Source organism: Myotis nattereri (assembly GCF_964212035.1).
Source record: "Myotis nattereri genome assembly, chromosome: 2".
Lineage (NCBI taxonomy): Eukaryota > Metazoa > Chordata > Mammalia > Chiroptera > Vespertilionidae > Myotis > Myotis nattereri.
The window spans coordinates 202389501-202533679 of NC_138076.1; the positions used below are offsets into that span (position 1 = coordinate 202389501).

Here is a 144179-nt window from a genome sequence, read left to right on the forward strand (position 1 = left end):
ATGAATGCATGAATGAATGAGTGAACCAATCAACCAACAACAAATTCACCCTGGTGCTCAGCCCCATTTCTTCTTGCTCCGATACCAACTTCTTTCCTGCCGTGATCTCCTGCGTTCTCCCTGACTCCTCACTGCCGATTTCACCTGTAATTACCAGGTGAACCATCCACCGTCCCTAATGGCACCCCTTTGCCTAGCTAGTTTTTCCTTCCACGAAGCTTAACAACAATAGCAAAACAACAAAGGGAGCTGTGTCCAGTATGTCCATGGATATATAGTGTCAAAAGGGACAAAATAAAATTAGGAAGGGAATCAGATCGAAAGGTATTCAATTTAATAATCAACCTGGAATATAAGTTCTGAAGAAACTTTGCGAGGATGGGAACTGACGAGCCCAGCCAGCGTGGCTCAGTGGTTGAGCATCAATCTAGGAACCAGGACGTCACGGTTCAATTCCCAGTCAGAGCGCATGCCCAGGTTGTGGGCTCAATCCCCAGTGTGGGGTGTGCAGGAGGCAGCCGATCAACGATTCTCTCTCATCATTGATGTTTCTATCTCTCTCTCCCCTCTCCTCTCTAAAATCAATAAAAATATATTTTAAAAAAGATAGGAACTGACGATAAAATAAAGAGTCAGAAGAGGTGGAGCCAACAGGTGACAAATAGGAAGGCTGGGAACTGAGTAAGCTTCCCACTTCTTTTACAGGACGTTCAGCTAGGGATCCTGTCTTAAAGGGGCCGAGCTGAGCCAGACAAAAGCTGGCCATCTTCTTCTGCCAGCCTACTGTCTTGTGTTTGTCTGTCTCATAAATACCCATCACCACCTGCAGAAAAGTATGGCTTCAAACAATGCATCTGGGCACGTCTCATTCTCAGTTCCCTTCAGGTGCAACACGAACTACCCACCACTGAACGGTTACAATGGAATCTGCAGTTTCAGAACTGGTTGCTTACTTGTTCAGAGCTAGAGAAAAATGTAAAAAAGTTGAGCTGTGAAATGTAGAAAAGTGAAGGAACTCATCTTTTTTTCAAAATACAAAAAGTAAACAAGAGGGAGCCACTTTGAATTGCAAGATGAGATGCTGCCCAATTCATGAATTGCTTAATAAAGCCAATTAAATCTTCAAAAAACATTAAAAAATAAACAAGAGTTAAAACATACAAAAATGCAATTCTGAGATTTCTGAATGTAATTCACACCCTAATATCCTCTTTATAAAAAAAAAAAAAGATGCAAGCACAGAGGCATTTTAAAAAGCTTTGTAAACTACCTTTTGCTTACTAATAATAAATGTAGGTAATTTGGGCAGATGTAAATAAGGCACCACCACAATGTGTACACACCAACCACAGAAGTAAGACTGCACACCTAAATAAGGGAAGTTATAAAAGATTACGCTAGACGATCACTGAAAAGCTTGTCTTCAGGAATTTGGATGATTATCTGAAAACAAATTCGAAGTTCAATTTTCCTAGCAATAAGAAAGGGAGTGTTTTTCCTGGAAACGGACACGGGAGAGAGAGGGGGTGGGTGAGGGGTACCTAAAGACTAGGTTAAAGAGACAGAAAATATGTCCAAAGGCGCACGCTGAGTGTGAGGACTTCCCTCCCAGGAAAGACACCTGGTGGTGCCTGGCCTTCTGGACGCTGACTGGGTATTTCTATCAAGTTACAAAGTTCCACTCCGTCTCTCATTTGCAGCCCCACAGGTTTTGCTTTCAAATACCTGCAGGTGTATCCTCCTGCCCCTGTGAAACTAAGAGGTTTTTGTTTTGTTTTTTCTTTTCCTGTGCTAGACCGGACTTCGCGACCATTCTCCTGACCTACAGCAGACTAGGGCCAACTTTAGGAGCAAGCCGAAGGCATCAAAGTTGCTCGCAATTTCCATTAAACCAAACCAAACAAAACAAACCCTCTTCTGTAAACCAAATTAGGGAGGCTTCGGGATTTCGGCAGCGGAACAGGCAGAGGAAGTGAAGACTCAGGCTGCCCCAGTGACTCACGAGAAGCCAGTTTTCGGAAACGTGCGTCTCCGAGTCAGAGGCGGAATCCGGACCCAGAGAGGCCGACTTGCCTAACACCAGGTGGCCTTAGCCCAGGCATGGCGGCTTTTTAGTCCCGCTTCTTAAAGCTGTCAGCTACCGCAATCAGAACAAAATATAAATTCTAAATCACGCAGCGCAGGCTTCACGTAAAGACAAGCTGGAAAAATGCAGACGAAAAGGCCAAACGAGGCTGCTGGTCAAAGACTACGATTCCCAGTGTTCAATGCAGTGTACCCCAGTACGTTGCATGCCGGGAACTATAGAGGCTCACAACTCCCCCATCTCTACACGCTTCATCTAAAATCACTCTTGCGATTTTCAACCTCTCCCGTGTTTCTCGTTTCCGAGATGCTCTGCCAAATAGAAAGCTGACAGGGAAGTCACACTGGAATCCTCCCAGCGTGACCCCACGCGTAGATAGGGGAAAGCTGAAGAACGCGTTGCCACGGCTACCGTTCCCCTGGTCACGAAATAAACGCTCTCTAGGATCCGGAAGTAGTTCCTCTGCGACCTCAGCAAAAAGAGGGATGTGCTCTGACCTGACGTTTACCGGACTGTTTCCCAAAGAGGCCAAAGCTTCCCAGGCAAAGGGGCGGTCCCGCGTGAGAGGGACCCGCGGAGCCATTTGATTGGAGAAAAGAGGCTAAGGCTGACCAATCGGAAGGAGCCACGCTTCGGGCGTGGGGCACCGCACCTGGACAGCTCCGATTGGTGGGCTGCGGTCCCCCCCACGAGTCCCCATTGGGTATAGAGAGTGCGTGGTGCGGCACGATTGGTGGGTTCGTGTTTCCCGTCCCCCGCCCTCGAGAAGTGGGGTGAAAAGCGGTCGGACCCGCTTGGGGGTAGTGGGCGGACCGCGCGGCGTGAGGTGTGAGGATCTGAGCCTTGGGGTGGCGGGGCGGAGGCGGCTCCTGCGATTAAAGGAGACTTGAGACTCACCGGCCGCGCGCCATGAGGGCCCTGTGGGTGCTGGGCCTCTGCTGCGTCCTGCTGACCTTCGGTGAGTGATCCCGGAGGAGCGGGCACCCTGGGACGTCCCCCCTCCGCAAACGCGGCCTCTTCTCGAAGATTCTAGGGGCGTTGAGCCTGGGAGGGGGACAAAATAACCGGGTCTGCGCTGCGCCTTGGGGACCATCGCCTTTCCTCGAAAGAGGCTTAGGGACTTTCGTTTACGCTTGCTTCGCTGGAAAGAAAAAAAGAGAACGGAGTTATTTAAATCGCGTGCAGCTCTCCTGGTGTCTGTGCCGGCAGACCTCAGCCACCTCGCAGGGGGGCCTCACTCAAGCTCCCGCTCCCCCGAGAGCATTGCTGGGGCCCCGTCGGGAGGACTTCTGCCCACGCCTCAACCTTTGGCCTGAGCTCCGGGACCCCCGCCCCCCATGTTTTGCGACTCCTCGCGAACGCGCGTTTCCTTTCTTAGGTCCGGTCTGGGGAGCGGAGGTCCTGGATCACCGCAGGGGCAATGTTGGGTTCCCTTGTGCTCCAGCTCCTTACAGGTCTTCCCCTTCTCAGGCCCCTGGGCCCGATTTCAGTTCCCCTCGCCAGAGTTTGCACAAAATCCTGTTTGTACTCTGACCTGTGATTTCGAAGGCTAGTTTTTGGCATGGTCAGTTTGGAGGCCCTGCCTTGGCCTGCGCGCAACACGTGTGAATGTGGAGGGATCCTGGTATCAAATCCGCTAAGTTATAAAGGATCGAGGCTGGCTCCGTAGAAGTGATGGCAGCCTCCGTATTTCAGCTTCTACTGGGGAACTTCAGTATCTGAACTTAAATAAGAAATATGCGGACGTGGGTTTACATTGGATATTTAAACCAGTGGATCCATTCTCCCACCCCCATCTCCCGTATTTAAAACTGAATTTTGCATCCCCTGTCCTTGCCCTTTTTATTTGCCCTCTGAGAAGTTCATGAAGCATCGATGTTTTAAGAGGTTTCTGGTGTTAAATCTTTCTTCAGGGTCAGTCCGAGCTGATGATGAAGTCGACGTGGATGGCACAGTAGAAGAGGATCTGGGTAAAAGTAGAGAAGGCTCAAGGACAGATGATGAAGTAGTACAGAGGTTGGTGTTCATTGATAACTATATGTATAAACCCTTCTGAACACTGGAAAACTGTGGCTTCGTTTGTATTCCAAAATTTAATTAGCTAAAAAAATGCTCAGAGAAAATGTATCAAGCATGTGCACACATGAGAATCTCCTAATCTGCCCCTAAGAATGGTCGGACTTGAATGAATGCCTTTGAAAAGTATTTTGATAACTACATGGCAGAATACTTAGCACTATATACCTTAGGAATTTAGAAAAGACGTTTAGTTGATATTGTACTCGGGGTGTCCTTAGTAATTTTAAAAAGAGGATTTCTGTCAGTTGAACAGTGCTTTAAAATGTGTGCTCCTAGGACTTGGTTTTGTAGACCTGTAGAAGCCAAAGCTTCCCTGGGCAAAGGGGCGGTTCCACGTGTGAGGGAACATAAATGAGTATGCCTTTGCTTTTTAGTAGAGGAGAGTTGGGTTTATTTTTCTGACATTTTTAAGAACTGAGTATTTCCAATGCAGTGTTAAAGGTAACCTACTACTGTGGTAAAATAATAATGAGATGGTAGATTAGTAATATTTTATAAAGGTCTCCAATTTATCCTTTTAACCCTTTTAATCTTAAGAGACTCCTGTGCTCTCAGCACAGATCATACAGTTTTGGAGGGAACCAAGCAATGCTTATTTGTTTGTCAAATTTACTTTTTAGGGAAGAAGAAGCTATTCAGTTGGATGGATTAAATGCATCCCAAATAAGAGAACTTAGAGAGAAATCAGAAAAGTTTGCCTTCCAAGCTGAAGTAAACAGAATGATGAAACTTATCATCAATTCATTGTATAAAAATAAGGAGGTAAGCAACATGTGGCTAGGATAATTATTTTTCTCTGTATGGTAGCACACTTGTTTACTTTCATAGTAAATGTACTAGGGATTCCAAATAAGTAGTAAGATTTAAATTCCCTGTAGTGTATATACAAGAATTGCTACTAGATACAGTGTGTGGGGGGTGGGAGTGGGGTGTTATGGGGGATGGGAGGTTGTTAGGCATTTTCCCTTCTTTTTTCTTTCCCCTCCAAATATGTTCATGGCCTGCTAAACAGTTGTGAGTCTTTACGGACCATTGCTAACCAGGCTTCATGCATTTCTTACCTGAAGATCACAAGTAGAGTGGTGTTACTGCTCTTAACCAATTCAGATATCCCTTCTAGTTGCTACAGTCTTTTGTGTAAAGAGCTGTACCTCCTTTTACCAAAAAGAGTAAAGCCACCTCTTTACATAGAGTGCTTTTTTAGAGTACAGAGGAGCAATAAAATGAGTTTGACATTAAATCTAATGTCTTGTGTATCTTGAGACTGACTATTAAATCTGGCCTCCATTTAGATTTTCCTGAGAGAACTGATTTCAAATGCTTCTGATGCTTTAGATAAGATAAGGCTAATATCACTGACAGATGAAAATGCTCTTTCTGGAAATGAGGAACTAACAGTAAAAATTAAGGTAAGTTTAAAACAATTTTCTTTTAAAATAAAAAGAAACCTTGGTGACAGAGAACCCATAATCAGTCAGGATAGGCTAGGTTATGCTGCAGTAACAAATATTCCCCCAAATCTCAGGGAGTTAAGTCAGGGGTCAGCAAAATATGTCCTATGGGCCAAGTCCAACCTGCTGCCTGTTTTTATAAATAAAGTTTTATCAGAACATTTCCATGCCTGCTTGTATATTACCCGTGACTGCTTTTGTGCTGCATGATCGAGTTCAGTAGTAGTTGGGACAGAGAACGTATGGCCCATAACGCCTAAGGTATTTACTCTCTGGCCCTTTTACAAAAAACGTTTGCTACTCTCTGGCTTAATTCAGTCACAGGCTGCCTGTGGCCTTTGTTTTATATCATCATCACTCCCTGACATAGGCTGTTAGAGCAGCCATCTGGAGTGTAGCTGGTTGCCATGGTGTAAAAGCTTGGAGGGTCTTCCATCAATTAGAGGCTCCACACTGAAAGCCACACTCTTGGTTGCAAATTATTGGCCAGAATTAGTCATATGGCCTCATCCAGCCATAAATGGAGGAAGCATATTCCTATTATGTTTCTAGAAGGCAGAGAGTCAGGAATAGTCAATAAAAACATTGATCACCACAGATTCTAAACCCAGAAGTCATTCGAGTTGTGGATTTTTATTTTCTACCAAAGAAATAGGCAAAACATAAAACTTTATTACTGAATATTTTCTTAAAAAATAACTTGTTTTGTTTAGTCTGTTTCTGCCCTTTGACAATTAGATCAGTCTCTGCCCTCTTTATATGGATACTTTCTCAAACACACTAAACTTAAAATTATTCTCTATAAAGAAAAATGCTTATACTTAACATGTGCATTTTCTGAAAAGCCCATAAAGGAATATGAAGGAAAATACCTCAATTCAGTTTTCTGTTTTGGAATTGATGTTGCCCAAAGCTGAGAGTTTTTTCAATAATAGCTCAATATTTACTTGTCATACCATGAGTATTAAGCAAATATAATTATCTTGTTTTTGTCTTTCCTTTAGTGTGACAAGGAGAAGAACCTGCTACATGTCACAGACACTGGTGTAGGAATGACCAGGGAAGAGTTGGTTAAAAACCTTGGTACCATTGCCAAATCTGGCACAAGCGAGTTTTTAAACAAAATGACTGAGGCACAAGAAGATGGCCAATCAACTTCTGAATTGATTGGCCAGTTTGGTGTCGGTTTCTATTCTGCCTTCCTTGTAGCAGATAAGGTTATTGTCACATCGAAACACAACAACGATACCCAGCACATCTGGGAATCTGACTCCAATGAATTTTCTGTAATTGCTGACCCAAGAGGAAACACTCTAGGCCGGGGAACGACAATTACGTGAGTGTTACTAATTCCTAATAATAATAATTGATAGTCCTAATGAGGATCTTGACTCTCCAGTTCAGGCTCTCTAGGCAAATGGCTTATTCTGGGCCAATAATTTCCTTGCCTATAAAATGAGGAAATTGAATTGTTCTCATCACTTGAAGAAATGTTTGAGGACCTAACACAGAGTTATGATGGCTACTGTATGTAGAGGACGTAAGTAGGAAGGGTTAGCTCTTCAGGGGCAAAGGCAGATGAGGCCTCAGAGCAGTGGCTTGGTCCAGGTTTTCAGGGAAGCAAGACTTGGACTCAGTCTGTGGAGCATCATGGATAAAGGGATGGAGGAAGTGCGTGTTCACAGGATTCAAGTTTTCTGGAGGATGGCAGGACTGGATGAGAGGAGACTCCTTGGGTGACCATTAAAATATTTAAGATCTGTGATAGTAACTGGGTTGTAGTCCTGTTTGAGGATAATTAGAAATGATTGAATTTGAATTCATTTTAAGCCAATAACTATTGTTAGTATATATGAGACAGGTCTTATGCCCAGTATCACTTGGTTACATCACAGTGAAGTAGACTTACCCAGTCCTGCAAGTTTCTAGAATAGAGAAATTATTTCTCACATGTTATATGCCTGAGGTCTCACTTTTTTCCCCCTTAATTCAGTTTTAAATTTTCTTAGCACTAAATATCCAAATAGGAAAAAATGCATATATCTTATTTTGACCAATTTTCTTTATCCCAAAGGGTAACATTTCCTGTCTTCATGGTCACAGATGTTCTTTTAATGAAGGCTAATTAGAGGACTTCATTTCAGTACTTTCACTAATTTATTCGTCCCAATTTACCTTTCCCTGCCTTTGTTATTAACATTGACACCTCCTAGTCTCATTAGGAGGCATCACTAATAATCATACCCCAGTGCCCTCTCTCATTAAGTATAGGTAATCACATCTCTCAACTAGAAAGAGCTAGAAAATGATGTCCCAAGAGATGCTAATGTGCTGAGAGAGGGGCAAGATTGCCGAGATGTAAGCTTTATGAAAGCAAACATTTTGTTGACTGCTCTGTTCCCAGAACTAACACTTGACAGGTAAATATTTGTATGAATGAGGTAATCAGAGCAGTTTTATGCAAGTCCCATGGATGCTTGATAAGTAAGTGAAACTTTACAACGGATTCTGCTTTCCCTGGGCAAATTGCCTTTTCCTTCAAGTCTTCCTACCCCACCATTCACTCAACAGATACTCATTTGAATGCCTATTACCTGCTAGGATTTAAGGCTACTGCAGAGAATAAGACAGGTGTGGTCCCTGCTCTCACATGGCTCATTCTAGTGAGTGGGGGAGAACATGAAGTCATTTCAGAGTGGCAAGTGCTAGAACAGAAGCTAAGGGACGCCTTCCTTACCAGAAAGCCTTTCTGAAGTAGCGATAAATTCAAATATTCCAGGCAGCATGCACAGCATGTTTAAAGTTTCAGAGACAAGCCTATTTGAGGAACTGAAAGTCTAGAGTGGCCAAAGGAAAATGGAGAGTGAAGTCCAGGAAATGACATGGTCAAGATCCTGCCCTATATCCAGGACTTCATCTCTGTTCATACCTTTAAAGTAGCCTCTACTATACCCTTATGAGAAATTTTGTGAGGATTAAATGAGATCATGAAATATTATTGCTTCTACCATAATGAAGGTGGTGGTATTCTACATTTTTTCCTAAAACTAGTCTCCACTTGTGATCTCTCATCTTACCTCCTTGGAGACTAGCATAAATTAATTCCTACCCCATTTTTTAAAGTCAGCCCTCCCACTCACCTCCCTCTTTCCCATCAAAGTGTGAGCATGTGCTGGTCTCTGGGGTAGGGCGAAGGCAGGTGGTGCCATCCTCTTTTGGGCACACTATTTCTCTCTCCTCCACAGTTGAGTTTAAAGAAGTACACTTGGCCCTAGCCAGTTTGGCTCAGTGGATAGAGCATTGGACTGCGGACTCAAGGGTCCCAGGTTCGATTCCAATCAAGGGCATGTACCTTGGTTGCGGGCACATCCCCAGTGGGGGGTGTAGGAGGCAGCTGATGGATGTTTCTCTCTCGTCGATGTTTCTAACTCCCTATCCCTCTCCCTTCCTGTCTGTAAAAAAATCAATAAAATTAAAAAAAAAGAAGAAGTACACTTGGCCCTAGCCGGTTTGGCTCAGTGAATAGAGTATCGGGCTGTGGACTAAGGAGTCCCAGGTTCGATTCTGGTCAAGGACACATGCCCAGGTTGCTGGCTTGATCCCCAGTGTGGGGCATGCAGGAAGCAGCTGATCAATGATTCTCCCATCATTGATGTTCCTATCTCTCTCTCCCTGTCCCTTTCTTTCTGAAACCAATAAAAATAAGTAAAAGAAAATTATTTTAAAAAAATAAAAGGGGAAAAACAACAATTTATTAAAAAAAAATAAAGTACACTTGCCTTTGCTGCTACTTCACCTTTTGTCATGCCTTTCCATTGAAGTAATTCACCAGTAACCCTTGTTACTAAATCCAGTGGATTTGGGGATTTTTTAAATGACATTGCTCCCAGCAATAGATTGTCTTTTTTTCTTAGTTTTCCTGTGGTATAGTCTACAGAATTGGCTTTTTCTACACACTCCTTAAGACTGTCCACTTACCTAGCTTCCATGACCCTACAAATCTTTTTATATTTCCTTTGCCCATTTCTTAAATGTGGATGTTCTCTTTCTTTAAAAGTTAAGTTTGAGTCCTTTTCTCATTATCCTTATGTTCCTCATTTAATTCTTAAAGTGCTAGCTAGTAGATAATTTAAGCTTGCAATCATAGGATTTGTCACGTCTCAACTCTGCTTTTGTCGCTGACAGCAACCATGGACAACATATGATGAGGTTGTGTCCCAATACAATTTCTTTTTTTTTTTTTTAAGAGAATTGGAATATTTTTTTATTTTTATTGATTTCAGAGAGGAAGGGAGAGGGAGAGAGAGATAGAAACATAAATGATGCGAGGGAATCATTGTTTGGCTGCCTCCTGCACACCCTACACCGGATTGAGCCCGCAAACCAGGCATGTGCCCTTGACTGGATTGAACCTGGGACCCTTCAGTCTGCAGGCCAATGCTCTATCCACTGAGCAAAACCAGCTAGGGCCCAATAAAATTTCGTATGTGGGTGCCAGCCGTACACAGTTTGTTGACTCCGGTCAAGAGCTCACTAATGGTCTGTTCATATATCTAATTGCCATTTAAACATCACTAAGATGTCAAACCATCAGCTTCAGCTTGCATCCAAAATTGAACTCTTCCCCAACTCAGCAGCTCTAAGATACTCTGCTCTGAGACCAGAGACTTTGTCACCTCATCAGGCTGTGTCATGTATACTGTCTGTCTTCTTGTTGGCAAATGCTATTAAACTATTAACTTTTAAAAAAAATATGTATTTTATTGATTTTTTACAGAGAGGAAGGGAGAGGGATAGAGAGTTAAAAACATGGATGAGAGAGAAACATCAATCAGCTGCCTCCTGCACACTCCCCACTGGGGATGTGCCCACAACCAAGGTACATGCCCTTGACCGGAATCGAACCTGGGACCCTTGAGTCCGCAGGCCGACGCTCTATCCGCGAGCCAAACCGGTCAGGGCAAAACTATTAACTTTTGAAGGGGGAAGGGAACCATGGATACATTTCCTTCATTTTTATTGGGAGCACAAACATCAAAATATGGGCTACCTGCTTTGTTTAAGAATATGTTGTGATTTGTTATTTTTGGTGGATGGAGGGAAGGGTTTGCAGAGGGGGCAGTAAGGAAGAAGAAGATGCAGTGCTACAATTTTCTGTATTGGAGTTAGCTAAGCCAGTGTGTCCAGTAGAACTCTGATGGAAATGTTCTGCCCACATGGGAATTACTAAGTACTTGGAATGTGGCAGTGCAAGTGAAGACCAACTTCAAATTTTATTTGAATACTTACATTTGACTGATGGCTACTGTTTTGGATGGTTCAGATATAACAATAGTTCAGATTAATTTTCTAGTTTTTTAAAGGAACATTTTTATTAGGGGTTTGCTATCTATAATAATCATTTGATTTCTAGACTAACTTTTAGAGTGCATATAATTCCACTTTTCTCTAGATTGTTTTCTTGCCTTGAGCTATCTTAAGATTTCAGTTTTTCAAATGAAAAAGCCCAATATATTTAGAAGGTTGGGGACATTTTCATTTTCCACTTGGAACTAAGGTTATTCTCCACTTGGGAATGCAAGGAAAGTTTTTTTTTTTTTTATCATACCCATATTTGGTGTATTTGCTCACAAACCCTTATTGGTGATGAAAGTTCTTAATATTTTCTTAATAGAGAGGATATCTTGGATTAAACAGAACTATTGGCTATTAGCACTGTTATGAAGGTAAATTTATAATCAACTCTTTTAAACCATGGATGTGCCTATAAATATCTTCTTTCCCTTGCAGCCTTGTTTTAAAAGAAGAAGCATCTGATTACCTTGAATTGGATACAATTAAAAATCTCGTCAAGAAGTACTCACAGTTCATAAACTTTCCTATTTATGTATGGAGCAGCAAGGTAAATCTGTATTGCTGAAAATTTATATGTATCACCTTCGCACATTTTAAAATCTTCTATAATAATAAAAACATAATATGCTAATTAAACTGGACGTCCTTTGGACGACCTTCCAGACGAAGCCAGGGCTGCCAGGGAAGCTGGGTCGCTGGTGCCGGCAGCCGGGGAAAGGAAGGCGACTCTTGCACAAATTTCGTGCATCTGGCCTCTAGTATTTAATATTTAAAGAAAGCTAAATGTGGTTTTCTCTAGTTCAGGTATTTGGGTTTCCTTACAGACCACCTATTTTTTTGAGCTGTCCTTTTGTTCTGTATTCTACAGATGAAATCCGAATCTTTAAAGAAATGAGTTTAACCATAATTATACTTTCTACTTCAACAGACTGAAACTGTTGAGGAACCCATGGAAGAAGAAGAAGAAACAGCAAAAGAAGAAAAGGAAGAATCTGATGATGAAGCTGCAGTAGAAGAAGAAGAAGAAGAAAAGAAACCGAAAACTAAAAAAGTAAATCTGGTTTATGTCCTCCTTAAAATATTGTTCAGGATATATTAGAAAACCCCAAGTATGCACTCATTTGAGGCAAGCTTCAGTTCTTAAAGGTTCTTTCCAAATGCTGAATCCATCTTATAAAAAAATCAGAAGAGTGTGTGTGTGTGTGTGTCTGCACATATGTTTCTCCTCCTAGAAATTTGTAAGTGCCAAACGGCTCATTTTTATGAGAGTTTCCTGACTTCTATATATTGCTCAGGACTGGTCGCTTATATGTTTTGAAGTTTAAAATCTTTAAAAAGCATTCTGCATCTTCTTTTGTCATGTAGGTATTAAGTAGGTATTAACTATAAAAGTAGTTCTCTGGCCTACTCAGGAAGCAGAGTAGGTAGAAGTTGTGGGGTTTTAGGAATATTTATTGTAAGATGTTGGCTTTCTATAAGTCAGGAAATATATAATATGTATATCCTTCTAGTCTCAAAACATATTCAAGAAATAACATTTTAGCTGAAAATAATGAAAAAAATTGGCTTTTTAATTAGAATGATAACCAATTGTCTTTTTATATTAAATATCAATCTTAAATCACTCTTAAATGTTGACCCTTTTTTATTTTAATTTTTTATATAGTTGGCAGGAACCATACTAGATTAGAGGTATCCTTTGTTCCTTCCATGTCCTCTTCTGAAATGTCCTAAAGCTACGGTTTCCACTATTGTAACTGCTGGGAGAGACTAATTAAATATTGTTAACTTCAGGTTGAAAAAACTGTCTGGGATTGGGAACTTATGAATGATATCAAACCAATATGGCAGAGACCATCAAAAGAAGTAGAAGAGGATGAATATAAAGCTTTCTACAAATCATTTTCAAAGGTAAATATTATTTAGAAAAATGTGATAAAAGGTACTAAATTCCAAAATAAGTTTAAAATAATTTGTAACTACTTTACAATTGATTTCCTTTTTAATCCTGTGTATTTTATATTATGCATTAAAAAAATTACTCTGAGAAGAAATCTGTAGGCTTCACCAGGTTGCCAAGAGGTCTGTGTTATAGAAAAAAATATACCTCCATGAGTATGTTTGGTTTCTACTGTAGAACCCATAAAACAAAGTTGTGTTATTGAGTGGCTTTTAACTGATTCTTTAAAGAGCTTCTTTACAACATCAAATAATTACTGTGAGGTCATCGCATGCCTAAGTAGGAATAATTACTAACTCTGTTTTTTCTTTTAATGATCCCTTCTTTTAACTCTTAATCCAAAATTAGCAGAGATTAAGACTGTTCCAAGTTAATGTTTTCCCAAACCACATTTTGTACAAAATAGAATAGTTTAATGCACTTATTTAGCATACTAGATAGAACTTAATACTCCATGATTCTGTTTGTCCTTTACTCTTTATTCCATTTATTGATTTGTTACTTAACCTTCTTTGTTTTCCTTAATATTAACATCCAACCATCCTTTAAAAACTCTAAAAACTTTCCCTTGGTTCTCAAATGTTCTAGTGTATATAAAGGTACTTCATCTAGGGCAATTGTGTATTAGAAATATAATGTAAGCCAATACTATTATCTTAAACTAGAGGCCCAGTGCAGGAAATTCATGCACTCGGGGCAGGGTCCCTCAGCCTGGCCTGTGCCCTCTCGCAGTCCGGGAGCCCTTGGGGGATGTCAGTCGGACATCCTTAGTGCTGCTGCGGAGGCAGGGGAGGCTTCCGCAACTGTTGCTGCACTTGCCAGCCATGAGCCCAGCTTTTGGCTGAGCGGTGCTCCCTCTGTGGGAGCACACTGACCACCAGGGGGCAGCTTCTGTGTTAAGCATCTGCCCCCTGGTGGTCAGTGCACATCATAGCGACTGGTTGTTCCATGGTTCGGTCAATTTGCATATTAGCCTTTTATTATATAGGGTATTTTTAGAAGCCACTTTTTTTAAGTTGAAACAAGTTAATTGTTAATATATTTTATTTAACCCAACATACCCAAAACAATATTAGTTCAACATGTACAATATAATTACTAGAGGCCCGGTGCACAAAAATTTGTGCACTTGGGGGGGTGGGGGTGTCCCTCAGCCCAGCCTGTGCCCTCTCGCAGTCTGGGACCCCTCGGGAGATAACGACCTGCTGGCTTAGGCCTGCTCCCGGGTGGCAGAGGGCAGGCCCAATCCCTAGGTGCAGCCCCTGGTCGAGCTCAGAGCAGGGCCGATTGGGGAGTTGGGGCGCCGCCCCCTGTCATGCACAGAGCAGGGCGGATTGGGAGGTTGCGATGCCACCCTCAGTCACGCTCAGGGTAGGGCCGATTGGGGGGTTTGGGGCACCGCCCCCTGTCACACTCAAGGCAGGGTCGATGGGGAGGTTGTGGCACCACCCCCTGTCACGCACAGAGCAGGGCCAATCAGGGGGTTGAGGAGCTCCCCCCAGTCACTCACAGAGTAGGGCCGATAGGGGGGTTGGGGCGCCGCCACTGTCACACTCAGGGCAGGGCCGATGGGGAGGTTATGGCTCTACCCCATCACACACAGAGCAGGGCCCGTGGGGTGGGGGTTGGGGTGCCGCCTGGATCAGGGTGGGGGTCTCCACTGGGGTGCCTGGCCAGCCTGGGTGAGGGGATGATGGCTGTTTGCAGCTGGTCACACACTCTTCAGGTTGGGGGTCCCCACTGGGGTGCCTGGCCAGTCTGGGTGAGGGGCTGAGGGCTGTTTTCAGGCTGGCGGGTGACTGAAGCTCCCAACTGCTCCTTTTTTTCTTTTTTTTTTTATTCTGGGCCAGCTTTAGCTTTGAGGCTTGGCTCCAGCTCTTAGGCCTCCGCTGCTGAAAGCAGGTTTCTGGCCTTTGTTTACCTTCTGTATTTGAAACAATGTTGCGATCCTGCTGGCTGAAGCCCAACGGACTAAAGCAGGTTTCTGGGGTTTTGTTTAGCTTCTATATTTGTAACATAGTTGCTTAGAGTTGCAGCTCAGAGGCCTGCAGCAGCAGGCGGGGAACGTTGGAGTCCTCCTTCACTGAAGCAAGCAAGCCTCATGTTAGTTTCAAGCTGCCTGGCTGCCGGCCGCCATCTTGGCTGGCAGTTAATTTGCATATCGCCCTGATTAGCCAATGGGAAGGGTAGCAGTCGTACGCTAATTACCATGTTTCTCTTTTATCAGATAGGATAGTTTACTTTTTGGGATTTTCTTGTACTGTGTCTTCATAGTCTGTATATTTTACACTTATCATAATCACATCTCAATTTGGAATAGCCACATGTGGGTACAGTAATGGAAAATGCAATGTACAGAATTTCTGTCTTTACACTTTTGTAGCTATTTACATACCTCTTTATATGTCCAAAACCCTGGGAAAAATCTGTGCCTGAGTACTTTCTATGGTTGCCCAGTACACTCATGAATTATTGTATTTTGCCATTTAGGCAGGATGGCGGTTTTCCCATCTTTTTCTTTCACACAAGTGGAACCTTCCTGAGTTTAGGAATAATGTTATTGACAGTCACCATCAAAACAACCATGTCATCTTAGTTGCTTCTTTTTCCCTCCAGGCCCTCCCCCACCCCTTTTTTGGTAAGGGAACTTTTATTTTTATTTTAAATATATATTTTTATTGATTTCAGAGAGGAAGGGAGAGACAGAGACAGAAACATCAGTGATGAGAGAATCATTGATCGGCTGCCTTCTGCATGCCCCCTACTGGGGATCTGACTGGGAATTGAACCATGACTTCCTGGTTCATAAGTTGATCAACCATTGAGCCACACCGGCCAGGCAGGGCTTTATTATTAAGAGCTAAACTGGACTGTACCACATAATAAAGTACTTAGCCTTTGTACCACTGTTTTTTATGCCTTTTGCATAACGTAGTACCAATTTTTCCATAGGAAAGTGATGACCCCATGGCTTATATCCATTTCACTGCTGAAGGGGAAGTTACCTTCAAGTCAATTTTATTCGTACCTACTTCTGCTCCACGTGGTCTGTTTGACGAATATGGATCTAAGAAGAGTGATTACATTAAGGTGGGTTTTTAAGTAACGTAAACAGAATTTTAAATTTGAAAGTACAGTTTCCCAAAGTAACCTTTTTATTGTCTCTCCTTAGCTGTATGTGCGTCGAGTGTTCATCACTGACGACTTCCATGATATGATGCCCAAGTACCTTAATTTTGTCAAAGGTGTTGTAAGTATCTGAAGATTGCGAGAAGGGGGGATTTTGTTGTTGTTTAGTTTGTCTCTTTCCAGTGTTTTTATTGCTCACTGAACTTTCTTTTACCATATGTAGGTGGATTCAGATGATCTCCCCTTGAACGTTTCCCGTGAGACTCTTCAGCAACATAAACTACTTAAGGTGAGTACCTCTGGGAAGAGACTGGCTGCTTTGCTCTTTGATTGGGCCACAAAGGACAGTTTCCATTAATAGAGTTACCAGATTTTGAAACTAGTCTTTGGTTGTTCAGGTGAATTTAATTTTATTCTGGAATACTCAAATCCTGAGAATCTTATTATTTTCCCCAGTTATGCAATTAAAAAAAACAAACAACTTCAAACATATAGAAAAGTCAAAAGAATTACATAGTGAACACACACACACACACACACACACACACACACATGCACACCCTCTACCTAGTCTGAAGATAGAACATAAACATTAAAGCAGTCTTGTGACTCTGTCCACTGACAACTTAGTTTCTGGTTAGTCCAGCATAGGAGTGCTCATCATACCCTGCCTCTTGATAGATGGCAAGGACAATGCCCTGTCCTTGTCTCTTTTGCCTGCTACTTTACATCTTGTATTGAGATGAAGTTCTCTAATCAGTTATTCTTTAATTTTGTTTAGGTGATTAGAAAGAAGCTTGTCCGTAAAACTCTGGACATGATAAAAAAGATTGCTGATGAGAAATACAATGATACTTTTTGGAAAGAATTTGGTACCAACATCAAGCTTGGTGTGATTGAAGACCACTCAAATCGAACACGTCTCGCCAAACTTCTTAGATTCCAGTCTTCTCATCATCCAAGTGACATTACTAGTCTAGACCAGTATGTGGAAAGAATGAAGGAGAAACAGGACAAAATCTACTTCATGGCTGGGTCCAGCAGAAAAGAGGTGAGATGAACGCCAATTGTCAGGGATTGTGGTTTGTAGCGGGAAGTTATAGCCAATGTTTTGAGAACAAAAGGGAAAACTTAAATGCAATTTTGAACCGTAGCAGGTATGAGGTCTGGTCAGTCACTGTATTCTCTGCACCTCTTTAATTCTCTACCTGTAAATGAGGTTGTTAGTAATATATAAACCTAGCTATTGGGATGAACACGTTAACATATCAAGGCTAGACTTGGAAAACTTAAATCTCCTTTATTTTGTAGGCGGAATCTTCTCCCTTTGTTGAGAGACTTCTGAAAAAGGGTTATGAAGTGATTTATCTCACAGAACCTGTGGACGAATACTGCATTCAGGCTCTTCCTGAGTTTGATGGGAAGAGGTTCCAGAATGTTGCCAAGGAAGGAGTGAAGTTTGATGAAAGTGAGAAAACTAAGGAGAATCGTGAGGCACTTGAGAAAGAATTTGAGCCTCTGCTCAACTGGATGAAAGATAAAGCCCTCAAGGACAAGGTATTCTTGTGGAAGTTAGAAAGTGTGAAAATTTTAGTATTTGCATTTTTAAAAAATTTGTCTTGCCAACAAATTACACTTAGAAACTGGTTACTTTACAACCATTAAAACTTGTCAAGACAACATTTAATATGGTTAAATTATTGGGAGGACAAGCTTAAAATTTAGGAACTGCAAAGAATTAAAAGGATAATAGTGGTTATTCTTTATGTAGGTGCTGGGGGTTTTTTTCTATATTTTTAAAGTTGGTGTTTAAGTATTTCTGACAGAAAAATTCAGATTATAAAATGACAGTGGCTCTGACGAATATGAGAGGTACTTTAATAAATGGCCTGCCTCTATGTTTAGGATCTTAAGTGATGAATCCTTGAAGAGTTGAAATGCAATTATCAAATGACCTTAACTGTTGATATTTATAGGTATCTAACTTCGGTTTCTTATTCCCAGATTGAAAAGGCTGTGGTATCTCAGCGCCTGACAGAGTCTCCCTGTGCTCTCGTGGCCAGCCAGTACGGATGGTCTGGCAACATGGAGAGAATCATGAAAGCTCAAGCGTACCAAACAGGCAAAGACATCTCTACAAAGTGAGTGTCCTTGGGAAAAGAAAGCTCCTGCCACAGTGTTAGCTCTTGTCCAGCCTTCCATACTGAAGCTGGCATTATATTCTAAGGAACTGACGTGTTATAAGTGTCCACTATATGTTAGGTAGAAAACAAGTTTACAAAGGGATTCTTCCTACATCAGATTTCTAAGGAAAAGGTTTTAGACTCATGATTTATTTTATAGTACTTTATATACAAATGCAAGTTTTCTTAATATGTTACACATAAACTGTATTTTTTCATTAGACTGTATGTTTGACTTGGTATTTAGACTTCTTTTACATTTTTAGATTTAGTTTCAGATGACAATTGTGTTTCTCAAAAAAGAGTTAAGTCTTTTTTTAACCTAAATAGTATGAGCCACAAAATTAAAGCTAAAATATGACCCATGAGTTAAGTATTTTGAACTCAAGGTCCAGGTATTGGAGGTAAGTGGATCTTTAGTACCTTTTACCTTTAAGAAATATTTCAAGCTTACATTTTATTCTCACAGCAGTGGCCTTGAAAATAGCTTTTTCCCTACTTTTATTCTCTTATTCTACTTGGAGTAGCTTCTTTCATATTTGCTACCTAGTTATCATACTTTTTTCCCCCAAGGCTTAGCTTAAGGATTCTTCTCACAAATGTATTTACTAAAATAAGTATGTATTTACACACATGCACATACATTTCATAATTGGCATGACTCATCAATACATATTTATACAACAAAATGGTAAGGTGCTATCTTGCTTATTTGTTTTGTTCCCTGACTAGATTATAAATGTCAGGTGGAGAGAACAGGTTTTTGCTTATCCCATTGCAATGCCATAGTAGTCATTCAATTATTCATTAACAGGAAGTTAGTTACCTTTCATTCAATAAGCATTTGAGCACCTACTGCACTTACACATTGATGATCTAAAGTAGATATTACTGCTGTTTTTGTGCCATTCAGACTAGTCGGGATGACAAATGAAGTCCTAATCTAGCCCAGCACAGACCCTGGGTATACCACGACGGGGACAGCTGTAGTTCCCCTGTCCTCAGCATGCAGCTATAGGAGAGAGGACAGTCACCACTGACAGTAAAATGCTAGGGACTGTGAGGGTATGTTCAGAATTGGGAACTGAGCTCAGATAAAAGCAGCGATTAATTTTTTATGGAACCAGTTTGGTGAAGGTATCATGGAGACTGTGTTATTTGCGCACACCCAGAGTCTGCCTAGACAACTCAGATCTCTGTGGGAACCAGAGCTGCAGTTAAGGTAGTGAGAATGAATTAAGTGGGGATGAACAAGACATTAAGTCAGTTCATCCACTCAACAGCGTTCTAGGCACTTGGGATTCATTAGTAAATAAAGTAGTTCTCTTTATTTAACTCTATTATCTAAGCATGTCCATCCCCCTTTAAAAGGGAAAGCATGATGTAGCAGTAAGAGTACATTTTGATCTAAGAGCTGTTCACTGTAATTATGAAAGTAATAGAAAAAAGGAAATGTATGGACCCTAAAATCTGATGTTTGTTAATGTTCTTTTTTAAAAAAATATTTTTATTGATTTCAGAGAAAGGAAGGGAGAAGAAGAGAGAGAGAGAAACATCAGTGATTAGAGAGAATCATTGATTGGTTGCCTCCTGCACAGCCCACACTGGGGATTGAGCCCACAATCTAGGCATGTACCGTGACCTCCTGATTCATAGATCTACGCTCAACCAATGAGCTGTGCCAGCTGGACTGTCAATGTTCATTTTTTATCCCTTAACAGTTATTATGCCAGCCAGAAGAAAACATTTGAAATCAATCCCAGACATCCTCTGATCAAAGACATGCTTCGGCGAGTTAAGGTGAGTCATACTACAGCCATACTCCTTCATCTTAAATACTCTGTACCTTTTAATAAAGTGTGATTTCTTCCATTTCAGGAAGATGAAGAGGACAAGACAGTTTCGGATCTTGCCGTGGTTTTATTTGAAACAGCAACACTGAGGTCAGGGTATCTTTTACCAGACACTAAAGCGTATGGAGATAGGATAGAAAGGATGCTGCGCCTCAGTTTGAACATTGACCTTGATGCAAAGGTTTGTATCCCCACCTTCCCACATAGGCTTCATTTTCCTTTAAGAATAGGCTTCCCAGGACTGATATACCTCAGAAGTTGGACTAATTTCTACTTTTTAGAAATAATTTATTAAGTGTTTGAATCCCAAGTGTCTTGTAGTATGCTAAAAATTAAATTCTCTTTTTATAGAAGAAATTCTTTTTTTTGGTCTTATCTCAGTTTGTTAGCTTGGGTGTTAACTCTAATTGGAGGATTGTGATCTTATATATTTAAATGAGCAAAGTGAAAATAGATTCATTAATGGGTTCATAAATGTTGCCCCTTAGGTCGAAGAAGAACCTGAAGAAGAACCTGAAGAAACAACAGAGGATGCCACAGAAGACACAGAGCAAGACGAAGACGAAGACATGGATGCCGGAACAGATGATGAAGACGAAAAAGCAGAGGTACTAATCAAGAATGGGACTTGCATTCTTATTTCTGGCAAAGTTAGGACTGTAACATAAAGAAGTCAGACTTACAGAGATCTGCCCCCCAATAGGCATCTCATATCAAATTCAAAAGCTGGAGCAAATCATTTTTATTCTTTAAAGTATATACTTTGATCTCACTTCTTTTATTCCTTTACTTTAGTCATCCATTCTTGAGATGTTTTTAAACAGATCCTTCCGTAGCCCACAATGCTACTATCCTCTTTGCCATTTCCTCTCCCTTACTATATGGTAACATTAGGGTGTATTAAGTTTTTATTGTGTTCAGGGGCCATTGACCTTTGGTGGATTCTAAATTATCTAAAATTTTTTGCAGATTAGCAAGGTAAGTTTTAAGTCTACAGCTGAAATAATGGAAATAGGCTTGGCCCATTCTTTATTTTTTCCACATAGGAACCTTTTGAGCTAAGGGTTTTATTTTTGCTAGCTTTTAATGTCTTCTGATTTTTGTTTTCACAGAAATCTTCAGCTGAAAAAGATGAATTGTAAATTACACTCTCACCATTTGGATCCTGTGTGGAGAGGGAATGTGAAATTTAAGTCATTTCTTTTTGGAGAGACTTTTGGATGCTTCCCCCAGCTCCCTTCTCCCCTGCACTGTAAAATGTTGGAATCGTGGGTCACCTAAAGAAGAGGGTTTTTTAGTTGAATTTTTTTTTTTTAACATTCCTCATGAATGTAAATTTGTACTATTTAACTGACTATTCTTGGTGTAAAATCTTGTCATGTGTATAAAAATACAAAAGGTCCCAAATATCCAGTGTCTTGCATTTTTATTTTTAAAAATGTTAATTTGTAGTTAGAAAAGATAATCCTCTTTTTGAGTGTGGGCTGGACTTTGTGACTGTCTTCTAAAGAATAGAGTATGGAAAGGGGAAAATAGTGACTTCACAGCATAGAAACCTGGCAGCCACTACCTTCACCAAGTGATCAAGGTTGGTATCACCAGTGATGTCATGTATCCTCTCACAGGATGTGATAAGGACACTTCACCTCTGGTATTCTTTCCAGAAATCAATAGCCTTAGCCTAATGAGAAAAACAGACAAACCAAGAATGTGTGAACAGTACTCTTCAAAAGTTTCAAGGTTAGCCCAGCTGGTGTGGCTCAGTGGTTGATCATTGACCTAAGAACTGGGAGATCAAGGTCCCATTCTTGTTCAGGGCACATGCACCAGTTGTGTCCTCGATCCCCAGTAGGAGGGCATGCAGGAGGCCACCAATCCATGATTCTCAACATTGATGTTTCTCCCCTCCCTTCCTCTCTGAAATCAGTAAAAACATTTAAGTTTTAAGGTTAAAACCAAGGAAAGAAATAGCCACAAATTTAAGGAGCTAGGGCAATTAAATGCAACTAGATTAAAACAAGTCCCAATAAAGTCTGGGGTATAGTTGATAGCTTTGACATATGTAATATGTACCATTTTAACATGAGTACTCATGGAAATGGAGAAAGGTAGACGAGACTACTAATTTCCCTATAAACCTAAATTTGGAGGTAAACAAATTGTGACAGTCCAAGTCACAATTGTTAGAATTTTTTATGTATGTACACAATACCAAAAGAAGTTCACACTTTAAATATTTCAACTTAATACTTTTTTAAAAAATTTATTGAATATATTGGGGTAACAATAAATTATGTAGGTTTCAAGTATACCTGTTGTCTGCTTAATCCCTTCACCTTTTTCAACCCTCAAACCCCTTCAGTCCGACAGTTGGCAGTCTGTTTTCTGTATCTATGTTGCTATTTTGTTCATTAGATTCCACAAATAAGTGAAATCATATGGTATTTGTCTTTCTCTGACTGGCTTGTTTCACTTAGCCAGTTTCGAGGGCCATCCATGCTGTCCCAAAAGGGAAGATTTCCTACTTTTTTACAGCCAAGTAGTATTCCATCCAAGTAGTATACCACAGCTTATCCACTCATCTACTGATAAGACACTCGGGCTGCTTCCAAATCTTAGCTATTATAAATACTGCACTGAATATTTGGGTGCGTATGTTCTTTTTAATTAGTGTTTCTGGTTTCTTGGGTATATTTACAGAAGTGGAGTTGTGGGGTCATGAAGCAGTTCCATTTTTAATTTTTTGAGGTAACTCTACTGCTTTCCACAGTGTCTGCACCAGTCCACATTCCCACTAACAGTACATGAAGGTTCTCTTTTCTCCACATCTTCCGCCAACACTGGTTGCCATTGTGGTAGGCGAGAGGTGATACCTCATTTTAATTTGCATCTTCCTGATTAGTGACATTGAACACTTTTTCATGTCTCTTGATCATTTGTACTAGTATGTGCTCTTTGGAGAAGCGTCTGTTCAGGTCCTCTGCCCATTTTTTAATTGCATTGTCTTTCTTTGTTGAGTTGTATTAGTACTTTATGTATTTTGGAAATCCCTTATCAGATGTATCATTGGCAAATATGTTCTCCCACTCAGTGGATTATCTATTTTGTTGATGGTTTCCTTTGCTGTGTAAAAATTTGTTTTACAAAGGCAGTCCCATTTGTTTTTTTCTTTTGTTTTCCTTGCCCAAGGAGATATATATATCAGAAAAAAATATTGCTGAGAAATGTCAGATTTTACTGCCTATGTTTGCATCTAGGATTTTTATGTTTTTAAGTCTTACATTTAAGTCTTTAATCCATTTTGAGTTTATTCTTGCATGTGGTGTAAGAAGGTGGTCTAGTTTCATTTTTTTGTACATATCTGTCCAATTTTCCCAACACCATTTATTAAATAGATTGCTTTTACCCCATTGTGTGTTCTTGCCTCTTTTGTCAAATATTAATTGACCATAAAGGTGTGGATTTGCTTCTGGGCTCTCTATTCTGTTCCATTAATCTGTATCTGTTTTTATCCCAGTACCATGCTGTTTTGATTACTATAGCTTTGTAATATAGTTGGATATCAGGTAGCATGATTCCTCTTAATTTTGTTCTTTCTCAGGATTACTGTGGCTATTCGGGGTCTTTTATGATTCCACGTAAATTTTTGGAATATTTGTTCTAGTTCTGTGTAATACATCATTGGTATCTTGATAGGAATTGCATTGAGTTTGTAGATTGTTTTGGGCAGTATGGACATTTTAATTATGTTAATTCTAAAACTTCTGTTGATTCACTGTTAACCAGAGAGCATTACAGAGTCATTTGAAATATACAGACAGCTTCTAAACCCACAGCTGGTTTCATCCAAATTAAGAAAAATGCTATGATTATAGCTACATGATGTCAGATTAGAATCGTTGAACAAGAAAAGCAAATCTGATCTTTCTAAAGATTTGAGGAAGTTACAAAAAATAGCCCCCCCCCCAAAAAAAAAAACAAAACAAAAAGAAAAGAAAAAATGGTCATGTTAAGACCCAAGGCTTGCCCTAGCCGGTTTGGCTCAGTGGATAGTGCATTGGCCTGTGGACTAAAGGGTAAGGAATGGGCAAAGGGTGTGGTGCTTCCATGCCCTCACCCGGAGCTCCACTCTCCCAGCATCTCCACCTGTTCAACACCCAGAAGCTCTCCGAATGGAGTGAAACTTTCTATACAGAGAGGAAGGGAAAGAGATAGAGAGTTAGAAACATCGATCAGCTGCCTCCTGCACATCTCCTACTGGGGATGTGCCCGCAACCCAGGTACATGCCCTTGACCGGAATCGAACCTGGGACCTTTCAGTCCGCAGGCCGACGCTCTATCCACTGAGCCAAACCGGTTTCGGCATTTGGTCATCATTTTAAATGTTTTGTTATTTCCAGTCAAAAAGGCATCCATTGCATTATTACACTGTTTTATGATTAGAATGCTTGTTTGTAATTTCTTCTAGATGTTTCTTAAGTTTTAAAAAAATTAAATTTACTGGGGTGACACAAACATCATACAGATTTCAGGTGCACAATTCTATAGCACATCATCTATACACTGTATCGTGTGTTCACCACCCAAGTCAAGTCTCCGTCCATCACCATTTGTCCCCCCATACCCTCCTTAGAGAACTGCCTTTTATTTGTAGTGAAATATGTTCTCTAAGATGCTAGTGAATTAAAATGTAAATATGGTGATGTTTTGTATAATTACAATCAGGACAGAGAAGACTAGTACAGAGATGACTGATTTCACATGTAGTCCTGGGAAACAATCTTTACTGACGCAACATAACTTTGTTTATAAAGATACCCATTGATTCAGCTACTAAGGTGGGAAAGGGAAACTAGGAGACAATTCAGCTACCCACTCCAGCCTGCCCTATTCAGGAGATACTAAAATTGGTAGATCCTACGATACTTGAGAATTTCTAGCTCTAGGTCATTTGCTTTTGTTACTTTTATTTATAAAGCTGCACAATTACATCAACAACTACTTCAGTTTCCAGAGATTTCACATGGAGTTCTATGTATACTATTGAATCACAAACCACCTGGCTGTGTGAAGGTGTGTTAAGGCTGTGGTAATTTAATTTAGAACTAACTACATAAAAGGACCCATTGTGTGATGAGGAATTAGTATATTTTCAGACCCTGTGGAGCATGAGGACATGTTCCTGGAGCATACTCCTTAGGATCTTTTCAGAATTCAAGTCCAGGAACACAGGGTTAATCTTGTCTAGGGGCAGAGAGAGAGATTCTCCTGTTGAATTCTAGTGTTTTAACTTAGACCTTCTATCAAGAGAACTCTACCAGGGGGACCCTGTAATGACTACTTTCTCTAGTAGTTAATTGTCAACATTGACTGCAAATTATGTATCAGTGTGACCTTTACTAGTTTGAAATTTTTTTAAAAAATTAAATAAATTTGACATGTAACATTGTATAAGTTTAAGTGTTACTTTGATACATTTATATATTGCAACGATTGTCATTGTAGCAATATTTATCATACTACATAATTATAATATTGTCTAGATCAGCAATTTTTAACCTTTTTTCATCTAATAAATTCTGTGGCACACCAAAAAAAAAAATCATACTTTTTGCCAATCTGACAAAAAAATAAGTATGACCAGCCAGTGTGGCTCAGAGGTTGAGTGTCGACCTATGAACCAGGAGGTAACGGTTCAATTCCCAGTCAGGGCACATGCCCAGGCTGCGGACTTGGTCCCCACTGGGGATGTGCAAGAGGCGGCCGGTCCATGATTCTCTCTCGTCATTGATGTTTCTATCTCTCCCTATTCCTTCCTCTCAAATAAATAAAAAACATTTTAAAAAATAGATATAATTTTGATTCATTCACACCAGATGGCTACTGTTGTGTTGGCTGTTGTCATTTTTTTATTTGACAATCTAAGGGAAAAGAGGTCAGTGTCCCTGACTAAATAGTCAGGTATTGCATGTTTTTAAAAATTCTTGCGTCATAAAGGTTGAAAATCGCTGGTTTAGATTCATTATACTGTGCTTTAGATCGCTATGGCTTATTTATTACTTGTCACAAGTCTGTACCCTTAAATACCATCACTCTTACCCCACTCCCCAGACCCTGCTAACCGCCATTTTACTCTCCACTGTTGTTGCTTTTAATAGGTATGACTTTTTTAGATTCCATACATAAGTTATATCATAACAATACTTGTCTTTCTGTTTGACTCATGACATTAAGCATAATGTGCTCACGGTCCATCCATGTTGCTGCAAATGGCAGGATACCCTCCTTTCTTATGGCTGAATATATGGCTGAATATATATGTACAACATCTTTCTTATCCATTCATCTGTTGATGGGGATTTGGGGTTGTTTTTGTACCTTGGCTAATACTGCAATAAACATGGGAGTATGTGTGTGTGTGTATATATATATATATATATATATATATATATATATATATATATAAAAGAATTGTAAGAGTAGGAGTCATTGCAAATACTCTATCTCATATGATATTCACAGCTAAATGACTATCAAACCACATTTAAGAATGCTTTGGCAGTTTTCAAGAAACACTGGTCAAACCATAAATAAATCTCAATGCATCAGTTAATACCTTCTGTGTACCTCCTCCTGTAGTTAGCATTGTATTAGGTGCTTAAGTGCAAGTAGTTGGACTCAATCAATTTTAAAAATATATATTTGAGACTTATTCACAGAGTTCTTGGCAGAGTTGTATTTTGAGGTTTCTACTGCTGAGAAGTTTGAGGGTTGTGTTGCCTCTCTTTCAGTCCCAAAAGCTCCGTTTTGAGTTCTCCAGGCTTTGGTGGGATTTCAGGTATTGTCTATTTAAAAAAAAAAAACAACACACACACACACACAAAAACACAGATGCCAGTGCTTTCTTAGACTGTCATTAAATGTGACCTGAAAGACTTCAAAGCAGGTAGAGTAAAAGAAAGACCCTTGCTACTCAACAATAAATCTGTACCATGAGAACCCACAGTTGATCTAAGTCCCTCTCTAACCCTAATGACTCTATTGTCCATGCTGGGTTTTAAGTTCTAGAGGGGGAGAGTTTGCATCACTATCACAAATTTGAATACAACTTTCCATATTTGGAAATTTACTCCTGTACTATTTACTGACTCTCCACCTGTATCAAGCAGTGAGCAAAAAAAATATAAAACTACCTTCACAGCCTTTCCAGCGGTGATGACCTCCCCACGACAATATGCCTCTCACTGAGGATCTCCTCCACCGCTCTCCAGAAGAGAAGCGCCTGGTGCAGAGCACCGATTCCTACTTATGGATGTGAAATGCCCAGGATGCTATAAAATCACCACTGCCTGTAGCCATGCACAGACGGCAGTTTTGTGGGTTGGTGGCTCCACTGTTCTCTGTCAGCCAACAGGAGGAAAAGCAAGGCTTACAGAAGGATGCTCCTTCAGAAGGAAGCAGCACTAAACGCACCTCGAACCAAGACGAGTGGGAAACCATCCCAATAAGCACATTTTGGAAAATAAATAAATAAAACTACCTTCAGAAAAGATGGTCAGGAAAGGCCTGAGATTACTTTTTTAACCACTTTAGTGAGATAATTCACATACCTACCATTCACCCATTTAAAGTATAAATTTAATGGCCTGTAGTAGATTCATAAGGTTGTACATGCATCAGTACAATAAATTTTAGAACTGCACCCCCAAGAGAAACCCCATACCCACCACTAGTAACTCCCATTCCCACAAAGCTTTCCCACATCCACACCACTGCCCTGGACAACCGTTAATCTAGTTTTGGCTCAATAGATTTGTCTATTCTGGACAAATTTCATGTAAATGGATTATACAATATGTAGGCTTTTGTGACTAGTTTCTTTCCCTTGGCATGTTTTTAAGGTTCATCCATGTTGCCACATGTAAGTACTTTATCTCCTTCTAGGAACAAATAATGTTCGATTATATGGGTATACCACATTGTATATGTCCATTTATCAGTTTATGGACAATATGGATTGTTTCCACTTTTGGGTTCTTATAAATAATACTTCTATGAATATTCACGTACAAGCTTTTGTGTGGACAAATGTTTTCATCTCTCTCTAGAAGCAGAATAGCTGGGTCATATGGTAACTCTGTGTTTAACTGAGGAGCTGTCAGACTTTTCCACAGCAGCTACACCCTTCTACATTCCTAGCAGCACTGTATGAGGGTTCCAGGTTCTCCACATCCTCACCAGCACCTCATTAGCAAGGTGCGTGTTTTTTTAATTAATACCCACCATAGTGGTTATAGAGTGTTACCGTATTGTGGAACAACGCTTTTGTGGACCTTACATTCTAGTGGAGGAAACAAGATTAAAAACAAGTAGAGACAAAGGAATAAAATAATTGCAAATTGTGACAAGTGCTCTACGAAAGGAAGAAAGGAAGGACTGAGAATAGCAGAGGAGCAATCCTTCTGAGGCTATCCTCATAGACGGAGGAGATATCTAAGCAGAAACTTGACATTTTGAAGATGGAAACCAAGCCAAGATCTGGGAGAAAAGCTCCCCAAGAACAGGAAAGGCAAGGCCTTCAGATGGGAACAGGCTTGATGAGCTTGAGAAACAGCAGGGAAGCTGGTGTGGCTGCAACACGGGGAAAGGGGCGGAAATGTATACGGTAAGGCCAGTGGCAGGCAGGTGCCAGGCTGTGTAAGAGCAGGACATGGCATTGCTCTCCATGCAACTGGACGCCATCGTCGGGTTTTAGGCCCAGGGCAGAAGCGCTCCTGGTTCGTTTAAAGATCCCTTTTGCTCTTGTGGGGAGAATGGAGGGCGAAGCCCAGGGCCCTCCTGCACTCACCAGGTCCGGCAGGTAGTACCTGTGCACCACTTGGGACCCCGCGAACATGGCCAGGAGGCTGGCGGTGAACATCTTCAGGTAGGCGGTCCAGGGCACGCCCGCGGGCATGGTCAGTGGGCTGGCGGGGAGGGAAAGAGGTTGGTGTTCGGTTCCCAGCTCGCGACTAAACCAAGTCGGGAAACACCGGGTTCTCTCCCACCCCTCTCCCCCTTTCCCCCAGGGCGCTGAGAGCGCGGACGTGCCCTCAGGCCTGAGACCAGTCTTCTTAGCGCTGGTTTCTTAGCGCTGGGGGCTGGGCCTTCGGGATCCAAAGGCAGCTCTGGGGGAGCCAGGAAAAGGCGGCCCGCGTGGCTTCCCCGCGCCCCTTCAAACTCCAGGAGATGAAATGCAGACCGCACCCCCACTGGCCCCACAGGCGGCCCAGGGAGAGACGGTACCGCCCACGGAGAAACGGCACAGGGAGAGACCGTACCGGAGGGCACGGCCCGGCAGCGGCTCAGAGCACGGGCGGAAGGGGCTTCCGGAGCCGGAGCGAACGGCCTGCGGACAGAACGGAAAGTGCGGGGTCTGGGGCCCCGCCGGACAGGAAAGCAGGGAACACCGCCGCGCGCATGTGCCCCGGACGGAAGTGGGACTTAGGGCCGGAACCAGAAGTGTTTTCTAAACCTATTCCCAGAACTTTCCGCCTCCGGCTTTTGTCTCCCTCCGTCCCTCTCCCTACAGTAGGGTTTCCCTGGCGGACGTGCAGACGTGGGGGTCGCTCTGGCTTGTCCTGTGACACGCATTAACCACCCTTCACCGGCCAGGGGAGACGGGCACGCTGAGCCGCGAGTGCTTAGGGGGGTCACCCTCGCGTGAGTGCAGTCCGAAGCCTGTCTCCTGGTGCCCGGCGTCCTTGGATAGTGAAACAGCCACACCGAGGCAGCTAGCGATGCCCTCGTGCTGTGGTGCTACTGGAAGGCAGGGAACCCGAAATGGACAATATTTACGCATTTTTAGGTTGTGCTCTGGTTATGGGTTGACTTATGTGAAGCAAAAGGTTAATGCAAGACAATACGGAAAGATTATGGGTTGTGTGTATAAGGTGAATTATGATGCACTCATTTTTTAAACAATTCGGGAGGTCTATTTGACATAAACCACACATGTAAAGCATACAATTTGATGAGGTTTTACCTATGTGTATACCTATGTAACCATTCTTACAATCAAAATAATGAACATATCTATCACAACCAAAAAGTTTCCTTGTGCCCCTTTCTCATCCCTCCATATCGCCTCCTTCGCTGGGCAAGCAGGGTAAGCAAGCTTGCCAGGTTCTTGAAAGGGAGAGGAGGATCGCGAGGGGAGGGAAACACGGTGAAGGGACTTGGCCCTTGTTTCGTTGTCCCATCATGCAAGGTCTCTTAAAGTAGAGACCTATTTGGCAAAGACAGGAGACTTCTCCTGGGCTTCAGAGCTGAACAAGTTTGTCTTCCAGACAGATTCAGGATGAAGAGAGAGGCACTGACGGAATAGGAGCCCCTTTGCCGATTGCTTCACCATTCCCAAGTTCTGTGTCCTGCGCCCCAACAACTCCCCCAGTGAACTCGTCCTTTTGTAAGACAGAACTAGGTAGAGAAGCAGAGGCCCCTGGTCTGCTGGGGTTACGAGTGGAGCTGGCAGACCCAGAAGATGCAGCCCCCCACAGTGGAGGAGGTCCTGGGTGCCCAAGGGGGACTCTTCCTGAGTGAAAACCTAAGAAAAGTTTGTAGCTCTTTACACATACTCTGTCACTAGAATGACCTTTCTGAAATCAGTGAGGCAAGCCAACGGCTTAAAAAATTTTCTTAGACTGTGATCCTAGGTCAGTGATGGCGAACCTATGACACGCGAACTCATTTTTTTTTTGGTTGATTTTTCTTTGTTAAATGGCATTTAAATATATAAAATAAATATCAAAAATATGTCTTTGTTTTACTATGGTTGCAAATATCAAAAAATTTCTATATGTGACACGGCACCAGAGTTAAGTTAGGGTTTTTCAAAATGCTGACACGCCGAGCTCAAAAGGTTCGCCATCACTGTCCTAGGGGGTTAGAAAAACCAGAGAAAGAGAAGATACCCTGTTCATTCATTAATTCAAGAAATATTCAATGGATACCTACTGTTTCGTACTGGTTTCAGCCTATCAACAACCAATGTTGTGATGGAACCAGCCCTTATGGGTATATACACTGAGTGGCCAGATTATTATGACCACCCCATCAGTACTTCATTGACATTCCAAAAATAGTGAATATTGAAAACTTTCTAAGCAAATACTCTCAAGGTTATTATTATTATTATTATTATTTCATAACTGATTCACTTCATTGTACTGATGGGGTGGTCATAATAATCTGGCCACTCAGTGTGTATTTATATAATATATATATATATAAATATATATATATTAGAGTCCCAGTGCACAAAAATTTGTGCCCTGGCGGGGGGGGGGGGGGGGGGTTGTCCCTCAGCCCCACTTGTGCCCTCTCACAGTCTGGGACCCCTTGGGAGATAATGACCTGCTGGCTTAGGCCCCCTCCCGGGTGGCAGAGGGCAGGCCCAACCCCTAGGTGCAGCCCCTGGTCGGGCTCAGAGCAGGGCCAGTTGGGGAGTTGGGGTGCCGCCCCCTGTCATGCACAGAGCAGGGTGGATCAGGAGGTTGCGATGCCACCCCCAGTCACGCTCAGGGTAGGGCTGATTGGGGGGTTGGGGAGCTGTCCCCTGTCACACATAGAGCAGGGACCATCAGGGGGGTTGGGGCTCCATACCCTGTAACACACAGAGCAGAGCCAATCAGGGGTTTGGGGAGCTCCCCCCTGTCATGCACAGGGTAGGGCTGACAGGGGAGTTGGGGCGCCGCCCCGTCACCCACAGAGCAGGGCCCATCAGGGGGTTGGGGCACTCCCCCCCCCCCCCCCCCCCCCCCGTCACACTCAGGGCAGGGCCGATGGGGAGGTTGCTGCTCCACCCCTTCACACACAGAGCAGGGCCCATGGGGGGGTTGGGGCGCCGCACCCTGTCACACACAGAACAGGGCCGATCAGGGGGTTGGAGAGCTCCCCTCTATCAGGCACAGGGCAGGACCGATCAGGGGGTTTGGGCACCTTCCCCTGTCATGAACAGAGCAGGGCTGATAAGGAGGTTGTGGCCCCGCCTCCTATCACACACAGAACCGCAGGGCGATCAGGGGGTTTGGGCGCTGCTCCAGGGGCCAGGAGGCCTTGCGGCTCTGCTGATCACAGTGCTGGGAGACCTCACAGCTCTGCTTGACACAGGGGCAGTGAGGCCTCGCTGCTCTGCTGATCCCAGTGCTTAGGAGGCCTTGCTGCTCCGCTGATCCCGGTGCTGGGAGGCCTCACAGCTCCACTTGACACAGGGGCAGTGAGGCCTCGCTGCTCCGCTGATCTTGGTGCTGAGAGGCCTCGCTGCTCCGCTGATCCCGGTGCTGGGAGGCCTTGCTGCTCCTCTGGTCCCGGTGCCGGGAGGCCTCGCGGCTCCACTGATTCCGGTGCCAGGAGGCCTCGCGGCTCTGCTGATCCCGGGGCGTGAGGCCTCACGGCTCTGCTGATCCCAGGTTCGGGAGGCCTCACAGCTCCGCTGATCCCGGTGCTGTGAGGCATATTACCCTTTTACTATATAGGATAGAGGCCTGGTGCATGGGTGGGGGCCAGCTGGTTTGCCCTGAAGGGTGTCCCCCATCAGGGTGGGGGTCCCGCTTGGGTGCCTGGCCAGCCTGGATGAGGGGATGATGGCTGTTTGCAGCTGGTCACACCCCCTTCAGGGTGGGGGTCCCCACTGGGGTGCCTGGCCAGCCTGGATGAGGGGATGATGACTGTTTGCAGCTGGTCACACCCCCTTCAGGGTGGGGGTCCCCACTGGGGTGCCTGGCCAGTCTGGGTGAGGGGCTGAGGGCTGTTTTCAGGCTGGCGGGTGACTGAAGCTCCCAAGCTCTCCTTTTTTTCTTTTTTCTTTTTTTATTCTGGGATTTATTTACCTTCTATGGCTGTCACTGGAACTGAGAGCCAGCTTTAGCTCTGAGGCTTCTATAATTGAAACACTGTTGCAACTCCAGCTCAGCCGGCTGGCTGAAAGCATGGGGTATGTTTAGCTTGTATAATTGCAACATTGTTTCTTAGAGTGCAAGCTCAGAGCCCAGCAGCAGCAGGCGGGGAACCTTGGCTTCCTCCTTCACTGGAGCAAGCAAGCCTCCTGTTCGCTTCAGCTGCCTGGCTGCCGGCCGCCATCTTGGTTGGCAGTTAATTTGCATACAGCCCTGATTAGCCAATGGGAAGTGTGTCAGAGGTACGGTTGATTACCATGTTTGTCTGTTATTAAATAGAATATATATATATATATACATATACATATATATATATGATGCCTAAGCAACTGGAACACCACAACTACCAGTCGCTGTGATGCTCACTGACCTCCAGGGGGCAGATGCTCAATGCAGGAGCTGCCCCCTGGTGGTTAGTGCACTCCCACAGCCAACCTCCCACGTGGGCCAACCTCCCGTGGCTGGCCAACCTTCCCTGGTCCCTCCCGGAGGCTGGCAGGCCCCGGCTGGCAGCTGGCAGCCAGCAGGAAGGCCCTGATTAGCCCTGATTGCCGGTTAGGCCTAGGGACCCCACCCGTGCACGAATTTCATGCAACAGGCTTCTAAAAATATATATATACATATACATATATATATATATATATATATATATATACACACACACATACATATATATATATACATATATATATATATAAATAAATATAATAAAAGCCTAAGTGACCTTTATGGCAGAACGACCAGAACAACCAGTCACTGTGATGTGCACTGACCACCAGGGGGCAGACGCTCAATGCAGGAGCTGCCCCCTGGTGGTCACTGTGCTCCCACAGGGGGAGCACTGCTCAGCCAGAAGCCAGGCTCATGGCTGGGGAATGCAGTGTTGGTGGTGGGAGCCTCTCCCACCTTCGCAGCAGTGCTAAAGAGCAGCGAGCTGAGCAGTAAGGAGCAGTGAGGAGGCGTGCAGTAAGGAGTGAGGGGTCCTGGACTGTGTGTCATAGTGACCGGTCAACCAGTTCCAGTCGTTCAGTCATAACGGTCACTTAGGCTTGTATATGTATATGTATATGTATATGTATATGTATATGTATACGTATATGTATAGTATATGTATATGTATACACACATATATATGTATATGTATATTTTTTATTAATTTCAGAGAAGATAGAAACATCAATGATAAAAGAGAATCATTGGCTGCCTCCTGCACGCCCCCTACTGGAGATCGAGCAACCCAGGTATGTGCCCTTGACTGGAATCGAACCCAGGACCCTTCAGTTCTCAGGCAGACATTCTATCCACTGAGCCAAACCAGCTAGGGCTCTTATGGTTCTTATTTTGGTTGCAAGACACCTCAGCAATAACCATCAGGAAACTGTTAGGACTGATCAAATAACTGAATTGATACCCCCTCCCCTGGGAACTGACCTTTTGACTTCACAACTGACATTCCCTTTCACTTAGACCACATTCCACTTGCTAAGACTATTATCTTTCCTTTCCAGACATTCCCAGGATCCAGACCCACCTGGAGAGTTTCCTGCCAAAAAAGCCCACCTAGAATCCTTTAAAACCTCTGACTCCCCATCCCTAGGTGCTGGCGCCATTTTGGGGTTCAGCCCATCTGGACTCCAGATGACCTAATAAATTTATAATCCCTTACCACTTTTTGGCCTCCTTTGGCGACCCCAACAGAAATGCTGAAAAGACACTGGTTTATTATTTACAAGACCTCACTGGGGCCCCACAGCAAGGTCGCAGTAGAGAGAGTGAGCATGCATGTGCATGGGCCTGGGGTCTGCTTTATTGGGGTCAAGGGTGGGAAGTCTAGGGTTTCAGAGTTCACTATCAGTGGATTTAAAACAAAAGAGCGGAAATTAAAGCACTGGAAAAGGAAAAGAAACAAGTAGTCCAAATGGTCATTTATTGAAATCAACCAAGATTCCTAAAATAAAGGAGCCTCAGTTAGGAGAGGCGGCCTGGCTCTTTAATCTGCGTTTGTGTGTGTATGCATCTGGCAGTATGTGTGTGTGTACGTGTGTGTACGCGTATGCCTGGCAGTGTGTGTGTGTGTATGCGTGGCAGTGTGCGTGCGTGTGTGTGTGTGTATGCCCGGCAGTGTGTGTGTGCACGGCAGTGTGCATGTGTGTGTATGCATCTGGCAGTGTGTGTGTGTACGTGTGTGTGTGTATGCCCGGCAGTGTGTGTGTGCACGGCAGTGTGCATGTGTGTGTGTATGCATCTGGCAGTGTGTGTGTGTGTGTACGTGTGTGTGTGTGTATGTGTGTGTGTGTGCGTATGCCTGGCAGTGTGTGTGTGTGTGTACGTGTGTGTGTGCGTATGCCTGGCAGTGTGTGTGTGTGTATGTGTGTGTGTGTGCGTATGCCTGGCAGTGTGTGTGTGTGTGTGTGGCAGTGTGCATGTGTGTGTATGAATCTGGCAGTGTGCGTGTGTGTGTGCATGTGTGTGTGCGTATGCCTGGCAGTGTGTGTGTGTGTGTGTGTACGTGTGTGTGTGCGTATGCCTGGCAGTGTGTGTGTGTGTACGTGTGTGTGTGTGTGTATGCCTGGCAGTGTGTGTGTGTGTGTGTATGCCAGGCAGTGCGCGCGCATGTGTGTGTGTGTGTGCGTATGCCTGGCAGTGTGTGTGTGTATGTCTGGCAGTGTGTGTGTGTGGCAGTGTGCATGTGTGTGTGTATGCCAGGCAGTGCGCGTGCGTGTGTGTGTGCATATGCCTGGCAGTGTGTGTGTGTGTGTGTCTGGCAATGTATTTATTCTAGATAGCCAGTCTATGAAGTGGATGCCTCTTTGAAATACACTGAGTGGCCAGATTATTATGACCACCCCATCAGTACTTCATTGACATTTCCAAAAATACTGAATATTGAAAACTTCCTAAGCAAATACTCTCAAGGTTTTATTATTATTATTATTTGCATAACTAATTCCCTTCATTGTACTAATGGGGTGGTCATAATAATCTGGCCACTCAGTGTAAATGCCTTGGCAATCAAAGCTTAAGTTAGGCACTTGCTTTAACAAAAGAAGACCAAAAAAAATCAATTGTCAGGGTTTAAATATACCTACCATGAGTCAGGTTCTAAGTAGTACCTATTAAGAGACACAGTATTGGTAAAAGTTCTGAAAAGTTTCAAAATACTAAAAGTTTTAAACAATTGGCATAATACAAATTAATGTGTATTTACTCATGAAAGCCCTTTTCTTGGATCCTAGAATGAAGAAGCCAAATGACCCACAGAGCCACAGCCATCTCTCAGCCCACATGTTACGTTAGTGAGAAATAAACCTTTGTTTCTGTAAACCACTGAGCTTTTGGGGTCATCTGTTACCACAGCTTAACTAGGGAAAGCTAACCAATACAGCAGCCATATTTTTCATTATGCAAACTAGAGAAAGATAAAAAGCTATCTCCATTAAGGGTTATTTAATGAAGTCCTTGTACAAACACTAGTGACAACTTGAGAAATAATGAGACAAAAACTAGCTGTAAGAGCCACTGAGAAAACAAAACACTACAACACAGGGGTAGTCTGGAAGGTTATAAAGAAAACGTTCCCTGACCGGTTTGGCTCAGCGGATAGTGTCGGCCTGCGGACTGGAGGGTCCCGGGTTCGATTCCAGTCAAGGGTATGTTCCTTGGTTGTGGGCACATCCTCATCGATGTTTCTAACTCTCTATCCCTCTCCCTTCCTCTCTGTAAAAAATCAATAAAATATATTTTTTTTAAAAAAAAAGAAGACGTGATGCCTGAATGACATCTACTATAGACTTCAAAGGCTAATATTTTTATATATCCAAAGTAAACCAGACAACAATTTATGTCAAGTTTTACATTTCACAAAGCAATTTTACAATCACCTCAATGTACAGATTAGGAACCGGAGGCCCAAGATAGTACAGGGGCCTGGACTCCCAGGTTCTTTGATTCCATAGACATTCTTTCTCCCAGATCACGCTTGATAATTAATGCAAACCAGTTTTTAATCAGGATAAAATTTGGGGTGGAAAGGCCCGGATAATCCTGACAAGCATAACAGCCCCACCTACCCAGCGCCCCCAGAAGACATCCTCACCCATTCACCCCCATCACCGCCCACCACCGAAGCGCGGGGGTGGAGGGGCGACAGGAGCCTACGTCAGCGGCTTGCTCCCCTCCTCCATTCTTGTCCTCCACCCTTCCCGAAAGGCCAAGCGGCCGGCAGAGGAACCCAGAGGGGGACCAACCTGATTGGGCTGTCCTGCGACACGTGACCCTCACAAGTCCTGGGATTTGGCTAGGCGCAGCCGGAAGCGCCCAGCAAAAGAGGGGTTTGCGCTGGGGGGGAGGGGCGCTAGGAGCCTGGGGGCGGAGCTTGAGCGCTAGCCGCGGCCCCAGTTCTGCCGGCCGTCGGGTCCAAGCCTCTGGTTATTGTACCGCTGCACCTCCGCCACGGTACGACAGCGACCAGTCCCTCGCTTGCGTGGCAGGAGCAGCCGTCCGCGGGAGCGGCAGCCGGGCATGGAAGCGGAAAACGCGGGCAGGTAAGGCCAGGGCGGAGCGCCGCCCCTCCCCCCGCGCCCCTCTCGGCGGGCGGCCGCGGGCGCGCATGCTCGCTGGGGGTCTTCAGGTGCCGCCGCCGGTACAAAGGCCGGGGCCGCGCGTGCGCAGTGCCTGCCTGCCGGCCGGCCGGCCCCTCCGCACCCGGCCCGCCCACCCGGGGCCGCCGCACCTGGGCCCCTCCTCGGCCTTTTCCGGTACCTCGCCGGCTTTCAGATGCGTTAGTGAGCGGCCTGCAGTCTCCTTTTGTGCTTCTGGTGGCCGCCCTTGGCTCCGTGATCGTTTCATTTTGTAGTGAGGTTTATGGGGCTTCCCACCCCAAGATTTACCAAAAGCAGCATCCGGGGCCGCACGATAGCCAGCGCTGCCATCCTGGAGCTCTTGAGTTCTGAGACTGTGAACACCGCTCCCAAAAGTCACCGAAATGTCTTCCAAGGGTCTTGAGGACGAACTTAAGAGTCCATTTTTAATACGTTCCTTTGGGGAGTGTTAGGCGTGTGGGAAAACGTTGCCAAAGCAGAGATTTCGAGATTTGAACGGGCAGAAAACCAAATTAAAAAAAAAAAATCAGATATGGTAAACAACAGGGTCTTTTTATAAAGTGATGCTCCGTATTGGAATAAAATACTGCCAGGCCTATGAAGGCTTATCCTGACTTGCGGTGGCTAATGGGTCCCCGAACTTAGGCAAAATCCTCCCTTCTCTGGGCCTGGTGGTGTCTGTAAATAGGGCGTCGCTGGAATGCGGTTCCGACGTGCGGTGAGTCCGTGTTAGCTGGAAAGGGTTAAGCCACCAGAACCGCCTGAGCGTTTAGGAGAGGAGAGAACCTGTAGATAAAGTGGGAACTTTATCCTGACCTTGTGGATGGAATCCTGGAGTGAAGTTACTCCACTTCTTTCGCAGAAGAACTTTACAAAGAAAAGAATTCGCCAGACCTTGTGGAAATCGCTCTGACCTTTGCGATCTTACTTCAGATCAGAGTGGGAACTTGGGTAAACCCTACTACCATCAAATGAATTCCATGTTCTAAGACCTTGTTTAGTGTCTTATAAAGCAAAGTAACAGGATGGTAGTGTGTTTAGCTCAAAACTGACTTATATTCTGTCTTCACTTAAATCCGTAGAGTTTTAGACCATTTTTTAAATTTTGGCGTGCAAAACTTTAACCTCAGGAAATATGAAGAATTCTGCGTGAATACTGCAAGGAGTTTATCCTTGGGAATTCCGAAATGACAGGCTCCCAGAATCCAAAGAAAGTGGTTCCCTGTTACCCTTACTTTATGCTAATCAAGGAGTGGAATGGGATGCTGGGTAATAATGAGTTTGCTTTTTATTTTGGAGAGTAATTTCAAAACATTCAAAGAGCCCTGGCCGGGTAATTCATTTGGGTGGAGCATCATCCTGTAAAGTGGAGGGTTGTGGATTTGATTCCTAGTCAGGGCACATGCCTAGGTTGTGGGTCCCATCGCCCTGGAGCGCTTGTAGGAGGCAATCGGTGGATGTTTCTCTCTCACAGGAGAGGGGCCTGAATACCGAAAATAAAAACATGAGTCCCTGTTTCTTCCAGAGGTGGAATCTGTCTTCTTAACGTATGGACTTTGATCCTAAACAAAATGTTTGCTTCTCAGTAGTTATTGAGCACATTTATAAGGAACCAGTGACCACTAGGCTATAGTATAAGTTCAGAAAAAAGCAAGAGCCACCAAGCTAGGTCATTCCCTTTTAGCTAATGACAACTAGAGTAGACAACATCAGGAGGGATGAGAGAAGGTACCTAAAATATTTAATCATCTCCTGTTTTTGTTGTTATGGCAAACTTATTACATGCCAGGCACTGTTTTAAGTGTTTTGCACAGGTTACTTACTTTAATCCTCATAACCAGTAAATTAGGTGCAACTATTCCCATTTTACAGATGTGGAATCTGGGGCACAAAGAGGTTAAGGAACTTGCCTACAGAGCTAGAAGTGGCAGTGCTGAAATTTGAACCCAGGCAGTGTGGCTTCAAAGCCTGCCTCCCTAACAATTGTGCCATACCACTGTGTGTGTGTGTGTGTGTGTGTGTGTGCGCGCGCGCGATGAAAATAGACTGATAGCAGTCTAATTAGGTGAAATCAAAGCTGGTTTACAACCGAAAGAGTCAAATGCAGGCTGAAGGGAAGTCTGTACTGATGTGCCATTTCGTTCTACCCCAACTTTGTACTTTTCAGAAGTTGATGAAATTATAAAATGTGTCCCTGACCTAACTCTGGGACCGCTTTGTGGAGTGGATGGGTTGAATCAGAATCCTGATCAATCCCAACCTGCTGGAATGGTGAATCAGCTTTTACAAAAAGAGACACAATGTTTTGCTGAGGTGTGGAAAAATCAATGGTACACGTGAGAGATGATAAAAAGGCAGTTTTCATTGATGGTGAACTCAGTATGAATCGACTGGATACTGTGAGTGCCCTACAGCTAATGTATCGGGTTCTGTACTGTGTCTCCAGAATGAGGAAGTAGATAGCCCGGCTCGGTTTCAGGATGATGAGGCTATATCTGAAGTATTTTTGTTTGTTTGTTTGCTTCTGAGCACCAATAATGACCAAATAGTGAGGAAATTTGAAGTCATACTATATGAAGAGTAGTTAAATGAACTGGGGACTTTGGCTTATTATATATCTTTGTGTTTACAGTTTCTAGTGAATGTGCACAGTGAGTACCCAGTAATACATGGTGAATACACACACTTAAGCATTATTGAATGTAGCCTTTAAATGGTTATGATGGAATCATACTACCCAAAGCAATCTATACATTCAGTGCAATCCCTATTAAAATAGCAATGGCATATTTCACAGATCTAGAACAACACTCCATAAATTCATATGGAACCAAAAAAATCCCGAATAACTGCAGCAATCTTGAGAAAGAACAAAGTTAGAGGAATCACAATACCAGATACCAAGTTACACTACAAAGCCACTGCACTCAAAACAGTCTGGTACTGGCATAAGAACAGGCACAAAGAACAGAACAGATACCCCAGAAAGCAACCAAGCCATTACACTCAATATTTGACAGAGGAGGCAAGGATATACAATGGAGTTTAGACAGCCTCTTCAATAAATGGTGCTGGGAAAATTGGACAGGAACATGCAAAAAAAAATAAAAATGAAACTAGATCACCAACTTACACCATACACAAGATTAAGCTCAAAATGGATAAAAAACTTAAATGTAAGTCGTGAAACCATAAAAATCTTAGAAGAAATCATAGGCAGCAAAATCTCAGACATTTCTCATAGCAATATGTAATACATATCCTAGGGCAAAGAAAACTAATGGGGCTGCATCAAAATAAAAAGCTTCTAAAAAAAATAAAAAAAAAATAAAAAAAAAAATAAAAAGCTTCTGCACAGCAAAAGAAACCATCAGCAAACTGAAAAAAGAGCCCCCCGCATGGAAGAACATATTTGCCAATGATACATCTGATAAGGGGTTAATTTTCAAAATATATAAGGTACTCATACAACTCAACAAAAGGAAGACAAATAGTCCAACCAAAAAATGGGCGGACGACCTATATAGATACTTTTCCAAAGAGGACATACAATTGGCCAAGATACATATGAAAAAATGCTCAACATCACTTATCATCAGAGATGCAAATTAAAACACCACCTGTCAGAATGGCTGTCATCAACAAACAACCAGTGTTGGTGAGGATGTGGAGAAAAGGGAACCCTAGTACACTGCTGGTGAGAATGCAGACTGGAAAACAGGGTGGAGTTTCCTCAAAAAATTAAAAATGGAACTCTCATTTGACCCAGCAATCCCACTTCTAGTAATATATCCTAAGAAACCCAAAATACCAATCAGAATGAATGTATCCCTATGTTCATAGCAGCGCAATTTACAATAGCTAAGATTGGAAACAGCCCAAGTGCCCATCAGTAGATGAGTGGGTAAAAAAGCTGTGATACATTTACACAATGTAATACAATGTGAACCAACTCTTACCGTTTTTGACAGGATGAATGAAACTGGAGAGTTTTATGCTAAGTGAAATAAGCCAGTCAGAGAAAGATAAGTATCACATTATCTCACTCATATGTGGAATCTAATGAACAAAATAAACTGATGAACAAAATAGTTCCAGAGACATAGAAGCATGGAACAGGCTGACGAATTTCAGAGGGAAACTAGGGGTGGAGGTGGGGCAGGAAGATTAACTGGGGAACTTGTATGCATATTTATATAGCCCATGGACACAGACAATAGTCTGGTGAAAGCCTGGGAGGGGCTGGTATGGGGTGGAGGGGGTCAATGGAAAAAACAACCCACAAAGTGGACATCTGTAATACTTTCAACAATAAAGATAAATAAATAAACAAAAGTAAATAGTTATGATGGTATTCCATCATAGTTACATAACTAGTCCTTTGTATTTGAGCTTATGGATTATTTAGTGTTGATTGTTACTTTTATAAGTATTCAGTGTTGTATATGCTTGTTTAAATGAAGATAATAAAACGTTGCCATAGACTGAATATTTGTGTCCTTCCAAAATTCATATGTTGAAACCTCACAGTCTTCAATGTGATGGTATTTGTAGGTGGGGTGGCCTTTGGGAGGTGATTAGGTCATGAGTTCAGAGCCCTCCTAAATGGGATTAATGCCCTTATAGTAAAACAGGTCCCAAGCCCTGGCCAGTTTTGTTCACTGGTTAGAGCGTGGGGGTCACAGGTTCGATTCCTGTCCCTGTTCAGGGCACATGGGAGAAGCAACCAGTCGATGTGTCTCTCTCACATCGATGTTTCTTTCTCTTTCTCTCTTTGCCCCCCTCCCCCCTCTATGCAAAAAATAACCTTGAGTGAGGTTTAAAAAAAAAAAGGTCCCGAGAGAGATGTGTCACTCTTTCTGACGTGTGAACCCAGAATCAGGCCCTGGCCAGATACTGAATCTCCTGGTGCCTGGAAAGGGGACTTTCCAACCTCCAACACTGAGAAATAAATATTTGTTGTTCGTTATCCATCCAGTCTGTGATATTTTGTTGTAGCAGCCCAAATGGATTAAAACAAATGTATTTGGAAAGAGCAACCTAAAACTTTAAAGTAGTGGAAAATAATTGCAGATTAAAGAGGTTGAAGTTGTTTCTTTTAGGGAAAACCTTAAAGAGTTAGTTTAACTACAGGAAAATCTGAACTGAACTCCTCAATCAGCTGGGTATATGTGTGTACGTGTACGCATGTGTGTATGTTTGAGAAAGACTGTCGGAAAATAGACAGTTCATCAGGAAAAACTCAGCTTATCTGTGGGAAACTGTTTATTGCCTTCACTATCTGATAAGCATAGACAGAGAACTCCCCGAAACCCCCTCCTCCCCCCAAGGCTGGGTGCCTTTGAAGCCCTAGCAAAGCTCGGAGCTAGGCGCCACCTCTGTTTGTCCAGACAGTGGTAGCTGAAACTATTCCCCCATTTATTATGTAAATCCTTGCTGATGGGCCAGTCTGCCTGTTCATGGCGGGTCGCCTGCCTAAGGGCTAGGCTATGGGTGCATCCCAGATCAATAAAAACTTGGTGAGGCCTGAGCACAAAGGAAGTCCCTCTCCTTGAGTTGGACTTGCCCGCCTGGACCTCCAATATTGCAAAATTATCTCGTGTCTTTTTCTCTCATTTGTTGTGCGGCTCCTCTTTCAGATACCGAACCCTACTCCATGCAGGACGTGGAAGGAAACACTCAACACTTAAAAATTTCAAACAACTGTAAAAATCAGCCCTTTGAGCACTGCTGTTCCAGAGAAAGGGGGTGCACTTGGAGGCTAGGAGAGAGGAAGGGGTTAGCGGCAGGGAAAGGAGACAGGTGGCATCCAGCAGGTGGGGACAGACATAAATGAAAGGGACAAGTGAAGAAGGGCAAGTAAAGTCATTCATACTTATAAGTTTGAGATCAGGGAATTATAGACAATAAAAGCTCTTTGGGGTGTGTCTGGAATCTGGACAGATTTGGTCCTATTTTCTATGCATCCTTCATGTATGGAGAAGTCACCAAATCTCACCTCATTTTCATGGTGAGGCAACAGAGCTCTCGAGGATGAATGACTTGACTAGCTGCTCTTTTGTGGCTCTTCCCCTTGTACAGAGACAATTATTGTTCATAAATATTGCAGAATTCTGAGTTATGAAGTGGCAGTTACCATATACAAAGACAGCAGTGTATTTAAGAGGTATTTTAACATTAAGGATGAAAGAAATTTACGTTTACAAATTTATTATTACATAAAAGAAAATGAGATTACTCAGAACTCTTTAGTTGCCTAGCATTCAAGTTCATGAAGGTTTTTGTACAGATGTCATGCTTTCTTCTGCCAACTAAAAGAATGTTGTAACCCACCCTGTTTCCTTTTGTTCTGGCTGTAAGTTGATCAGGCTAAATTTAACACTCAAAGATAGTGTTACTTTAGAACTCACACATTTTATTTTCCATAGCTTTATTTTTGTGTCTGTTCTAATTTAATTTACTGTAAAGTGCCAGAGATAGTTTTTAAAAGATTAAGGGACACATCAGTATTCTAGATAAATTTCTAGATTTCTTTCAAAATTGATATATAAAATAAAGCTCCAGGTATTTTTCTTCATTATTTTTTACTTCAATCAGCTGATTTTGAAAATATTAATTTTTCATTTCTGAGCCCCAGAATTTCTGAAGATCCTTAGTGACCCCCTAAGTATGCTAAGGGAGCCATATTTCAGAAATCTATTTTTTAAAGTCTGGAGTCCTTGCCCTGTCCAGTGTGGCTTCATTGCTTGAGCGTTGTCCTGTGTACCAAAAGGTTCAATTTCTGGTCAGGCACATGCCTATTTTGTGGGTTTGATTCCTGGTACGGGAGTCAGCTGATCAATGTTTCTCCCTTCCTCTCTCTCTAAAATCAATGAAAACATTTATTTTTAAGTTCAGAGCCCTTTTGTAATGTGAATGGTGTTTCCCCAATTTTTATATGCTTTAAGTTTGGATTTTTCTTTACTTTTAAAAATGTTTATGTATTGAGGGAGGGAAGGAGAGAGGGAGGGAGGGACGGAGGGAGGGAGGGAGAGAGAGAGAGAGAGAGAGAGAGACATCAATTTTGCTGTTCCACTTATTTATACATTCATTGGTTGATTCTTGTATGTGCCCTGACTGGGAATCGAACTTGCAACCTTGGCGTATTGGGCCGACACTCTAACCAACTGAGCTACCCAGCCAGAGCTTAGGTTTGGATTTTTGTGAAGTACTCAACATCTGTTGAATTCTGAGAGTGGTAGCAAGAAACATGGTGGAGGGGGAGGTGGTAGGTTGCCTTCCTGATAATATGACAAAGAGCAGACCTCGTGCATTCTTTGGCCACTCATTTACTGTGACCACATGTCTTTACTTTTCTATATTCTAACCGAAAGCGCTGTTAGCCTCTCGGAAACTGGCATTAGCCCCAGCCAAAAGTTACAGTTCGTTTTACTAGAATTTCCAGAGGGCAAACTGCACATGATCTCGCAATGTTATTTACTTGAAGGTTGCTAAGAGAATAGATCTTAAACGTTCTCATTACAAAAAAGAAATATGGTGATTATGTGACATGATGGAGGTGTTAGCTAAGGCTGTTCCATGGCGAGCAGCACTGTGCAATGCAGGGTGGGGCAAACGTAGATTTATAGTTGTCCATATATAAAGTGAGACAATAATCTATATCTATCTATCTACACACACACACACACACACACACACACACACACACACGGCTTATATGCAAAGTGTTCCCTCAGGAGTTCAACCGGGAGACCAGGAGTTCGATGACGTGCACTGACCACCAGGGGGTGGCGTGGAATGAGGAAGGCCCCGGCCAGCAGCCAGAAGGCCCCGATCGGCCCTGATCGCCAGCCAGACCTAGGGACCCTACCCGTGGATGAATTTTGTGCACTGGGCCTCTAGTTAATCCTACATAATAAAAGGCTAATATGCAAATAGGCCAAACAGCGGAACAACCGGTCACTGTGATGTGCACTGACCACAGGGGGTGCGTGCGGAACATGGCGGGCATTGGCAGCAGACAGCAGAGCACGGAACATAGCAGGCGTTGGCCGCGGTGGGATGGTGCGGTTGATGAACAGGGTTGCCAGACCAAGGCGTGGCACTGGTCGCTGTCATCAGGGCGAGCCTCTGGTGGTTACTGAAAATTTTTTGCTCCCGCACACCGCGGTCCCACCCGCCACTTGCACCCACTACCAGCACCTGGCACCAGTCCCGATTGCTCTGTGCCGTCAATGGGTGCGAGCAGTGGCTGCCAGCCCCAATTGCCCCTAAGGGATTCTCCACCTCCCCTTGCTCCTGAGGGACAATCGGACCAGCATCCGCCACTTGCACCCACTGCTGGTGCTGGCCCCAGTTGCTTCGCGCCATCAGTGGGTGCAAGCGGGGCTGGTGCCATCAGTGCATGGGAGCAGCGGGAGCGGGGCTGCTGGCAGACAGGGACTAGGGGCCACAGCAGGCGAGGCTGGGCAGGGGCGCAGAGGATGGGCCAAGACCCACCCCTGTGCCCACTGCAGCCTCACAGCCCACAGTTTCTTTCAAGATACACGAATTCGTGACTGGGCCCCTAGTAAATAATAATACAAGAATAAATTGTATTTCGTGTACTCACAACAGCAAACCTACTCTTGCCCCACCCTGTATGTAAGTGTATCAAATCAACATGTTGTACATCTTTAACTTACACAATGTTATATCAAAATTGGGGGGAAAGTTAGGCCAGGGGAGGGTTAGATTAGAGGATTCAATACTGATGGTAGTAACACAAATTGTTTTTGTGTTCCTGTGTGGACTTGTGGGCCTTTTGTGTCTCCCTGCTAGAAATTCCCATGATCTCATCTCAGGGAAAGTGCAGGCTGACTTGACGGACTGGTAAGTTGTGTTGAGGACACATCTTGCCATTAAACAGTGTGAGAGTGAATTAGTGTTGGTTCGTAAAGGTTGGGTGAGTGTGTACATATGAGACTAGATCTTCCTCCTCACTTTGACCCGTTGTCAACTCCAAATAAATACCACATTCTGGTTTCAACATACTTGGATCCTGAAAAGTTACGTACAGCTGATCCTTTAAACTTACATTTGGGTAATTTTACCCTCTTCTCTTAATTTAATTGTTCTTTCAGCTATTCTCTTCAGCAAGCTCAAGCTTTTTACACATTTCCATTTCAACAAATGATGGCCGAGGCTCCCAACATGGAAGTTATGGACACAGCGCAGATGCCAGCGGAAGTTCCAGAGCCAGCTCCTGCTCAGGCACCTGAACAAGGTAGTTGCACCAGGAGAGCATAGAAAAGTAGCTATTGGATTAGCCTACTTTTTAAGAAAGGGTTTAATGATGAATTTTAGTGTTAAAATTTTTTAAAAATTTTTTTATTGATTTCAGAGAGGAAGGGAGAGAGAGAGAGAGAGAGAGAAACATCAATGATGAGAGAGAATCATTGATCGGCTGCCTCCTGCACCCTCCTTACTGGGAATTGAGCCCACAGCCCAAGAATGTGCCCTGACCGTGAATCGAACCGCGACCTCCTGATTCATTGGTCAATGCTCAACCACTGAGCCATGCCAGCCTGGCTAGTGTTAAAAAATTTAACCCACTTTTTAGGTACTTAGTATCTGCCAGGCACTGTAGGTTTGTGGGGCAGAAGGGGGGGGAACATGGATCCTGTCCTGGCTGGTATGGCTTTATTGGTTGGGTGTTGTCCCATGTACCTAAGTGTCTCTGGTTCAGTACCTGGTTGGGGCACATAACTTGGTTGCAGGCTTGATCCCCAGGGAGGGTGTGTGGGAAGCAGCCAGTGGATATTTATTTCTCTCTCTCTCTCTCTCTCTCTCTCTCTCTCTCTCTCTCTCCCTCCCTCCCTCCCTCCCCCCTCCCATCCCTCCCTCCCTCTTCCTCTCTCTCCCTCCCTTCCTCTCTCTGAAATCAATAAAACATATTTTTGAAAAGGGATATGGATCCTGCTCTAGAATATCTCATAATCTAGTAGGGGAAAATAATAAGTAAATACACGTCATGGCTCAGCACACAGAGCAGTGAAGAGCGGCGTAGGATGCTGTGAGAGCTCATGGCATTGACACCTAACTCAGACTGAGGCTCAGAGGCAGCTTCCCAGAGCTCAGAAACTCCAGGGGAAGGAGACGTTATCCCCAGGAAGAAAGGGCTGGGGAAGTTCCAGGTGGAGGGAAGCATGCACAAAACACAGACAAGAAGAAGCACGACAGTTAAAAAACAGTGATTCTGACATGGGAGTCTGGGGTATAGCAAAGAAATGGTGAGAGACGAGGCTGGAAAGGGGGCATTGAGGCTTGTTTAGCCTAAAAGATGTATATCCTGTTCTGAAGGCAATAGGGAGCTGTTGAGAGAATGTAGGTAGGTAGTGGCGTAGTCTAGTGGCATTTGAAAATATCAGCCTCAGGTATTACAGAGGATAGAATGGGTGGTAGAAAACAAGCAGAACTTGGAGGTAAGGAGTGGATTAGAGATCCTTTGAATAATCTGGGGACAAAATGAGGAGGATGTAAAGGGGTGGAGAAGGACAGAATTAGGAACTACTCCAGAGGTAGAATTACTGGCCATGGTAGATGGATTTCATGGGGAGACAAGGAGGAAAAGGAATCTGGAAATAATTCCTAGACAGTTGGATGAAGGAGGTACCATTCACCAAGCTAGAGAATTAGAAGAAAGGAGAACAGATTTGGGGGTGGGGAGATGGAGAGCTCCTCTCCAGCTGCTCTCTCTAGGGCAGCTGTATTGCATAAGAAATGTGCTCCAAGTTCCAGGTTATGATCCCAGGAACATGCCTCCCTTCACTGCGTTGGGGATACCCCTGCCCTTGACCGCTTTTTTTCTGGGCAGGCAGCACTCGGGCTTCCCCAGCTACAAGCCAGTGGAGGTGGATCTCTTGGCATAGGAGTGGCTAAAGCAGTGTGAGGTAGAAAAAAGGAAGGACGAGAGGCTAGGGTGGAGAAATGCCAAATAGTAGTAGAATGGGGGAGGAGCCTGAGAAGTTATAAGACAGATGTTAGAGAACTAAGGTTAGAAAACCAAGGCTTCCTGTCAGATATTTTAGGACAGTGGTTTGTGACCAAAGATGATTTTGCCCTCTAGGGACGTTTGTATTGTCTGGAGACACCTTTGATTGTCATGACTGGCTGGATGCTACTGGCATCTAGTGGGCAGAAGCCAAGGCTGTTATTAAATATAGAATGTTGCCAGCCCATGTGACTCAGAGGTTGAACAATGACCCATGAACCAGGAGGTCACGGTTCGATTCCTGGTCAGGGCACATGCCTGGGTTGCAGTCTTGATCCCCAGTGGGGAGTGTGTAGAAGGCAGTCAGTCAGTGATTCTCATCATTGATGTTTCTGTCTCTCTCTCCCTCTCCCTTCCTCTCTGAAATCAATAAAAAATATATATATTTTTAAAATATATAGAATGTTAAACATTTTATAATATACAGAACAGTCTCCCACAACCAAAAATCATTCAGTGTAAGATGTCAGTAGTGCCAAGACTGAGAAGCTCTGCATTAGGTCCTGAGATCAGATTCCTACTGCCAGCCTGAGGTTTCCTCTTCAGCACCTGAGTTCAGAACTCTGCACGTGTGTGTGGAACAGACACTCAGAACCTCTAAAACAAGCCCACAGGCCTTGCTTTTGAGGCTGTCTACTGCTGGAATTATGGGGAAATTGAGTTAAGCTGTTTCCCTTCCTCCCTGTTTCGCTGTCTACTTTTTCTGTCATTTGTTAACTTAGCTATTCATGTATTTACGTGTAGAATTCCTATAAAATAGTACATAGATGCTTTGTATCCCAGGGGAGGCCAAGATGCTAGGTAAGATTGTGTAGAAAATCAATTGGTGATTCTGATGGAGGTCTCATCCCAACAACAGCCAGCAGAGGAGGGAGGGTCGTGGATGGGGCCACACGAACCCAGTTGGAGGGTGAAGCAAGGGGAAGACATTGTAGAGGAAACTGGCACTTGGAGATTGAGGAGAAAGGTGAAAAGGATGTGGATAGGGTGGCTTTTCTGGAAAACTGCCAGGGCTTTGCAGTTGCGGTTTTCTGCATCACATCCTGGAAATCATTGTGTTTCAGAGGCTCCCAAAGGAAGGAAAAGAAAACCCAGAACAAGACAACCAAAAAAACCAGCAGAACCCAAGAAAACTGCCAAGGCCCAAAAGCCTGCCGAGGCCAAGAAAGCCGCTGAGGCCAAGAAAGCCACCGAGGCCAAGAAACCTGCTGAGGCCAAGAAGTCTGCCAAGTCTGCAAAATCAAAAGAAAAGCAAGAAAAAATTACAGACACGTTTAAAGTGAAGAGAAAAGTTGACCGTTTTAATGGTGTTTCAGAAGCTGAACTTTTGACCAAGACGCTCCCGGACATTTTGACCTTCAATCTGGACATTGTGATTGTAAGGATTTCTGTTCTCATTTGGTTTTATAAATAGCACTAGAGGCCCAGCACGCGAAATTGCACAAGACTCAGACCCGCTGTGCTGCGGGACCCATCAATGCACCTCCTGGTGACCGGTCGTTTGGTCGTTACAGCGTTACGGTCACTGGCCTTTTATAATATAGGAGATTGGTGGATTAACTTAACCTTTATCCTTGCAAATAATTTTGCTGAAAAGAACCGTTTCTGAGAATCCTTTTGGTAGTACGTGATGTCACCTTCATGAGGTCCTATTACTGGGGAGTGTTTGAGAGGGTGGGCTCCAGAGTAGAGTTGTCCAGTGTCCAATCCTGCCACATGGGTATGACCCTAGGCAAGCCTTAACTTTCCTGAGCCCCAGTTTCCTCCTTGGTGAAACAGGTGATAATAGTGCCTCTCTCATAGGGTTTCAATTAAATTAAATAGTCCATGTAACTCAGACTGCATGACATCTGTGAGTTCCCCACGAATGGTAACACTGATTTTGAACTTTGATTTTTGTCTGTAACTGTAAGAAACAGCATGCAGACAGCTGTGCAGATGTTGTGAAGTCAGCTGCTTGCTGGGAGCTGAGAAGGAGACTTGTGGCTAAACCTGGGCTCAGACTCACCGATGGCTCCAGAGCAGGGGTCTTCAAACTACGGCCCGCGGGCCACATGCAAATACAAATATTGTATTTGTTCCCGTTTTGTTTTTTTTACTTCAAAATAAGATATGTGCAGTGTGCATAGGAATTTGTTCATAGTTTTTTTTTAAACTATAGTCCGGCCCTCCAACGGTCTGAAGGTCAGTGAACTGGCCCCCTGTTTAAAAAGTTTGAGGCCGAAACCGGTTTGGCTCAGTGGATAGAGTGTCGGCCTGTGGACTGAAGGGTCCCAGGTTCGATTCCGGTCAAGGGCATGTACCTTGGTTGCGGGCATATCCCCAGTAGGAGATGTGCAGGAGGCAGCTGATCGATGTTTCTCTCTCTCTCATCGATGTTTCTAACTCTCTATCTCTCTCCCTTCCTCTCTGTAAAAAAAAAAAAAAAAAGTTTGAGGGCCCCTGCTCCAGAGCCTCTTTCTTTCCAGCCCAGTGGGTGGGGGTGGGTCCTGGGGATATGAGGGAATCAAACTGGTTTTTAAAAACAACAGCATAACTTTTAATATAAAGGAAATTTTTTTTCCTCAGACTGGAGTACTTTATTCAGATCAAGAGGAGGTAATTGGTAAATGATACTGCGTATGATGTCAGATTACACTTTTAATAAATTCAATTTTGTCCACCACTCTGTCGCCCTTACACCCTACTAAAATGTATGAACATTTTTTTAGATTGGTATAAACCCGGGACTGATGGCTGCTTACAAAGGGCATCATTACCCTGGACCTGGAAACCATTTTTGTAAGTGGTTGCTTTTTTATTATTACTGTAATTTTAAACTCGATACCTGTGTTAATAGTTTGGGTTGTTTTTTTAAGCCAAATTGTGTTTTTAATAAGAGAGATTGTATATATGTATCAATATACATCCATGATTTCTATGTGTGTATACACAAAGAAGGTTTGGAATGACATGTCACTTGGTTTCCAAGAGTAGAGGGGCATGAAAAGGAGTACTTCCTCCTTTGTTTGGATTGTTTCAAGTGAGTGTTACTACTTTTTTAAAGGGTTTTTTTAGTTGTCACCTATTGATGTAGCAGCCATAGTGCATCGCTGAGCCAGTGCAGACAGAACACTGACTCTTGCAGATTTCTGCTGATGGCCATCGCATTTCTAGGAGAGATGAAATGCTTGCTCATTGGCAGTCAAGTTGAGAAGTGCTGTGATTGGAGACATTCTGTACAGAAACTCCATATCTAGCAGAAAATAGTATTAAAGACCTTCATACTTGTCGAGTGAGCTTTAAAACCATGTATAACTATTGAATTGTCCTGTATACCAGTCGTCTTGTCAGCATGCCTAATGGAACAAGGCATGCTGTAGGCCCTCGGGAACTAGCAGCTAGTGGGTGATCTAAGAATAACATAAAAAATATTTAGGACAGCCCTGACCGGTGTGGCTCAGTGGATAGAGCGTCAGCCTGCAGACTGAAGGGTCCCAGGTTCGATTCTAGTCAAGGGCATGTACCTTGGTTGCAGGCACATCCCCAGTAGGGGGTGTGCAGGAGGCAGCTGATCGATGTTTCTCATCGATGTTTCTAACTCTCCCTCTCCCTTCCTCTCCATAAAAAATAATAATAATAATGATTAAAAATTAAAAAAAATATTTAGGGCAAATGATAGTAATGTGTTTTTGGAATGAATAGCATATTGTCTCCATTATTTAAAAAGTTTTTTTCTGCTAAAAATGTCCAGAACAGCATAGAAAGGAGAAGAAAGTCGAATAAATGGATATAGCCTTGTGTCTTTCTGATCTTTAAAAAAAAATAAAAAATAAAAAGTTTTTTCCTAGGGAATTTTGAACTTTTCATTTTCTCCACTGTCAAGCCCATCAGTGTATGTTTACCTGTTTGAGGTATTCCCGGGCAGGTGGTGGTATCACCAATGATAAGAAAGGAGAGCTGTTTCAGAGTTTCCTATACTGACTAGATGTATATTCTTGACAGGCCTTTATCCTAACTCCCCTATGAAAAGGGAATGATAATAGTAATATCTCATAAGTATGATGATTAAATAAGATAATACAGGCAAAGGGCTTAGCATGGTACCTAGCACACAGTAATTGTTTGATACGGTTTTTGATCTATGTTATAATATTTTAAAAAAATTTTAAATTTCAAGAATAGGATATAAATCAATGGACATATCTCAGAAGGGAGGAAGGTGGAAAGGGACTGGAAGGGATTAATCAAAGAATATATATGTATATATGCTTAGCCCATGGAGACAAACAGTAATGCCATAACGGCCTGGGGTGGGGTGGGGACTGGGTGGAGAGGGGCAAATGGGGGACATCTATAATACTGTCAACTATAAAAATATAAGAGAGCATGCCCTAACCGGTTTGGCTCAGTGGATAGAGCATCAGCCTGCGGACTAAAGAGTCCCAGGTTTGATTCCAGTCAAGGGCATGTACCTTGGTTGCAGGCACATCCCCAGTAGGAGGTGTGCAGGAGGCACCTGATCGATGTTTCTCTCTCATCGATGTTTCTAACTCTCTATCCCTCTCTCTTCCTCTCTGTAAAAAATCAATAAAATATATTTTTTAAAATAAAGCAGAACAATTTTTAAAAAATAGACTACTACATCAACCCATAGGGCAGAAACCTTTGACCTTCTATGGGAATAAATAAACTCTCTTTCTCACAGGGAAGTGTCTATTTATGTCAGGACTGAGTGAGGTCCAACTGAACCATATGGATGATCACACTTTACCAGGAAAATATGGTATTGGATTTACCAATATGGTGGAAAGGACAACACCAGGCAGCAAGGACCTCTCCAGGTAATTACATAACATTTATTTTTATAGGCTGAACTTTGGCCGTGCTGGTGCCTTGTACACTCTAGGAATACCATATGTGTCTAGTTAGCTGAACTTGACAAACAGTATGTGATTTGATCTTTCTTGGAAAGCTATCTGAATTTAGTATAGTATAAATATTGCCATACTTATATTATGACTTTTTAATTTAATTTTAGTAAAGAATTTCGTGAAGGAGGACGTATTCTAGTGCAGAAATTACAGAAATATCAGCCACGAATAGCAGTGTTTAATGGAAAATGTAAGGTTTTGCTTTTAAATTTTATCTTTTTTCTTTGCTAACATTATGGACAATGTAAATATGTTTGCATTTCATTTTAGGTATTTATGAAATTTTTAGTAAAGAAGTTTTTGGAGTAAAGGTTAAGAACTTAGAATTTGGACTTCAACCCCACAAGATCCCAGACACAGAAACTGTAAGTCCTTAAAATTATATTTGCAGATCAGCTTAAAGTGGATTTTTTTTTCTAGCCAGTTGACCTTTTTTATTTGTCCTACCCATTGTAATCTATGCTATGAAAAGAAAAACTCAACCACTTATGTTAATTTTGCATAAACTGCTAAAGTAATAAGTATCAAGTCATGAACCCAAAGAAAGACACATTTTCTATCTCCGTAGCAGTGGGTTGAACAGATTTCTATAACTGTCCAATTTTACGATTCTAGCTCTGCTATGTGATGCCATCATCCAGTGCAAGATGTGCTCAGTTTCCCCGAGCCCAGGACAAAGTTCATTACTACATTAAGTTGAAAGACTTAAGAGACCAATTGAAAGGCATTGAACGAAACACCGACGTTCAGGAAGTTCAGTATACATTTGACCTGCAGCTTGCCCAAGGTGTGTCCCCGTTGTTGCTCCTTGTTTTCATTTCATGTCTGTATACACTCCAGAAAGTATGTTGTGGATTTAAAAGCAGGAGAGGAGAAAGCAGTTATATCTGCAGCCAGAGTGCTCTGATAATGGCTGTTAGTCACTGTTAGAATCTCCTTTTACTAAGGTCTTCCCGGTGCTCTTACAGATGTTGAGGATATAAGAAACATTGTAACCCACGCAAAATTAAATCTTATAGGCTGTAAGAGTTAATATAGTATTAACTCATAGTTCTTATGAGTTAATATAGTATATGTTAACTCATATACTATATGAAGAGTGCAAAAGGTCATACATAGCAAAAGACGTATCTCAGTGTACATGAATATTTAAGAAAAAGATTTCTTCCTCATGATTTCTGAATAAAGCTATCTCTTAAACATGTTGTACAAAATTAACTTTAAATCTCTTGCCCTCCCCACAGAGGATGCAAAGAAGATGGCTGTTAAGGAAGAAAAATATGATCCGGGTTATGAAGCAGCATATGGCGGTGCTTATGGTGCAAATCCATGCAATGGTGAACCTTGCAGCTTCTCTTCAAATGGGCTAAGTATGTCCCCTCCCTATGTTTGTTCTCTCAAAGACTTGCTTTTGTCAGGATTGAGGGGTAGGGGAAGTTCTTTTAAAAGGAGTAAATTATTGAAGAATGGGAATTATTATATAAAAATCTGGTTAGTGATTCGTAGAGAAAATGTGATGGTTATTTATATGTTTACACAAACTTACAGCCTCTTTACTTTTAAGTCACTAACTCCAGTAAGTCATCTTAGTTGCATTTTCCTCCTTGGATAACAAATGAGGACTTATTAGTCCGGTACCTGAAAATAGAACAGAAATATACTGTATTCAAGAAGCTTGTTTGTCCTAGCTGGTTTGGCTCAGTGGATAGAGTGTCGGCCTGTGGACTGAAGGGTCCCGGGTTTCATTCCAGGCAAGGGCACATACCTGGGTTGTGGGCTCAATCCCCAGTAGGGGGCATGCAGGAGGCAGCCAATCAATGATTCTCTCTCATCATTGATGTTTCTATCTATCCCTCTCCCTTCCTCTCTGAAATCAATTATATATATTTAAAAAGAAGAAGAAGCTTACTTAACTATTTTAATAACAGTTGTCATTCACTGGACAGTTAAAATCCCCTAATTTGATCATTTAAAGCAGCGGTTCTCAACCTGTGGGTCAAACGACCCTTTCACAGGGGTCGCCTAAGACCATCGGAAAACACATATATAATTACATATTGTTTTTGTGATTAATCACTATGCTTTAATTATGTTCAATTTGTAACAATGAAATTGGGGTTCACCACAACATGAGGAACTATATTAAAGGGTCGCGGCATTAGGAAGGTTGAGAACCACTGATTTAAAGCTTTTAAATGTAAGAAACTAACACTCTCCCTCTCCCCTTCCTCCCCAACAGCAGCTGACTGTGGAGAATCGACTTTCAGTGACGTTCCCAACGGGCAGTGGATGAGCCAGTCGTTTACGGACCAGATTCCTTCCTTCAACAATCATTGTGGGATGCAAGAACAGGAGGAAGGAAACCTTGCTTAGGCACGGTGCTTCTCAGCCCTGCTCCAATGCTGCAGTTTTATTGCAGTTGTCAGGAAGTGTCCCTCAGTTTGCTAACTGAAGTATTTTATTAGTGTTTTCCTCTGGTGATGTATCCATAGTACAGTTGTGTGGTAGAATCAACTGTATGAACCTAGGTAGTTTGGAAGGAACATTTAGGATTTTTTTGTATATGAGTTTTTGTATTTGAATGAACCATCATTCCAGCATTTTATAGAGGCTTTTTCATTTAGGAAGAAAGTGATTTTTTGGGGGGTGTCACTTTCAAACTGTAATTTAAGAAATGCAACAGTCTGAATATTTATATTTGATTATTCACTGTGCATAAACCTAGAAACACCATTACCCCTCTTATGCCTAAGAAGGGCATGCTGTTAATAAGAGTTGCCACTGGTAAATAGGCAGATGTGTGGATTTTCATGTGAAGTTAAGCCTCTGGAGTCACGTTCACACTCAGACCTCTTTACCAATGGTGATCGTTTGTAAGAGTTGCTTTCTAGTACAAACGTAGAGCGTGGCCTTGCAGCAGCAAGACCAACCTGGCCTTACGTGACAGGGCATCCAACCCTGGCTTTGGCCTCCTCACCCTGTGTGTTAGTTCTCTAATAGGCAGAACCTACTCTGCTGGGATGGTGGGCTCCAGGGAATGCAGCAGACCTTTTAAATGTTGTTACTTCATCTGTTTTACTTGAGAGACATACACTCGATAGGGAAGGAACTGAATTTCTCTTTCAGTTCGAATTTCATCTTCCTCGGCTTTAGGGGTGTAACATGGCAAGTGATGAGAAATGAATTTTCAGGCTGAGCGGCAAGATGCCGGAGGTGTTCGATAATCTTTTTTAAACTGGTGCTTTATGTACATGAGATGTGCTACTATAATTAAGACAGAAATTTTCTTGCTAGTTAAATCTCATAAGCCAGTAATTTACAAACTTCTGTCTCTGCATCATTGTTCTTTGTTACTGTGGACTATGTTAACCTTATGCAAGGTTAGTTTTTAAGTAATGTACCTTTGTGATTTTTAATGCATTTTCCAAGGTGCTACAGATAGTCCAGACTTCTCTGCCAGGCAGATATAAACCTGGGTGTTTGGAAATGCTATTTGCATCTCCCCTTGATCACTTATACCCACAGAGCATGCTTTTCAATATGGAAATATTTATCAAAAGGTGTTTTTCTAAAAGGTTATATGCCGTTCTTTTTTTATAATAAGAGAAACAAATCCTTGTTGTGAAACTTAACATGCTGTTTAGCTGCTGGCTGTGATGAATTTTATTTTTCCTTTAGTCTGGATCAAGCTGTGTAGGAGTCATTCATGTTATTTAAATCATGTACTGTACTGCTGTTTACATGGATGTTTTGTGCGGGTGCTTTGAAGCGCCTTGCATCAGGGACTAGGAACAACTGAATTATTTTTTCATGGGACTGTGTAAAGCATGTAACTAGGTATTGCTTTGGTATATAATGATTTGTAGCCTTACAATGGATTTTTTTTATTTAAGTGGAGAAAATACCCTTTAAATTATGGACACTTACTAGAGAATGGGTTTAAGGACTTTGCAAGCGTACAGCAATGGTGTGTTTCATTAAATGACAGGTAGTAAATGTTGATATATTCTATACATGACAGTATGAGACTTTTTCATTAAAAAATATTGAAAAAGTTTTTAAATTCATTTGAAAGTCTGATGATTTTTACAATAAAAAATATAAGAATGATTATCCTTAAGTTGCAGGCTTTTCTGTAGCGAGACTTACTGGTATTCTTTCATCCTTTAAACCTGAGATCAGTTTGCCTTCTGTTATATTTAACATATAGAATACTATATACAATGAGAATCATTAAAAATCTATGACTATTTTATTTTTCAGGCATTCATGTTTTAAGTGTAATACAAAAACACAAGACTGGCAACCTGTTAAAAAAAATACCTACATGTGAAAAATACATGTAGAAATTTTGAAAAGTTTTAGATATAATTGTCACTGAGTTAAGCAAATTGGTTGCTGGAACCTACATGGGTTTATTTCTTTCCAACAATATATTTCACTCACATAATCTTGATTTCCACACTCAGCGCTTGTACTTAAGGAAGTAATCAATACCTATGTGATCCAAGGTATTACTTGCACACAGTAGTATCTGTTTTTCATATTGTGGATCATACGTATCGAAGGTACTGTTCATAAAGAATGATGTTATAGTAGGTTGCAAATGGACAATTCCACGTTTTATACAGAAAATATTTAAAGTGTCATCTGTTTTGGTGACTGAGTTTAAATATCCCTGCAGGGTCGGGAACAAACCAGCTTTCCCATAAGTCATTGTGAACACTGGGGAAGTCCCAAGGTTTATGTCTTCCGTTCCAGTGGAGTAATTTTGCTTCTTGCAGAAAATGCTCTGAATATCTGGTATCTGGACTCCAGCCTTTATTGTGTTTAGAGAAAAAGAATAGGCTTGTTAGAAAATAAAATTTTATATATTAAAAGTTGAATATAGGTTCATTATAAAAAATTTAAAAGTAAACAAATTAAAGGGTATACAATGAAGAGTTTACCACCCACCCTGTATCTCTAAAATGACCATGGTTTGCCTGGCTGGTGTGGCTCGATGGTTGAACGTCGACCTGTGAACCAGGAGGTTCCCATCAGGGCACATGCCTGGGTTGCTGGCTCGATCCCCAATAGGGGGCGTGCAGGAGGCAGCCAATCAGTGATTCTCTCTCATCATTGATGTTTCTATCTCTCTTCCTCTCCCTTCCTCTCTGAAATCAATAAAAATATATTTAAAATATAATAATAAAGTGACCATGGTTTGAGGTTCTCATGAAAAACTATTCTACCTGTACACCAGTATGTGTGTAAGTGTATATAGTATGTATTTGCGTATATACATACCCATGCATGTTATATATGCATTTTTAAAAATTTGTAATTTGCCTTTTAAAATTACTCTTAGGAAACTTTCCATAGTTGCACATTGATTTACTGAATTTTTTTATTTTTTTAATGTTTTTATGGATTTCAGAAAGGAAGAGAGAGGGAGAGAGAGATAGAAACATCAATGATGAAAGCGAACCATTGATCGGCCGCCTCCTGCACATCCCCCAATGGAGATCGAGCCCGCAACCCAGGCATGTACCCTTGATCGGAATTGAACCTGAGACCCTTCAGTCCGCAGGCTGACACTCTATCCACTGAGCCAAACCAGCCAGGGCTGAATTATTTTTAATGACTACATAGAACGCATCTATGATTACTTATTTACTGAGTTTCTTATTAAGGACATTTTGGCTGTTTCTGTCCCTTCACTAGAATCAACAATGCTACAGGAGACAGTCTTCTATGCATGTCTTATGCATGTATACAAATAGTATATCTGTAGAATAAGAATCTTATAGGTGGAATTGTGAAATTGAAGGGTGTGTGCCTTTTAATTTTTGGTAAGAGATTGCCAATTGTCCCCAGAAGAACTTGTAACGGTTTGCCTCCCATCCAGAATTTATAGTTCTTATCTTTCTACATTATCCAACAATATGGCAAGATTTTCTTTTTAAACAGTCTTATTTTGACTATATGAAAAGTGACCAAGAATAAGATCCACTTGTTAACAAACAGCTATCTCCATGTGAATATTATTTCCCTCATAAGATTCACTTAGAGACTATATATGCATTTACCTTAATATTGCTGTTGCTCAAATATTTTTAGAATACTTCTTCCAGAAGTACATTATGATCTTGAGAATGTAAGTCTTTTTTTTTTTTTTAAATATCCTCTACAGTGTGTTTTTTTCTAAGGAAGAGAATTTGATATTTTTGAAAAAACAACAGTCTATTGAGTAAAGAGGGTGAATAGCTAGTTAATCATACGATGTGAGACAACCAAAAGCCTGTCTTCTGTTATTCATAAACACAGCTGTGAAGGTGGGTAGGAGAGGAGCTCAGCGTTTCGGGTTGCCGTGGAGTCTACACAGAGGAAACAAAATGCTCATTTGGGAAGAGGGACCTTCTTGCCAGAAGCCTCACTAAGTAGAACCTCATCTCTCAGCTCTTTGACGGGAGGACCAGAGGCCTGCAGTTTTGCTTTTAGCCAAATACGTTTCGTCAATTTTTAATATTTTAAGCCTCCCTGTTTAGACCCAAACTTAACACTGTTAGCATTACATTGCTCTCTGCTTTCAGAACACTCTCAAATCGAGATATTTCTGAAATGATCATTGTGTAGATTCACTTGGCAGACCACCCCTGATTCCAAAACCCTCAGCACAGACGACATTCCACTCTACAGAAAAAATGACTACTTTCTACAGAGAAAAATGACTTCTTTCCCTTGGGAAGATGCTGCCGCTTTCTACTTGTCAGGAAGTTAGATATTTCATAAAATGTAATTCTGAGTCTCTGTTCCAAGCTCATAAATGCTCCAACCTTATCGATCCAAGCTCCGCATAGCTGTACCTACACAACATTTTTCACAGACATTCTACTTTAATGGGATTTTCTGCACATTCATTACATTGAAATGTTGATATTTGACCTACCAGTGAACTCAGCATCAATATAAATCAAATCAGACGGAACAATAGTGTCCTTAGCTTCCCTGTGTCGCTTTTATGTGCTTACAGAGGCTCAGGAAAGTCGGGGAAGAGTCTGGGAATGAGGCAGAAGCCGTCCAGACGGAATCACTAAGAGGAGACAGGAACCCAGCTTCCACAGTTTTGTCTGTCTGTCCTTGTAAAAGGCAGAGTAAGGGAAGTACCATCTTAGAGGATTGTTCATCTTTATCGTCGGGACTGGGCCCAGCACTTGGAAAAGCAATGGGCACTTGGCAAATAGAAGTCCATAAGCCATTGCCTCCAAGTCTGTAATCACCCCCAAATGTCTGAAAACAAAAGGATTGCTAATAACTTCTGTGGCAGCAAAACCTAGATCCCACTCAGGGAATTGCATAACATAAGTATATGCATTTTAGGGTTCAAAAATCATTCTCAATTTCTAAATAGGTCCAGCTCAGTGGTTTTAGCCAAAGGGTTGTGGCCATGTGTTTGAGCGAATGTGAATGTCTCTGTGCTAAGCAATTTATACACTAATTGGCCAGATTATTATGACCGGCCAGATTATTATGACCATCCCATCAGTATTTCATTGACACTTCCAAAAATACTGAATATTGAAAACTTCCTAAGCAAATACTCTCAAGGTTTTATTATTACTATTATTTGCATAACTAATTCACTTCATTGTACTGATGGGGGTGGACAGAATAATCTGGCCGGTCATCATAATCTCGCCACTTGGTGTATATGTTAGGTCATTTATTCCTTACAAAAACTGTGTAAGGTTCTATTAGCTTTGATTTACAAGTGAAGAAGGTAAGGCACAGAGAAGTTGAGAACTTGCCCAGGACCATAGGCAGAGTTGGGACCCCAACCCATACCCTAGAGCAGTGATGGAGAACCTTTTGAGCTCAGCGTGTCAGCATTTTGAAAAACCCTAACTTAACTTTGGTGCTGTGTCACATATAGAAATTTTTTGATATTTGCAACCATAGTAAAACAAAGACTTACATTTTTGATATTTATTTTATATATTTAAGTGCCATTTAACAAAGAAAAATCAACCAAAAAAATGAGTTCGCATGTCACCTCTGACACGCGTGTCATAGGTTCGCCATCACTGCCCTATAGCCTGCACTGCTGTAGTGAAGAGTGAATACACATAGGACACAACCAGTAAACAACTTCTCTTTGAAAGATACATTGCCAGCCCTGGCTGGTGTGGCTCAGTTGGAGCATTGTCCTATACACCAAAAGGTAGCGGGTTCGATTCTCGGTCAGGGCACACACCTGGGTTGTGTGTGCAATTCCCAGTTAAGCAATGTATGGGAAGCAGCCAATCGTCTCTCTCTCTCTCTCTCTCTCTCTCTCTCTCTCTCTCTCTTCCTTTGTCTCTCTCCTTCCCTTTCTCTAAAGTCAATAAAAAGCATATCCTCTGGTGAGGAAAAAAGAAGATACCCTGCCAGCTAGATAAATGTATCATAAACCATTATGCTAATTCATTTGGTTTGTCCACAGTAGGTCACTTCAAAGAGTTCAATAAAGTTATGAAAAAGTTTTCACAGTGAAAGTTCTAACAATAGTTAATGTTTATCTGGCACGTACTATGTGTATGCTAACCATGAGTCTAATTGCTTTTCATGAATTCCTAGAAACACACCTCTCAGGCAGGCCATCTTTATCAGCTGCATTTGCACATCTGAGCAATGACAGTTAAATAAGGAGTCCAAGGAAATCTCCAAGGTCACATGGAGGATGTGACCGAGGAAGCTGGTGCTCTAGCACACTTTCCCCAACCTCCAGCTCAAGCGATCTATAACATGCACATTTGCATGGTTTTTCCACCGTGCTTACCCAGGTGCCTTATGTGCCACAGGGGGTTGATGGTGGAGTATTTCCCATGAAACACAATCAGCATTGGAGAGGTGGCCACCTCTCCCCCCAGGGAACTGCTGTAGAGATTCTCCCTAAGAAAATGAATAGAAAAGAAATATTTTAAGCCTGGAGCCCCACAGACTCAGATAAAGAAGAATCTAATCCTTTTAAAAGATGCAGGACAGTCTCTCACTATATAATAAGACTATAATCTTGCACTTTCCTCCAACCTTGTATTTTGAAAATTGTTAAACTTTCACAAAATTATAAGGAGAAAACCATGAACTTGCATGTACCAGTTTCACGGTGTTAATATTTTGCCGTTTTAATTCTCAGGCTTCTTAATGGCAAACACAGAAGATCACATTCTGACCCTCCATTATTTAGAATAAATTTGTTCACAAATTCAAGGTATGGTGGTATTAAAAATATCCAGAAAAAAAGCAGGCAAGGAAATACAGTGACATGATCATAGTGATTGTGTTAGCATTAATCCTCTATTTAACACTTCAGTAATGAAAAATGATACATTTTTAAAAATTCAACCCTAAGAAACAAAGTTGACTTCATAAAACAACCCTTAAAAACAAATCTCTGTAAGAAGGAGGAACTCGACTAAGAAAGTGATTTTCAGTGGCAAAGGTTCAGTAGGATTCTGGGAGAAGATTTACAGTCGCATTATTAAATAGTTTTTTAGAAAAATGTGTGTATTATAAGGATTCCGCAGGATCTCGCTTCCTCTGACATATCATTTGAGAATATATTTTCATCTATTGCCCCTTTTCTTCCCCAGTGAGAAAGTCTGGCCTAAGATGTCTATAAAATATTTCTAACCTCTGAGCTATGCATAGAAAATTCATTGAATAATTTTGTTTTCAAGCACAGGGGGGAAAAAATGACAGATGTGCACATACTCCACATTTTTCTGCATCCATCTCTCCAGTTGTTTGGTGATACGCTGGTGCTTCCATTCCGTCATGTTGGCAACAATCACACCAGGGTTGAACGAGCACGTGCTGGGGCTGATGCCAAGGTCTTTTATAGTCTTCTTCCTGTAGTCCAGGAAGCCCATGTAGGTGTTCTGTAAAGGAACAGGATATACGTGCCACATGGGAAACAATCTGAAAACAATCATTTTCTTGAAACCATGGTGTGGTGTCTCTGGGTTTCCTCCTGTGTCACTGGCCATTTCCTAGAGCCCTTTGCTGGTTTCCTCTTGTTTCCCCAACTTTTAAAAGCGGGGTTCCCCAAGTCTCGTTTCCAGCACCTGTCTCTTCTCTAGCACTGACTCCCTGACAGCCTCATCCAGTCTCATGGCTCTAAACACCATCCGTGTGGACAGCCCTGACCTCCCCGCTGGATTTCCCACTCCTGCTCCATCTGCCAGCTCCGTGTCTCCTCCTGGATGCTTAATCCCGTCCCAAATGTGCTTTCCTACAACCTGCCCTATCTCAGTTAGTGCAACCCCGTCTTTCTAGTAACTTGGGCAGAAAACCCAGGGTCATGAGGTCATCCTTGACTCGTCTCATTCACTTTTCATCCAAATCTGTCAGCAAATCCTGTTGGTCCCATCTTCCAAAACATATCCCAAAGACAAGCACGTCCCACTGCCTCTCCTGCTGCCTTCCTTGTCCGGGCCATAATGACCACTCACTGGATTTCTGCACGTTCCTCCTAACCGGTGTTCCTGCTTCTTCCACCCCTTTCAACCCCACTCTGTCTCTATGTTACTCATCTGCTCCAAGCTCCTCTAATGCCTTCCATCTCTCTCAGAGTAAAAGCCACAGTTCCTAACATGGCCTGCCCTGCCCTACGCCATCTGCTCCGCAATGTCCATTATTCTCCCCCTGGATCCCTCTGCCACATCGATCTTGTTCTTTAATCTGCCAGATACACCCCTGCCTCAGGACCTTTGCACTTGCTGGCAACATTTTCTTGGAATGTTGTTCTCCCTGCTTAAGTGGTTCCCTTCATTCTTTCAGGTATAGGTTCATGACACCATCTCAGTGGAGCCTTCCATGGTCACCCTAGCATATAGCCCACCTCCACCCTGATCCTCTGTTAAGTACCTTACTTGTCTTCCCACTAGAATGTAAGCTATGCAAAGGCAGGGATTTTAGTTTTGTTTGTGGTATTATTAGAACCTAAAACTGTCAGGCACATAGGAAGCACTCGGTGCATAGCTGAATGAATGTAACACCAGGCAGGACATAATGTTTCACACACGTGGGCTGCCATAATCTACCTCAGTGGAGTGCTCAGACATGACACGGAAGTAACAGACATACTCGAGCACTTTCTATGTGCCAGGCACCGTTCTAAGAACTGCACATGCATTACCTCATCAGGTGTGTGCCATAACTTCACATGTATTAACTAACTTAGTTCTCACAGTGACTCTCCCCTATTTGGCAAATAAAGGAGAAAACAATTGGTTAAGTAACTTGCCTCAAGCTACTTAGGTGATGGAGCTGAGATCGGGTCTGACCCCAGAGCGTTGGCCTTAAAGCATGTCACTTCTTGAATGCCACCATTTAAAAATTATTCCCTGGAACTTTTTTGAAGAACAGCATTTGATTCTTAATAGCACCTTGCATTTTAAAGCCATTCTTTTGGTTTCAGTATTACGTACAGGTTCACCTTTTCTCATTTCCACCCAGGTAAGGAGCTCTTTACCCTTGAACAAAATCAGCATTTCCCTCTACTGGGGGTGGTGCGGTGGTGGTGGCGGGGAAGCAATGGCTAAAACTCTGAAAGCAGAACCAAAGACTCAGCAAGTATCTTTTACAGAAAACACCACCTCTGACAGAAGGGAGGTTAAGAGGGGCCTAGATAACTATCATTCCTGGTGCATTCACTGAAGACCGGACACGCTATTTCATCACAGCTCACAGAGACACGATAACATGGATATTATTGTTGCCATGTTTCAGATAAGAAAAGTGGCTCCTGCAGGGTTCAGGAACATGCCCGGGAGTCACCACAGAGTGGAGATGGGGTGTCCATCGGAAGCCCAGGCCCCTGGGTTCTGCCTCCAGCAATCCAGATGGTAGCTTGCACTCATTCTGAGTTGTTGGGGGGGAGGGGTGAAGACAGGATTTCTGAGACAGTGTGCTCACCTGCAGCCCCACAAGTCTGTGCCTGTCCTGAAGCAAGGGCAAATCACAGTCATCTGAAAAGGCGGCCGCATGGCCCAGGGCCAAGGTGGTATCATACAGCTCCTGGATATCACCTGCATTTAGAAACACCAGGAGTTCAGAGAGTGCAGCATGAGTTTTAGGGCTGCATAGAGCCTTAGAGTTTAAACTAATCCCTGGTTTTGCTGTGGGGGAGAAGTGTGTGACCCCGATTTCATGTGGTTGGCGATTTACTGAATAAGAATAGCTCAGCTCAATTTAGAAAGCCACCTGATAAGAAGCTCAGCTGGACATTGGACAAATGTCTTTATTTCTATTGCTATGTAGGTACCCCACCAATGCTTGTCTTATTTGCATTTGATATGTTTTCAATTGATTTTACAGAGAGGAAGGGAGAGGGAGAGAGAGAAACATTGATGTGAGAAGAAATGTTGATGAGTTGTCTCTCGGAAGCACTGAACTGGTGATCTTTCAGTGCATGGGATGATGCTCCACCAACTGAGCCACACCGGCCAGGGCTTTCTTATTTGCATTTAAACACCAAAACTTAGGTCTAAGAATGTCATCAGTGAGACTATCACTCCATACATTTTAGTGGTGCAGAGAATGGAAAGGCAGCCAAGCTATTTGTCTCAATCTTTAACAATCTGAGAGTGGCTCTCAAAAAGCCAACTGGACTGTCCAGGGAAGTATCAACCCCTGTTTTCAAAATATTCCTGAATTTGCAACAATACTATAGTCCCAAATTTAATAAGCAGAAAAAAAATCACTGGGCAGCTAACTCTTTGGAAAATGAAGACAGACAGTCATTCTACTTATCAGTGGCTCCTTTTCCAAGTGCTCCGGCAGTCGGCGAGTATACCTTGTACAATGACATCGTCGTCCACATAGATGACTTTCTCGTGTTGGTGGATCAGCAGAGGGAGATAAAACCGAACAAAGTTCAGCTGTGAAACAACAGAAGAAGCGACGGTGGAGAAGAGGCACGTGGCACAGTGTCTTCCAAAGGTGCCGGGGTTCAGTGGGAGTCGCAGAGGCTTCCTCCTGAATCTTCAGGCCACAAATTGCCTGTCTCCCTCTACATTCAGTAATTTGACTGCTGTGAGCTAAATCAGCCTTACACACACACACACACACACACACACACACACACACACACACACGGGCACCATCCTCAACTATAAGTCAACCTCAGCTCCTTGAACCAGAAAATGGAGGAGCATCAGCAGAGAGTGGGAGTTTATTAGCCACCACACAGCTTAATCCAAAGGCCCAGCCCAGCTGGCGCTCCAATCATAAATATCTGGAATTGGGGAAAGATCATGTCATTAGGCAGAGGGCTTAGAATTGAGTCCATTTTCAAGGATGGGTTTAAGTGGCAATTATATGTAGAAGGTGGCTACATTTCCTGTAAATCTGCCATCTACGCCACTCTTTTTGCAGGGGAGAGTCGGTCCCTTTGGTAAGAACCCTTGCAGGAAAATACCTTAAGATTCCAAAGCTAGGAAAAGAGCTGGTGTCTTCTGAAAATATTATCTTAGTCGATACTAGGAAGTATATAATCCATCATGCTACCGGTTTTCCTTGGTTGCTGGGATATTCCAAGATAAATGCTATGCCCAATCACAGCAGCCTGTGGGGTTGGGAATGTTTTTCCCTGGCCCCTTCCCCCACCCCCTCAGGCATATCCACACACAGAAATGCATCCCACATGTTCTTAAGCTTCATTCCTTCATTGACTACTCTGTTATGTTGATGTAAACCATCTTAAATCCTTTCGGAAGCAAGTGACTTATAAATTACAAAGAAGCAGAGTTTGGTGAAGATCTAACAACTGTGAGGCTTCAGAACTATTCCGTCTGCATCCCAGTGTCGAGAACTCCATACCGAACAGGTGAGCCCAAGGACCGCCCCCAGCACAGCACAGTCCTACTCACAGGCTGGAGCAGCTCCGGCCTTGCTGAGTCTGGTCGGATCTTCCCTTTGAGGACCATAGGGTTGAATTCCACGACTTTAAAGTTTATTTCTCTCAATTTAGAATGTTCGATCCATTTTCTAAGGAGATAAAAAACAAACAAACAAAAAACAACCTCTAGTATACACATCCCACCTTTCCTCAATTTGACTATTGCCTCAATCCATTGGCTCCTTAGAAAGTTAAAAATAAAATATGTAACCTTAGTAGAGTTTAGTCTGTAATTCCCAATTTTCCCCCCATCTGGTCTGGTTTAAATCTTTCTGTTATTATTATTATTATTATTATTATTCACATAACTTTTTCTGCAAAGGAAATAAAACAAAATAGTGATAACCAAATATCTCCCCACATCTATGTCATCTCCACAGGTAACTGGAAGAACATACTAGCAGCATTCCCCCTTTCTTATAAGGCAGCATCTGTAGTTGCCAGTACCATCCTTATCACGTGTCAGCAACTCTGTAATATTATGAAGCAAAGCGGGATATTATCAACCTTCTGCGGTGACTGACGTCACCTTTACCCTGCCGTTTTGACTCCAGGGCCATTTTTTTAAATATATTTTATTGATATTTTACAAAGAGGAGGGAGAGGGATAGTCAGAAACATCGATGATAGGAACATCGATCAGCCGCCCCCCCGCACACCCGCCACCGGAGATATACCCACAACCAAGGCACATGCCCTTCCTTGACCGGAATCGAACCCGGGACCCTTGAGTCCGCAGGCCGGCGCTCTATCCACTGCGCCAAACCGGTCAGGCCACTCCAGGGCCATTTGAATTTACCTGTGTTTCTTTGTCTCTGTTTCTCAGTCTTCCCCATCCCTCCGCATCCCCTGACTTCTCCCCTCACATTTTCTCAGTCTTACAGAACTTCTATCTTTTAAAAAAAATTTTTTTATGGATTTCCGAGAGGAAGGAAGAAGGAGAGAGATAGAAACATCAATGATCAGAGAGAATCACTGATCGGCTGCCTCCTGCACACCCCACACTGGGGATTGAGCCTGCAACCTAGGCATATGGCCTGACCGGGAATCAAACCATGACCCCCTAGCTCCTAGGTCAATGCTCAACCACTGAGCCACGCTGGCCAGGCCAGGCCAGAACATCTATCTTTTAATCTAACTCATAAGAGTTTTCTTGTACGAAATCATCTCAAAATAAAATCTCCAACACGTAAGCCACACATAGTAGTATTTCTTGTTGATTAAAAATGGACAAAGGCCCTGGCCAGCATGGTTCAGTGGTTGATCTCCAACCTATGAACCAAGAGGTCAAGATTCAATTCCCAGTCAGGGCACATGCCCAGGTTGCAGGCTCAATCCCCTACTCACAGGCTGTGAGTATGGGGTGTGCAGCAAATCAATGATTCTCTCTTATCACTGATGTTTCTATCTCTCTCTCCCTCTTCCTTCCTTTCTGAAATCAATAAAAAATATTTTTTTAAATTGACAAAGGAATTAAATCTTCCCAACAAAATTTAGCTCAATTTGAACCATAAAAAGTAGCCATTTACACAATGTATTATATCAATTATTTCTCAATAAAGCCGCAGGCGGGAGGCAGCCATGCCAATAAGAAGTCAGTCATCCCAACTGAAAAATCGGCAAGAGACTCAGGCATGCATATCCAAACAGCCAAGAAGTGTGTGAAAAAGTGCTCAACCTCATTAGAAAGAAGGGAACCCCACAATGAGACACTACTGGCACTCCTCAGAACGGCAAAGTTAAAAAGACTGACTGTACCAAGTGTTGGTGTGGTGGTGGTTGAAGGGTGTGTCTTTTACACATTTGTGATGATTCACTAAGCTGTACATGGGGTTTATACAATTTCCTGTATTTGCGTTATACTTCAGTGAAAAGAGTTTTTTAAATATTTTAAAATAAGGGGTGGTGAACTGGGAATCATTCCCTGCTCAAATGTCATACAATCCTGAAGCTCATAACTACTGTTCAAGTACAGACCCTTACTCAGAACATATCACACAAGCCATCCTTTGGGTTTGCTATCTATACCCACAGATAACGGAGGGGCAGACTAAATGAGCCCATGTTGCAACAGTAAATTATAAGAAGAGTGACAAATGAGACAAAAACAAAACAAAACAAAAAACCCAGAAAGCACGTATAAGCCCCCAAAACCCACAGCAACCAAGGACCATTTAGGTTAGAAGCAAATTTCTTACATATCTCAGTATCTCTTAATATTGATACTACCCACAAATATGGTTATAAAAACCATTTGTAAATACGTTCTTCTTGTAACTAATGGGAATAACTCTTGAGATACCTTGAAATTCCCTTCATCACTGCTTTTCCCAAATATTCCTTCCTCCCCAGAGATGGTCACTGTTAACAGTGGAGATCTTTCTGGTCTTTTTTCTTTTTGTTTTGTTAATCCTTACCTGAGGATATTGTTCTATTGATTTTTAGAGAGAGTGGAAGGGAGGGGGGAGACAGAGAGAGGAACATCGATGTGAGAGAGACACATCGATTGGTTGCCTCCTGCACATGCCCCGACTGGGGCCAGGGATCGAGCCTGCAACTAAGGAACGTGCCCTTGACCAGAATCGAACCCAGGACCCTTCAGTCTGAGGGCTAATGCTCTATCCACTGAGCTAAACTAGCTAGGGCTAGTCTACATTTTTATAATACATTTAAAATTTGATTTTCTGTATATTTCTTTTCAATCCAACTCCAATTTATTTATTAGTGTGGTGAGAGACATGAAAGATATCACTTTGCAGTTCAAAAATTATAATTAGTGACAAAGGAATTTTTAAATTGGGTTTGTTATCTATATGATTCTGAGCCATATTAAAATGATTATATTACACTAATATTCTTTCAGGTTAAGAAAGTAAAGAAAAGAGAAACCATTTTAGAAAGAATGAATTTCATATAAACTGCTTAAGGATTGGGGTTCTTTAGTTCATTAGACAATTCAATTCTGCACCATGACACACAGCCCTACCAGATTAGTGAGGCTTTGCTAGAAATTCCTTAGTGAGGCAACACATTTATCAAGTCACCAAATAAACCTCAGGTCATCCCCTTCTTAATTTGAATGACATTTCTCAAATGAGAGAAAAGAAAAAAAAAGGAAATCCATTTAAGGAAAAACAAGGAAGATCAAAAAAAAGTAGAAAACTCCAACATCTATCGCAGTGGTTCTCAACCTTCCCAATGCAGCGACCCCTTAGTACAGTTCCTCATGTTGTGGTGACCCCCAATTTCACTGTTACAAATTGGACATAATTAAAGCATAGTGATTAATCACGAAAACAATATGTAATTATATATGTGTTTTCCGATGGTCTTAGGCGACCCCTGTGAAAGGGTCGTTTGACCCCCAAAGGGGTCTCGACCCAAAGTTGAGAATCACTGAAGTATACAACTTACCGTATTCGAGACAGAGTATTCCGGAGCCCAACTACATAGAACAAAATGTTGGCATCCGTGTTGCTGTAGATGCTATTGATGGCGGCCATCGCAGCCCCCATCCTCCCTGCTGCTGCGCAGATCACCACGGGGATCTCAGCGTCCAGTTCCTCGGGAGTCCCAGAGTCCTCACCTGGAAACCAAAATCAGTGTCTTGGAGCATGAAGGAATTTCACAGTCGAGTCCATTAAACTTGTCTTCCACACCCCCGAGGGAAGGAAAGCAGAGTGTGGAAGAGGCTGTGGATTGTTCATCGATATCCAGTCTTTCTTCTTCCCTTATAACGTTGGAATTTTCGCTGGCACATGGCCAACCGCTAAGAATGTTTTCCAGACTCCCTTGCAGCTCTATGTCGTCAAGTTCCGACCAGTGGGATGTTAGTTCAAGTGATGTGTACATCTACTGGGTTTGCTTTTATAAGAAACTTGCTCACCGCCTCCCCCCCCCCCCCCCCCGCCCCTCTTCCTTTTCACTTCCCCTTGGCTGGAATGTTGCTATGATAGCAGCCACCTTAGACCACAGGTGGAAACTACCTATTGAGGACACAAAAACCCTAAGATAGAAGGAATCTGGCTTATTCCATTTAGCATAATGTTTGTGAGGTTTATCCATATTATAAGGGGTATATTTTTTTGAATTGTGGTAAAATACACAACATAAAAGTTACCATCTTAACCATTTTTAAGTGTACAGTTCAGTGGTATTAAATACATTTACCCCGTTGTCTGACCATCTCTACCACCCATCCCCATAACTCTTTTCATCTTGTAAAGTTGACACTCTACCCATTAAACAATAACTCCCCATCTTCCCCTCCCCTCAGCCCCTGGCAACCACCATTCTACTTTCTGTCTTAGGATTTTGACGGTCTAAGTACCTCACATAAGAGGAATCACACGCTACTTGTCTTTTGGTGCCTGGCTTATGTCACCTAGCATACCTGCTTCATTCTTGAGCACAGTCCCCTTGTGAACTTTCTTATACAGAATCCCACAGAGGGTCACAATCAGAAGGAACAGCAGCACCTGATTAACTGAAATGAAAAAAAGAAACAAGTTCAACCTATCGCGCTGGAGTTGTGGAAAAGTTCAGAGCAGCCGTGTAAAGAGTTGCCTTCCCTGACATACAGAGGAGTGGGGGCCTGGACCTTCTTTAAGCAGATGGCATGCGCAGGAAAGACTTAACCTGCAATGCTGTTGATACTCAAGGATACGCACATGCAGTTTAAGGAGGATCCAGGGATAACCCCAGGGAGTTGGATGGCAGAGGCTACACAACCTTAATGACTATAGGATGCTGCCTTTTCTGTGCACGAACTTTGTTTAGAATAATAACCAACGTTTATTTAACACTCGTGATGAGCCAGCACTTATTTTATGTTCTTAGCCATTAGCACCCAGCTACTTCTCTGATAATTCAGTCACCGGTCAAGAATGGCACACAGAAAATGCTTTACCTTGTCCTAGCTAGTCTGGTTCAGTGGGTACAGCGTCAACCTGAGGACTGAAGGGTTCCAGGTTTGATTCCAGTCAAGGGCACATACTTTGGTTGCAGGCTCCTCCCTGGGCCTGGACCCCTGGTTGGGGCGTGTGCTGGAGGCAACCAATCTATGTTTCTCTCACAGCGATATTTCTCTCTGTCTTTCACTCCCTCTAAAAAAATCAATGAAAAAATATCCTCGGGTGAGGATAAAAAAAAAAAGAAAGAAAGAAAATGTTTGCCTTGGGTAAGAGGTTAGGAGACCCACCTACATGTCTTCCAGTTCTGAGCCTCCAGGAGCATCTGTTTCAGAACAGTGGCCCTGGCCCCTGGGATCTCCTGAGAAGTGGGGTGATGCAGAACAGTGTTGTCATAGTAGGAAGCAGGTACCACTGGCTGTACCAGAGATGATGGGGGAGGTTTGTGCTCATAGCATTAAGTCACATTAAATCATAGCGTGAGAAATCAGTCCCAATTTCATATGCAGGAAGATAACAAAAACTACCCAGAATTGAATAACATGGTTCTAACCACATACAGTTGTATAATTTCCTTATTTTTATGATAGGAGATAACCGGTGTTCTAGTTTCAGTACAGATATAAACTTTCTATTATGAGGTACACTTAGGATTTTTAAAATGAGTCCATTTAAAGAAAATAGTCATGCGTTGGACAGAAGGAACACAGATGCTGAAAACGGAGAAGATACGACATCGCCACAAAGGCTGCAGTTTGGAAAATGCTGGTAGAAGGGGCAAGGTCTGGGATTTGAAGTCAGACTCACATCTCATTTCTATTACCTCCTAGCTGTGTGGCCTCGGACAGGTTACTTAACCTCTCTGAGCCTCAGTTTGCTCATCTGCTACATGGGAATTGTAATAATAACCATTACCTCGCCGGGGTATTCTGAGAGTTAACAAAGGCAATGCAATCCCAATACAGGTTTTACAATAGTTGTGCATCAGAATATTTACTTACAGTGGCCTCGTACTAATCTATGTGACGGCCCCTAGGCTTTTCTCTTCACATTTGTAAAATCCGTAGGAGGAAGGAGTTGAACAGTAGCCACGGATGCCTCCCAGAGCTACGGTAGGAGGCTCAGTGATCCTACCTTGCTGACCCGCAGCTCCTCTCTGCCTCTGGGTTGTCAGATTCAGCCAGAGACAACCAGATACTACTTGGTTTAAAACAAAACTATAGAGAAGCAGAAGATCAGGGTCAACGTTCTAGAGGTTATCGGTACCTCTGATTAACATTTACCTGCCACAGCCAGTTTGGGGAAGTGGCCCATGTCACTACTGTCTGACCCTTTCAACCATGGCTGCTACTGCTGATGCCAGGTTAACAGAGAAAATACTTTAAAAAAAAAGAAGTATGTCTCATGAAATATTTGGGGTATAGTGATACTAAAACATTATTCATAGTTTACCTGAAAGTCAAATCTAACTGGATAGCTTGACTTTTCATCTGACACATCAGGCAACTCTACCCTGAGGGCAACAGTAGCACAATTAGGTCACTGTGTTTCTTCCCAGATTCACAAACGACTGCATCTACAATCAGGGGCAAACCCAGGTTTTGATGGAGTCTGAGATTATATAATTTGAGATAACTCTTTAAGAATAAGAATACGAAATTACAGATGCTAAATTAGATGGGAACATGAATCTTTATTTAGATCAAAAAATAATAATATTTTCAAACTTTTAAACTTACTTTTTCGTAACAAAGCCATGTATGTTCATGTGGATAAAAACTGTGACCTGTGGATTAAGAACAAAGTTTTGTTTAAAATAGAATCCTCTCTCTCTAAAATTCAATAAATAATTTTTTTTAAAAAAGAAGCAGCAGTGGGCATTAAGAAAAGCATGGGATAGATGAGCAGCTTTGATGTAAAAATGACGTTAACCATTAGAAAAGAATTTTACATTATAAAATTCATTTTAGTCTGTAAATCTAAAATCAAATTTTGTCACATTTATATGTTCATTCATTTCTTTGTGGCATGTTGCCAATCACCCCAGGAGCTGGAAACTGACTCCCTTTATGTTAGGAGACAAAAAGTTAATTTGTTATAAATAACAATTTGTCTTGAAAACTCAAAGTCTATTTTAAATTAAGTTGATTCTTCTTAATTAAGGTCCTCCCAAGGAACTTCTGAGCTTGAGGTGTGACTGGAGGCAGCAGTCAGCACACAGGGAATAATAATACCCTTTAGAAATTAGGATGTGACAGAGAGCCTGCGGGAACCGAACAGAACAGGCAGATGTCACAGCACCCCAGGGTGTCCTCATGAGCCAGAGTGTGGGAGAACTCGTCGGAAGTGATTGAGGAGGAACTTCAACGGGGCTTTGATTCAGGTGCTTACCTCAGTGTAAACAACCAGCCACAGTGTCCTTTTCTTTTCCCGGGATGGAGGCTCTAGAGGCTGGATACCCAGAGCTAGCTCAGAGCGCATTTGCAGTGACCCTTCTGGCACTTGGGAAAGAATCGAGCCCAAACAGTAATTTACTTAGGATTCTTCTGAGGTTGGTTTCGTGTGCTTTTTATCCATTTATGATTTTAGATGACATGCATTTAGCTAACTTTATGAGACAATATAAGCCTAGAATGGTCGTTGGCCACAGGACAAACCCCCCCACTCTCCCCATCCATGAAGGAAGGCCATCTAGTCCCAGGGGAGAGAATGGGGGTAGGGCGGAGGGGTGGCGAGGTGGGGAGACCAGAAAGATCCCAGCTCCGAGTCCCTGAGGTCAGTTCCTCCCTGGGTCAGCCGGATAGCTGAGCCAATAAATCCCCCCTTTTTTCTTTAAACTGCTTTGAAATGAGGTTCAGTGTCTTGCAACTAAAAATCCTTACAAATATATTCCCTGTGGCCAGCAGGGTGTGCCCATATAGGGAGATGTTTGCAGGGGCCAAATGCTACGACTACTGTGGCTACCGTTTATTGAAAGCTTCATTTGTACCCAGCTCTATACTGACCATCTAGGCACATACTCTCCTTTAATTCTTTTTTTCTTCTTTATTGATTAAGGTATTACATGTGTGTCCTTATCCCCCCATTGCTACCCCCTCCCACCCCACTCATGCCCTCAACCCCCTGGTGTCTGTGTCCTTTGGTTAGGCTTATATGCATGCATACAAGTCCTTTGGTTGATCTCTCCCCCTTACCCCCACCCTCCTCTAACCTTTAATTCTTACAACACCTTTCCGGTGGATATATTACTATTTCCATGTTTCAAATGAGGAAATTGTGGCTCAGAGAGGTTCAGTGACTTGCTCAAAATCACACAGCTAGTAAATGGCAGAGCAGGGATTTGAGATGAAGGGCTCTCTGGCTTCAAAGCTCATGTTCTTTAACCACAGGTGCTGGAGCTCTTGAAAGACTATTTTGGCGACCCCAGGAAGCTGGTGAGTTGAGGTAACAGGTGTCACTGCGTGCAGATCAAGTTGTGCAGCTCACAAGCAAGGTTGGTCTGCTAGCCCCCGAGTGCTCCGTTACTCTAACTACTGAGATTACGCCAGAATCACAGAAATCATAAGTGTTGACTCATCTGAGGAGGGGGGCCACCTCTCCCTTGTCCAGCAGGTTGCCAACTCTGAAATCTCTTTATGATAAGAGAGGAGGCTTCCGGAAACTGAGGGTGGCACACTGAACTGCAAGGCGCAGCAGTGGTGAGTCAAGGAGGGAAATTCCTCAGCAGATTCTTGGAGGAAACCGAAGCCACTTTTAGAACGTGAGGCAGAGCGAAGTCCTTGAGAAGTATGTGCTTTAAAAAGAAAGCTGGGTTTATTTAATTTTTAAAAAGTATGGAGTTGTATACAGATTCCGCATGCCTTCTCTCCCTCTTCACCATGTCATTGCATCTGTGACAGTGGTGTTTGCTGTTTAAGCGGCTATAAATGGGTGTTTCTGATACTGGCAGTCAAAAGCATTTTAATAGATTAAGTAGGTGCTGCGGGAATGTCTGCAGCTCCTAGATCATGTGGGTTTGGCAGAGGGATCAGAGTCGGAAGGAGATAGAAAACTGATGGAGGAAGTCCGGGCCAAGAGCTGGAGGGACCAGCCAGGGGACGAGAATAAGGGGCCAAGAGAAACTGGAATGTCTGGGGCAGAGCCTGGGAGAGGATCCTCTGGGTTAACACGGTTCCAGGAGAGGAAACGCACCCTAGGACTCATTCCTATACGGGAAGAGGCCTGGGTGCATGGGAGGTGCAGGCCCACCAACCGGATCCCTCCTCCTTCCCACACTTCCTGTGGGACTCCACACCGAGGCCTCCCTGTCTCTCTCAGAGTAACAGCAAAAGTCCTACCCTGGCCTACAAAACCTCACATGATCCCACTGGCCTCCTCGCCAGACATTCTCCTGCCTCTGAGCCTTTACACTTGCTGTTCCCTCCACCTGACATGCTGTTCCCTCCACCTGGAACACTACTCCCAGATATGCACATGGCTCGCGCCTTCACTTCCCTCAGACTCCTAGTCAGCAGCCCCTCAGAGGTGGGCAAACTTTTTGACTCGAGGGCCACAATGGGTTCTTAAACTGGACCGGAGGGCCGGAACAAAAGCATGGATGGAGTGTTTGTGTGAACTAATATAAATTCAAAGTAAACATCATTACATAAAAGGGTACGGTCTTTTTTTTTTTAGTTTTATTCATTTCAAACGGGCCGGATCTGGCCCGCAGGCTATAGTTTGCCCATGGCTGCGCCTAACCCCAACACGCATAGATTACTTCTCAGCAATCGCCACTATCCAACATGCTCCCCATTTTACTACTGGCTTATTGTCCGCCCTCCCAGTGATGGGCTACAGGCTCCATGAAGGCAGGGAGTTTTGTCTGTTTTGTTCATTGCCATATGCCCAGTACAAGTGCCTGGCAGTATAATTCCTAACCATTTTGGCTCAGTGGATAGAGCGTCAGCCTATGGACTGAAGGGTCCTAGGTTCGATTCCGGTCGAGGGCATGTACCTTGGTTGCAGGCACATCCCCAGTAGGGAGTGTGCAGGAGGCAGCTGATCGATGTTTCTCTCTCATCAATGTTCCAACTCTCTACTCCCTCTCCCTTCCTCTCTATAAAAAATCAATAAAATTTAAAAAAGTAAAAAACTATTTACAGACAAAAGGGGTGCATGAGTGACTCTCCTCAGGGATGGTGCACAAGCACCTCAAACCCCGTGTTCACAGCACCTCCCTGTAGACGCTCCTCCTCTGGTGTCCTCCAAGCATCCTCTTTTTGAAAAAAATACATTTTATTGATTTTTTACAGAGAGGAAGGGAGAGGGATAGAGAGTTAGAAACATCGATGAGAGAGAAACATCAATCAGCTGCCTCCTGCACACTCCCCACTGGGGATGTGCCTGCAACCAAGGTACATGCCCTTGACTGGAATCGAATCTGGGACCTTTCAGTCCGCAGGCCGACACTCTATCCACTGAGCCAAACTGGTTAGGGCCCAAGCATCCTCTTCAACTTCTCCTTCTTCATCCCTCACTGAGTCAATCACAAATTCCTACAATTTCACTCCTAAGTGCTCTTTAAAGCCATCTCCTGTCTCATCTCTCTCGCTGGCTGCCTCATCTCACTCACTCGCTGACTCTGCAGTAACTGCCCACCTGGCCTTCCCTGCCTCAAGGATGTCTGTCCCCTTTCCTTCCTCAATCGATCACTGGCACAACTGTGACAATAGTGACTATTTTTGTTGTTTGATAATTATATTAAATTAATTGGAAACATACATGCCGTTGGAGTACCTTTAATTTTTTGTTCAATTTTTCTTATCACTTGAAACATTTCAAGTCTATCAGAAAGTTGAAAGAATGAATTCCTGTACACGCTGCACCAGATTCATCATTTGCTAACATGCTGCTATACTTGTATTTGCTTTATTTCTCTCCTCCCCCATACATACATATGTCATCATGACATCATGGCACTTCAGCTCCTAATACTACTTCAGCAAGCAACTCTTAAGAACAAGGACGTTCCCCTACATAACCATAATGTCACAATCACACCTAGGAAAACGACATGAATTTAATCACATCTGGGAAGCAGGTGTTATTAAAGTTCTCCCATTGTTCCAATACCATATTTTATAGTTTGGTTGTCATATCTTTTACTCTTGATCAACCCCACCTCACCCAAACTGCCTTTTTATTTTGTTATGGCATATATATATATATATATATATATATATATATATATATATATTTTTTTTTTTTTTTTCAGAAGAGAAGCCAGTTGTCTTGCAGAATTCTACTGAATGATTTAAAACACAATGCTGAGTGTCCCTTTCCTGCCTAAAGCTCTTCACCAGAAACCCATACCAGAGGGTTAAGGTTGGAACTCTAAGATGCCCACAGGTCCTCCATGCTACACCTTCTGCCCAAACGGAACTGTCTGAGGGCTAGTCTTCAGCCCTCCCCTGTCCTCCACACCCAAGCTGATGCCTCTGGACTTTGGTTCATGCAGTCCCCTCTGCCCCAAATGCCCTTTCCCCTCCTCTTTCCCCAGTTAATTGTTACTTGTGCCTTAAAGTCTCAATTCAGGCAGCACCTCCTTCAGGAAGTCTTCCTGATTACCCTGCCTGGGTGCTCCCCTAATCTCCACTCCTATTCCTATCCCTGCACTCAGAACACCGTGTTCTAATATTATGAGTGTGCCAGCCTCTTTCCCCAGATCACAAGAGGACTCAGGACAGGGACTATGGCTTACCCCCCTCTGGGTGCCTCAAAATGTGTGTGGGATGAATGAGTGAGAAACAGGAGAGAGGAAGAATGGGAAAGAGGTAGAAAGAAAGGTGTCAGCACACCTTCACTAAGGAAGAAAGCCAGAAGAAGGGCACTGTTGATGGTCTTTATCCAGGAGGAAAAGCAGAGGGCTCTCATGTTCTTATCAGCCTTCCTCTGACCATCACAACAAGGAGCCCCAGAACTGTGTCCCCTGCCCCTTAGAAAGCTTTTCTAGGCTAAATGGCTTCTGCGCTTTGGTTTACCTGTAGTAATAAGTAGGCAAGCCTTGAGCATTAAAGAGCCTATAAGCTTGTTTTCAAGACAGAAGAAAGACAGAGCTGGGAAGTCGCCCGGCAGCCAGCGTTGGACAGAGGAACCCCCTCCGCCAGGCATGGGACAGCGACAGCTGCAAAGAGGGGAGGGAAGAAGGCCGAGGTCCCAGTGCCCGTGACTAGGAAGAAAAAGAGAGCTTAGGAAATTGGCCTGGACCCGAGAAGAGGCCACTAAGTCTAAAAACTTGAAGACCGCCCTCACCGGTTTGGCTCAGTGGATGGAGCATCGGCCTGCGGACTCAAGGGTCCCGGGTTCGATTCCAGTCAAGGGCATGTACTTTGGTTGCGGGCACATCCCCAGTGGGGAGTGTGCAGGAGGCAGCTGACCTATGTTTCTCTCTCATCGATGTTTCTAACTCTCTATCCCTCTCCCTTCCTCTCTGTAAAAAATCAATAAAAAATATATTAATAAAAAAAAAAAACCCTTGAAGACCTAGCATGGGCTGCTATTTTACCAGATGCCAAAGAGGTTGGGCTGGTGACAAAATCTAGGAAGAATGTTTTCAGACCTGGCAGTGGCTAAAAGGATTAGCTCTGGCCTAGGAGAAAAGACAAAAGTGGGAAGAACTCTTCAGAATAATGTTTCAAAAAGCAGAGCTCCTAGTGGGTTTGATTCTACATGCCAACCCAGATCAGTTGGTAGGGTTTTTGGGCTGCTAAACTGAGATGGAATCCAACGCTATCACCAGACTCAGAAAGTTGGTGTTTTTTTTTTTAAGTGATTGATTAATCCTGTGTGTCCTGGGTTCTGGTAGGGAGGCCTTAGAAAGGACCTGGGGGATCAAAAGGGAACATGAAAGAGGAGGCCCTAAAAGACACTGTTGAATGACTTAAGTCCGGCAGGCCATGAACCTGAGTGGAAATACCATGGGCTTTGGCATCAGGCAGAGCTGACTTTGAATCTTGGTTCTGTACCACTTCTTAGCTGTGTCATCTTGGGCAATTCACAAAACCCCCACTCTCTAAAATGGATCTGCACTGCGTATTCAGTTAAATAACCTAGAATAAGAGGTAATACTTAGTAGTTTTTATATGCCAGGCATGGTTCCGACACCTTTATAAACATTCCTTCAATCGATTCACACACAACAACCCTAATAGGCTGTCATCCGCAGGTTTCTAGTGAGGAGACTGAAGTTCAGAAAGGCTAAGGTACTTGCCAAGGGTGACATAGCTAATGAGTGGCACGCCTGGGATTCACAGGCAGGCGGTCTGGCTCTGAGTTCACATTCTTCACCACCTTAATAGCTACTCCAGGCCAACACTTTCCATTGCTAATTGTTACCATTATGCATCAAGCAACTGACAAGCTCTGGGATCTAACTTAGCTCCGTAGACTTGCACCCTGAAAGTGTACACATGCACAAAAGCGATTCACAGAGCACGTCATCTGAAACCTGCCAAGCTACAGGCTCACGAACAGGACAAGAGCATGGGTGCACCTGAAGAGAGAGAAAGAAGGAAGAAATCAGGACCCAGGAATCTGGCTTCCAACAAAACACACTGGCCTTTTTCCTTTTGACTGTAGCATGGAAGGCTTACTCAAGACCCACCAAAAGCTGCAGGACAGGGAAGCCAGGGGAGGGAGTCCTCAGTATGTGGAGAACCCGTCCTGCCCTCTCCTGTATGGGAAGGAGGCGTTCTTTCACAAAATGGCTGTAGGTCAGTTACCAACAACCACACCCCTGGGCCCAATCCTGCCCAGCACTGGTTTTTGTAGATAAAGTTTTGTTGGAACATAGCTGGACGTATTCTTTGACATTTTGTCTATGGCTGTTGTCACACTATAACAGCAGATCTGAGCAGTTGCCACAGAGACCACATGGCCAGTAAAATCGCCCACTGGCCCTTGGCAGGAAAAGGTGGCCGGTCCCTGCTTTCCACTTTTGGCCAGATTTTCTAGATATCAATAGGGCACATGTAACCCATCGTAGGTCCCTGACCAGGGGAGGAAGAACAGGCCGTCCCCTCAGGTATTCACCAGGGAAGGTATGAAGTAGGATATCTATAAGAAAAGCCGGAATGAAAACAGACATGGCCAATAGGCTAAGGCAGAGTGCTCCGAGAAATGTTAATCGGTGTGATGGGGAAGCATGATTCAGGGGGCAACTTGGAACCCTGCGTTAAACCACTTTCAGCAAATTTCTCTACTGCGGGACTTCTCAGGACCTTTGAAATGCCATCATACCTGGAGATTTCTGAGAGGGTGATACGGTTCACGAAGCTCATTTTCCCCATGGGACTGTCTTCTTCTGAACATCCCTGGGCAAATGCTGAACTAAGGGAAGTCTTCAGAATCATGCTCTCTGGGGACTAGAAATGAAAACTCTGAGTGCTGTGGCTTACTGAGCATGACTTTCTCTCAGCAGGGAAGAGGGAGAATAAAGGAGAAATCCAGGGACCCAGAGTGGGACAAACGCAAAGAGGTGTTTGAAGGGAGGAGGAAGGCCCCGGAGAGACACGTGAGGATGGGAGGAACATGTGGATGACTTGACCAGAAAGAAGGATGTATCAAAGGCATGGCTGCTGCCCAATGCAGGATGAGTGGTCGCTTGTCATCATCACCATCATCATCGTCATCAGCACCACCAGAGAAGCTAACCTTGCCTGTGGCCTCCTCACTACTCTACAGATTCCTGAAACATACGATGCCCTTGGGTCCCATTTTACAGATGAGGAAACAGTCACAGAGAAGTTAACTCCCCCAGAGTCAGAGATTATAAAGCTTCTAGGTGGCAGTGCATAGATTCAACTCTGGGAGTCTGAACCTTGAGCCCACGTTCTCACCACTGCATCGCACTGCTCTACTTCTAACTGCATTAGACGGAGGGCTGGAATTTCATTACGTAGCACAGAGAGGATACTGTATAGGAACGCAGCACCAACACTTCGGAGGAAAAGACAAAACAAACCAACCAATGTCGCTTTGCACACGGCCGAACAGCTAGAGTACTGATTCCCGCCTCTCTCCCCCCACGCCCCCGCCAAAACAGCCAGATGTTTACATATCATCATGTTCTCTCTCTCTCTCTCTCTCTCTCTCTCTCTCTCTCTCTCCTCTCTCTCTCTCTCCTCTCTCTTTCTCATTTCTTGTATTAAGTATCCCTTCTCTTGTTATGTATCAGGTTTATCCAATATGTTACGCTTGCTCATAAAGTGTATATAAGAAAACATTTTTTGAAAGTTCAAAAGCATTTTCCACTTGAACACTGACTCAGCTCTTGTCCTGTTCATGACTCTGAAGCTCATTACAATGAGCTTCATTTAGATTTCCACAACTGCCAGTCCTTCGGTGGGGGCAGGGAGTTGGGGACCTCAGAACAGCTTCCTGGGACAGATTCCGAAAACATGAGTCCAGATCAATGACATCTTTTGTGGCTCAGAACCGTATCTGCACTGAATGCTAGACTAGCATTTATCTGTGTCCTGGCTAACCGCTGATTTCCATGTTTAAAATACGATGCAAATAGATCGCAGCATTTTGGGTGGGTGGGGATAAACCTGGGTCAGGCAAAGCAGTCCAGGTTGTGAGCAACTTGCACATTGAGTGTCCTGGATTTGCTACAATGGCAAAAAACAAAACAAAAACAAAAACAAAAAAACCACCAAAACAACAACACCCAAAATACAAAAAAAAAAAAAAAAAAGTTCCGTTGGAATGCTGCAAACATTGGCTGGGGCTCCTGAAGGCAAAGTTTGTGTGGGCTAGTCTCCCTCTGATTTACTTTCTTGCATCTACAGCAAAATAAAGGACTGGGGCAGGGTGAAACGGAAAGGCTGCCACCCGGCTTGTAAATTTCTGTTTACCTGGTGACTGGCGAGGGCAGGGCTTTGGGCTCCTGGGTCCAGAAGAGCTGCAGGGCTGAGCGTTCAAATAGCGACTGGCCCCGGGCTGCTGCCCTTCACTGCCGCTGCTGCTCCTGAGATCCCATTGGAAAACCCCAGGGGCCGTAGAGTCCAAGGCCAATGTTATGTTTCCAAGACAGTATTCCTCCCCGGCCCGCACCTCCCTCTGCTTGCGTTGACTCTGCAGCAGCTCCGGTGTCTCCACCCCTGGGCGAAGCAGCTGGGGATCCGGGCGGTGCGCTGGCGGCCGCTGAAACCACTTCCAGATGTGCTGGCAGGCCAGCTGGGATGGGCCTGCCTTCCCTGGAATCCCAGTCTGGGAGCCTGCGTGCATTTCAAAAACAGGGCTGCTCTGGAGGGAAAGACGAGAGACCAAGGAAAAGCAAATGCCCGGAGGGTGAATTTCTACCACATGTGGGGGCCAGCAGAAGAGGAAAATAAAGTTCATAGTGATTTTAAGAATATCTCTGTAGGCACCAGCTTCTCCTGAAATCTAGTGATTAAAATGCTGTTGTCCCCCCTCCTTCCCAAAGCGGCCAGAGGTGACCTCTGAAAATGGTTCTATTCACTCTAACCCAGAAACCCCCACAAAATCATGCCAATCAAGAGGCCCAAATCTTCGTGTTCACTTTCAGAACACTGGTGAAACTGCCCAGGCCATCAAGGGTATGCCTATTCGAAAAGCCACCAAGTATCTGAAGGATGTCCCTCTACAGAAGCCATGTGTGCCATTCCATCGTGCCAATGGTGGAGTTGGTAGGTGTACCCAGGTCAAACAGTGGGGCTGGACGCTGCATTTTTGCTGCACTTGCTTAAAAAATGCAGAGAGTAAAGCTGACCTAAAGGGTTTAGATGTAGACTGTCTGGGCATTGCACACATTCAGGTGAACATAGCTCCCAAGATGCAGCGCAGAACACACCGAGCTCACGGGCGGATTAACCCACACACGAGTTCTCGCTGCCACATTGCCCCCTCACGGAAAAAGAGCAGATTGTTCCTAAACCGGGAGAGGAGGTTGCATAGAAGTAAAAGATATCCCAGAAGAAACAAAAAATTATGGCCTGGAAGTAAATTCAGCATAAAAAAAAATACTAATAAAAGTAATGCAAAAATGCTGTTGTCCCCAAATCAAAGCCCAGATAACAATTGTGGTCTCATTCTACCAGGGCAACGATAAGCGACAGACGTCCCAAGAGGGTGTGTTTTGTGCCTGAACATGGAAAGGAATCAGGCAAGGAGTCAACCCCGCCCCATGCTGTGCTGTTCTGAGCTTCTGTCTCTGATTCTCTGAAACCCAGGAAATGGTGCCAGCAGTTTGCCTGGGATGGTGGGCCTTGGGACTCTATTTCTGCCATGGCCTCTCCCCCTAGTTCCTGTAAGGAAAGGAGGACCCACCCCTCACGCCTCCTTCTGCAGTGGTGCTGCTGGAGAGAAGTTAGATGCAAGTCACACTGTAATTTTAAATTTTCTAGTAGTCACTTTAGGAAACGTACAAAAAGGGAAAATTAATTTTAACGATACATTTCATTTAACCCAATATGTACAAAATAGTATTTCAACTCCTAATCCATAGAAAACATTATAAACCACGCATTTTATGTTTTGGAGGTACTAAGTATTTAAATCTGGTGTATACTTTACACTTGCAGCACTCCTCAGTTTAAAGTTTAAAGTTTAAAGTTTAAACACTAAATCTCATCGGAAACAATTGATTTCATAAAATGCATAGTTTAAAAACGATAGAGGGGATAAATGGTGGTGAAATAAATAAATAATAAAAGTAAATTCACATACCCAAGTTGTTCCAATCATTTAAAAAAAAAAAAAGTTTTCCAATGACTGAATCCAGTATCTTTTTTTTCAATGAATTGAAATTAAATAAAATTTAAAATTCAGTTCCTCAATCACACTACCCACATTTTAAGAAGAATTAATAGCTAATGTGGCTAGTGTCTACTATACTGAATGAACAGTAATTGTAAGAAAAATGATTTCGTGGGTTGTTGTTTTTTCAGGCTTGAACTTGAAGAGGGGGGATATCCTGAATTTGTACAGAACTTTTAAAGGGCAAAGTGTTTTTCATATCTTCTACTTTATTCTCACAACATTCCTGTCAAGTAAGTTGAACACCTGTGTTTTGCCCCAATTTGCAGCTGAGCAAACTGAGGCTTTGAACAAGTTAAACTCCAAGTTCCCAAAGCAAATTAGTGATGAATCCAGGACTGGAATTCCTGTTCAGCATTTCTCAACTGTTTCTTACTTGAGGCATATTTCAGATACTGGGGTTTCTGACAGCAACCCTAGAGTTCAATTGCATCCATAGTGATTGCATTCTTCACTTGGTCTCTGCTGGAAGCCAGTCCATCCTTGCTGCTTGACACAGTCGCTGCAGGGAAGAAACATCTGCACAGCATATGTTTCAAGGGACCTGGCGTATATGGCATACTGTTCTTAATATGTTTGCTCACCTTCTTGGCACTATGTGTTTTAACCAAGGTCACCTCTCTGAGAGAGGTTGTTTCCCAAGTAGGGATTTTTCCCTGAAGTTAGGGAGGGAATAAAACCCCTTAACTAAATGCCTGGCGGGTAGTTAATCACTTTAACTATGAACAATCACCCTTAAGCTACATAATCTTTACTCCCTGGAATGGAGATAAGAAACGCCCTAACCTTTGGAATAGAAATTGAAAGGATTAAAATCAACTGGTATAAATACAGATGTAACAAGACAATAAGAGACAGAACCTGGACAGAACTTGGCTGGAGATCCTGGCTAGAGACCCTGGCTAGGCTGCTGATCAACTGAATGCTGTGTCTGTGACATTCCTTCTCTGCCGACTCCATCCACACCTTTGGGAACCCCTGGACCTGTTGGGGTTGGACCCCAACATATGGCGCAGTAGTTCCTGCAGATTCTCTCTTCTGTCTTCGGAGCCAGTGGCCCTCCCTGTGCTGAGCAGCTAGGAAGCCCCTGTCAGCGAGCTCGTAGGAGCTTGAAACCTTCGTCACCCCTCCGACTCTTACCAGGAGGGAAACATGGTTGAAGCTGATCGCCCAGAAAAGCTCTTCATTGGTGGCCTCAATACAGAAATAAATGAGAAAACCCTTGAAGCTGTATTTGGCAAATATGGACGGATAGTGGAAGTACTCTTGATGAAAGATAGTGAAACCAACAAATCGAGAGGATTTGCTTTTGTCACCTTTGAAAGCCCAGCAGATGCTAAGGATGCAGCCCAAGATATGAATGGGAAGTCCTTAGATGGAAAAGCCATCAAGGTAGAACAAGCCACCAAACCATCATTTGAAACTGGTAGGCGTGGACCACCTCCACCTCCAAGAAGCAGAGGCCCTCCAAGGGGTCTTAGAGGCGGAAGAGGAGGAAGTGGAGGAATAAGGGGACCTCCCTCAAGTGGAGGGCACATGGATGATGGTGGCTAGTCCATGAATTTTAACATGAATTCTTCCAGGGGACCACTTCCAGCTAAAAGAGGACCGCCACCGAGAAGTGGGGGTCCTCCTGCTAAAAGATCTGCTCCTTCAGGACCAGTTCGCAGCAGCAGTGGAATGGGAGGAAGAGCTCCTGTAACTCATGGAAGAGATAGTTATGGAGGCCCACCTCGAAGGGAACCCCTGCCTTCCTGTAGAGATGTTTATTTGTCCCCAAGAGATGATGGACATTCTACTAAAGACAGCTACTCAAGTAGAGATTACCCAAGCTCCCGTGATACAAGAGATTATGCTTCACCACCAAGAGATTATACTTATTGTGATTATGGTCATTCCAGTTCACGTGATGACTATCCATCAAGAGGCTATAGTGATAGAGATGGCTATGGTCATGATCATGACTATTCAGATCATCCAAGCGGTGGCTCCTACAGGGATTCATATGACAGTTATGGTAACTCACGTAGTGCTCCACCTACACGAGGGCCCCCTGCCATCTTATGGTGGAAGCAGTCGCTATGATGATTACAGCAGCTCCCGTGACGGATATGGTGGAAGTCGAGACAGTTACTCAAGCAGCCGAAGTGACCTCTACTCAAGTGGTCATGATTGGGTTGGCAGACAAGCAAGAGGGCTTCCCCCTTCTATGGAAAGGGGGTACCCTTCTCCACGTGATTCCTACAGCAGTTCAAGCCGCAGAGCACCCAGGGGTGGTGGCCGTGGAGGAAGCCGATCTGATAGAGGGGGAGGCAGAAGCAGAGATTAAAAACAAAACTTTGGACCAAAATCCCTGTTCAAAGAAACAAACAGAAAGTGGAACCTATTCTGTCATAACTACCCAAGGACTACTAAAAGGAAAAATTGTGTTACATTTTTTAAATTTCCTGTTAAGTTTCCCCTTCATAATTTTTATGTTCTTGAGAGAAATAAAGTAAAACATGCTTGAAAAAAAAAAAAAAAAAAGACAGAACCTGGCTGGAGAACCTAGTGAGAGAACATGGCTAGAGAACCTGGCTATGATGATCACCTGAACGCTGTCTCCGTGTCATTCCTTCTTCGCCGACTCCGTCCACACCTTTGGGGACCCCTGGACCTGCTGGGGTTGGACCCCACCAGGTCTCTCTGCAGCATCAGGTCACTGCTTGTATAGAATTATTGTCTGTCCTGGTGGCGTTCCCTTTTGTATTCTCATCCCAAAGCCCTCCTATAATTCAGCAAGCGTGTTATTTTTCTTTGGACCTGGCTTTGACATTCTTTTAGTCCTCTTCTTTCTTGACTGCTAGCAAGTTGTACTCTTTTTTTTTTTAAATCCTCTTTTTATTGATTTTAGAGAGAGAGGAAGAGAAAGGGGGAGAGAGAGACCAACATCAATGTGAGAGAGAAACACTGATTGGTTGCCATTGCCTCCCATATGTACCCCGACCCGGTATCAAACCTGCAACCTGGGCATGTGCCCTCAGTGGGAATAGAACCCAGGACTTTTTGGTGTACAGGACTATGCTCCCACCAATCAAGCCACACAGGCCAGGATGGTGTAGTTGGACTCTGTTTTAAACCACAACTCTAGTCAATGCTTTAGCTAACAGGCATGGTTGTAAGATATGTATTTCTAGTTGCAGCAAAAGCATTTTTATACATTGGTCCTGTGGGAAGTCAGAAGGTGCAGTGGCAGCACAGGGTACTGTGCACTAAGTACTCTTGTTCCAGTCCACACTGCACCCACATGAGCAAAAATAGCATCAGCATTTCCTTGCCCCGGGCTTGCCACTGCTCTTCCAGAATTGTGTGCTGTCAGGAGCAGCAGGCCGGTCTCTCCAACACTCCAAGCGGCCTCCTGACATTCCTGTTTCCTCCGAAGACTGTGTTTTCTCCTGTGTCTCTCTCATCCACCTGGCAGGATGCCTGACCCAGTGTAAGAGCTCCTGAATAAGTGAGTTCAGAGAGGAGGACAACCAAAGCACTCAAGAGGAGGACTTGGAATTGGAATAATGATTATGTGGTTTTCACAGATCCTGCCTGCTATTCAAATTAACTTCTGTGTGGACCCAAATCTCTCTGGTCATTGATCCTCGTACACTTTCTTGCTGACCCCCTGCCGTCTCCAACTTAGATTCTTTCTCCTTTATTTCTGCTGGGCAATGTCCTGAGGATGCAAGAGGCGTATTATCCATGACCTAGATTTCTACACAGTATGTACATATTCTTCCCTGGAGAAGAAATGAGGACAGAGAGAGACACGGGGTATAAGTGCAGTGGCTACCAGCATGGGCTCCGGAGACAGACAGACCTAGGTGCTAGCTCAAGCCTTATATGTATGTGTTATTAAAAATCTCACTTCAGTTTCTCATCTACAGTATAAAGTAGGGAAGCCTCATAGGCCCCTCATAGGACCCTGGTAGGGTTAAAAGGCATCATGCATGTAAAACACTCATCAAGGACTCAATACATGGAGGTTATTACTGTTGTTGTCTGGAGAAACGCACGGTATGAATAAGGGAAATGAAATGTAACTGTAACATACTTGGAGCAATAACAACAACAACAAAAATCCAAGTGAGTCAGTTATACAATGTTGCAAACACTGCTGGTAGCCTACTTAATAACCTTCTGTGCTTCCTCCCTTCAAATAGAAATACTATCTTTTCGGGCAGAAGGTGCCCGTTAAGGGTTAACAATAGTCGTCTTCTCAGACATCCTAAGCTAGAGTGTCTGTGAGCAGAGCGGCTGTCTGACTTCCTAGAAAGCTACATTTTCCTGGCAGAGAGCATGTGGTACCTTTTGCCCTTTCTTCCTGTCTGAAATCCAACTTCGATGCCTGGAGGTGGAGGAGCATCTTGCAGCTCTGAGGATCAAGGTCCACGCTGGGCTGCTGCATATGGTCACAGTGGCTGTGCATGGAGACTGCAGTGTCGAGTCAGCGAGGGGTCTGGCAGGACACAGATGGCTCAATCCAATAGGCTAGTGGTGGAGATTTTCAGGGGGAAAAAAGGCCATTTGAAGTGTGTAGTTGGAGGTGTTAGGGAAATGTGGTTAAGAGATGGTTCGGTAGCCTGGGGTTAGAAAATGCAGGGAGCCATCACTGCCCCTGGCCCTGAAGGGTGAGGGAAGGGAGTGGTTAGCAGGACTTCGAGGAAGTGGCTGCATGAACAGGGCAGCCCAGTAGCGGCAGCCGGTGCTGACCCACAGAGAAGGGACTAGGGGGCGAATTCCTCCAACCTTAAAATCTCCTCTTGGTGGTGCCTCCCATCGGCCAAACCCAAACGGAAGTCAGAGGGCAAGGGAGCTCAAGTGATGTAATCCACTTCTGTCAGCCTCTCAGGGCACTGAACAGGTTGAAGAGTGGAGGGTTGATCTGTACAAGCAAACAGAAAATACCCTTGCACAGGGTGGCCAGCAGCCTTGCACGTGCTAAGAGGGCAGAGCAAGGACAACGGAGGAGCCCGAGTCGCTGGTGGCATCGGGAGCCGCCCGGCAGCTCTGAACTAACTACTTAGGGCACATCTTGCTAAATGAGGGAAAGAAGCCCTCCGTGCTAAGTCACTTCGGTCAGGGTTCAGTCCTACGCCTGAATGCAGTCCTGTGCGACCTTGATGCATTTCACGTGCATTTTAAATTTGTGGTGTCAATATATTGTATATCTGGCTCATTAGTATTCATGTTTCTTTTCTGCTGAAAGTCAATGGTCATCATTTCTTCTTACCCAATGGGCCTGCCTTGCTGAGTATAGATAAACCTTCGATAAAAATTTATTAAAGCTGATAAAGGTGACTGGGAGGAAAGGAGAGCGTATTCTGCAGTAGCAGTGACTGATTCAATGGCGGGGTTGGTCTGACAAGCCTCTACTCATTGCCTCTGTCTCCCTGGGCTGGGCTCCAAGATCACCCACGTGGGGCAGGAAGCACCACTATAGGAGCCCCAATTCCCTCTTTTGCCTGGTGGAGCTCAACGATGGGTCCTCTCCTTGTCTGGAGCTTAGGTCCCCTGTTACCCCGATCTGCACAATGGCTCCTGCACCCTACTCTTTGCACCTGGGTTCTCTCCCACACAAGATGACCGCTTTTTTTCTTCCTTGGCTCTTGTGCCAATTTCCTTTCTTGTAACTGGTGTAAGCTCTCCCTGGCATAGAATTCTGCCATGCTCTTGCCTGCTGCCCTCTCCACGCCTTGGCCACAGCTCCAGCCAAGACCCATGGCCAGAGCCGTGCAATTTGTGAACAGGCCTCTCAGACACCATCTGCTCCCTTCATCTTGGGAGCAGTGCCTGCCCAGACTCTCTGCTGCTGGAGTCCAGTCGACCCGCTGGCACTCCCCAAAACCTCTACTCAGAGCTCTGCCAAAAAACCCTTGGCCCGAGTCCTCAGCTGAATTAAGGTATCCCTCGGACGTGCAATTTATCCTCTTGGCCGAAAACACAGCACTGTCTGCTGCCTCCCAGTATGAGTCCCTCCCTCGTAGGCAGATACCTTGGTGGCTCAGAAGGAGGAGTAGAAACGGTAATGATGTAATGAAAACGCCGCTGCTGGAGTAAAACCATTTACGACTTCCCAGATGCTACCTACCTGCCAGGCATTGCTGAAGTGCAGCACTGTGCTTGCTTGCATGGCAACAGCACAAATTTCAGTGACCACGGTGTAATTCAATAACATCATCCCTCTCCCCCAAGCAACGCAGTTCAAGTCTGTCACCACAGGACAGTGATGGCGAACCTTTTGAGCTCGGCGTGTCAGCATTTTGAAAAACCCTAACTTAACTCTGGTGCCTGTCACATACAGAAATTTTTTGATATTTGCAACCATAGTAAAACAAAGACTTATATTTTTGATATTTATTTTATATATTTAAATGCCATTTAACAAAGAAAAATCAACCAAAAAAATGAGTTCACGTGTCACCTCTGACACGCGTGTCATAGTTTCGCCATCACTGCCATAGAATAACTGTAATCCCCTAAGTGCAAACGTTGTGGCTAGCTTTTCAAAGCAACTGTGCAAATCGCAGAGCTACATCAGAAGCAGTGGCCACTCATGTCACTTCTTTGGCACAGTGGCTGTTGGTGACTGACTGGTCACTGGAATCTGTTGTTCAGTTTAGGTACAGACAGCAAAGTGTGTAGTTGCAATGCTTCCTTCACACCCAGCGATAAACCCATGTGATGTTTACAAATATGGGCAACGGAGAGAACTGACCAATAAAGATAAAAGTGTAGTAAAGAAACAAAAAGTGATCCCGGTGGGAGTGAAGTCCAAATCCAAGGTAAATGGCTGTGAGCTATAGCTATTCAACTCTAGATATGCAGCCAGGAAAAGTTAGTAAATGTGAATTTATGGACGTAAGCGAGGAAAGTGGTGGTGATGAAAAGGAGGCAGACGTTGCAGAGAAAGTGAGTGAGCGAAAAATTCACACCGAAGGAACTCTCCAAGGTGTTTTGTGACATTGAAAGTGTGAAGGATAAAATATGGGAAGCGGATCCAAATTTAGAAAGGAGTACGCCAATTTGCCAACTTGCCAAGGCACAGAAAAGCTGCTCGCGCTGTACAGTAATAAGAAGGTCCTCTTGGTAAGTTTTATACAAAATTAAAACATCTTGTTCTCCATGTTTCTAATGTTTTAAATTACAGAATGACAAATAAATATTAGGTTAGCTAACTTTTCAGTTCCCTAGATATTTAAAGCCAACAGGGAGAGTTTTAAACATTCTGACAGAAATTTTAAAGGTCACCGAACAATTGTGATTTTTCTCATTGAGAAGACCACTTTGCAGTGTTTAAGCTTGCATGGTCATTTTTACAGAACAGCACCACCATGCAAGGCAAGGGCTGCCTGTGTTTTACTATTCTCTCATTTGATCTTTAAATAACCCTAAGCAATAGATGCTAGCATCATCCCCATTATATAGAAAAAGAATCTGAGGCTCAAAGACAATAAATAATTTGACCCAGATCAAAAAGCTAATGAAAGGCTGCACCTATTGGATTCTAAACCCCATGATCTTAACCTCTATGCTATATTATCAGTCCAGGTAGATGATGGGTATTTGATATGGGGGAGCAGGTGTGAAGGAGAGAAAGTGATGAGAGATGAAGGTACCTTCTCTAATGTAATCTAAAAAGGCTAGAACAGTATTGTCCAAAAGAGCTTTCTGTTTTCTATTCCATTTTTTAAAAAATACTTTTTTATTGATTTCAGAGAGGAAAGGAGAGGGTGAGAGAGATAGAAACATCTATGATGAGAGTCATGGATTGGCTGCTTTCTGAACACCCCCTACTGGGAATCGAGCCTGCAAGAGGGGCATGTGCCCTTGACTGGAATCGAACCTGGGACCCTTCAGTCTGCAGGCTGACGCTCTATCCACTGAGCCAAATCAGTTAGGGCTTATATTCTATTTTTAAAGCATATAACTATCTATATAATTTATAATCTATAATACAGAAATATATATTCAACCTTAATATACAGGTAAATCTATGTGTACTCCTTAGTCTATCTTTTCTTGATCCTCCAGGATTTTGCTCCACCAAGAAACTTGAATATTACCTGAGTACATGGCTATATATATATATATATATATATATATATATATATAGCTAATATGCAAAGTCCCCTCAGGAGTTTGACTGGGAGACCAGGAGTTCGATCACTCACTAAGACGTGTGCTAACCACCCAGGGGTGGCATGGAACGAAGGAAGGCCCCAGCCGGCACCAGAAGGTCCCTATTGGTCCTGATTGCTGGCCAGGCCTAGAGACCCAGCCCATGCACTAATTTTGTGCACTGGGCCTCTAGTTCTAAATAAAAGCTACATTTCCTGGCTGGTGTGGCTCAATTGGTTGGAACATTGCTGCATACACTGAAAGGTTTGATTCCTGGTCAGAGCACATACCCAGGTTGCAGGTTTGATCCCCGCTGGGGTGCATTCAGGAGGCAACTGGTTGATGTTTCTCTCTTGCATGGATGTTTCTCTTTCTCTATCTAAAAAAAAAAAAAAAAAAAAAAAATTAAATTAAATTAATAAAAACATATCCTCAGGTGAGGACTAAAAGAAAAACACTATATTTCCCAAACTTCTTCAACTGGCCTGTGACTAAATATTGGCTTATGGGATAAATAGAAAAAATATGTATAATCCCAGGATGTGTTCTGGAGAAGGGAATGTTCCTTTCCCTTGCTCTTTCCTGCTGGCTGGAACGTGGATGAAATGGCTAGAGCTGAAGCAGCCATCTTGGGCCATGAGTTAGAAGGAGGAATTCTAAGCCTTAAAATCTACAAATTCCTGAGAACTTGTGAAACAGAGCTGCCATGCCAGTTTTGGAATGCCACCTCCAATATTCATTTACATGAAAAAAACAGCAACTTTTAAAGCCATTATTATTTTTTATATATATATTTCTGTCACTGCAGCTAACGTCATCTTAATATACCAAAGGCCTGGGGGTTCTGGGTGGCTTGTGGACAAGATGCTTTTTGTCCCTGCAAAAGGAAAGTCCTATTTCCCCATCCTGGCTATCCTCCTGCTTCATGCCTTTGGGCATGTTATGTGAGGACACAATGCCCAGGGCTGCAAAAGCCTTCTTATGACCACAAAGGAAAGATCGAGAGAAATCCAAAGCAACCACTCAGAACCATGACACCATCGAAGTGCTGAACGAACTCTGGAGCCACCTACCCCCAGATTTCTTGTGTAAGATAATTACGAGCCTTACCATTTAGTTACTATGTGTTGAATATTCTGCTACTTGTGGCAGAAAGCATTTCCAAATGACATTTCTCTTGCTATGTTCTGAATGTTTATGTCCCTCCACAAATTCATCTGTTGAAAACCTCACCCCTAAGGCAATGTTATCATTAGGTGGGGCTTTTGGTATTTTGGTGCTTAGGTCATGAGGATAGAGCCCTCATGGATGAGATTAGTGCCCTTATAACAGAGACCCTAGAGACTTGCCTGGCCCCTTCCAACATGTAAAAATACAGGGAGAAGTCAGCAGTCTGCAACCTGCAGACTCTGACCATGCTGGCAGCCTGATCTTGGACTTCCAGCCTCAATAACGATGAGAAATAAATTTCTGTTATTTATAAGCCACTGAGTCTGTAGTATTTTGTTTTAGCAGCCCAAAATGAGACTTGATTGTGACCCTAAAGAAGGATCTAGTTGAAAAAAGAAAGACTGACAATCAAGATGTTAAGAACAGCTTTCCCTGCACCCATTTCTCTCCTCCAACCACTGTTTGTTCTTTCCTTTCATGGGCGAGTCTCTGTAAAAAGTGGACTACACATGCTATTTGCACTTTTTCACTTGTTATTCATTCTTCGATCTTCTCTGCCTTCCTTCCTCCCACTCTGCTGAGCATTTTAATCTAGGCCACTAATAACCTAATTTTCAAATCAAATAGACACTTTTTTTGTCTTCTTCCTCTCTGACCTCTCTATGCCTTTGGCTTTGATAACCACTTCCGCCTCTGTGAAATCCCCTTCATGGGTGGCTTCTTTGACATCACCCTCATCCAGTTCCCTTTTGACCTCTCTGGCTCCTCATTCTCTATTTTCTTCATGAGTGCCTCCGTCAGTCTGTACGTCCTAAATGTTGGCTTCTTCTCTTCCCTTTCTACACTCTCCTCCTAGGTGCTAACTTCTAATCCTGTAGTTTCCAAGATTGAAGGTAGCTTTCTTGGGAACAGGGGCCCTCGTCTAGATTTGTCATTTAAACAGAGATGAGTCAAAGCTGATCTGGTAAAGGTATTTTTCCCATTGGATTAAGCACTTAGTCATGGATTGAATTGTGTGCCCTCAAAGGATATGTTAAACCCTTAACACCCAATATCTGTGAATGTGACCTTTTTTGGACACAGGGTCTTTGTAGATGTAATCAAGCTAAGATGAGGTCACTAGGATGGGCCTTAATCCAATATGACTGGTGAATGTATAAGAAAACAAGAGGCCGAGACCGGTTTGGCTCAGTGGATAGAGCATCGGCCTGCGGACTGAGGGGTCCCAGGTTCGGTTCCGGTCAAGGGCATGTACCTGGGTTGCGGGCACATCCCCAGTGGGGGGTGTGCAGGAGGCAGCTGATCGATGTTTCTCTCTCATCGATGTTTCTAACTCTCTATCTCTCTCCCTTCTTCTCTGTAAAAAATAAATAAAATATATTAAAAAAAAAAAGAAAGAAAACAAGAGACAAAGACAGAAACGGACAATACCCTGTGACGACGGCGGCAGAGATTGGGGTGATGCAGCCACAGACCCAAGAATGCCTATGATTGATGGCTCCCACCAGAAGCTAGAGTCAAGGAAGCATTCTCCCCTATGGGTTTCAGAGGGATGAGGGCCCTGCTGACACCTTGATTTTGGATTTCTAGCCTCCAAGACTGTGAGATAGCCCATTTCTGTTGTTTCAAGCCGCCTGGTTGGTGGTGCTTTGTTACGGAAGTCCTGGGAAACGGATACATACTTCCTCCACTGTCCTGCAGCTCCTTATCTGACCAACCGTTTATAACTTGAAAATTATCATACACCAGTTTTGTTTAACTTAAATATCAACATTGGGTTTGCAACTTTTTTTTAAATCCTCACCTGAGGATATTTTCCATTTATTTTAGAGAGAGTGGAAGGAAGAGGGAAAGACAGAGAAAAATATCAATGTGAGAGAAACACTTCGATTGGTTGCCTCCTGCAGGGCCAGGGAGGAGCCTGCAACCCAGGCATGTGCCCTGACTGGGAATCCAACTGTGACCTCCTGGTTCATAGGCTGACGCTCAACCACTGAGCCACACAAGCTGGGCTGAAGTACAGTTCTTAATCAAATATCTTATGTTTTATGAAAAACATATTGCTCTATCCCTTCTCCAGTTTTGTTTTAGATACATAAAAACTTTATAACAAACATTGAAGGGCCCCTTGATATGTGACAAAGAAAACCTTCCTACATAAATATTCATATCCCCCTTCGATTCCAGCCATCTTTCGCCTCCCTTCCCAAACTTCCTCTGACTATTTGAAATTGGGGTAATAGTGAGAAGGAGAACTTGAGAAGCAGGAGCTGAAAAGAACAGTGAGAATTCCTTTTTAAAAAGGTAGAGCATCACCCCTCAGAAGAAAGTTTAGATGGATGAGAAGGTGGAGAGGGAGCTGGGGAAGGGGGGCTGCGCTCGGCATAGGAGAGAAATTGAAAATGACCAAAGAGGAGGAAGAAGGAATGTTAGGAAATTTTATAGATGTTGTGTGTATGCCTGCTTTTTTAGAGCTTGAGGTAGGGGTTTTAAATGCTTCCCATTTTTTTTTTTTTCCCCGCTTGACTGGTGTCTCTGAGTGTGATTCTGTGTAGGACTAGGTCACAAAGCAGCCGAGCCTGACCTACAAGGGTTACATCTAACCACGATCGGAGGCGGTTCAGTGGTGAAGGGTAGGGGCTCCGCAATCAGAACCCCGCGCCTGAACCCTGCTCCCCATCCTGTTCTGCTCGGAGCCCCGGGGACAATTCCTTCTCTGTGCCTCATTCCCCACCGCGAAAAGGAGGGAACAGTACCCGCTCCCTGGATTGCTGGGAGGATCAAATGAGACAGCCAAGGCCATGAGGACGGTGCTTGGCAACGGTGGACGCTCACCTGTCGGCAATAAAACTCGACTCTCCGTATAACTCTCACCTGCTTACACGGAACAAAAACAGAACCTTTGGGGGCTCGCCGTTCCTCAGCCCCTTGGAACGTCGTCGCCAAGCCTGCCCGTCCTGAGCGGCCTCTGCAGGCTCAGCTCCCTTCCTCCCTGGGGTCGTGGTCCAGACTCCCTCCCTCGCGCCCGCGTTCCAGGGCATCCCCCGGCCCGGGCGGCGCGTCCCGCCTCCGCGGAGACAGACTTCGCTCTCCCCTCCCCGCGTGCCGACGCCTCGAGCCTCTACGCGAGCTTTCCGCCCTCGGTGCTGTGACCGCTGAACGGGTCTGACCCGCCCGCACATCGCGATGCTCAAGGCGGCCGGAAAGGAAAACGCTGCACCTTCTCTCGCGCACACAAACCGCGGGGCCCCGGGTGGGGAGGGGAGACTTGGTCGGTAGGAAACGTCCTCCCACCCAAAACCTGTGGCCCCGCGGCCCCGGCCCGGCGACGTAGTCCGGGGGTGGGGGCGAGCTCCCCCGCTAGACCCCCTCCGCGGCCCGCTGGCCTCCAGCCTTGCCCCGGGGCGGCCGCCGTCATGTGACCGCCCCCGCTGCCACCCCCGCGCACAGCTGGAGGCGGGCCCCGCCCTCCCCCGGGAGCCCGGGAGCCCGGGAGCCCAGGCGCCCGAGCGGCGCGCGGCATTGTGGGTAGAGGGGCGGGGGTTGGGAAGATGGCGGCTCCCAGCCTCCTCAACTGGAGGCGGGTTTCTTCCTTCACGGGGCCGGTCCCCCGCGCCCGGCACGGACACCGGGCCGTGGCCATCCGGGAGCTGATGATCATCTTCGGTGGAGGCAACGAGGGCATCGCGGACGAGCTGCACGTCTACAACACGGGTAGGCGCGGCGGCGGTCTCCGGCCCCGCCTGTGGCAGCCGCGGAGGGGGAGGGGAGGCGAGGCGGCGGCCGGGGCCTGACAGCTGTCACCGCCGGGTGAGCGCCTCCTCCCGCGGGCGGCGAGGGGCGCGGCTCGGCCGGGCGGCCCGGGCCCCGCAGTGTCTTGGGGGGCAGCTTCGTTTCCCCGGTGCCCCCCCCGGGCGGAACCGGCCCCCGAGCGGGACGCGCCGGCCCTCCGGCGAGCGGTCCCGACAATCACCAGCCCCCCCCCCCCCACGCCCCGCCATCGCTAGCGGACGTCAGCGCGCGAGGGTGGCTGTTTCTAACCGCCTGTGCCTCCTTCCCAAGTCTCGTCCACCCCCGGTCCCTCTTCTGTCAAAAACCCAAACCAACCCCAAACCCAGGCGCCTCCGGACCTTCCCGGTCTTCGCCCTCCTTCCTCTCGGGAGGAAGGGAGGCTGGGGGCTGGGGTGCGGAGGGAAACCCAGAGGCTGCTGGTGCTTTCCCTCCGATGCAGCCCGGTCTCGGGCAGGTGGCAGGTTAGATCCCCCCACCTCCGCTGGTAACCCCCTTAACTGTCGGGGAAGTGGTTGGGGTGAGCGCAGCGCCTGTCGGTGCACAGTGGGGGGTGTGAGCCGCCGCTCCGCCCGGGAAGGGGACGGCCAGCCCGCGCGCCACCGCACGTCCCCTGCGCCCCTCGCGCGGGAGGCCTGGCCTTGGAGCACCTCCGCGGGTTAGAAAGGAAGTCGGGGCTTCATTTTTCCCACCTGTAAATGCGCCCGCTGCCGGGAGCAGCCGGTTTCCTCGGTGTAAGGCTAATTCTCCTGGATGTGGGGTCCGGGCCACAGTCCCTTCTCTTGGACCCGGCCGCTCAGTCGTAGTGGTCACTGAAAGGCTAACACGGTGGCGGAATAGGGGGCACTTTATTTTTCTCACCCTCCCCTTCTCCTGGCACCCCGACATAGGAAGTGCTAAAGTTGTCTGGGCCCTGCCGGGCCGGCGTGGCTCGGCTGGTGGGAGCTCGGTCCTGTGCACGGAAAGGTGCTGGGTTCGGTCCTGGGTCCGGGCGCACACACCGAGGCTGCGGGTTGGATCCCGGTGGGGGCGGGGGCGCCTGTGGGAGGCAGCCGGCTGATGTGTTTCTCTCTGTGTCTCTCTACCTTCCTCTCTCTCTCCAACGTCAATAGAAAACATTTTTTAAAACGTTATTTGACAATGTGGTGTAAAGCTTTCGCTTTGGGATAAGTTAGACCTGGTTTGAGTTTTGTTCCGCCAGTTTCCTAGAATCCGTGCTGTCGGATTTTTCACTTGTAAAACGGAGATGATGGTATCCAGCAGGGTTTTCGTAAGAGCTACATGATGTAGATCAGGGATTTCCAGCAGCAGCATTATGGACATTTGAATGAGAGAATTCTTTGTGGACGGGGACTGCACTGTACTTAATTGTAAGTTTGGCGGTATCCATAGCCTCTACCCATTACTAGCCAGTAGCACCACCCCCCTCCCTCCAGTTATGACAACTAAAAAATTCTAGTTTGCCCCTGGGTGAGGGGCAAAATCATCCCCAATTAAGGACCACTGATGTAGATGATATACATAAAGTACATACGCATAGTTTGTGATAAATTGCATTTAGGCCCTGGCCAGGTAGCTCAGTTGGTTAGAGCGTTGTCCCTATAAGCCAAGGTTGCAGGTTTGACATCTGGTCAGGGCACATACAAGAAGCAACCAATAAATACCTGAATAAGTGGAACAACAAATCAATGTTTATTTCTCTCCCCCGACCCCCATTTCCTGCGCCCCCCCCTCAAGTGTCAATAAATAAATAAAATAATTGCTTTTAATTTTGTTTCTGTTTTGGCAACTAGTTACAAATCAGTGGTTCCTACCAGCTGTTAGAGGAGACATCCCTCCAGGCTGTGCTGCCCATGGATTTGTCTGTGATGGTACCAGAATATTAGTATTTGGGGGAATGGTTGAATATGGAAGATACAGCAATGAGTTATATGAGTTACAAGTAAGTGTATTTCAGATTTATTATTTCAATGATATTGCTCATAATTCTTCAAAATATTTCATTAACATACTGAAAATAGTGTGAGCTTCACCTTGTATAGTTCAGAAGAAATTATTTCCACTTCACTGAAAAACTAGTTTTTAATGCAATCTTTTTCCAATACCCAGTGGAACATTTGTATCATTAAGATATCTGTTACTTAGCATCATTGTACATATTACATGTTTATGGCTTTGTATGTTAGTGCAGTTCTTCAACCTCAGCCTGCAGCAGACGCACTGGGAGGGCTTGTGAAAACATAGGTGGCTGGGCCCTGCCTCCAGAGATTCTGAATAATATTGTCTGTAGTGGAACCTCGCTATATGCATTCCTACCAAGTTCTCACCTGCTGCTGCTGGTCCCCAGATAATACTTTGAAAACCTCTGCCTTAGTTATAGAAATAGTTACCCTCACACTAAACTTTTTTTTTTCTGGCTAGACATACAAAAGAATGATAGCAGTTTTACATATCCTTTCTCAATTTGACAATCTACTAAACCAGAGTCCACTGTCACAGACCTAATTGACTTTTATTCCTGAATTGTGCATATGTTCTCAGGGCCATGATCTATGTTTTCACAAGCCCCCCAGGTGCTTGTGTTGCAGGCTGAAGTTGAAGAACTGCACCAAAATACAAAAGCCTAAAAATATAACATGAGAGCATCTGGTAATTGGCAGATGTAGGTGGATTATACCTATTTGCAAGCAACTAATTTTAAAAATCGTTTTAGAAAGCATGTATAGCTAGAGAATAAGTTTTTGAGTTTGATTTGTTAAATTGTCTTTGTGCTTATTTAAAGGATAAAATATATACCATTAATGGAGTACCTAATTTCAGAAAGTAAGACTAAAAATTACATTTAATCTTAAAGCTATATATAATATTTAATGTTTCATTTGGAAAATATTTTAGGACTGTTAGTGTTTATTTTTATAAGCTTGATTTGCCATTGTATAAAGTTGTGAATATGACCCTAGCTGGTTTGGCTCAGTGGATAGAGTGTCAGCCTGGGGACTGAAGGTCCCAGGTTCTATTCTAGTCAAGGGCACATGCCCCTTTTGTGGGCTCGATCCCCAATAGGGGGTGTGCAGGAGGCAGCAGATCAATGATTCTCTCTGATCATTGATGTTTCTATCTCTCTCCCTCTCCCTTACTCTCTGAAATCAATAAAAACATATTTAAAATAAATTTATGAATATGGAAGATTAGACAGAATTTCTTTTGAAACATTTATTTTAATTCCAGAAGTTATTTGCTTAATTGTCATTTGTCCCAAAAGTACCTTTTTGGAGTCTTCTGATTGGATTCAGATTTAAATGCATTAGTATGATTTTATACTATTAGCAATATAGGAATACTTTCCTGATTTTGTCTGAGTGTATTTATGCTCTTTTTTAGGCAAGTCGTTGGTTATGGAAAAAAGTGAAACCCCATGCCCCTTCTTCTGGTTTACCTCCTTGTCCTCGGCTTGGACATAGCTTTTCTTTGTATGGTAACAAATGCTATTTGTTTGGTGGCCTGGCAAATGAAAGTGAAGATTCAAATAATAATGTTCCCAGGTATGCTGACCCTTTTTCAGGCCAAATGCTTATCTCATGATTAAGATTAAGAACATTTAGTTTCTTCCATCTTTAATTATTAGAGTGGATGAAGCTTAGCCTTTTTTGCATAACTTAACAGAACAAATTTGTGTGTATTTATATTTTCCTTAGTCCCTGGAGTATATGTTTTCAAAACTGTGCCTTTTCTCATCAGAAATACTTATTAAATTGATACTAATATACCTGCTTATAGCAATATATTTGTATCTTTTGAACCTGCTAATGTATTTTGGTTGACATAAATGATCATGAAAAGTAACAAATGGTTATTTTCACATTGATTTCTCTGGGAATTTAGTGACAAATATTTGACTACAAAATGAAGGCCATCATTTCCATTATTCACACAGAAAGCTACTAGAATGGTTCACACAGGCAAATACTTTTGGAACCAATCCTTTCTTTTTCCAAACAGAATCACTACCTCTTTTGTTTTCACATAGTGTTTTGATCACACTGTCATTATAGCAGGCAGGATTTGGAGATTTAGAGTCTAAAAGGCTGTTTCTGATTCACTGCTCACTATGTGTGTCCTTTAGTAGAAGTAATCTAAGCCTGCTTCCCTTCATTGAAATCGGAGTGATTAAATACCTACCTTTTAGTGTCATTGTAATGGCTAAAAAAGATCATTGGCATAATTTTCAAAGCACTTTGAGGTTGCCACCAGCACATAGTACAGTAGTTATTATGACCATGATAATGGGTCTTTTTACTACATTAAATTAATGTTAGAGTCTTAGTTTTTATTTTTAAACTTTAAAAAATAACATTTACTAAAACATGGAAAATTTGGAAACTAGAGAAAAGGAAAAATAATTTACTCTACCACACTAATGCAGATACTTTTACTTTGAGCATGTCTTTTTTTCATTTTTTCTATTAAACATTTTTTTTTAGATAGAGACTCATAAAAATTAGAAAGTATGTAAAGTTCTTTCTCACAGCATCAATGTCCCCCACATAGGCAAACACATAATTCAATTTGATATGTATCTTTTGGGACCTTTTTCATGTAATACATTGATTACTCAACTTTTCTTAAGTTATTGTATGTAGCTGGCAAGCTTCCCGAGTTTATGCTACTTGAGGGTGCAAATAGATGCATGCAGTATTTTCTAAAGCCTCTGACTAAAGCTAGTACATTCAGTTCTGTTCACATTCCATTGGTCTAAGCAAGTCATAAGGCCAAGCCTTCAGGAATGATTCCAGGGATATATGTTCTGCTTACTGGGAGAGGAGAATTGGAAACATTAATTTGATCCTACAAAGACATGTATTTTCTTTTATAGAAGTGGGATATTTCTTTTTGCTCTTGACTTTGGGTGTGTACTTGTTTGTTTTTGTTGTTTTATTCTTTTATGGATATAGCTTGGAGCTCTTTTCATGGCAGCAGGTATATATTGACCTTGTTTTTTAAAGGCTGAAAGTAGTGTGAATTATGCAAATTACTTAACCAGTCCCCTGCTGATGGACATTTAAATAGCTTTCTTTTTTGCTATTAGTCTTGGCACATGTATAAATATTTTTGTAAGACTGATAGTTATAAGTGGAATTTGAGGAGATGTCAAAGAGTATTTACATTTAAATTTTTTAGGTTCTCCTGATACTCCTGAGTCAGTCTCCAAAGAGAAAGACAATTTATATTCCTAATAACAGTGTACAAGAATGCCTACACCCTTGGCAATACTGAATTGTGTCACTCTTCTTAATTGTTGCTAAGCTAATTGATGAATATATTACACTAGAGGCCTGGTGCACAGATTCGTGCACCAGTGGGGTCCGTTGGTTTGGCCTGTGCCTCTTGCAATCTGGGACCCCTCGGGGGATGTCAGAGAGCCAGTTTCAGCCTGATCCCCACAGGCCAGGTGGAGGGACCCCACTGATGCACAAATCTGTGCACCGGGCCTCTAGTATGCATATAAGATCTTGGGTTAATCTCTTCCGCCCTCCCACCTCCTCCTTTCCCTTTGAGATTCATCAATCTGTTCCATGTTCCATGCCTGTGGTTTCTGCTCCTGCATTGAGCATCTGCCCCCTGGTGGTCAGTGTGCATCATAGCTACCGGCCAGTTGAACAGTCGGCTGATCAGCTGGTTGCTTAGGCTTTTATATATTAAGATAGATGATTTTATTTTGATATTTTTAAAATTGGAAATGAGTTTCATTAATTGCTTTTTGGACATTTGCAATTCCTATTTTGTATAGATTGCATGGATATAGCACATTTGTTTATCTATATTATCAGTTGATGGACATTTGGATTATTTCCAGTTTTGGGCTTTTATGAATAATGCTGCTGTAAACATTTACATACAAAGCTTTGTATGGACATATATTTATTTCTCTAGATTAGAAACCTAGAAGAATTACTGGGTCATATGGTAAATTTATATTTAAGTTCTTTAGAACTTCCAAGCTGTTTCCAAAGTGACTATTTCATTTTACATTCCCACCAACAATTTATGAAGGTTCTTGTTTCTTCACTTTCTTGCTAACACTTGTTATTGTCTGCCTTTTTTATTGTCACCAATGTAGTGGTATGTCATTGTGGTTCATTTTCCTATTGACCAATGATATTGAGCATCTCTTCATGAGCTTTTCAGCCATTTGGTGAAATTTCTATTCAACTCTTCATTGATTTTTAAATGAAGTTGTTTATGTTCTTATTATTGAACTAGAGGCCCGATGCATGAAATCCGTGCAAGAGTAGGCCTTCCCTGGCTGCCGGCACCGGCTTCCCTTCGGCACCTGGGACCCAGGCTGCTCTCTGGCCGCCGGCAGGCATCTGGGACCCGGGCTTCCCTCTGGCTGCCGGCAGGCACCTGGGACCCGGGCTTCCCGCACAGCCCTGGCTTTATCCGGAAGGTCATCCAGAAGGACATCTGGAAGGATGCCTGGCCTAATTAGCATATTTTGCTTTTATTATTATAAATTGTAAGAATTCTTTATATTCCTGGATACAAGTTTGTTTTTAATCAGAAATGTGATTTATAAATATGTTCTTCCAGTCTAGCTTGTCTTTAATTTTCTTAATGGTATCTTTTTTTTTTTTAATATATTTTATTGGTTTTTTACAGAGAGGAAGGGAGAGGGATAGAGAGTAAGAAACATCGATGAGAGAGAAACATCGATCAGCTGCCTCCTGCACACCTCCCACTGGGGATGTGCCCGTAACCAAGGTACATGCCCTTGATTGGAATCGAACCTGGGACCCTTCAGTCCGCAGGCCGACACTCTATCCACCGAGCCAAACCAGTTAGGGCTTAATGGTATCTTTTGAAGCACAAAGTTTTTAATTTTGATAAGCCCAACATATTATTTTTTTATTTTATGGATCAGGCTTTTAATGTCATATTTAAGAACTCTGCCTAGCTCATGCTTTTGAAGATTTGTTCCTCTATTTTCTTCTAAAAGTTTCATAGTGTTAGCTCTTACATGTATATGTATGATTCATTTTGAGTTAATTTTTTTTCCTGGGGGAAAGTAAATGTCTAAATTCATCTTTTTACGTGTGGATATACAGTTGTCCCAACACCATTTGTTGAAAAGACTATCCTTTTCCCATTGTATTGCCTTGGCATCTTGGTTGAAAATCAGTTGACCCAAAGTGTAAATGTTTATTTTTGGACTCTCAGTTCTGTTCCATTGATCTATATGTCTAGCCTTATGCCAGTACCACACTGTCTTGATTACTGTAGTTTTGTAGTAAGTTTTGAAATTGGAAGATGTAAGTTCTTAAATATTATTCTTTCTCAAGAGTGTTTTGGCTATTTTGGGTGCTTTACATTTCTATGTAAATTTTAGGATCAGTTTGCCAATTTCTGCACAAAGTTCTGTTGGAATTTTGATAGTGATTGTGTTGAATATATAGATTGAATTGTGGAGAATTGCTATGTTATTAATATTGAGTTTTCCAATCCATGAACATGGAATGACTCTCCATTTATGTAGACCTTCTTTCGTTTCTCTCAGCAATATTTTGAGGCTTTCAATGTACAAGTCTTGCTCTTATTTTGTTAAATTTATACTTAATTTTTTATTATTTTCGATGATGTGAATAGGTTTGGTTTCTTATTTTTGGATTGTTCATTACTAGTATATCGAAATACAGTTGGTCTCTGTATATTGGTCTTGTATCCTCTGACTTTGCTGAATTCATTTATTATTTTAATCATATTTTCATGGATTTCAGTTTTATTATTGACTCTTGGGAGTTCTTTGTATATTTGTTTAATATGTTCCAAATACTCATTCCAAATCTTCTGTTTCCCTTTTTCTTTTATAGAGTTCTTATTTTTGTTTATCAAGTTTGACAATATTTTATTTTATGGCTTTCTGGTGTTATATCTTGTTTAGGAAGACTCTTTTACTCCAAAACTATAAAAATAATTTTTTAGGTATTTTCTTCTAATACATTCACAACTTTGTTTTTTGTTTAAAACATTAATACATTTAGAATGTATTTTTGTGACTATTGTTTACTTTTCTTCATAATGGAGTTCCAATTCTCCCACCACCATTTATTAAGTAAGCCATTTTTTTCTTGTTAATTTGAAGCCCTATCTCTGTCATATCTTTATCCTCAAATAAATGGGTCTTTATCTAGGCTCTCTAGACCAGGAGTTCAAACTATACTTACTCTGTGGACCAAATTTGGCCTGCTGCCTATTTTTTGTTAATAAAGTTTTATTGGAATGTAGCCATGCCCATTCATTTACATATTGACTCTGACTGCTTTCTGTTGAAAAAGCAGAGCTGAGTAGTTGTGACAGACTTTATGACCTGCAGAGCCTAAAATGTTTATTTTTTGACCCTTCACCAAAAAAGTTCGTCAACTCTTGTGCTAGGTTCTATTGTTTCATTGGTATATTTATCTTTTTATCATTAATTGTGATATTTGCTGTAGGTTTCTAATATATATCTTTAATCAGATTAAAGTAGTTTTCTTAAAAATCATTTGGGAATAGGTTACTAGTTTTACCTTTAAGCCTTTTTTTTATGCTTACCTCCTTTTTCCATATATTCTTAAATCTTATTTTAGATTGAAATAATGTTAATAAATTAATTTTTTGGTCAGTCTTTCTTAGTGATTATTTAGACCTCACAACCACAGTTATCAACATCAATTTAAATATAATTATAAATTGCTATTTTCTTTGCTCTACTATTTCTCTTATTCAGTGTATTTTTTCTTGGATTTCTTTTTATTTTTCCTGATTGACATCTAGAATCACCTTTTTCTAAAACAATTATATGGCTAAACTTTGAAATTTTATATACCTCAAATGTTTTAATTTTGCTTTCATATTTGAGTAGTAATTTAATAGGAAATAGGTTTCAGTAAACATTATTTTATTGAAAACATTCATGTCACAGATAAGAAGTTTGTGCCAGTTCCAAAAGTAAAAAAGTTGTATAGGACATTGTTGTATAGGACATTATAGAGTGAAAATTTAAAAAGAAAGAGAACTTGCAAAACAAAATTTGTAATATGCCTCATTTATACATTTGTGGATATCCACACAGAGAGAAGTCTTACCAATTATTATCAGTAGTAATATTTTTTGAAACCTCATACCATGTAATAAATTGCTCTAAAAGTTAGTGATGTAAAATAACCATTTTATTACACTCAAGGATTCTGTGCATTAGGAATTCAGACAGAACATAGCAATAATGATTAGGCCTCAGATGGGAATGCATGAATGGTCACTTGCATGTATGATGCCTCAGCTGAGATGGCTGAAGGGTGGACTCAGCTGGGACTGTCATCCTTTGTGCCTACGTATGGCTCCTCTAGATGGTGGTTGTATGATAGTTGGACTTACATTCTGGTTCAAGATTTCATAGTGTAGCTGCATTGGCCTTCTGTGACTCAGCCTCAGAAGTCACATACTGTCATTTCATCATACACTACTAGTTAGAGCAGTCACAGGCCTGCCCAGAATCAAGGGAGAGGACATAGACCCTACCTCCTGGTGGGAAGAGTGTCACAGAATTTATGGCTATGTTTTAAAACTATAATGGTTATTGTCATGGACAAGAGTGTTGGCTAAATGATGGCAGAACTTTTTAGATCTCTTCTGTTCTACTTATCCCCAGAAGGGTGCCTGATACATAGTAGTGTTTGGTAAATATGTGTTGATGATTAGGTATGGGGTTTCTGCTCTCATAATGTTTTTCTGTACTATATGAATTTTCACAGTAAGTATATATTACCTTTGTAGGTAGAAAAAAATGAAAGGTATACATTATGCTAATGTTTTCATTTTTTTAATGATATCTTAGATATTTAAATGATTTCTATGAATTGGAGCTACAGCATGGTTCTGGTGTTGTGGGTTGGAGCATTCCAGTGACTAAAGGGATTGTGCCTTCGCCAAGAGAATCTCACACAGCTGTTATATATTGCAAAAAAGATTCTGGAAGTCCTAAAATGTATGTTTTTGGTGGAATGTGTGGTGCTCGCCTGGATGACCTATGGCAACTCGACTTAGGTAAGTTTAACTTGATTCAGGCTCAAGAACTGGTTATGATTGATAAAAGCAAATATAAAAATTGCTTTGAAAAATATTTTTTATTACAGTATTGATTGAGTTGCACTTAGATTTATTTATAACTAGAGGCCCGGTGCATGAATTTGTGCACCAGTGGGGTCCCTCGGCCTGGCCTGGGGGATCGGGCTGGAACCGACTCTCCAACATCCCCCAAGGGGTCCCAGATTGCAAGAGGGTGCAGGCCAGGCCGAGGGACCCCACTAGTGCACAATCAGGGCCGGGGAGGGAAGCGGGAGGTTGGCAAGCTGGGGAGGGACCATGGGAGGGCTCCAGGGCATGTCTGGCCCATCTTGCTCAGTCCCAATCGGCCAGACCCCAGCAGCAAGCTCACCTATTAATTGGAGCGTCTTCCCCCAGTGGTCAGTGCACATCATAGCAAGTGGTTGAGCAGCCTTAGCATATCATTAGCATATTATACTTTGATTGGTTGAATAGATGACTGGACATTTAGCATATTAGGCTTTTATTATATAGGACTAGCACTGTAGACATTACCAGGGGCAGCAGGGTATGATGTGAATGGTTCCTGCTGATCAATTAGATTGAACAAATGGGTGTTTATGACAGTGACTCTCCTATATTTCCTGTCAGTAGGATCACCATATGTCCTGGTTTGCTTTAATGGTCCTAGCTCATGCCTATTATCCCATGTAATTATCCATAGCATCCACTTTCACTCTGAAGTGTCCCCGTTGGGGATGATCAAATTTATATCGTTACTCTTATCTACAGGAAATGTAGCATTAGTAATGTTACTGCTGGTCAGCGAAAAACCTTGGGTACCTCTTTTTAAAAAAATCCTCATCCAAAAAAATAAAAATAAAAAAATTCTCATCCAAGGATATGCTCTTTACTGAAGAGAGAGAGGGGCGTTGGGGGGGCAAAGAGATATATCAATGTGAGAGAAACATCAGTTGGTTGCCTTCTTGCATGCTCCCCAACAGGAATCCAACCCGCAACCTTTCAGTGCTCGGGTGATGCTCCAACCAACTGAGCCATACCAGCCATGGCTTGAGTAGCCCTTTTTAAAGAGATCCTAGGAGTAAATAATTGGGGAGTAGGTATGCCTCTTACTTTTGACTGTCTCTGCCCAGTGTACTCTTCCTTAAAATATTAAAATCCCTACTGTCCCAATTCAGAATTGATGGCATTCTAAATACATCTCTCTATTACAAGTACTAACAATAAAGTGTAAATAGATTTCTGTGACTAGCAATTTATGTCAGTTGGAAATGTTTAAAATAAAATTCAAGTAACAGTTTTGAAATATTTTTTCTTTATTTTCATAAGACCTTTTTGGTTTTAATTTTTAAAATTCTGCAAGTTGAGATAGTTTGCTGTTATTAGATCAAGTTGCTAATATCCTTATCTTTACTTTTAGAAACTATGTCATGGTCAAAACCAGAAACTAAAGGGACAGTGCCACTTCCACGAAGCCTTCACACAGCCAGTGTTATAGGAAACAGGTACGGTGCTTTTTTGTTTTCACTGTTTTTAAACTGAATAGAAACATCGAACAGACTGTCAAACCTCAGAGGAAGGCAGGGAGAGTGGAGGGAGGGCAATGGGGGGAAAAAGGGGACATATGTAATACTTTCAAAAATAAAGATTTATTTTTTTAAAAAAAGAAAGATATACCCAAAGAAGAGTGATGCTACTAGTTTCTTAGAAATATATTACTGAATTTAATAATGTTTGTGCTTACTGAAGCTAAAAAAATATGCCTACAGAAGCTAAAATGCTTAATGTGCCATTTTCTTATCATGCTGCCTCTTATACTTCTTTACATTCTTTACAATGCCTTGCACAGAGTACGTATTACGTAAGTGTAACGCAAAGTGTTGTCGAAGTGATCAGTCCTCCATTGACAGGTTTGACACACCTCACTGTTTCTTTTTACATATTTTTGGTAGTGCTTGATTTGTACTCGGCTATTACTCAGTATGTGCATTCCATGGTTATACTTTTGATGGAGTTATGGTTAGACTACAGACTCTGAAACTAGATTGCCTGAATTCAAATCCCAGCTTTGCTGTTTGTGCTGTATGACCTGGGGCAAGGAAACCTAACCTATTTGTATCTCAATCTTCTGAAATATAAAATGCTGATGATAATAAAACCTGCTTCACAAAGATGTGAGGAGAATTAAATGGGTTGATACATTTAAAATATTTCAAACAGTGCCTGGTACATAGAGGCACTTAATGGTTAGCTATTACTGTTGTCAAGTAAATGCCCTTATTTGTGCAACACTGGGCCAGAATTAGTTTTGTTTTTTTTTTAATATATTTTTATTGACTTCAGAAAGGAAGAGAGAGGGAGGCAAAGATAGAAACATCAGTGATGAGAGAGAATCATAGATTGGCTGCCTCCTGCACGCCCCACACTGGGGATCGAGCCCATAACCCGGGCACGTGCCCTGACCTGGAATGGAACCGTGGCCTCCTGGTTCCTAGGTCGATGCTCAACCACTGAACCATGCCGGCCGGGCTTGAACTAGTATTTTTAAAAATAAAATTTAAGTATTTAATTAAATAGGGACTTTACCCTAAGAGCAGTGTTTTTGGAAACAGTTGCAATTTAGATCCTCATTAGTTCTTTTTAAAAATTTTTACTAAATTGCCCTAGTTGATTTGGCTCAGTGGATAGAGCTACAGCCTGTGGATGGAAGGATCCCAGGTTCGATTCCAGGCAAGGGCACAGACCTCGGTTGCAGGCTCCTCCTCCCTGGTTGGGGCTTGTGCAGGAGGCAACCAATCGATGTGTTTCTCTCACATCTATATTTCTCTCTGTCTTTCCCTCTCTCTTCCACTCTCTAAAAATCAATGGAAAAATATCTTCAGGTGAGGACTGAACAAATGAAAACAAACAAAATTTTATTAAACTTACTGGAGTGACATTGGTTAATAAAATTATATAAGTTTCAAGTATACAATTCTGTAATACATTATCTGTATATTGCATTGTGTGTTCACCACCCAAAGTCGTCTCCTGTCGTCTTATTTATTAGTTTGTTTTTCAAAATAGACAAGCAAAATATGTTTTAGGAAACAACTAGTTGTAATTTAGAACCTCACTAGTTTTATTTAATTAAATGTTTTATTTAAAAACATTTTTTATTTTTTTATTTTTTAATTTTTTTAAACATATTTTATTGATTTTTTACAGAGAGGAAGGGAGAGGGATAGAGAGTTAGAAACATCGATGAGAGAGAAACATCAATCAGCTGCCTCCTGCACACCCCCTACTGGGGATATGCCCCCAACCAAGGTACATGCCCTTGACCGGAATCCAACCTGGGACCCTTCAGTCCACAGGCGGACGCTCTATCCACTGAGCCAAAGCGGTGAGGGCTAAAAACATTTTTTAATTTATTGATTTGAGAGAGAGAGAGAGAGAGCGCAAGAGAGAGAGACATCATTTTTATACATTCATTGATTGATGCTTGTATGTGCCCTGACCAGGGATCAAACTTGCAATCCTGGTGCATCCAGACAGTGCTCTAACCAACTGAGCTACCCAGCTAGGACGCATTAGTTCTTTTTATTTATTTATTTATTTTTTTTTTTTCAATATATTTTATTGATTTTTTTACAGAGAGGTAGGGAGAGGGATAGAGAGTTAGAAACATCCATCAGCTGCCTCCTGCACATTCCCTACTGGGGATGTGCCCGCAACCAAGGTACATGCCCTTGACCGGAATCGAACCTGGGACCCTTGAGTTCGCAGGCTGACTCTCTATTCACTGAGCCAAACCGGTTAGGGCAGTTCTTTTTAAAAAGTAGACATTTTTTAAAACAGCAGAACCCTTTTATAAAATGTAGCTTTTCATTGGAACTCTAATATATAAGAGATTAAAAATAGAGCTTCTCTGGTTAGCTTGAAGTCACATGGGACCCAAGCTCTACTGGATGAGCCTTTCTCCTTCATTAGCCATTAGGGGTGTCTCAAGAACCGCGAGGGCACTAAGAACATAGTTTAAAGTTTTTTATTTGAATGATATCAGTGGCCAGACTAATAAGAAACTTAATCCTCTTTGGTTACTATATGCATACAGTTCTAAATTTGACTTTGAATGTCATGGACCATTTGAGTATCTTTCTGACTGAGATACCCTTAGTATATTACATCAGTATTGATTTTCAAATGCATAATAATCGAAATACTCCCCACTTTGAATAACTTGCCAGAGAGAGATAATTTTGATTCTTTTTTGCTTCATAAAATTGTAAACTCTTGAAAGACGTCTACTTTATTCATTATCTTATTTCCATTACCTTGGCATAGACAAGTGAGTGAATAGTTCTATAGCTTGGTGTCAACAAATAAGACATTTAAGTCTATTATTAGGATTTTAAATCTAAATAATAAAATTAAAGCTTTAGGAAAAAAATTTAACTACTTTATGTTCTTTTTGTCTGTTTGTTTTTTAGGATGTACATTTTTGGAGGATGGGTTCCACATAAGGGGGAAAATATTGAGGCTTCATCTCATGATTGTGAATGGAAATGTACCAGTTCATTTTCTTACCTAAATCTGGGTGAGTCTTTTAAGAGTTGCTTATTGAAATAGAATTTATTAACAAAAGAATTTTTGTTTTGTTGAAGAATAACAGATTAGTCATGGATATTTCTATCTTTTTAGATACAGCAGAGTGGACCACCCTAGTATCAGATTCTCAGGAAGATAAAAAAAATTCAAGACCAAGACCAAGAGCTGGGCACTGTGCTGTTGCAATTGGCACACGATTGTATTTTTGGAGTGGAAGAGATGGCTACAGAAAAGCACTGAATAGTCAAGTTTGCTGCAAGGATCTTTGGTATCTTGATACTGGTAGGTAAGAATATTCAACAGATAAATATTTTCCTTTAGGTAAATAAGTACTGGAATAATGTCTGTCTTTTGAGACATTATTCCACTGCTTGTCTTTCCCATAATTAAAAATACATAGGAGATGGGCGGAGGGGGCAAAAATGGGAGAAATGGGAGACATCTGTAGTACTATCAGCAATTAAAAAATACAAAAAAAATAAATATACATGGAAGAGCCCTGGCCAGAGTGGCTCAGTTGGCTGGAGCACCATCACATATTCTGAAAGGTTGTGGGTTTGATTCCTAGTCAGGGCACATACTTAGGTTGCGGGTTTGATTTCTGGTCAGGACACGTACAGAAGACAACCAATTGATGTTCTCTCTCACATCGATGTTTCTCTCTTTGTCTCTGTCTCTCCCTCGACCTCCTCTCCTTCGCCCTCCTTTCCTCTCTCTCTCTCTAAAATCAATAAGCATATCCTTGGAGGAGAATTTAAAAAATTCATGGAAGAAATAATATATGTAGATACTTCCCACTCCAGGAGAGTTTCTTAATTTCCCTCTCCTTGAGGGTAGACTGGATTTAATGACTCCCTTCCAAAGAATAGAGTACGAAAGGGAAAAATAGAAGCTTTACAGTGGAGAAACCTGGCAAACAGCACCTTAAGTGAGTAATCAAGGTTCATATCACTAGTGATAAGTCATGTTGATATCATTTGCCCCTGCCTCACATATCATGAGATAAGAAACTTCACCCTTGTGATATCCCAAAAATCCATTACTCCATTCTAACTGTGAGAACATATCAGACAAACCCAAAGTGAGGGACATTCTATTCTGCAGACTGTGTGAACAGTACTGTTCAAATTTTCAAAATGATGGAAAACAAGGAAAGACTGAGAAATAGTCACAAATTGGAGGAGACTAAGGAGACATGAAGACTAAATGCGAGGTGATGCCCTAGATTGGATCCTGAAACAAAAAAAAAGACATTAATTGAAAAACTGGTGAAATCTGAATAGTCTGTAGTCTATGTTAATTTCTTTTTTTAATTGATTTTTTAAAGAGAGAGGAAGAGGGAGATAGAAACATTGACTTGTTCCAGTTAGTTATGCATCAATTGGTTGATTCTTATATGTGCCATGACCAGGGATTGAACCCACAACCTTGGCATATCAGAAAGATGCTCCAACCAACTGAACTACCAGGCCAGGGTCTCCAATGTTCATTTCTTAGTTTTAACAGATGTGTTAGCATTAAGGGGAAACAGGAAAGGATATATGAGAATTCTTTGCAATTTTTCTATAAATCTAAAATTATTCCAAAATAAAAAGATTTTTTAAAAAAGTATTATAACACCAAAAATATTTTAAAGATGGAACTCACATCTATTTTTTCAATAAATATTTCTTGATTGACAGCTGTGTACCAGAAATTGTTCCAAATGCTAAAAATACAGCAATGAACAAGACTGATAGTTTCCCTGCTTTCAAAGATCTCATATTCTAAGAGAGTATGAGGGCAGGGAGATGATGGACAATAATCCAACAAATTAACAAAATAAGTTTCTGGTCAGTACGTGAAGACAGTAAGAGAGAACAATGAGATAGTGAGGGGGAGGGGGTGTGTGGTTACTAGGAATGAAGGGAGGGGTGGCTACTTCAGAATGGGGAGTTAGAAAAGGATGAGATGGCATTTGGGATGTAATCCCAATGGTGAGAAGATGCCATCCATGTAAAAAGCTGGAGGAAAACTAGAAGAGGAGTGAGTGAATAGCAAGTGCAAGGGCCCTAAGATGGGAATACTTGGCATGTTTGGGAACAGATTTAAGCTGAGGAAAAGTGGAGAGTGCAGGAATGGAGGTTAGAGACGTGACCATAGGACAGATCATGTAAGGCCTCCAACACCGTAGTAGAGTTTAAATTGTTTTTAAAGTACAATAGTAAGTTACTTTTTAGTTTGAAGGAGAGGCATGCTATGATCTATTGAACATTTTGGAACAGTCACTGCAGTTGTGTGGAAAATAAATGATAGCGGTCAAAAGTGCACACATGGGAGACAGGAGGCTTTTGCAGTAGACAAGGAAGTCAGACGATAGTGGTGACAGTGGAGATGAGGAGAAATGGATAAATTCAGAATATATTTTGGAGTTCTTGTTGATGGAATTGGCTGTGGCAGATGACAGAAAGAGAGGAGTGGAGGATGAAGTTTTTTGCATGAAAAATGTGGTGGTATTTCCATTTACTGAGATGGGGAAGACAGATGAGAAAACAAGCTTTGGGGAAATTGAGTTCCATTTAGACTGTGCTAGACCATGAAATAACAAGATCAAGTAGGCAGGTTAGTGAATAAAGAAGTCTGGAGGCCAGTAGAAAAATCAGATCTGGAGATGTAATATGTGTTGTTATATGAGAAAAGCAGATCCTAAAACATACCTATGTTTTTTAAAGTGTATAAACAGAAAAATCTTGAAAGATTCACTGTGTACCACAATATTATCTACTGGGCTAGATCAGACATTTCTTAAAAGGTTTTCTCTCTTATCTGTATTATCTATAATAGCATATATTACTTTGGTAATGTAAAAACAGTTTAATTTTAAAATTAAGATAATGAAAAAATAATAAATGGAAAAAGTTAGAGACTATGAAAGAAGCACATACTAGCAAGCGGGAGAAAAAATATAGAAAATCCATATTTGAAATTGGGAATTATTAAGTGAAGTCCAAAGATAAGCTTCAGTCTCTGAGATTGGAAGAAAAATGTGTGCATGTAAGTTTTTCTCAGTAGCAGGTATGTCACTTTAAGCAGAGTCTCTAAGAGATCTATGACCTTTATAACACTTATTTTTATTTATTTACTAATGGGAGAAAGAGGAGGGCGAGAGAGAGACAGACAGACAGACCTCAACTTGTTCCATTTATTTATGCATTCATTGGTTGATCCTTTAAAAAAAAAATATGTGTGTGTGTGTGTGTGTGTGTGTGTGTATAATTGATTTCAGAGAGGAAGGGGGTGGGAAGAGAGAGAAAAACAGCAAAGATGACAGAGAATCATTGATTGGCTACCTCCTGCATGCCCCCTACTGGGGATTGAGCCCACAACCCAGGCATGTGCCCTTGACTGGAATTGAGCCTGAGACCCTTCAGTTCACAGGCTGACGCTCTATCCACTGAGCCAAACCAGCTAAGACCATGGGTTGATTCTTGTATGTGCCCTGACAGAGTATCAAAGCTACAACCTCAGTGCATCAGGATGACACTATAACCAATTGAGCTACCCAGCCAGAGCCCTGGATCTGGGACTTTTAAAAGGATAAAAGTCATTGGCTTTAAATAGCCATTTTTTCCATAAATCTTTCCATGAAAGTCGTTAGACATGAATATTTATCTAAAAGTAATTATGGCTCTCTGTGTCTGTCCCTCCATCAGAGGGCAGGCTCTCTCTGTCTGTTCCTCGAGTCAGAGGGCAGATACTTAAAAAAATAAAAAATAAAATAAAAGTAATTATGGCCACTAATCATAAGGGCCATTTTGCTTTTCCTTTTGATAAGTTAGCATCAATTTTGTGGGTGGTGTATGAGGGCTCTTCATTTTGCTTTTTTTTCACTTTTAAACTTTGTGCACTTGATAATATTTAAAAGAGTAATATAATTCCATAAGGCTTTTTATGAATAGTGGTCTTTTGCTCCCACTCTCCTCCCATTATCCTTGCCTCACAAGCATCTATTTTTAACTCTGTTCATTCTTCTTTGATATTTACTTCCATATCTACATATAACATGCGTATACTCTTACTTGGATTTTTTTCAGTTTAAGCATAATATGCTCACTTTCTACTATAGAAGTTAAGGATTTATCTTTCCCCACCATTCCCTACTTCCTATTCTCTCAATATAAATACACCAACATTTTGTTAGAGGAATATTCAATGTTTATATCATGACTATGTAAACATTGTTCACAGGTGGGCCATATAGAGTATGCTGAATACCTTCCTTGTCCTATTTTTTATTTGCCATGGATTAATAACTATCACTTTTGTTTTAGATTTGTATGTTTTTTTTACCACTAATTCAATCCATACTCTGTTATTTGCTTAAATTTTCTCTCATCTCCTTATGGTTAGATGCATCAGATGTTCTATCAAATTTCATCATCTTGAAGAGATTACTTCTGCTTCAATCTGGGTGATTGCTCTCCACAGATTGAGCACAGCTATCATCTTGGAGTCTCCCTTCAGCATCCTCCGGGGGATATGTTTTGCCTCTCACTTGTACCGGATTTCCTGTTTCCTGGATCCTGTGTTTTTCCCTATCTTAGTTTATGTCCTCATTTTTGTGGAACACATCCCAGGAAAAGGGTGCATAGGTGACAATTTATTTTGAGATCTTGCATTATTTGAAAATATGTTTAGTCTCCCTTTTGACATAACTGACGGTTTGCATGGATATATAATTCTACAATAGAAATCATTACCTTTAAGAATTTTGAAAACATTGTTATATTGTATTCAAGCTTCTAATGTTTTTGTTGAGAAATCTGAACCACTTCTGATTTTTGCTCCTTTTAAATGTGTCCTTTCCCCTCACTTCTGATAACATTTAGGATTTTTTTCTTCATCCCCAACTTGTTCTTAATTTTCATGATGATGTGCTTGTTGTGTGCCTGTTTTTAATTCATTGTTTTGAGTACTCAGTGGACTCTTTCTGGAATTTCGTGGTCTTCAGTTCTGGGAATTTTTTTGATTTATTTCATTGATTTGCACCCTACTGTTTTCTCTCTTCTCTCTTCATGTAACTTCTGTTAAATGCTTGGTTTACCTCCTGTAACCATACTTTTGTTCAGGTGTAGGTTGCTGTACTTTGAGTAACATAAATAAATTGGATTGTTAATAGGGTCATGGAGGAATATACATGGGAGTAGTTAAAGGATCTAGGCTTAATTATCCTCTAAATTAGGCCCATCAGATTTTTTCTGTAATGGCTCAAGCAGCAAATATTTTAGGCTTTGCAAGCCATATGGTCTCTGTTATAACTACTCAACTCTGTTGTTGTACCATGAAAGCAGTCATAGACAATACTTAAAAAAATGAGCATACCTTCAATAAAACTTCATTTACAAAACATTCACATGAGCTATAGTTTGTTGACTGCTACTCTAAAAGATACAAAGAGATATTAGATGTACTCTGTAGGGGTTAAGTTATCATTTATAGATTTCAGTTCACTAGAAGAATTAATTGTCTTATATAACTGTGCAAAGATGTGATATACTACCTCTGGAATTGTGAGTTCTGTGGTTTGGCAGGTAACTAAAAGAGGAAAAGGATATCGTAGAAATAATCTCAGTTCCTTTTTTCACGTTCTAAGAGTCTGTAATTTTTATTTGTTTTGGAAATGTTGGTAATATTTTATACCACAGTAATTACCTGTTTTGAATAGTACAAGTTTTGATAAAAGGGTATTAACTTTAAAGAGGTTTTGTTGTTCCAAAATATCATACCCAAATCATCTAGCATTAACAGTATTTCTAACATGTACACTGTTGCCTAAAAATTGACTCATAAAATTAAAAACTTAGAGTAGGTAAAATTATGTAGCTATTACTATGTAATACTTCCCCTCACTTCTAGTATTAAACATTTTTTTTTCTTAATCTGATGATTCAAATAGGTTGGAACTACATTATTTTTAAATTTATTTATATAAAGGATTAAATAAAAAAGTAGAACCCCAAACTATTTTCACTTGACCTTCCATAGCTGTGTTTATTTGAGTAAATTTTTTCCCTCTTGGTAAACAGATGAAATATTCATTGCTGACATTTTCAGAGCTCCAGGTCTACACAAACTTTTATAGGCAAACTATTGACACATTTGAAGCTTATAATATCAATATCAATATTGTTCTTTAGAGAAACCACCAGCGCCATCACAAGTACAACTGATCAAAGCCACTACCAACTCTTTTCATGTCAAATGGGATGAAGTGCCTACAGTTGAGGGCTATCTTTTGCAGTTGAATACCGACTTGCCATACCAAGCTGCATCGTCAGATTCTTCAGCAGCAACAAATATGCAAGGTAAATTGCATACTTAACATAAATTGTCACACTTATAGCATGTATGCTTTTTTTTTTTTTTTAAGATACTAAAAAGCCTATTAGTATGCCTTGGTGTAAGAAATCTTATATGATGTTTCCTGCCTGGTAAATCAAATATGTTGTTTCAACTTTGTAACTTGACTGTTTTACAATTACAATGTAGTAGAACTCAGATATGTAGGGTAGCCTGTTTCTTCTTCAGTTCATTTTGATGGACTTTCTTAATTTGACAAGCTCCTTAACTCCAGGAGATGATTTTTAAAAAAATATATATATTTTATTGAATTTCTACAGAGAGGAAGGGAGAGAGACAGAGTCAGAAACATCGATTAGAGAGAAACATCGATCAGCTGCCTCCTGCACATCTCCTACTGGGGATGTGCCCGCAACCCGGGTACATGCCCTTGACCGGAATCGAACCTGGGACCTCTCAGACCACAGGCCGACGCTCTATCCACTGAGCCAAACCGGTTTCGGCCAGGAGATGATTTTAATTAGCTTTCAGATGTATTTTGGCTTCCCCTCCACCCCCAAATATTTTTAACTAACAGGTACTTGGAAAATAAAAGCAAATTTAATTTTACATGTTCCCCAAGAAATGATTTCAGTCAATTATTAAGAAAGCAGATAAACTTTGATAAAGATAACTACTTTTTAACCTTTAACATGTAACTCTTGAAAATTTTTTGATTGTAATATATTTTATTGAAGCTAATTTAGATCATATCTGTCTGAACTTTCTTATTCTTGCAGGAGTCAGGATGGACCCTCACAAACAGGACAGTAATAGCATCATTCCTAACAGTGTAAGTTTAAAAAAATTTAGGATGATAAATGAATGTGTATGGTTACAGTCCCATGTTTTAATATTGTTAGCATATTATCTTAGGACAGGAGTTTTCAATCCTGGCTGTACATCCGAATCACCTGTGAGATTAAAAAATAAACACATAGATTCCCAAGCCTTTCCCCAGATCTAGTAGTAGCAGAATCTTTAGGATGATGCTCAGGTAGCTGTGTTTTTAAAGTAAGGTCCATAGATCATGGTGACAGTAGCCTGAATTAAAAACCCCTGACCTCATTACACATGGCATCAGAGGCTAATCCATTATTTATACTTTTGCCATTTCTAAATATTATACACATTTCAAATTTCTAAAGGTGTACTTTCAAAATACATATGAAATATATTTCTTTAACTATGTATTTTGTTTACCAAAGAATATGAGTTGCTAAGTTGAGCACCGGTGTGTGTGAGGTTCTTTCTTGTTTATGAAGTGCTTCACAGTAGGTTTTTGTAGAGATTAATGAATAAGCTTACTAGGATTTACACTGATTTTATCTGGCAAACTGTGCTTTACATTCACAGTACATTCTTTTCAAGGGAAATGATGTAGATATAGGCTCAGGTGTTCTGAACATGGCAGAGGACCTGTAATAAGCAAAAAAGACTATTATGCCAAAAAGGGGATATAATAAATAAAGTCCATACAGCCATTTCTGAATAGCCCATATTTATAGACTCACACAACACACATAAAGTAATCCCCCCCTTTTCTGTGGGGAGGTACACTTTAAGACCCCCAGTGGATGCCTGAAACTATGGATAGTACCAAACACTATATATTGTTTTTTCCTATACATACCTATGATTGAGTTTAATTTACAAAATAGGCACAATAAGAGATTAACAACAATAGTTAGTAATAAAATAGAACAATTGTAACCATAGACTGTAATAAAGGTTATATGAATGTGGTCGCTTGTTTCAGGCGATCCCTTGCTAAAGCCTTCATATGGGCTAAGTGCTTTCTGCACAACATGTTGGGACCCATTTTCTGTTTATTCTTTGACCCACAAATTTAATGTCTTCTCCATCTTAAGCACTTACCATGTACTGTGGCTGTAACTTTCTCAGTTTTAGGTGCGGTAGCAAAACTAGCACAAATTTCTTTTTCCTTCACAATTTCACAGATGGAAGGTTTGTTCTTATCATAGATCTTAGCAACCTCAGCATATGATTTTTAAAAATTTCCTTGTTGAGAACTTTCACCTTTTCACTTAAAGAAAACACTTTATAGCTTCTCTTTGGCATATTTAAATTGCCAACATCACAACTCTTTGCACTTTGGGGCCATTGTTAAGTAAGAGTTATTTGAAGGCAAGCTCTGCAATACCACAACAGTCCATCTGATAACCAAGATGGCTATGAAGTGACCAGTGGGTAGGTAGTGTATACAACATTGCTACACTGGACAAAGGGTGGGTTCTCATCCAGGCAGGATGGAGTGGGACAGCGGGAGATTTCACCATGCTACTCAAAATAGCATGCAGTATAGAATGTTTGAATTATTTATTAGTTGTTTATTTCTGGAATTTTCCATTTAGTATTTTTGGCCCATGGTTGGTTGACAGCAGGTAACTGAAATCACAAAAAGCGAAACTATGGCTAAGGGGTGCTATACACACATATGTTATATGTTGAATTTATATTTTATTTATAATTTATAGAGGCCCAATGCACAAAATTCATGCAAGAGTAGGCCTTCCTTCCCCTGGCTGCTGGCACCGGCTTCCTCTGGCACCCGGGACCCAGGCTTCCCTCCGGCCACTGGCAGGCACCCGGGACCCGGGTTTCCCTTGCAGCCTGGCTTCATCGGGAATGTCGTCTGGAAGGACATCTGGTCTAATTAGCATATTATTCTTTTATTATAGATTCTTAAAAAATTTTAGATAGTACTACAAGGTTTATAATGAAGTATAATAATTTCCCACTCTGTCCCTCTTGATTATGCCTCTCTAGAGACAGATATTCCTTTATGACTATTTGAGTTGGATTTTTGGAGGAATCTCCTGAAACGTGTTTAATCTGCTATGTTTAACCAAAAATCCTCAGGGCTTATTTTTTTCTAATTTTGAACAGTTCTAGTTAGACTAGATAGATACCTGATTTTTAAGCAAAGAGTACATTAGAGACATTATAACATGGAGACTTTGGAGTGACATACACCGTGGTTCAAATTCTAGCTCTGTTATTACTGACTGCCTGACTGTGGGTAGATTATTTATGGTCTCTGAATCTCATTTTTTTCATGAATAATAGGGGTCATATTATTCAACTTAAAGAAATCCTGTCACATAGTATAATGCTTCCTAATGCTTGTGGCCAGCCAGCATCATTATTTATTAACAGTAGCACCATCACTATCAATTAGAAGAGAAGTATAGGGCATGTTAAGTCTCCTTAGAACCATGAGAAATTATAGTTGACAATATATTTATAAAAATAACAAAAAACAGGTAACTAAAAAGGAACAGCAATATTGGAGTATCAATGAAATCAGATCATTTTTATGGTTCATTGGACCTATAAGTATCCTATATAATAAAACACTAATATGTAAATTGACCGAACAATGGAATGACTGGTCGCTATGATGCACACTGACTACCGGGGGCAGGTGCTCAATGCAGGAGCTGCTCCTGGTGGTCAGTGCTCTCCCACAAGGGGAGCACTGCCCAGCCAGAAGCTGGGCTCATGGCTGGTGAGCGCAGTGGCAGTGGCAGGAGCCTCTCCCACCTCTGCTGCAGGCGGACAGTAAGGAGTGAGGGGTCCCAGACTATGAGAGCCCCGGACTGCGAGAGGGATATCTGACTGCTGGCTTAGGCCCTAGGGGGATCGGGCCTAAGCCGGCAGGCGGACATCCCCCAAGTGGTCCCGGACTGCGAGAGAGTGCAGGACTGTGAGAGGGCGCAGGCCGGGCTAAGGCACTTTCCCCACCCCAGTGCACAAATTTCATGCACCGGGCCTCTAGTGATAACAATAAAAATGAGGGAATTTGTGGTCCGGGCCCTGATGCCATTTGTTGCACCCTGAGAGATCCTGAAAGAGCAAAGTTACTAGTCTATATAACAAAAGCCTAAGCGACCATTACGGTGGAACAACCAGAACGACCGGTCGCTATGAAGTGCACTGACCACCAGGGGGAAGACGCTCAACGCAGGAGCTGCCCCCTGGTGGTCAGTGCGCTCCCACAGGGGTAGTGCTGCTCAGCCAGAAGCCGGGCTCACGACTGGTGAGCGCAACAGCAGGAGCCTCTCCCGCCTCTGCAGCAGTGCTAAGGAGCAGCGAGCGGAGCAGTAAGGAGCAGCGAGCAGGCGGGCGGTAAGGAGCAAGGGGTCCTGGACTGTGAGAAGGTGCAGGCCGGGCTAAGGGCCCCCCCCCCCTCCAGGGCACGAATTTCATGCACTGGGCCTCTAGTTGTAATATAATAACTGATATTTACGTTAATGACTTGAAATAGAAAAAAGTTTAAATGTGTTCTTTATAGTATGTTTACTAAGAAAAATAAAATATAATTAGAATGATTCCTATCTAAAATGTTTAATGGTAAAGTATATTGATATGTCTGTGTATTAAATCTTGATATCTATATGGGAAGTTCAATTATACAGAATAATTATTTTGCTTGAAGAGTCCATGTAACTGAGATTTTACTTTTAGTAGTTGTCAGATCTGTAATATACATGTCTCGTCCTTGTTAAGAAAATTTGACCAGAATGTTAGACTCAGTAGCTGTGGTGCTGTCTCCTGTGTTACATACATATTTACTTAAATACTAACTACAACTTATAAAAATGTAGATTTTCCCCTCAAAATATACCCTCCCTTTTCCCTTTAGAACAAGCCATTTGAGAATGGAAATTAAGTAAAAAGAAATTGTCTTCTTAAACTAATATAAATTTTAAAAATAATTCTTACAAATTAAGAATATAATTTACACTGTTTCATATTTTGGTTAACTTATTTTCAAAATCATTAAGTTGAAAGTTATTTTGCTTGTTTTTTACATGTATTTCTATGCAATTGAGCATTGCTTGCTACAACAAACTATTTTATTTCTTGTAGATCAATGATATAATGAACAGTGCAAAAACTGAACATACAGCTATGAAAGTAACTTCAGTGAAAAACAAACCAGATCTCAAATCATCAACTGATTCTAATGCTGTTTTACATTCACCTTTGGCAACTAATGCTTCTAATCATAATAGTTGTATGGCGGATATGCTAAGGAAAAATGAAGGTAATAAAGATAGTGTTTTAAGTAAAGCTAAAGCTTTTTATAATAACGGTAGGGAATTTTTGAGTGTTTAAAAAAGTAAATGTTACATGGTTTTGATCCATTTTCAAAATAATAATATAACAAACAAATTGACTAGTTAGAGTGATTTGTGATGTCAATTATAAGCACTAAACTGAATAGTAATGAATAATTATGAGCTATGGACTTTAAATAACAATAAAAAATACATTTAAAAATGAAAAAAAAAAGAATTTAAATGAGGAAGCTCTTGTATGACATTTGCAATTGGCCAGTGTGTTTGTACTTGGCCAGTGTGTTCAGTGTCACTATCCTATTGCTCTGTTTTCTTAACATTTATAACTGTTTGATATTATTTATTTTGGGCAGGAAGTTTTTGTCTATCTTGTTCACCTCTATTTTCTTAGCACCCAGATTCATGCCTGGTAAAGTAGTCACTTAGTAAATATTTGTTTAGCAAATAACTGGATTATTTTCAGAAAGATGGTTCATTTATGAGAGCTGTTGCAATCATGGAAAAGCTTATAATTTGGTGATCTTTATATTTAAAATAACTTAATTTGAATATTCTGAAGCCATATGAGATATAAGCATTGCCTCTGATTTTAATATCTAAAATTATTTTATAAATCTCATTCTGATACATCCCTGACATAGGATCATGAGACTTTATTTTCAGTTTGAAAAAATTATGACAGCTGATTAAATTTAATTCCTCTTTAATGATTCAAACTTAGCAAGAGGAATATTCTTTTTATTTCCATTTTTCTTCATAAGTTGATGGCAGATAAAAATATTCAAGGGAAATAATTTCCTATAAGTTTTGTCATTTCATTACTTGTGGAAGAGGAGAGTGCTTTTGTTTTATTGATTTTCTGATGTAAGAAATTATTTGGTCAAAATTATAGAAACTTGGACCTAGATCTCAACTTTAATTTCTTTCTTATAGTGATGTTCTATGTCTGTTTTATAAAGAAGTTTATACTCTTGAAAACATATGAGCTTTGAGATTTCAAAATCTTAATGTACTCTAAATTCTACATTGTAAGGCAGTCTGGATAAAATGAATATTAGGCAAATGGGAAAATCAAAGTAGTTATACATTGACAGTACTTGGCACATCATCGACACTCAAGGGTCTGAGTGAATAGCTAGCTACCCAATCTCAGGTTAACATGAGCAGATTTGGGTCTTTTGTCTGCTGGTTGGAGTAGCTGGTATTTTTCAAGAGTGGAAGAGTGACATGATTAGTGTTTTGTTTTGGAAAGGGCACTCTAGTCTCATCATCAGGAAGAACTATAATAGAAATTGATTGGGAAACTTGTTAGGAAACTTTTAGGACTGAGAGATACATCGAGACTAAAGCAGTGGGTGAGTTGGAGGAAAGACAATACATCATTTTGGAGACTATTAGACTTGAAAACTTGTTGGATATGATAAATAAAAATGAGTTGAACATGACTCCCAGTGTTGGACATTCGATGGATGATGATACTTGTCATCAAGAGAAGAAATATATATAGGAGCAAGTGTGAATTTGACTGTTTTCGAGGCATTTGAGGGACATATGGTAAAGATTTCTAATGGATAGTTGGATACTTAGGTCTGGAGTTTAGGAGGCAGTTCTTGTCTGAAAGTATAAATTTAGAAGTTAAGGGTCTCTAACATGCAAACTTCTCAGCGCAGGGACCCTGTTTGATGTGTTCACTGCTCTAGTTTACAGCACTTGGCACAGTGCCCACGTGTACTTGAGAGAAGTATAATCATGAATGGTAGTTAAAGCACAGGGAAACATGTAAAAGGAGAAGAGGAAAGGCTTAGGAATACCTGCACTTAAAGGGTCATTTGAGGGAGAGAAGCTAGCTGAAGAGATTGAAAGGGGGTTCCTAGCAGGTTAGGAAATGAACCAAAAAGATTGGTATCATGTTTTCCCCTCTGTAGTAGGCATCACAGTTTGTGACTAGTGTATGCATCTCTCTCTCTACCGTGTGACTGTAAGTTCCTGAGATATGGACCATACTTTCTTTGTTTCACCATTATAGAAACAAGCACAAAGTCTGGTAAATAGTAAATCTTCAATATTGTAGAATGAATGAAGATAAGTTATAGAAAGGAGTATATCGTCAGCATAGTTTACATTGCAGAAAGGCGAGGTAACTTAAAATTGAAAATTATCCCTTAGAAATCATTGCTGTCTGCCAGAGCCATTTCATTAAAGTAGGTAGTGTTTTAGAAACCACATTTGGAGAGGGCAGGGAAATAGGGACTGTTCTGAAGGGAATAGTAAGGGGAGAGAGTAACGGGATAACTGCGGGGGCGGGGTCAAGGAAGGTGAGTGTGTGTTTGCTTGAGAGACTTGATAATGTTATGGACTGAGGGCCAAAAACTGGAGAAAAAGAACCTGTAAATTCTGAAGAGAGAGGAATGATTGGTAAGAGGGTCCCAAAATATGGGGGAGGAATGGGACCAGGAAGATAGATTACACTTCCTTAGGAGAGAGGTCAGCTCATCCTCTGAAATGAAGAGAAGATGGAGAGAATGGACACAGTCATACATTCCTTTCTAGTTTAGGGCAGGAGAAGGCACAAAATTGATGGCATTCACGCCTGATGACCTTTATTTTTTCACCTAACATGGGAGTAAGGCCATCTGATGCATCATTTAGTAGAGCTGGAGAACAATGATTCAGTGTTTAGAATGGAAGAGGGAGCTGAGAAGTTGGACATCTGTTTTGGATATTATACACTTTATTTTTCTAAATATTTTCTGCCTAATGGTTAATTAGTATGAGTGACATTTGTGGTGCTCATGTTTATGATTTTAAAATGGGAAAATACCAAGAATTATATGATAAGAACTATAAGATACAACAATTATCTGCAGGTATTATGTTAATAATTGATCTTTTCCCTTTAATTTTAGGTCCTCACACTTCAGCAAATATAGGTGTTCTAAGTAGTTGCCTGGACTTAAGAACAGTAATTCCTGAAACTTCTGTATCCAGTACTGTTTGCAGCGCACAAACTATGGTAACCCAGCAGACCATTAAAACTGAATCATCCAGTACAAATGGGGCAGTTGTTAAAGATGAAACTTCACTAACAACATTCAGTACCAAATCTGAAGGTTTGAAATGTGTTTCACATACTGTATTTTGACCATTTTTATATATAAATTCATCAAGCTTACTTGTTTTAAATAGGAAATGAAATGTGTTTCACATACTGTATTTTGAACCTTTATTTGTATATAAATTTATCAGACTTGTTTCATATGGGAGTTGCATTTCACCTTGGATTGAATTCTGTATAAACATATAAAGCATTTCAATTAAAATGATTATGTAATATACTCTCTGCTGCCTTACATAAAATATTGAAATCAGCACACACTGAAACACAATACCGTGAATATATTCAACAATTTTTTTTTCCTTAGAAAAGATTAGTTCTAGACTATGGAGTAACAATTCTCCCAGCTTGAATGATTTCTGATTTTGTAAATTCTCATTTTTTTTGCAATTAGCAATTGTGTTTCATCTTTGGTAAATATTTGCTGCAGTTATAGCTGGTTATCAAACCCTGGAAAAATCAGCTTTGTGAATTAGTTTGAATTAGAGGGTACATATTTCTAATTATTGTGATTTTTTTCCCCTCTGGCTAATTTGGCATATTTATAAATTATATTTTAATGTGTCTGTTTGATAAGTGATTATATAAGTCTCACCTGATGAATTGTTTAATTTTCAGTTGACGAAACCTGTGCACTGCCTGCAACTAAGATCAGCCGTGTGGAGACACATGCTGCAGCAATGCCGTTTTCTGTAAGTATATGACTTGGAGACAGCGTGTGTTTACAGACGAGTAAATAGCCTTTAAATACTGAGCAGCTTTGACATAAACTCACAGAAAGATTCATGTGTGTCCTCTAGTAATGATTTGACATAGATTGAGAAATAAAGGGTTGAATAGGAAGAATGTTCACAGTAATGATAAGTGAAAAAAGATATATACACACACACAGAAATACATTCATACTGTGGTCCCAATTTTATTAAAAAATACACCTAATACATTCATTTATACATCACATGAGTTCACACACATCCACACTACAATGCTAGATGAATTTTTCTAGGTTGTGGGGCCACAGACAATTTTTACTTTCTTCTTTATGCTTTCTATATTTTTCTATAATGAAATGTGTTACTTTTATAATAATAAATGTGTATGTAGATAAATATATATGTAAATTATATTAATGGTTTTATGAGTAAAAGGATATGTTATGGAACATAAAACTTGAATGACTCTATTGCTAGCTGCTTAATAGGAGAACAACAGAATATTGTGATACTGGGTTAGACATACCTATAGGGTAGCCCAGTGTTCTCTGACATTGGACAATATTATTTGCTACCAAAAGAGAAGCCAGAATGGGTCTGCATGGCACCAAACTTAAAATGCTAGGAAAGTGCCTCGCAAAGATACCAAGATTGTCTTAATTAGGTAAATATAGGGACAATACATGTTTGTGTGCATGTGTGTGCATATGCCTTTTAATTTATTTTTAAATTATCAATCATTTCAACTTTATTGCTATGAGCAAGAGTTTTTATTTGACCTAATATTTACATTTTAGAGTTTTCAATTGTCTATGGTTTTAGTTTTTTTTAAATCATGATTTTACAGATTTTGATCATATATTTACCATCATCAGCTTTTACCTTTACAAAATGTTAAATCCTAGTGTTCTAAGACTCTTCTCAGGGAAGAATTATTAAAGTGAACTTTTTTCTCTTAAATCTATTTTGTCATGCATCAGCCAGAATGGTATTTGTTATTTCATTTGGAGCCAGTTGTTTTATAAAAGTTGTTGAAGAGAGTTTTTACAACTTTAAAAATGAAAACAAGTTCAAAGCTATTCCTTTTTTTAAAGAAAAACCTTAAAGATTCTTGGTTAGTTCACTTTGTCATGTGTGATAGCCTAAATAACAATGTGAATTGTAAGCATGTACCTCTGCTGTTATATATTTAAGACAGAAATAAATAACTGAAGTGCACATTTGTTTTGAGCTTCTGGAAACAGTGTCTCATTTATAAAGAAGATGGCTTAAAAAGGTTAGTTCCAGGGATAAGTATAATTCACTTATCACTAAAAGTAGCTTAAGGTAGAGGAAGTTTATTTGTTTTAAAGCAAGGCAAAAAATGTAAAACTGTTTAATCTGTTCCTCTTTAGTATATATACTAAAGTGTATTCAAATTGCATTTTAGTTTTGAACATTTTTTCTCCTTTTAGGTTTGGAGAATCACAGGTATTTCAAGTGCAAAGATCACTGAATTTCTGCTAGTTGTTTTTGAATCTAGAAATAAGCCAGCTTGGAATGAATTTTTTCTTATTAGCTCCTTTTGGAGCAAGTTGTATTGTCACACTAAAGAGATGACATTTTCTGAGAGAGTCTCTGAAATGACAATGTTCTATAAAACAGCTGGCATTTTAACATACCACTAGTGGATTGGAAAGCATGCTAACTCCAGCGAGGGTGATAGTATACAGAGCTACTGACCTGGAGAATGCCTGTCACTCCCTGTGTTTGAATTGGCATCCCTGTTTCACTGTCAGTTGACCTAATCTCTTAAGAGTTTATTTACTTATGAACTATTAATGTTGTGGTGTTTACCCATATGCCTATTTGTAGATCACTGCATGGAGTTATTAAATCTAGAAATTTATTATATGCTCAATAAGAGTCTTCATAAATTTTTTTTTCTCTGAAATCAGAAAGAGACTTCTTCAAATCCAGTGACCACAACGAAAGCAGGAGAACGACAGTGGTGTGATGTAGGAATTTTTAAAAATAACACAGCGTTGGTGAGCCAGTTTTATTTGCTGCCAAAAGGGAAGCAAAGCATTTCAAAGGTAGCTATTGATGTATTTTCTACACTGTGAGTTATAAGCCTCTAGAATGAGGTGGTATTGTTTTTATGTAACTTTAATTGAAGACACTTGAATGCATGAAATTAGGATCTGTTCACAATCTGTAATTGAGAATTCTATATATCTAGTTATGTTGTATTCTTTTTAAAGGATCTTTCTATAAAATACATCACAAGCAGGTTATTTATTGATTTTTATTTTTTAATCCTCACCCGAGGATATTTTTCCATTGATTTTAGAGAGAGTGGAAGAGAGAGGGAAAGACAGAGAAATATCGATGTGAGAGAAACACATCGATTGGTTTCCTCCTGCATGCGCCCTGACAAGGGCCCGGGCCTGGGAGAAGCCTGCAACCAAGGTATGAGCCCTTGACCGGAATTGAACCCGGGGACCTTTGGTCCACAGGCTGACACTCTATCCACTGAGCCAAACCGGCTAGGGCACAAGCAGGTAATTTAAAAACCTTATACAATCACTGAGCTGGATTTTGAGTCATAAATAATATAGTCTATCCTGTATAGATAAGGATTTTTTGAAATATCTCTAGTTATATTATGTGTTGTGTTTAGAGAATAGAATATTTTTCTTACTCTCAACTTTATTTCTGAATTCACAACTTAAAAAATTTAAAAGCCCCTGTAGGCTAGTGAATACAATTTAAGTTTCCCTTGGTTCTGAAATCCCTTAAAGGAGGACTTCATATATATAAGTGAGACATTTACCCTCTGAGGATTGTGAAACAGATAACAGCGCCAAAGCATACTGAACTAATTTTTATCTGGAATGGTAAATTTCAGAGAGAGAATTGCCAAGAAATAGATTGAATCTCCCCAAGATCTGCACAAATGGTGAATATATCATTTATCATTATATTTTAGTTTTTCTAATATTACTACTGGTGTCCCTCTTTTTCATATTGAATTTTTCCAATTCTTGAAAACAAAATAGAAATCTTGGTTAATAATTTGTTAGTATTATGCCTAATAAAATTTCTGGCTGCAGTTTGATTTCATATGTAAGGAAATACCTATATAAGGCCCTAGCAGCTACTTGTTTTTCCTGAAAGGTAAAAAGAACTTAACATTTAGAATCAATAAACTTGGTTTTGCATGATTAGTTCTAGCACTCAACAGTGTGACCTTGGACAAATCACTCATTTAACCTCTCTGAGACTCAGTTTCCTATGGAGATGACATAGTTCCCTTAAAATGGGATGATGTGTTGGTGCTATATGTTTCACCGAGGTGTAGTAAGAGTTAGGGAGAATATGTAAAAATTATTTGAAAGTTATAAATATTACAATCTTCCCACTTAGATTATGAAATCTAATTATTTAACATTTATTCAGCATGGAGATGAGATGGTTGTTACTTTGTTTATACTGATCCTTAATTTTTGCTACCTATACACTCTTCATGTGCAGAATACCCTTGCACTTCTTTTTGTGATCAGTGATTCTCAGCTGGAAGGGCACTTTTCCTCTGAATACGAATCACCAATTTATGGGCTCTGTTGTTTTGGTGTTGGAGTTCTCATTCCATGTGTGAAAAGGGGGAAATACATAAATGTAGACTAGAACCTTTAAACAATTCATTCTTTAAAAGTTTTGTTTAATTAAAAAATAATTAATTGCACCTTTTCTTTACTTTTGCATATATTGCATTTTAGATAGGAAATGCAGACGTACCTGACTACAGTTTACTTAAGAAACAAGATCTTGTTCCAGGCACAGGATACAGATTCAGGGTTGCTGCTATCAATGGTTGTGGAATAGGCCCTTTCAGCAAAATCAGTGAATTTAAAACTTGTATTCCTGGTTTTCCTGGAGCTCCTTCTGCAGTCAGAATTTCAAAGGTGAGATGTCAGGTTAAGACTTGGTTATGTAAATTATTTGAAACTTTGTACATGAAGTAAAACTGTCAGTAAAGAGATTCTTGTTAGTGTCTAATGAAATGGGAGATATTTAAAAGGGGCGATTAAAAGGTTAAAAGAGTATTTTTTGCTAATCAATCACAATATTTTTAAGGACCAAATTTCAAGTAGAATTACAGCATCTAAAGTAAAGAAAGGGAAATCTGCTATATTTCTTAATATTAATTTTATACTTGTTTATGGAACCAAAGATTTGTGCTAGAAGAATTTAATAGAATACATAAAATTGGATTATATTTTATCCTAAGGTCCTGCCCCTTTAAAATTTTAGAGAAGAAAATGTCTGCTTTCAAGCAAGAAAAATACCTTTCTTGGCATAGGACAAGCAGACAATTAAGCCTAGATATGTTTTTGAAAAGTGGGCATTAATTACACATTGCAGATCCAATTAAGATAGGTTTTTAAAACTCAGCAATAAAAGTTCTAACATCTAATACAAAAAGCATTTTGTATTCTAAAGATAGAATTAACATAGTAGAGAAAACTTCAGAACCTTTACCTGTTTTTTTTTCTCTCCTCTCTTCAAGAATGTTGAGGGTATCCATCTTTCCTGGGAACCTCCAACTTCACCTTCTGGAAATATTTTGGAATATTCAGCCTACTTGGCAATCCGCACAGCACAAATACAAGATAATCCAAGTCAACTTGTTTTTATGAGGATTTATTGTGGTCTTAAGACATCATGTATAGTGACCACTGGGCAACTTGCAAATGCACATATTGATTACACATCCAGACCTGCCATTGTGTTCAGGATATCAGCAAAGAATGAAAAGGGATACGGACCAGCTACGCAAGTTCGGTGGCTTCAAGGTAACAATAAAAAAACACCTTTAAATTGAATTGTTTTTACTAAAGCTATTGTGATTATGATTATTTATTAGTAACTGGTTATGAAGATTTGTCATTTAAAAAGAGTATTCTTTGTATTTCTAGCAGTTATGAATTTGAATTTGTAAGCTGTTCTTAAAATGTATTTGCTCAGTTCTAGATCCAAATAAAAATAGAAAAGTCGCAAAGACTCTCTGAGATTTAGTATATGGATTCTTTGTTATAGTTATAGCTCTTTTGTAAAGGAAAATAGTAAAATTAAGATAAAAGCTAGAAGACATTATTACCCCAATGTATTTTATAAAGGTCATGTAACTCAGTCATCCTAGGGTTATTGAGGAGATTCTAGTAACTGGCTATTGTACAGTGTGCTGTCTTATACCGTAAACATTCCCTACATTGTAAAGGCCCTGTCTATGAGTACGTCCTCTAACTTTATATGATCAGTGATCCTCTAACAACTGTTTTCTATTGGTTAATATTTGTTTTACTGATTTTAGCAGCCATTTGATTTCTTTGTTTATATATAGTTAGCACAGAACTTAATGAAATTAAAAAAGAGGCAAGTTCAGAAACTGCTTTTGAATTTTTATTATTTTTCCAGAATCATGGCAAAATATAATGGGTTTTCTTGATTCATACCAGGGTGATATATTGGAATATATTTTTGGCCAAAGCACTTATCTGGCCCTCAATTTCCTCATTAATAGATGAGGGAGTTTTAAAATTTTACCTTTAAGGTCCCTTTCAGCACTTAAATTCTATATTTTCATCAGAAGTGAAGCATATCCCTGAATATTTTAACATCTGTTTTCATGGCCCTAACTTTACTTTTGCTGAAATTAAAACATTCAAAATTAAAGTGCATGTTCCCCTTATTGCAAAAAGAAAGAAGCACCTTAAAAGGACACAAATTTTGAAATAGTGTTTTAAACATTTGTAAGATTTTTGTAAATGCTCTAAATATTTTATTTTTGCATTGTTTTTACCTCAAAATTGTATAAACTTTTTTACAACTGAAATACAAGCATTAGATAGCTTACTCAGGTTCCATTGCAATCATAAAGATGCAGAGAGGCATTGTGGATACTCTGCTCCAGGTAACCTGTTTTAAACCTTTTAGTAATTTCTGGTTTCACTGCCTATTCAAATCGGGAATAGATACAGAGCAATAATTGCAGAAAAGATATTTCAAACTAAGAACTGCAGTAACTGCAGAGGCACAGGTCTATCTTTTTTATACCTTATAACCTATGCCAGTTTAGGTTGACTGAGTAGCTATGTCCTCCAACTTCATGTATAATGCTCCAAGCAAAGATAGGTTTAATTGTGCAGAATTGATATATATGTATGTTCCAGTTACTAATTTAAAGTGTATAGAATATTTTAATATATAATTTTTGTAAAGAAGTGGGATTTTTATACTACAGTATTTGTAATTAATGTGTCTCACTAATTAAATTTCTCTTGAAGAAAATATGCAAATTGTTAGATGCATACTGAGTGATTTCCAAACTCTAAAGGTAAAATAAATGCACTACTATGGTGTTATTAGAATACCTTTTTTGTGGCTGTATGAATCCTTAATCTTTAAATGTGTATTTTACAAACAATGTTTACAAGGAGCTTCTCTGGTTTGTTAATCCCAGCACCACCCTTGGTGAGAGCTTCATTCTGCATTTGTGTAACTCATATGCTTTGCTTTTTGGCATATGCTTGCTTTTTGCACTAGTAGAATTTTAACTTACCTCATTATTATGTTTGTAATCATTTGTATAGCTTCTATAATGTGACTGATAATAGGCTAAACAAAAACGTAACCAAAGTTAAAATAAATGGTAAGCAATTTTGCACATATTAAATGCTAGGGTTTGTTGTGTATGTGTGCGCGTTTAGTTATAAAGAGTAAGAATGGAAAGTTATAGTAAGTATGTGTATCAGGCCCAATTATTTTAATGACCTTTTTGCTTTATTAGAAAAAGGTCTGGCTTTAAACCCCTTATTCTCTATATTAATTAACAGTTTGTATCTTGAAGCACTTCTCTTAATAATAAGGAATAAGCTGATTTTAAGCAAAGAATGGATTATTTGTTTGAGTATGCACATTTATACCTATTTTGTATTTGATTTAGTTTACTTTGCTTAAATGCTTCTACTGTCCTAGATCAGGAGGTGAATATGAACTTTTGGTTCTAACATCTTATTTTCTAGAGAGAAAGGCATTCTTTTTTTCTGAAAGGATTTGTTAAAATAGCAAATGTTTTTACTTTGAGAATTAGCCCAGAGTTTATCATTTTTTTAGCATTTGTACATTAAATGTTAGTCACATTTATCTCTCTGATAAGTGATTGGTGACTGAAAGATGCCATTGAGAAATCTCTATGGCTTTGACATTAACAGTTAATAAGAGATCTTTGAGCTGTGTGTTCATGACTAGAATGGATTGGGGTAAATAATAAGAGAAACACATTTAGCTTATGATTGGTACATTTCTAAGGTGAGATCCTGTTGAGTAGCAGTGGGCTATGTAATGCAGATATCATAAGAGGATTTACACTTAGTTAAATTAGTTTCTTTACTCCTCCCAGCTGGGTAAGCAATTCAGATGTACAAGTCTTTGTGCCACAGTCCTCTTCCTGGGCTCTGCAACTTTGGTTCATTTATGTAGTAAAAAGATTTTGATGTTGCATGCTCTTCGAATTATGTTTTCTAAAATATTGTATTGGTTTCATTTTAGTTTAGTAAACTGTTTTGGCAATTTAACTAGAAATAGGGTATTATAAACTCACTTTCACCTGCATTTTTTAAAAAATGGAAATAATCTCATTGCATGTATAAGGCCCCCCTGCCCTATAACCCAATTACATAAATATAATGATCTATAAGAAGGTGACACTGTTGATCATTATTTCAAAGACTTGTAGACTAGCAAAAGTTTGTTCTGATTAGAGATATGGTCTACTATAAATGAAGATATTTTTATTATTAAAAGTGCAGCACTTGTAGCATAAAAATCACTTGTAACATTGGATATGAAAAGATTACTAGTATTTAAAATTATTGTAGTCATCTGATCATAAATGAAGTAAGTTGCAAAATAGACTTGGTCTTTCACCATTTAAGGTTTAACTGACAGTTATGTTTCTCAAGATTTACTTTAGGCAGTTTTATGTATTGTGTACCAATGATATGTAAAATAAAGCACCTTTCCTACTATTACCAAGTATAGGTGTTATTTATTTTGAACTATATGAAAGAAAAATTAGTGATGGCAGAGTAAACTTATAGAAATGTTGATTTTATATTAGTCGTGTAAAATAATATAGGCAGGTTCATAAAGACTGGATTGTGTCTAAAAAATTTGTTCTTAAGTTAGTGGATTGTGTTAGGTAGTCATTTTCTTACAGAAATGTAAAGCCCAACCCTATTATAGCTGAACTAGTCTGTTTGTAAGTAAAAAGGTAAATAGCTCCAAAAACAGTCTAAACTGGTCAACTCTTTTTTAGTCTTCTACTTACTCTTTAAATTTTTTTTTATTAAAGCATAGTTGGCATATAGTATTATATTAGTTTCAGGTGTACAACATAGTGATTCAACATTTATATACCTATGATGTGATCACCACGATAAATTTAGTACCTGTCTGTCACCATGCAAAGTTATGATGATATAATTGACTATTTTCTGTGCTGTACACTATTCATCCCCATGCATTTTTAATTTATAACTGGAATTTTGCATCTCTTATTCCCGTACATCTTTTCACCTATCTCCATACCCGCCTCCCCTTTGAAGGTTTGTTTCTGTTTGTTCTGTTTATTCATTTATTTTGATTTTTTTTTTTGGATTCCAGATATAAGTGAAATCTATTTAATCTTTTTGTCCTTAAGCTTTTCACCCATTTTTAACTCACAGCAGCCAGGCTTCTGTCCTGCTACAACATGGAAATGGATCTTGCAAAGGTCAGGGATACTTCTCATTTCCCAGATCCAGTGAATTCTTTGATTCTACTTAGTCCTTTTAACCATTCTCTTGAAACTTTCACAAGTTTTTTTTAGTTTCTTTGATACCATGCTCTACCTTTCTTTATGTATTTCTGTCTCTTTTTCCATCCCTACTGGTCTCCATCCATTTTTTCAAGACTCAGGTCAGATTTTGCCAATCTTATGAAATGAAGCCTTTGCTGACACTCCATTTCCAGGTAGATTCTACTCCTTCTTGTACTCCCACTGTCCTTTGTTAAATCTCTGTCACAGCCGCCTGTAGACTGTGTGCCCCATTTGTTAGAATTGTTCCTCTCCCTCTGCCAGGTGGTAGATCTCTGAGGCGGCGGAGACTGGGTCCTTAGGTCTCTCCCATATACCCACTTAGCTGGTACTTAAATATTTCAACAAATTATTACAGAAAATTGTCACCTTTATATCTCTCATACTCTCACTCCCCTTTATCAAGTTGGAGTTAAAAGGGGAGGGAGGCTTTGAAAGGGAAAGAGTTTTTAGCAGATTTAATAAGGCTTTGGAGGAAATGAAGACTCCAGCTTTGTCTTCCCCTGTCCTGCTATTATTACTTAGGTTCCTGAGAGAAGTTCTGGGATAAATAAGGGATATGTCCCATATTTACTAGGCTAAAAGGAGTTTAATGTAAGTGTGCATAGATCTCATGAGGAAGCCTTTGGTCTAAAAGATCTCAGCATTTAGTGTGAAATCAGTGGGCATTGCTGGAATATGATTTTAAACATTGGATGATCAGGAAAATGAGCTAAAAATATTTTCAAAGTTAATTTCTCTGTTTCCCTATAGGAAAGCCATGGGTAGTTGTCTAACATTAGAAAAAGCTACCTATTGTTAATATTTAAGCACAGGGAACTGCTGGAGCCACCAGCATTAGAACCACACTGGATTCTGTTACATTTCCAGTCAGGTCACTTTGTCACCTCTGACCTTATGGGACAAAGGATTCTTATACTACTGGAGAACAAAATAACATTGTCACACCTTCCTTCCAAGTTTCCCAGGTGTAGTTGGGAATCCCCATACTTATATATTCTTATGATCAGGAAAAGACTTTTTTATCAGGCGTGGAAAAACATGAACTACAACATTCTGCGTAGAAACAATAATTTCTATAAACTCAATGAAGAAAGAAAAGCTATAAAATTCAAGGATATCAGCCTCCTTGTTAAAAATAGATTATTTTATTAATATCCATTTTCTTCTTTTCCAACCTCTGAAGAACTAAAATCAGGAAAATGTCCACTTGTGTGACTATTCCTCTCAGCGCGGACATCTGAAAATGAGTATGTTGAAGGTTCTTTTGTTTTGCATAGTTGGTATCTTGCATAACTTGATTTGAGCAAGAAGCTTGTACTTAAAGTTCATGAAATTCACAGTCTGACTACCGCTCATGGTAGTACTTCAAATTCAAAAGTCTTGAGAATACAGGGTTATGAAGCCTTTGGCTTTGGATAGAGAGAAGGGTAGGAAGTCATAGATGTGAGGCTGTGGAGGGAACAGAAGGATTTCCTATTTCCTGATTTGATTTGCTGGTTCAGCAAAAAGTCTTTGCAGAATGCTCAGAGATGTCAGGGTGTTTACATACAACCTCTGAAGGTGCAAAAAATATGGATTGGAGGCATATCAGATATGAAAGCTGTAGTAGAGAAGGAAATGGTCCCTCATCTACCCACTCCCCCTTCCTGGTCTCCTTACCACCCAGAGACAAGAAGCTGAAGACTTCATTCCTTACTCAGCATGAGAATTGAGAAGGTACAAAAAGAACCCTCTGTGTCGGAGCATACACACGTTAAAAATAAAGGTAGCAGCTGGTATTTGTTTTTGAACATAGAGTTAACTCTTCCCACTAGCAAATCGTGGTCCAATACGTGTCCAGCTCTGACCAAGAGGATTATCTATTCCTCCTCCTATCTGGGGAGATAGAATGGAAGTTCCCTAAGCACTTGAGAAAGGTTCCCTCCTACTTTCTTTGTTTCTTATAGGAGACGGAGGAAAAAGCTACAGGTGTGATAATTACCATCCAGTATAACAAAGGTGTGCGTGTGCCACTCATGGCTGCATAGCATGTGAGAGAGTGGGCATTGTTCTGAAGGTCCAACTAACTGTTCCATCCAAAATCATTTTGCTCCCAGTTGCAGGCTAGCACCCCCTGGTGGCATTGTCCATGCCAGCTTAAATATGGGTAGGATTTGGGTCTTGTAGCCACCTGAGATTTGTTAAATAGCTACAGCAATGTCTGGAACTTTCTGATGAGTTGGACCTGGGGAATCTACTTCCTACTTCCCCATTTCCTGGGAGTGGTTTGCCAGCCATTTACTGCCGGGCTTAGTCTATCTCTTGCACCAACTCCCTAACTCAAGATAATACCTTTAGCCTGCCCTGTTTGGGTATAGGGAATAGATAGTTTTAAGGTCTCTTTTTCTCAAGTTTTTAAATAGTATACTGAAATTGGTAGCTAATACCCTGAATCAGGAGAAGACATTGTACCTTAACTGTATCTTGTTTGATCTGCAAAGTATCACTGCCATTGATGAACTTGACAAAGATAAGATTGCAAAATTGTTTATAACATCTGAGTGATCAGCTTGGCACCTACGACTGATCGATGTGGAGAAACTGTCAATAGCTATGCACTTTCCATGTTTTTTTATTACTTAACAAATAAATGCATTATTAGAAGAATGTGCCAAAGAGAATTTGTGCTTTTGATAGTCAACTGAATTCAGTAAAGAGGCGGTGTCCTTGTCAGTTTATTTTGGAATTTGCATCATCTATCATTTCATTCTCACTTTATTCAAATAATTATACCGTGTACAAAATAACCAGTTAACCAGAATTATGCTAGTGACTCTGAGCCTGGCACTGCTTATAATACCTCGTAGGATCATGATCCTATGGGAACTCAGTTAACTTCTCTAAGAAATAGCCCATGCTCATTCCTTTTCTCATATTATCATGTACTTCTTCCCCACCAGTTACAATAATTGGTTAATTTGCAGTGCACAGAAGTGGCTGAAATATTGGGGAGATGTTCCCTCTCTTTGTTGATGAAATTATATATTATATAACCTTATGCCACTTTTCTTTTATATTTTTGTGAAATAAATGATCATGCATATGGTCAACCAGCAGCTTAAGAACTAGAACGTTCTCAGATGCCTAGAGTCCTCCGTTTGTCCTCTCTTCACACACACCACATGAGGCAAACATTATTCTGGATTTTTTTGTTAATAATTCCATGTTTTTATTTATGGTTCTACCATCTATGTCTGTATCCCTAATATGTTGTTTAGATTTACCTGTTTCTGAACTGTTATGTAAGTGGCATTATGCAGTATGTATTCTTCTGTGACTTTTTTTGACAATTGTTTTTGAGATTCCATCCATGTTTATACATATAACTGTATTTCATTTGTTTTCACTGATGTATAGTATTCCATTACCTGACTATACCACAATTTATCTGTTCTGTTCATGGAGATTTGGGTTTCCAATTTTTAGTTGTTATGAATAACGCTGCTATGAACATTCTGCCAATTACAATGTAAACTCTGTGCCGGCAGGGGTTTTGTCTGTTTTGCCCGTTTAGACATTCACAACATCTAGAACAATGCCTGGCACATGGTAGATGCTCCACATCTATTTGAGGAATGAATGAATTTTTGAACATGTATCCTGGTGGCACATGCTCAAGAGTTGCTCTTGAGCAGTTGTTTTCAAAGTGTAGTCCAGGGACCTCTAAGGGTCCCTGAGACCCTTTCAGGGGGTCTCTGAGGACAAAACAATTTTCATAAAATCCTAAGACATTATTTGTCCTTTTCACTCTCATTCTTCATGAGTTTAAATGTTTTCCAGAGTTATGATGACATCATCACACCGATAGCTAATCAAGTATGTACCTGTGTATTTTTGTGTTTTGAAAATGTTTCTTAATTTCTAATACGGCAAATATTTATAAATATAACCCACATGAACAACAGCAATTTGAGATCATCAGTAATTGTTAAGGATGTAAAGAGGCCCTAAGACCAAAAATTTGAGAACCGCTGCTCTAAGAAGCAGGTTTTACTTGGCCATGCGGAACTGTCTGGTAAAGCATTTGTCCCCGTTTACACTCCCACTGGCAGTGGTTGAGTGGCATTGCTCCACGTCTTAGCAAACTTGTGGTCTTGACTGTCTTTTATACTCATCAGTTGGATAGCTATTATATTGTGTCTTACTGTGGGTTTCATTCAAATTTTCCTGGTTATTAATGAAATTTAGTTTTTTCCCGCTGTATGTAAACATGTTTCTTTTTCTGTGAAATTTAGTTTTTTCCCATATATAAAAATGTTTTCATGTCTTTTACCCATTTTTCTGTCTGGTGTGTGTCTTTTTCATTGATTCATATTTCTTTATATATTCTGGATACCAATCCTTTGTCATTTAAACATGTTGCATATATCTTCTCCCAGTTTGTGTAATATCTTTTGTAATTGTATTGAATCTGTTGATCAATTTGGAGAAAATTGATTTTCAATAATGAGTCTTCCTAGCCAAAAACATTGTATGTCTTTCCACTTATTTGGTCTTTTAATATCTTTCAATAAACTTTAATAATTTTTCTCCATAAAGGCCTTCATGTCTTAGATTTCTTCCTAGGAGTTTTGTATTTTCTAATGCTGTGGTAAGTTGTGTTTTTTTAATTACACTTTTTATTCTAACTGGTTGTTGCTGATTATACATATACTAGGGGCCTAGTGCACGAATTCGTGCACCTTGAAAGGAACTGAGGGCCACGAGGCTGTGGTGGGCACAGGGGCAGGTCTAGGCCCATTCTTCACACCCCCTCCCGGCCCCTCCCACCACAGCCCCCGGTCCCCTGTCTGCCTGCAGCCCTATTCCTGCTGCTGCCGCTAGCCATGTGCTTATGGTGCCAGCCCCTCTCGCACCCACTGACAGTGCGGAGCGATTGGGGCTGGCGCCAGCAGCGGGTGCAAGCAATCAGGACCTGCTCCAGGTGCTGGCAGCGGGTGCGAGTGGCGGTTCCAGCACCAGCTACAGGTGCAAGCCAGACTGGTGCCAGCTTTGTGTGCGAGTGGTGGCTCCGGCACCAGCAGCGGGTGTGAGCAGCGGCTCCAGCTCTGATTGCCCCTCAGGAGCAGGGGGAGGTGGAGAAGCCCTGAGGGGCAATCGGGGCCAGCAGCCGCCACTTGCACCCGCTGACAGTGCCGAGCAATCAGGGCCAGTGCCAGGTGTCGGCAGTGGGTGCGAGCAGGGCCAGCGCCAGCAGCAGGTACGAGTGCCGGGCGGGACCATGGTGCGCAGGAGCAAAGAATTTTTAGTAACCACCAGAGGCTCACCCCAATGACAGTAACTGGCACCCTGCCTTGGTCTGGCGCCCCCGCTCACCTGCTCCACCATCCCGCTGCGGCCGATGCCCACCATGTTCCATGCTCTGCTGCCTGTTGCCGACACCCGCCATGTTCCACGCTCGCCCCCTGGTGGTCAGCGCACATCATAGCGACCGGTTGTTCGGTTGTTCTGCCATTCGGTCTATTTGCATATTAGCCTTTTATTATATAGGATTGTTATTATATGTTGATTTTTGGATCCAGCAACCATGCTAAACTGTTATTAGTTCTAATTATGTGTCTAGATGTCCTTTTGAATTTTTATATAATTATATCATCTGCAAATAGTGAAGTGTTCTTCCTTTCTGACCCTTTTACCTTTAAAAACATTTCTTCTTACATTTCTGCAGTGGCAAGGACCTGTAGTATAGTAGAAAAGAACTGATAATGAACATCCTTGTCTTAGCCCCGATTTAAAGGGAATGCTTTCAACATTTCAGTTCAGTATTTTTCCCCCCACAAAAGTCCTTTATTGGGTTAAGGAGGGATTCCCTTCTAGTTCTAGTTGGCTAATAGTTTTATTATGAATGGATGTTGAATTTTATTTTTATCATCTATTTAAATGGTAGAATTGTTCTTCTTAATGTTAATGTATAAAATTATGGTAGTTGACTTTTTAATATTCAACCAATCTTTAATTCCTAGGACAGACCCAACTTTGTCATGGGTGTGTGTGCATGCACTCGTGCATTTTAATACATTGTTGGACTCAGTTTGCCAGTGTTCTGTTTAGGATATTTACGCCTATATTGGTGAGTGAGATCGGCCTATAATACTCCTTTCATGTCCAGTCGTGGTATCAAGATTAGACTAGCCTCATGAGTTTTTCAGTTGTCTGGAAGAGTTTCAGATTGGACCTTGTCTTTTTTTTTTAACATTATTGACTTCACAGAGGAAGGGAAAGGTGGAGAGATAGGAACATCAGTGATGAGAGAGAATCATTGATTGGCTGCCTCCTGCACACCCCACACTGGGGATCAAGCCTGCAACCCAGGTATGTGCCCTTGATGGGAATCAAACCTGAGACCCTTCAGTCCGCAGGCCCACACTGTATCCACTGAGCTACACTGGCCAGTGCTGGACCTTGTCTTTAAGGCCATTTGTCATTAAGAGAAGAATTTTAACTATTGCTTCCATTTCTTTAGGGGTTGTAGGATCATGAAGATTTTATATTGAGTTAGTTTTGTATATGTGCTGCCAAAGCAAGCACACAGTTTTGATTAATATTTTTTCTAGTGATTTCTCCATTTCGTCTTAGTTTAAAATTTTTTTATATGAAGCCATGTTACCTTTACATTTTTAGTTTTCCACAGCATCTGTAGTTATGAGCCTTTCTCATTCTTATTAGTTTATTTGCACCTTTTTAAAAATTAAAATATTAAATATTCCAGAGCTTTGAATATTAGCCCAATTGTTATTTTTAAAGTTATTTCCACATGCCAGGGTGTGTTATATATTTGCTTTTTGGTGGAGATGCTGGGGACTGAAATGTTATAGTTTATTAGCATTTTGTAGAGAATATGAGCTATGAGGTTTCAGTTTTCTGAAATGAAAATAGCTTTATGATTT

The 144179-nt window shown here is 41.5% G+C and overlaps 5 protein-coding genes and 2 pseudogenes across 7 annotated transcripts; 5 read left to right on the top strand and 2 right to left on the bottom strand.

The window, feature by feature from the left end:
- Positions 1–2695: 2695 nt before the first annotated feature.
- On the top strand, positions 2696–21503 carry HSP90B1 (heat shock protein 90 beta family member 1). Its single transcript, XM_081082893.1, has 18 exons — positions 2696–3044; positions 4000–4102; positions 4786–4927; positions 5458–5574; positions 6621–6952; positions 11407–11518; positions 11900–12022; positions 12766–12882; positions 15884–16021; positions 16104–16181; positions 16284–16349; positions 16842–17111; positions 17372–17617; positions 18065–18201; positions 19965–20043; positions 20122–20277; positions 20585–20704; positions 21209–21503. The coding sequence occupies exons 1-18, from the start codon at positions 2996–2998 to the stop codon at positions 21236–21238; spliced, it is 2415 nt and encodes an 804-aa protein (XP_080939019.1). The 5' UTR covers positions 2696–2995; the 3' UTR covers positions 21239–21503.
- Positions 21504–26778: 5275 nt separating this feature from the next.
- UQCC6 (ubiquinol-cytochrome c reductase complex assembly factor 6) lies at positions 26779–29484 on the bottom strand. The gene is made up of 3 exons (XM_081082894.1): positions 29417–29484; positions 28945–29062; positions 26779–26941 (listed from the first exon to the last, which is right to left on the bottom strand). The coding sequence occupies exons 2-3, from the start codon at positions 29050–29052 to the stop codon at positions 26846–26848; spliced, it is 204 nt and encodes a 67-aa protein (XP_080939020.1). The 5' UTR covers positions 29053–29062; positions 29417–29484; the 3' UTR covers positions 26779–26845.
- LOC308513099 (small ribosomal subunit protein eS27-like) lies at positions 27331–27563 on the top strand (annotated as a pseudogene). The gene has a single exon. The product of its transcript is annotated as a small ribosomal subunit protein eS27-like (transcript).
- Positions 29485–37371: 7887 nt separating the features above from the next.
- Positions 37372–57688, top strand: TDG (thymine DNA glycosylase). The gene is made up of 10 exons (XM_081085114.1): positions 37372–37575; positions 46755–46897; positions 49729–50042; positions 51376–51445; positions 53352–53487; positions 53685–53767; positions 53848–53942; positions 54193–54364; positions 54822–54947; positions 55817–57688. The coding sequence occupies exons 1-10, from the start codon at positions 37553–37555 to the stop codon at positions 55948–55950; spliced, it is 1296 nt and encodes a 431-aa protein (XP_080941240.1). The 5' UTR covers positions 37372–37552; the 3' UTR covers positions 55951–57688.
- A 30-nt stretch (positions 57689–57718) lies between these two features.
- Positions 57719–81803, bottom strand: GLT8D2 (glycosyltransferase 8 domain containing 2; the record flags this gene model as incomplete). Its single annotated transcript, XM_081084040.1, has 11 exons — positions 57719–58396; positions 62378–62490; positions 63313–63479; positions 65518–65630; positions 66398–66482; positions 67473–67590; positions 70916–71087; positions 71895–71987; positions 72706–72829; positions 73864–73924; positions 81691–81803. The coding sequence occupies 11 exons, from the start codon at positions 81801–81803 to the stop codon at positions 58224–58226; spliced, it is 1332 nt and encodes a 443-aa protein (XP_080940166.1). The 3' UTR covers positions 57719–58223.
- Positions 81804–86385: 4582 nt separating this feature from the next.
- LOC308514012 (RNA-binding motif protein, X chromosome-like) lies at positions 86386–87562 on the top strand (annotated as a pseudogene). Its single transcript has one exon. The product of its transcript is annotated as an RNA-binding motif protein, X chromosome-like (transcript).
- A 10524-nt stretch (positions 87563–98086) lies between these two features.
- HCFC2 (host cell factor C2) lies at positions 98087–135057 on the top strand. Its single transcript, XM_081085115.1, has 15 exons — positions 98087–98268; positions 100137–100285; positions 101725–101885; positions 108215–108423; positions 109865–109949; positions 112917–113023; positions 113128–113316; positions 119211–119378; positions 120153–120205; positions 124309–124486; positions 127427–127630; positions 128254–128327; positions 130286–130423; positions 132110–132295; positions 132901–135057. Exons 1-15 carry the CDS (start codon positions 98106–98108, stop codon positions 133213–133215), a joined length of 2379 nt encoding a protein of 792 aa, XP_080941241.1. The 5' UTR covers positions 98087–98105; the 3' UTR covers positions 133216–135057.
- The last annotated feature ends 9122 nt before the right edge of the window (positions 135058–144179 follow it).

Excerpts from the sequence above, each read along its gene's own strand:
- HSP90B1 (XM_081082893.1), top strand. The coding sequence starts at position 2,996 with ATGAGGGCCCTGTGGGTGCTGGGCCTCTGCTGCGTCCTGCTGACCTTC. Across the intron at positions 12,883-15,883 it reads TCTACAAATCATTTTCAAAG|GAAAGTGATGACCCCATGGC; the intron begins GTAAATATTATT and ends ATTTTTCCATAG. Across the intron at positions 20,044-20,121 it reads ACATGCTTCGGCGAGTTAAG|GAAGATGAAGAGGACAAGAC; the intron begins GTGAGTCATACT and ends CTTCCATTTCAG.
- UQCC6 (XM_081082894.1), bottom strand. The coding sequence starts at position 29,052 with ATGCCCGCGGGCGTGCCCTGGACCGCCTACCTGAAGATGTTCACCGCC. Across the intron at positions 26,942-28,944 it reads GGTACTACCTGCCGGACCTG|ACAATACCTGAAATCCCACC; the intron begins GTGAGTGCAGGA and ends TTTTTTAAATAG.
- TDG (XM_081085114.1), top strand. The coding sequence starts at position 37,553 with ATGGAAGCGGAAAACGCGGGCAG. Across the intron at positions 46,898-49,728 it reads TGCTCAGGCACCTGAACAAG|AGGCTCCCAAAGGAAGGAAA; the intron begins GTAGTTGCACCA and ends ATTGTGTTTCAG. Across the intron at positions 51,446-53,351 it reads TGGACCTGGAAACCATTTTT|GGAAGTGTCTATTTATGTCA; the intron begins GTAAGTGGTTGC and ends TCTTTCTCACAG.
- HCFC2 (XM_081085115.1), top strand. The coding sequence starts at position 98,106 with ATGGCGGCTCCCAGCCTCCTCAACTGGAGGCGGGTTTCTTCCTTCACG. Across the intron at positions 109,950-112,916 it reads GCCAGTGTTATAGGAAACAG|GATGTACATTTTTGGAGGAT; the intron begins GTACGGTGCTTT and ends TTTGTTTTTTAG. Across the intron at positions 119,379-120,152 it reads AGCAGCAACAAATATGCAAG|GAGTCAGGATGGACCCTCAC; the intron begins GTAAATTGCATA and ends TTATTCTTGCAG.